Source organism: Euphorbia lathyris, chromosome 7, assembly GCF_963576675.1.
Source record: "Euphorbia lathyris chromosome 7, ddEupLath1.1, whole genome shotgun sequence".
Taxonomy (NCBI): domain Eukaryota; kingdom Viridiplantae; phylum Streptophyta; class Magnoliopsida; order Malpighiales; family Euphorbiaceae; genus Euphorbia; species Euphorbia lathyris.
In genome coordinates this window covers 78515268-78659446 of record NC_088916.1, presented here as the reverse complement: position 1 = coordinate 78659446, position 144179 = coordinate 78515268, and the positions used below count along the sequence as shown (strand labels likewise).

Here is a 144179-nt window from a genome sequence, read left to right as displayed (position 1 = left end):
ACATAAGGAGCATATTGCCATACAAATTTGTCCAAAACACATAAAGAGATAGAAGCTCAACCTACATAGGGAGCATATTGCCATACAAATTTGTCCAAAAAACCAAAAGAGATAGAAGCTCAACCTGTATAGGGAGCACAACACATGTTGAAAAACAAACTACCATATTACATGTTCAATTACAAAGGCCTAATTAAGGCATCCATTTAACAACATTAGGATGTGAAGTAGTTTTTCTTGTTGTTGGATGTCTGATGGGGGCATTTGATGGTTGAGAAGATGGGTTAGTTGCAGCAAGATGATTTGTTGTTGTTGCTGATCCAGAAGCACCTTTTGTTACTGTTGCTCTTGAAGTTGTTGCTGCTGGTACATTTCTAGTCCTTTTATACACTTTTTCCTCTCGATTGTACATGACTTCTTTGCCTTTGAATTTGAGATTTCTTGCTTCAAATCCAATGTCTCATGTTACTTCTGCGAAATTTTTGAACTTTTGTGCACCAGTGGATATAACAGTTTGTTCACCTCTTAGATTCTAGCAAGACAATAGCAACCAACAAACCACTAAGCATTACCATTCAACAAATGCTAAAATTTATGCAACTATATGGATGCCTTACCTGAGCACATGTCCATCATGTCCTTTCTGAAATAAAAATCCCAACTCCTAACATTCTTGGTTTTTTTAGCAATTTAATGTTCTGGTGGCATCTTCTAGTGATTAGCAGTTGCAGTAGCTTTTGGAAGCCTTTGTTTCCTTTGTGGCTTTGTCATCTAGTAAATAATGTGAATTAGTCACACAATTGTAAACATTATTATTTGTTGTGTAAATGAAAACAATAGAATCACATGGTTTTGTTGAAACACCTTTCCACATGATTTTGATTTGACAAAATTATTTAAGTTAATCCATGATTAAGATAATTAAATTTAAGTGCTTTGATTTAATTGTACTAATGTGTTTGTTCAATGTTGAGTACAATTATAAATGAAAACAGAAATAAAAAGTAAGACACGACGAAGTCAGCATGAGCTACAGAAGCTGAGTAGAACACGACTCAGCATAATAGAAGAAAAGTCTTCTTCAGAACAAACGCTTGAAGACGAAGCTAACCGAAGAAGCTGAATGAAACGTAACTCAGCCTCGCAAAAGATAAAGTTCAAAGGCAACGTCTATTAAGTCAAGCTGAGTGTTCATCAAGTCAGCGTCAATGATCCGTTAACTAAAAGACAAGATCCGACAAAGTTCTGCGCCAATACAGAAGCTTTGGAATTACGCAACGAGACAGTTTCGAGACGCATGGGTCAACTGGCATTTGACTAAAAGACGAAACTGGCGCTAGAAGACGAACCTGACGGAAGAAGACAAGCCTGACGCCTGCTAAATTTAGACGATAAGATTGGCCTGCAAAACTGTATGCTGACCAGTGAATGACGCAAGAAGACCGTTTGAGTTCAACGGATAGATCCGAATTCAAATGATTGAGGCATCAGACTTCACTATAAAAGGACAAGTTCATCCCTTGGATCCTTTGCCGAAATACAAAAAGAAAAGCATACATAAAAGCACATACAAACAAGAAAAAGCAAATACTTACACCCAAATCCTATTTCTGTGTAAAAGTCTAGATTGAATTTGTATTCATCTAAAGTGTTCTTCATCTAGAAAGAGCAAATTTGTATCAATTGTAAAGATTGAGAGAGTGGTGCTGAGTACTCGGTTTTAGTACTCAGCGGTAGAGAAAATCCGAGTGTTTGGTGATAGCGCTCAGTAGGGTTGAGTAGACGAATAGAGGACGGTACTCTTGCATACTCAACTGCTTTGTAAAAAAGCCCGGAGGATTCTGGGGACTGGACGTAGGCGGTGAGGCCGAACTAGGATAAGTGTGCTGAGTAATTTCTAACTCTTTCTATCAATATATATATGTATGTGTTGCTTGCTTAAATTACTCGGGATATAAATTGTATAAGCTGACACTGAGTAACCAGAGTGCTGAGTTAGAAGCTGACCTTAAGTGTTAATTCCCAACTCACAAGTAAAACGGTTCTAGTTAGCCTCTGACTAAAGCTGTCTTACATCTCGCTCGGCCTTGCTGACCAAAACTGAGTAAAGTAATCTAAAGAATTAAATTAAGTCAGCATAATTAAGCGAAAAAGTTACATTAGTTCCTAACCCCCCCTTGGAACTAATTACACGGGACCAACAAGTGGTATCAGAGCTCAGTAGCTCACTACTCAAAGATAAAACTATCTTGAGCTGATCCCTGTAAATGGCTGAGAACAACACTCGTTTCCTTCCTGGAAATCAAACAACACAGATACTCCCTGAGGGATTATCTATTAATCGGCCTCCCTTGTTCTTCGGATCAAATTATACATTTTGGAAGAACATGATGAAAATTTTTATTCAGGCTACAAACATGAGTGCGTGGCTTGCAATAGTTCAAGGCCCGTTTGTGCCTTACAAATTGTTAAGAGTGAAACTGAGTGGTTAGAGGATGACCTTAGAAAACTGCAAAATAATGCTTTGGCTATCAATATGCTTCACTGTGCGTTAGATGCTGCAGAGTACAACAAAATTTCAGGTTGTGAGTCAGCACAGGAAATATGGAAGAAGCTGGAAGTGACCTATGAAGGTACCAGCAAGGTCAAGGAATCAAAAGTGAACCAACACATGAGACTATATGAGCTGTTCGAGATGAATGACAATGAAGACATTTCTGAAATGAACGCAAGATTCACCAACATCATAAATGAGCTGAAAAGACTCGGCAAGAACTTCACAGAAGAAGAGCAGGTGAAGAAAATCTTGAGAAGTCTACCCAAGAGCTGGCAAGCTAAGAAGACAGCTATGGAAGAGGCTCAGGACTTGACCACATACAAATATGATGAGCTGATCGAATCTCTGCTGACCCACGAAATATCAATGAAGAACTTTGAAGCTAAGGAAAAGTTAGAGGACAAGAAGCAAAAATCTCTTGTCATAAAAGCTGACTCAACAGAAGCTGGCTCATCAGATGATGAGGAAATGGCCATGTTCACAAGAAAGATGAAGAAGCTGTTCAGAAAGAACGACAAGAATAACAAAAGGCCATTCAGAAGAAGCGATAAATACAAAGCTGAGCCCAGTGACAACAGATACAAAAAGGACAGCTCGAAGCCTGTCACTTGCTTTGAATGCCATCAAACTGGGCATATTAAATCAAACTGTCCAATTCTGAAGAAAGAAAAGAAAAGTAGCAGAAAAGCTATGGTGGCAACATGGAGCGACAGTGACGACTCAACCTCATCAGAAGTTGATTCCACAGAGTCAGCAAACATATGCTTCATGGCCGATGAATCTGCTGACCAGTGCCGATCTGAGCAAGCTGACTTCTCAGGTGAATCTGACCAAGAGGAACACTCCAATGAGGTAACATCTCTTCTCTTGCTTAGAAATGAAATGGTTAACGCCCTGAGTGATCTATATACACTGACCAAAAAGTGGAACAAGAAAATAAAGGCACTCAGCAGGCGATGTGATGAGATCGAAGAGGTCAAACTAAGTGACCTCCGACATCTTCTCCAAGACAACACCAGGCAAGATGAAAATCTGAAAATCATGCATGGTTTTATCTCAGAAGTCCAATCAGATTCAAAGAAGCCGAGGAAGGACATCACAAATATACAGAACCAACTGAGCATATCGGCTAAGAAAAGGTTCTATCCAAATGATAAGTATCGTGGTACCGGTCAGCATGGACGGTACACTCAGTAGAACAGTCAGTGTGACTGTTGTGGAAAAAGAGGACACACCATATATGTGTGTTGGTATACTCGGCGGAATGTCCAATGCGACTTCTGCGGAAAGAAAGGCCATACTACAAAGGTATGCTGGCATGCTCAGCACAATCGTGCTGACCAAAAACAGAATTACCCTCAAAGGGTAGTTTATTGTGACTTCTGTGGAAAAGATGGCCACACTATAAATGTATGTCGTCACAAAATGAAATATGATGCTTCACCTGTTCATGCTAACCAACGAGGACCCAAAAAGAATCGGGTACCTAAAGACGAATAGTTTAAATTGCAGGTGAGCCTGAGATGCGCAGAAAAGTCGAAGCTATGGTATATTGACAGTGAATGCTCGAGGCATATGGCAGGTGATAAAACTCAGTTCATCACACTTGAGCGTAAACAAGGTGGAAGTGTAAGTTTCGGAGACAACAAAAAGGGTAAGATAGTAGGTTCAGGTACTATCGGGGGAAACCCTACTATTGAGTCAGTCTCCTTAGTCAGGGGCCTCAAATATAACCTATTGAGCGTTGCTCAGCTATGTGATAGCGGTAGAAAGGTTGTATTTGATGCCACTGAGTGTCGGATACTCGAGAGAAAAACAAATGATTTGATTTTAACTGCCCCTCGTGTTGACAATGTGTTCATGTTGAGTTTAGAAAATAAATTTTCAAAAAATATATGCTTTAGTGTCAAAGGAAGACAATTCCTAGCTATGGCATAGGAGACTTGGTCATGTAAGAATGGACCTCCTTGCCAAATTAGCAAGAAAGCAATTAGTTGAGGGTTTGCCCAAACTTAGATTTGAGAAAGATCAATTATGCAATGCTTGTCAGCAAGGTAAACAAACTAAAAAGTCTTTTCAAAGTAAAAATAGTGTCTCAACCAAACGACCATTGGAATTGCTACACTTGGATCTTTTCGGACCTGTCCAGCCACTCAGCTTGGGCGGTAAGAGATTTTCCTTGGTCATTGTAGATGATTTCTCTCGGTTCACTTGGGTCATCTTGCTGAGTAGCAAGGATGAAGCCTTTGAGATGCTTTCAACATTGATAAGAAAGCTTGAAACTGACAAGGACTTAAAATTAGCTCACATCCGTGGTGATAATGGCGGAGAATTCAACAACAACCAACAGTTTGATGAATTCTGTGAAGTTAGTGGCATTGACCATAATTTTTCTGCTCCTAGAACTCCTCAACGAAATGGGTTAGTTGAGAGGAAGAACAGAACATTAGTTGAAATAGCTAGGACAATGCTGAGTGAGAATAGGCTTCCAAAGTATTTCTGGGGTGAAGCTGTCAACACAGCATGCTTTAGTTAGACCTATTCTTAAGAAAACCCCCTATGAACTTTGGAAAGGACGAAAACCCAACATCGGATATTTTCGTGCTTTTGGTTGTAAATGTTTTATACTCAATACAAAAGACAACCTTGCCAAATTTGATTCTAAAGCTGACGAAGCGATCTTTCTAGGGTACTCAACTAACAGAAAAGCATATAGGGTGTTCAATAAACGAACTCAAGTCGTAGAAGAGTCTGTCCATATCGAGTTCGATGAAACTGACCCTGCAGGTAAGTCAAGTCAGTCTGCCGAAGATGACCCAGGCTCAGCTTCCGCTGACCAAAATGGAGCCGCTGAGTCATTATCGCACGGACTGACCAAAGGTAAAAACGAACCCGAAATTACCTTTGCTGACCAATCTAAAACTGCAGAGATTATTGAAACATCTACTCCTGACAACTCAACACTACCTAAAGAGATCAAAATTCCAAGAGGACACTCGGAGAAGTCCATTCTTGATGCAGCTGAGAACAACCTGATGACAAAAAATCAACTCAGGAGATATCTTAGCAATGTTGCGTTCGTCTTAGTCCATGAACCAAAGAACTTCACCGAAGCTGAGCACGACGAGTTCTGGATCAACGCTATGCACGAAGAGCTTGATTAGTTCAAGAGAAATGAGGTATGGGATTTAGTACCAAAACCTAGAAATCAAAAGACCATAGGAACTAAGTGGGTCTTCCGAAATAAACTAGATGAGCAAGGCAATGTAGTCAGGAACAAAGCCCGACTTGTAGCTCAAGGCTATAGTCAGCAAGAAGGCATTGACTACAGTGAGACCTTTGCTCCCGTTGCTAGGTTAGAGGCAATACGTATATTATGTGCATATGCTAGTTTCATGAACTTTAAACTATTTCAAATGGATGTCAAGAGTGCATTTCTTAATGGTTTTATAAACGAAGAGGTATATGTTAGTCAGCCTCCTGGGTTTGAAGATCCAAAATTTCCAAACCACGTTTATAAACTCAAGAAGGCCCTGTACGGCCTGAAACAAGCACCACGTGCTTGGTACAAAAGGTTGACCAGTTTCCTGCTGACCAGGAACTATGTCAGAGGTAAAGCTGACACAACCTTATTCATTAAGAAAAAGGGTAAAGATACCCTGCTGGCACAGATTTACGTAGATGATATTATCTTTGGTGCTACTAATGAATCAATGTGCAAAGAATTTAGTAAACAGATGCAAACTGAGTTCGAGATGTCAATGATGGGCGAACTCAACTTCTTCCTTGGGCTTCAAATTAAGCAAGGGAAGAACGACATCTTCATTAGTCAGACCAAATATGCCAAAGAAATATTAAAGAAATTTGATATGGAAGAATGTAAGCCCATATCTACCCCAATGGGTACTGACACTGTGCTTTGTGCTGATGAGAAAGGTAAGTCAGTAGACAGCAAGTTATATCGAGGTATGATCGGCTCTCTACTTTATCTAACCGCTAGTAGGCCTGACATTCAGTACTTAGTATGTTATTGCGCAAGATATCAAGCTGACCCCATAGAATCTCACTATATGGCTGTCAAAAGAATTTTTAGATATTTGCAGAGCTCAATTAATGCAGGTTTATGGTATCCAAATACAAATGACTTCACACTCATTGGATACACTGACGCTGACTATGGATGAGATAAGCTAGAGCGTTAGAGTACTTCAGGAGGGTGTCACTTCCTTGGAAGTTGTCTAGTATCTTGGTTCAGTAAGAAGCAATCGTCAGTGGCCTTGTCAACAACCGAAGCTGAGTACATTACTGCTGGAAGCTGTGTGGCCCAGGTCCTATGGATTAAGCAACAGCTGGAGGATTATAGAGTACAAACTGAGACAATCGAAGTCAAATGCGACAGCAAAAGTGCCATTGACTTATCCAAGAATCCAATCCAACGCAGCAGGATGAAGCACGTCAGCATTCGGCATCACTTCATTAGAGACCATGTACTCAAAGGTGAGATCAAGCTGACCTACGTTCCAACAGATGAACAGCTTGCGGATATCTTCATAAAGCCTTTGGCTCGTGAGCAATTTAACATACTAAGGGAAGCTATCGGTATGTCTAATCCTCTCCAATAAATTTCTGAGCTTAAATGAATGTTGAGTGATTTTTATATACTGAGTGATTAGTAACTACTGCATGCTGAGCTAATGTGAATTACATAAAATCACTTTATTCTGACTAGACATACATACTGAGTGGTTATCATAAGCTGAGTTACTAAACATACAAATATCTCTTCTACGTAAAACTGAGCACTCAGAAAGTAAAAAACGTTTAGTATTCTAGATACTGAGTGAAGCCAGTTGCACAATAAATGTTAGCATGTGCATTAAGTAGCCACCTAGGATGACGTAAGAGCAATAATTAGAAAACACATGCGCCGAATGTGTCATAAATGCCAGAAATAATAGCCGATTGATCATCTCGAGGTCAAACCGCCATTCCGACCTATCAGATCAACTCGACACTTCTATAAATAGTGGACGAATTCTCACTAATCCCTCTTTACATTTGAAATCCTTGGCATTTAATCTCTCTCTCTCTCAAATCCCAAATCCTCTCAAACTCTCTCAAAAATCATGTCTGACGATTCTCAGAACAACTCCGGTCGCGATTACGACGAAAATAACTCCGATATAAACCCTCCGTCGCTTGCTCAGCAGGACTATAAAGAGACTTCCACTGAGTCTCAAGGACATGGTCAGCATGTTCAAACCATGGTCAGCACTCCCAGCAAAAACCCTAAAGCTGACCAAGGAACTCCGTCAAAGAAACAGAAAAAGAAAAAGAACAAGCAACCTAAGGAGAAGGTATTCCTCCCCGTGTACAAAAACATATAGAAATGTGAGGTTGTCCGTTGCCGTTGGTTCTCCCCAGGTTTTGTAACGGCTGAGAAATCTTTTTGTGAGTGGATCTCCAAAAACGGCTGGACCGAGCTCTTCTCTCTCCCCGGTATCACCTAGCCACAGTTGGTAATGGAATTCTATATGAACCTCAGGGTTAACGAGGATGATGTTGCTGCTGGTACATTTCTAGTCCTTTTATACACTTTTTCCTCTCGATTGTACATGACTTCTTTGCTTTTGAATTTGAGGTTTCTTGCTTCAAATCCAATGTCTCATGTTACTTCTGCGACATTTTTGAACTTTTGTGCACCAGTGGATATAACAGTTTGTTCACCTCTTAGATTCTAGCAAGACAATAGAAACCAACAAACCACTAAGCATTACCATTCAACAAATGCTAAAATTTATGCAACTATATGGATGCCTTACCTGAGCACATGTCCATCATGTCCTTTCTGAAATAAAAATCCCAACTCCTAACATTCTTGGTTTTTTAGCAATTTAATGTTCCGGTGGCATCTTCTAGTGATTAGCAGTTGCAGTAGCTTTTGGAAGCCTTTGTTTCCTTTGTGGCTTTGTCATCTAGTAAATAATGTGAATTAGTCACGCAATTGTAAACATTATTATTTGTTGTGTAAATGAAAACAATAGAATCACATGGTTTTGTTGAAACACCTTTCCACATGATTTTGATTTGACAAAATTATTTAAGTTAATCCATGATTAAGATAATTAAATTTAAGTGCTTTGATTTAATTGTACTAATGTGTTTGTTCAATGTTGAGTACAATTATAAATGAAAACAGAAATAAAAAGTAAGACAGGACGAAGTCAGCATGAGCTACAGAAGCTGAGTAGAATACGACTCAGCATAATAGAAGAAAAGTCTTCTTCAGAACAAACGCTTGAAGACGAAGCTAACCGAAGAAGCTGAATCAAAACATAACTCAGCCTCGCAAAAGATAAAGTTCGAAGGCAACGTCTATTAAGTCAAGCTGAGTGTTCATCAAGTCAGCGCCAATGATCCATTAACTAAAAGACAAGATCCGACAAAGTTCTGCGCCAATACAGAAGCTTTGGAATTACGCAATGAGACAGTTTCGAGACGCATGGGTCAACTGGCATTTGACTAAAAGACGAAACTGGCGATAGAAGATGAACCTGACGGAAGAAGACAAGCCTGACGCCTGCTAAATTCAGACGATAAGATTGGCCTGCAAAACTGTATGCTGACCAGTGAATGACGCAAGAAGACCGTTTGAGTTCAACGGATAGATCCGAATTCAAATGATTGAGGCATCAGACTTCACTATAAAAGGACAAGTTCATCTCTTGGATCCTTTGTCGAAATACAAAAAGAAAAGCATACATACAAGCACATACAAACAAGAAAAAGCAAATACTTACACCCAACTATTTCTGTGTAAAAGTCTAGATTGAATTTGTATTCATCTAAAGTGTCCTTCATCTAGAAAGAGCAAATTTGTATCAATTGTAAAGATTGAGAGAGTGGTGCTAAGTACTCGGTTTTAGTACTCAGCGGTAGAGAAAATCTGAGTGTTTGGTGATAGCGCTCAGTAGGGTTGAGTAGACGAATAGAGGACGGTACTCTTGCATACTCAGCTGCTTTGTAAACGGTTTGTGCTCTACCTTTAAAGAGCTCAGTAGTGGATTGAAAAAGCCCGGAAGGATTCTGGGGACTGGACGTAGGCAGTGAGGCCGAACCAGGATAAGTTTGCTGAGTAATTTCTAACTCTTTCTATCAATATATATATGTATGTGTTGCTTGCTTAAATTACTCGGGATATAAATTGTATAAGCTGACACTGAGTAATCAGAGTGCTGAGTTAGAAGCTGACCTTTAGTGTTAATTCCCAACTCACAAGTAAAACGGTTCTAGTCAGCCTCTGACTAAAGCTGTCTTACATCTCGCTCGGCCTTGCTGACCAAAACTGAGTAAAGTAATCTAAAGAATTAAATTAAGTCAGCATAATTAAGCGAAAAAGTTACATTAGTTCCTAACCCCCCCCCCCCCCTTAGAACTAATTACACGGGACCAACAAGTTTGATGTTGTAGGTTCAGCAATAACAGGTTCTCCCTGTGTATACATGTTATATAATGTTAACACAAAATAGTTCCATGAAATAAAGCAAAATAATTTCACATAGTATTAAAAAGCCAACCTGTTTACGAAGTGCACAACCTTTTTTGTTATGTCCCATGTTCTTGCAATGGGAGCACCTCATAATTGCTCCTTTCTTAGAAAGTTTACCAATCTTTTTCACCTCATCCCTGTCTTTTCTTCTATTCTTCTTAGGTCTGCCAGGCATAACCTTGATCTTTGGGGGCTCAATTGGAGGATATGAGCTCATTGGCCACATTTTCATATTCAAGACGGGCTGAATATAATGGGAATATGTAATTTTGTACTTCTCAATCCCATATCACTTGCTGATATAATCCATTGGAATTTTGTCTCCATTATGGAAAGCAGCAATGGCATGGGGACATGGAATCCCCTTCAGCCCCCAAGATCTGCAAGTACAAGTCCCTTTTTCAAGTCCACAATATATGCTTATACTCACCATCAATTACCTCATAGCCAGCATCCCCGTTCCAATCAATCCTGCATCTCATTGCAGCACTTGCATTGGCATTTAATGTACTCATTGCCATTGGAGATATAAGAGTTTTCCACTTTTCAACAAATGCTCTCATTTTTATATGTCTATGCATGCACATCACCCTAATCTCTTCTAGCATTGTTATGATGGTTTTGTGTCTAGCAGCTAGAATCCAAGAATTGAATGTCTCAGATATGTTATTATCAATGACATCACATTTATTACCAATGGGAAAGTAAACTCTACACCACCTAGATCTATTGCAATCAAGTAAATCCTCTACACATCTTTTACCTCCAATCTTATATAGTTCTTGCAAGTTGTCCCTTAATTGAGCTTCAAATGAGGACTTGCAAATCTTCCAAGTTCTTGCAAGTTGTCCCTTAATTGAGCTTCAAATGAGGACTTGCAAATCTTCCAAAACAAGTGTCGTTTATCAACTCCCTTCCATGTTTTGGACTTGCAAATCTTTCTGTGTTCCACATCTGGCAACACCTCCTTCATAGCAGGAATCAAGCCCTATATGAACGAGTAAAACAGCCATCACATAAATAATTCACCAACAGTCAAGCAAATTTATGTTAAAACACTTAAAGAGATAGAAGCATACCTTTTGGCAGTCAGTGATAAGGGTAAATCATGCCCCTTCATCCAGGTCCAAGTCCTCTTTCACTAGCCTCAGAAACCACTTCCAAGTCTCCTTTGTTTCAGTGTTAACTACAGCCCATGCTATAGGGTACATCTGGTTATTACCATCTTTGGTAATGACAGATAATAGCTCTCTTTTGCATATTCCCTTAAGGAAACACCCATCCATACCAAGAAATCTCTTGCATCCTTGTTTAAAACCCTATTTCATTGCTTTAAAGCATACATAAAAACCTCTAAATATATGTCTTTGAGGTATATCTTTGATTTCTACTAGCACAGTACATGTTGAACCAGGATTGGACCTTAGTATCTCATCCCTATAGTCATAAAGCTTACTGAATTCAAGCTTGTAGTCACGAATCAATTCCTATATGACCTTCAACTTTGCTCTCCTACACACTGTCTTCCTTATATGTTCTAACTATAAAATCACGTGTTCTCTTATCTAGACTACCATACAAATGCCAAGTGCAATTACGACATCTTGCTCTAACCTTATGAAAGTCATTGGGTTTAATTTTTAACTTGGCTCCCGTCCTGACAGAATACTTTCTTATTGCCTCTCTAAACTCATCAGCATGTTTAAAGACCGTACCCAATTCAAATACAAGGCTCTTAGTGGTTGGGTCATAATGAACTCTTCTAGTTCTCCTCCTTCTGGGACCATCATCATCTTCAGACCCAGAATCAAAGCTATCTACATCTGAACTTCCAATGTAATCCTCATCACCAGCCAATAGCCCTTCCCTATCTTTTTAGGAACATAATCCTTACCATCTAGACCCTTATCTGTGCCTAAAGGGCCTAAATGAACTTCTTCTGTAGCTGAAGGCCTTTTTCTGTTAGATTTGTCCCTCTTCTCCCTTTGAATATCTGCTCTAACTTGTGGTAGCTCCTCATCAAAGTCACTACCTTGAGAGTCCTCATTAGGCTCAATGTAATTCTCATCCTCCCCTGAATCATCCTCCCCGGAGTCTTCATCCCCTAATTCATCCTCCCCTAATTCACCATCCCCTATTCCATCTTCTGAAGTTGCTTCTAATCTCAATTCATCAATTACCTCATTTTGCTCAACATTAACTTCTTCTACAGCCTCAGGTCTATCTTTTGGAGGTTCTTGCAGTAGTAAAGAGATAAATGTGTTGGCCTCCAAAAGATCTACTGTTACTTCTTCATTTAAAGCTTCAGGGGAATTAGGTAAAGTATTTATGCATATATTTACCACGCTGGCAACATCCTCTGACATATGGGCCCCCCTTTCTCTACCACTAACCATGTTTAATACATCATAGTCATTGCTTATCCTCACTAAATTACCAGACTCAAAATTTCTAAACACCACAGACCCACAACGAATATAGCCTAAACCCCTAATAAGCCACAAAATGTCCATCCAGCTTAGTTTATCAATATCAACATCCTCTTTCTCATGTAGTGTACTGACGCGGCCTCGGCGGTTGAGGATGAGGCCGATCTTAGGGATAAGTGTACCCCGTCGTTATCAAGTAATAAATTTCTGGAAAAGTCCAGGTATCGTCCACATGATTTATTTCTGCAAGTATCAAACTACTTGGTCTCAGGTGTTATCTAGGCTTTGGGGGTTTTGAGTTTGGTTTTTGCTTAAATTAATCTACTCCTAGGTTGAATTATACTACTCCTAGCTAAGTTATCTAATTCTAACTAAGTTATTCTACTCCTAATTAAGTTACTCTACCCCTAATTAAGTTAAACTACTCCTAGGCGATCTTTTACCAATGCAATTATCCGAAGGAACATGAAGGGATACGATGATAATGAAAATAGATTGTTTAGACAACGGAATTAAAACCTAATCTAAGTCACTTGTGCCCGAGGCGATTAACCCTACCTATCCTCCTGAGGTCCCTAGTTCGTGATTCCCTTATAAGGCCGAAACTAGCTCTAAGGCTCAGCAATTTGGGCTTAATCTTCTATAGGGTCGTCAATCCTATAGGCACTGACTAGGTTAGATTCAGCATGCAATATGTGCCAACTTAATTTTGGGATTATCGATATGTGCCAATCAGACAAAGCGTAAGACAAAGATTAAAGCAATAAAACAATTGAATAAACAAAACTATAATATATATCAAAGATGAAAGTATTGTCACGAAGATACAATGAGCTTAGGATTCATAACATGGATCAGAGGCTAGACAGAATATAAAAGAAGAAAAATCCCTTTCAGGGAACCTGTCTACCAATGCAGGCATCTTCCTGGGACTTAAGGATGGAGCTTGAGCAATCCTCGGTGAGCAGAGCTTCGGAGGTGTCTTCAATGGAGGTTTGAAGGATATGGAGGAGGTGGACAGGATTTCTCAAGGTGAAAGCTAAGAAAATTACAAAGATAAAAGATATCTAATTTACAATGGAAAAGTTCTATTTATAGTTGTAGCTCGGGCCCTCTTTTTGACCTATTTCGTATCCTTGTGCAGGTGGGAAGTCGTGGGACCGGTCATGGAGTCGTGGGGTCAAAACTGACTTTTTTGACCAATTCCCGCAGGTCAGCTCGCCGAGTAAGGCGCGCTGTTCGGTGAGCTGGCCCTGCACGGCCAGCTCACGGCAAGCTGGCCCCCAGCTCGCCCGAGAAGGCCTCTGGAGGCCTTCTCGGCGAGCTGGCCTAAAAAGGTCAGTTCGACGAGCCGTTTTGCCATGCACGCTTCCGCACGGTTGCTCGATGTTCCACGATGTAATTTTCGCCCGAATTTCCCCTGCGCATGCACGAAAACTCCAAATAACATTAGTCTCGAGGCTAAATTGACCCGCTGTAGACACCGAGTCGGAGGACCTGTGACGAAAACCTGAAAACAAGACGGTTGAAGCGATTGATTCCGGAAGTTTTGAAAAAATATATAAAGGATAATAAGCGAAGGAAAATCGGCGGCACGGGACGTGCGCTCGGCGTCCGTCGGACGCACCGCGAGTGGCACGCTCTCGACGTCCGAGCAATGCCCGGGTCCGGTGGCACGGTGCGCACTCTCGTGGGCCGCTGAGCGCACGCGTCCGGTAGCGCGAAGCGCGCGTTCGGCGGCCGCGACGTGTGAGCGTTCGGCGGCGCGAAACGCGCGCTCGGCGGCCGCGGGATGCGCACGCCCGACGGCGCGAGGCACGCCCCGAGGGTCGTCGGGCGGGCGCCCAACCACGTCGGGCGAACGCCCGACGACCGTTGGGCGAACGCCCGACGAAGGTCGGGCGCGGGCGCCCAACCTTGCGTTGGGCGCTCGCCCAACGCCGTTGGGCGATCGCCCAATGATTGTTGGGCGGTAGCCCAACACAAGGTTGGGCGGCCGCCCAACCCCAATGGGCGACGCCCAATTTCCTTTGGGCGTCGCCCATTGGTCCGGGGACCCGTTTGCCTATAAAAGGCACGGATCCCCATGCAAAAAAGGGAGGAGGGGATTTTTTTGGATAGCTTTCTCACTCTAAACATTTTTAGAGAGAGAGAGTGATTTTTTTTGAGAAAAATACTTTTTTTCTCAAAAATTCCAAATTTCCTAAAGTTCAATTTTTACTAAATTTTCATTAAAAACGGAAGATCGTGGTTCGTGGAATCAATCGGCTTCGACTGTCAGATACCGAATTTAAGGTATTATCCGAGGACTAGACTCTCTTTTATTTTATTTTATTTATCTTCCTCTCCTATTTATTTTTACGTTATAGTTTTTATTGATTTAGTTATTTATTTATGTTGTCACATTTTATTTAATTAGCGTATTTATTTAATTTTCATCTCGTGTTGAATAAAATTCGGTTTTGTTTTAAAATAAAAAACCTCGTTTTGATATCCCAATACGAACCATGATCCGATAAAAAGGTAGTTCGGGTATCGAAAACGTTGTAATTATAAGTTTTTAATTTAAAAGAAATTTCTAAATAATGTTTTGAAATAAAAAACGTCGTTTAGGAACTTCCGTGTCGACTATGATCCATCTTGGGTAGTTCGGAAATCCAAAACGATTGAATTAGATTTAATTTAAAGCTTTTGAATAAATCTGGAAACATTTAGGAGTGCTGCTGTAATTTACCTATTCTGTCACTAAAGGCTGTTTACCGATGGATTTTCCGTCGGTAAATCTGCCAAAACGTAAAAAATGCCATTTCAGTCCCTTTTTCCTAACTTTTAAGCTTTTAATCTTTAATATATATATGTATAATTATGTAATATATGTTTTTCAAATTATGTTAGACCTTTAGCATATATAATTATTTGATAATATTTGTATACCATTTTTTATACTATTTTCTAAATATAAGTATAATTATGTATATGTATTTCCTTTTTATTAATTTAGGCTATGTTTTAAATGATAGTTATTTGATATTTTGAGAAATAATTGATAGATATTAGTATATGTTATTTTTGGTATTTAAAACTATATTAGTTATGTATATGTATATAGTGTTGGGATATTTGGGTTATTTTGTTGATTATTGAATGAAATTATTTTTGGGTAAATGTTATTTTCTTATTCATAAGATTTACTTATTATTTTCACATTTTTTTTTGTATAAATGTGTTGTACCTATTATTTTCATATACATATAGTTTCTTTTGTGTTAACTCTTATTTTCATATCTTCTTTTTTGATTTAAATGTATATATATATATGCCTAAATTATTTTCTTTATTCTTTTGGCCCATTCATGGGTCCATGTTCCAAATAAGTATTATTTGAGTGTGAATATTGGTTTAAAGGGGTTCATTATTGTAATTGTAATAAGTAGAGAATCCATTAAGGAAAAAAGGGGAAAATAAATCACAAAAAGAGTTTTCCATTTAATTATTTAAACTAAAAGGTTTTTTAGAGATTCTTAATGTAAATAAATAGTGTTTTCTTGACATTTCAAATCGTTTCTTAAAACATCACGCTTTAAAACCTTAGTCCGTTCCAAACGACGGATTAAGCGAGCCTTGTAATTAAAATCGTTTTCATTGTAAATAATAGAGTTTTGAATCGTTTTCTTAAATGATTTGTACAAAATAAAATTGACTTGTATGTTTAACCACGTTTTCTCATCAAAGGTTTTTATCTCAATGTTTTCAAACCCTCGAGTCGTTCCAACGGCGATTCGGGTAAACTTCATCAAACGGGGTTTTAAAACGCACCTAAATCGTTCCAACGGCGATTAAGGTACGAACCATGTAAATAAACTCGTTTTGGGGGAACAAGTTAGTGTAGAATAAACACACGACATGACTTTTAAATACGGTTGTAAGTAAACCACTTCTTTCTCCCCCCTCTCTGTGTATGTATAACATAAATGGGTGATTCTTTACTAATATGGCTTTTCAATAATATATGCTCAAAACGGTTTCAAAAAAAGAGAAAGAAAAGGGTTTCAAATGAATTTTAAACTTAAAGAAGTATACGGTTAGTCCGTTATCGCCTAACATGCTGAGTAGGAGGCCGGTGGTTCATAACCGGGCGATGTCGGGGTGCCTAGTAGCCTTTCTCCGGAAAGGAGCTAGCCTTCTCGGCTCGTACCTAAGTTTCCCGAACCCACACCGGTCTCCCGCAAGGGATCGGTGTTCATTTTCCCATTCGTGGGTGGCGACTCTTCCATATCTCCGAGCTCCGGTCCTGCCGAGCAGCTTGATTCCACGATTGGTTGCTTTCGGCGCCAATCACCGCTTACGTCGCCATGAGGTTGTCCACCCCCCGGTCCGCCCGGGAGATTAGGCCGCGACACCTCGTCTAACAAGTGGCGACTCTGCTGGGGAAGCGATAAATTTGATTCCGGAAGGCGTGTATTAAGCCCTTAACGGGGACGGATCATTTTACTTCTTTTCGTATGCATTCATGTGCATTATTGCAAACCCTTTGGGTAATTTCCACGAAACCTCTAGCGAGAGTCCATTCGTCGCTCGAAAGAGGCTAGCGTAAGTTCCCCCTTACAGTAAGACGCCAGAGGGTCCCCATCCATTCGTTAGGGGCGAATCTGTGCGGTCCTGTGAGGTCCCGCGGTCAGCCGTGTCAGCATATAGTAGCCTTAGAAGTTTCCGTAGGATCACCCGTTACTATTTTTGATGTGATAAATGAATCAGTTCGTGTTTTCAAACCGCCATGATACGTGTCTAATCCTAAAGTATGTAAAGAAAATGAGATGATGCGTTAATATATACTCATGAATCAACATACTAATTACCCTAAAACATCGAAACGATTTGAACTAAAGACGACTTAGTTATCTCGTATGTATGAACATGTGCGACCCGCCTTGTCCCTTTCGGTGTCCCGACGAAGGCACGTGTTCAGGAAATACGTTATGACGTAAGCACGTATTAGTATGAATCGGTTCGGTGTTAAGGATAGTTACATTTCGATACAAAAGACTATATTAACAGTAGCCGTTATTCACATTCTTTAGATAAATTGGGATAAAACGAGATCACGACGAAACGAAAACGAAGAACATTTCTGTTTCGAACGACCTTGTTGTAACGTGAAAAGTTTCGCACAAGTAGCCCGTCCCTTCCGAATAAAAGACGAGCTCTTACGTTATGCCTTTTGTCATTCTTAAGAGAAATGGACGTGTCCGCAAAAGGTGACTAAGAACATAAAAAGACAAAAATGAACTAAACGACCAAAATCATTCTGAATCTACGATATATGTTAATCCCACGAGTAGTTAAAGAAAATAAACCAATGCCGTTGAATACGTGCCTCGAACGAGTGTATACCCCGTTCAAAATCTCGAAGCCGAATTAAGCCAAACCATATAATTGCGCCATATGGACGAGACTGCGGGTTTTGACTAACGACTCGATCATTTCAACCGTTACCAAAACTGCAAGAAATATGGCCTGATGTACGTGTTTGCTTAATTCGTGCCTAAAGGAAAGAGAACGGTAATATCCTCACCTCGAATAAGCATTCGATTCAACGAAACGTTGATTTTCTATAGCCACACTGAGATAATATATCCCGTGGATTGGGAGGAACAAAGAGTTGTAATTAGCCGAAAGATCATTTCGACCGTTACCAAAACTCGCCGTCTTTTCACGTAGCTAAAATAAGCAAACGGATCCTCGACGCTAAGAACAAACGCATTACGCGATGAGTCCGTTCCCTAAAATAAAATCCAAAAGTGATTCCATCACTAAATAAACACGTGGTTACGTCTCTCGATAGATCTAAAAGATCCCGTTGTAATCCAAAAATCGAGACACGAACCCACGCGAACCAAAGGGAACGAATCATTGACAATAACGAACGATTGGACTAGAAGAATAACTCGTACCACGTCTAAAAACTGAGATGCGCTCAAAGGGAGTCAAAACCCGAATTAATGCGTCTCGCGAAAGGACAAAAGACGAGTTATTCCGAAAGGACAATCCGCTTGGTCGATATCTTAGTCACTGAACGTTGGTACGTCAAAACGAACTGTGTTGTATGGTGAATGAGTTATTTTTCCGCAATAATCGACGGCATCACGTGTCCCCTGGACCGCAATGTGAGCCCCAAACCAAAATCCTAGAAAAGAGACCTGGACCAACGAGTGTGTGGAGGAATAAGGGTGGAAGAGAGATCTTGTGATACGTGTAATTAGACTAACGTTTGTTCTTCTTATCTTATATATCCGTAAAATAAATAAACGCACACACCACGAATCATGCATATAAAATCATGCATACATACTAATGGATACCGTTCGCGCAGACGTCATTATTAAGCGGTTGTGGTTTCGCGAGAGTAATCGGCTTGTCAGACAGTTTGATCAGCTACGAGTAGACAGTTCAGAATCAGTAGTTGTGGCTTCTGAATCATCTTCGTCTGGGTATACTCAGTCTTCCGTCAGTATGTCTGCGACCGACGAGAAAGTGGCTGAATTGGAGAATTCTGTAAACAATATCAATGATCAGCTGGCCGCGATCTTGGCCCAGCTAGCTGAGTTAGCACTGAAGGACAACAAGAGTGGTAGTAAGCGTGCTGAGAATGAGGTGAACGATGGTCCTCGCTTTGGGAATGAGGAGGATTATCAGGATTATATCCGAAAACAGTTAGAGAAAGAGAAAGCTAAGGAAGAGGAGTGGAGGCAACACATCACACAAGAAGTACAGGACTTGCGTGGAGGAAGTTCCGGGAGTCAGGACTTTTATAACTTGAAGAATTGTTTATCGGCAACAGCTTTGCCTCTGAAATTTCGTCTCCCTGACATGAAAAAGTTCGATGGAACGGGGGATCCCACCGCTCACATGAATCAGTATGTTGCTGTGATGAAGCACACGATCCTGACTGAGGATCAAGTCCTGGGGCTGTTTAACACCTACCTAGAGGGGGCTGCCCTCACATGGTTCCACGCATTGCCGGTGGTGACAAAGAGGGATTGGAAGGAATTAGCGAAATCATTCATCGCTCAGTATAGCTTTAACACCATGCTTGAGGTCACTTTGAAAGAGTTAGAGAGCACTAAGCAACAGGCTGGGGAATCCTTTTCCGATTTTGTGAAAAGATGGAGGGCTAAGGCCGCAGTGATGAAACAAAAACCGCTCGAACAGGATCAGATCCGAATGGTGGTTGGCAACACGTTGTCGTATATCAAGAATGAGTTGCGGTATATGCCATTTACTGATTTCAATCAGATGTATAATTGTGCCTTGACTGTTGAAGGGGATAGGGAGCCAAAGAAAGCCTATACCAAGTGGACGAAGTCTGGATATAGTGCCGGAGGGCCTAGTGCGAGTACGGAATCCGCAGCAGTGAAAGTGGTTGATCTTAATGCTATTGAAAAGAGGCGGTTCGCCAAGTTCGATCAGACCTACGCAAAGGTTTTTGAGCGTCTGCAGAAAAAGGGATTGTTGAAAGCCCTTACCCCGTATAACAAAGCTCAACCTACTCCGCAGATACAGGCTAGAGGGTATTGTGAGTTCCACAGCAGTTATGGGCATACAATTGAGAATTGTGAGAGGCTGAAACACGAAATTTAGGATTTAATCGAGGAGAAAAAGATAGCCGATCCTTCGTCAGCAAACCCTTCCACTAGGCGTAATCCGTTGCCTAATCATAGGGTGAGCATGATCGGAGTTGGTTTGACAGAATGTGTAGTGATGGAATCCTTCGAGGAGAACGTAGAGGAATTGTTGGACTCCGATGAGAAGAATAATGTGGGAGATGGTTTGTATGTGTCGGCTTTGGAAGAGGAGCCAACAGAAGAAGTGATGGATGATAGAACTGAAACTGAGGAGACCGAGGAAGTCTCATCTCGGAGGATCATGCCTGTGTTGAAATTGTTTAGTGGGGTAGAAGACCCCGAAGCTCATTTGTATGGATACGTGTGTGCTATGTTTGGAGAGCCATACAAAGTGGAAGAGGTCGCTCCATGGTTCCATCTTTCGCTGGTGGGCGAACCTTTGAAGTGGTTTCAATCGCTACCTGACGCGACTAAGCACGATTGGTCACTGGTGTCAAGCTTGTTTTTGATGAAGTATCGAAGAGAAAAAATACGGGCAGGGGAATATAGCGCAATGCAAATTGGGCCTATCAAACGTCCGTTTCCGACTGTCAGCAAGTATAATGAAGGGAAGGACCCCATGGAGCAATTGCATTTTTATCTGTCGGCTATGGGTCCTCTAGGTTTCAAAGAGGGGGAGATCACGAACTTGTTTTACAACTCACTGGCAGGAGAGTCACTAGTGTGGTACATGTCTCTTCCAATGCACGTTAAAGCAGATTGGGCAAAAATGACTAAGAGATTCATCAAGAAATACGCCGCACGGGAATGTTCAGAGGAAATGCCTGCATTATCCGAAGAGGAGACACCTGAAGCAGTAACAGCCATGTCTAAGTATAAGGGAGATGAGAACCCCATTGATCACATAAACCGTTTCCGGGCCTACATGTTTGACGCGGGACTCTACCGAAGTGAGTTAGTCCAGCATTTTCCAAAGACACTTATAGGAGAAGCTTTGATGTGGCACCAAATGCTCGCGGCAAAGACAAAAGAGGACTGGGGATCCCTCATGGAGGCCTTTGTGCAGAGGTATGAGAGGTACATTCCGTGGACAGGGTCGTTGGAAGATTTAGAAAGGATCAGGCAATTCCCCGAGGAACCATTTGTGGATTATGCTATAAGATGGAGGTTCAAGTATGCCTCGTGTCGGGTCACCTTGAGTGATCAGGAGCAACACATGTGCATCCGAAAGGGTGCTATTCCACTCGTGGCTAGAAGAATGAATGGAGTGTTCCTCAAGGACTATGAAGAACTGATAGGCTGGGCTCGGTATGGATCGTCGGACCCTTCCTACATAAATCCGAATGTCCCTCACATAATGGATCTGATGGTCGTGAACGTTTGGGGAAGTTCCTCCGATGAGGGAGGTATCAATCAGAGGGTTCCGATCAACATCTGGGATGAGTCTGATGATGAGTCGGAAGTGGCTGTTAGCGCCGAAGGAAAGATTCTGTCGGGGTTCGAAATCTTCAATGATGTTGCCGACTGGGGCAAAGGAAAGGCGAGCTGCTTTGTCGAGGAGATTATGATGCTGGATTTGAATGTCGATGAGCAAGTCATCACCATTGAAGCAACTGCGAGAGCGGTGGACGAGCCCAGTACCTCCAAGGTTCATGAGGAGCCCGAGAACCCTGATGATGAAAATTGTATTACCGCTTTGTTTGAATCAGATGATGTAATCACCCATGCTATCAATGAAATGAATTCTGATTTTGCTTACTTGCTTGATGTTGATCATGATCATTCCATGCATTCTCATTCATATAACATGCCTACATTTGAAATCAATACGATAGAAATGTCAACTTTCAATCTTGGTACGGATGAAAATCCTAAACTTATACAAATTGCTCAAGCCTTAACTATTGAAGAGAGAAAAGAATTTGAGAGAATAATTAAAAAATACGAAATTGTATTCGCTTGGACATACGAAGACATGCCTGGAATTGATCAATCTATCGTAACTCACCGCATTCCAACTTATCCCGAAGCAAAGCCCGTAAAGCAGAAGCTCCGACGTATGAGACCCGAATGGGCAGATAAGATTAGGGAGGAGGTGAAGAAGCAGTTAGAAGCAGGATTCATCGAAGTGATCGACTATCCCCTTTGGGTCGCAAATGTGGTACCAATTGCGAAAAAGGACGACAAAGTGAGGATGTGCGTTGATTACAGAGATCTTAACAAGGCATGCCCCAAGGATGAGTTCGCATTGCCTCACATCGACGTATTGATCGACAGTGCAGCGTCAAGTGTATTACACACGAATGTGCATGGTTTTATGGGCTACATGCAAGTTCAGATGGCCGAAAAGCACAAAGCAAAAACCTCATTCACAACTGAGTGGGGGACATACTGTTACAGAGTAATGCCGTTTGGTTTGAAGAATGCCGGGGCAACTTATCAGCGAATGGCCACAACACTGTTCCATGATATGATACACAAGGAGGTAGAAGTCTACGTGGACGATATGATGGTCAAATCAGAGACAAGAGAAGGGAATTTTGCCGCGCTCGAGAAGTTTTTGGCCCGAATTGCAGAATTCAAGCTAAGGTTAAACCCGAAGAAGTGCTTTTTCGGCGTTTCGTCGGGGAAAATCTTAGGCTATGTAATCGGAAATAAAGGAATCGAGGTGGATCCTGATAAAGTGAAGGCTATACAGGAGATGCCGGCGCCGAGAAATGAGAAGGAAGTGAGAGGGTTTCTGGGGCAGGTTCAATATATCAGTCGGTTCATAGCGAGACTCACCGCAATCTGCGAGCCAATCTTTAAGTTGCTAAGGAAAGACCAACCCGCTATTTGGAATGATAAGTGTCAGCAAGCTTTGGAGAGCGTCCGGAACTATTTGTCTAATCCGCCAGTGCTGAGACCCCCTAAACTGGGAAAGCCGCTTCTCCTCTACGTAGCAATTGAGGAGCGATCTATTGGGGCAATGTTGGCTCAAGAGGGAGACACCGGTGTGGAGCACGCGGTGTATTATTTGAGTAAGAAATTCCTGGAGTACGAGCTCAAGTACAACATGATCGAAAAGACATGTGTGGCAGTGGTATGGTTGACAAAGAAACTGCGACACTATTTCCAATCGTATAAAGTGATCATTATTTCTCGGATGGACCCCGTGAAGTATCTATACCGAACTCCATCCTTGACGGGGAAGTTAGCCAGATGGTTGTTGCTTTTATCCGAGTTTGACATTGAATATGTGACAAAGAAGGTTATCAAAGGGAGGGCCGTGGTAGAATTTCTGGCCAACCAACCTCTGAATGCAGAGGAAGAAGAGATAAGCTATGATTTCCCCGATGAACACTTGAACGCAATCGAAGTTATACCGTGGAAAATGTTCTTCGATGGAGCAGTTAATTCGAATGGAGCTGGAGTAGGAGTACTACTTACCTCACCGGAAGGAGAAAGGATCCCGATGGCCAAGAAGTTATCCTTCCCTCTCACTAATAATATGGCCGAATATGAAGCGTGCATTTATGGTTTAGAGTCATTAGCAGCACTGGGAGCATCATATGTCAAAATTTGGGGTGACTCCAAGTTGATCATCGAACAGGCACAAGGAAACTGGGAAGTGAGGGAAGAAAGGCTACGTCCATATCTAGATCAGCTAGAAGGGTTGGCACAAAGATTCAAGGAGTGTCGTTTCTATCACATTCCTCGAGCGCAGAACCAGGCGGCGGATGCTTTGGCCACTTTGGTGTCAGTTTGGGACAACCCCCGGAACCTGGCCTCGAAACCGTTGGTATTAAGGAGATCTCACAAACCATGCTACGAGGACGTAATGCTGTTAGAGGCAGATGAAAAACCGTGGTATTTCGATATCGTGAACTTCATGAAAAATGGAACATATCCGGCAGAGTCAGAACCGAGGGATCAAGCTGTGATTAGAAGGTTAGCTCGTCAGTTCGTCATCCACGACGACTTACTTTACAAAAGGCACATCGATGGGTTACAGCTAAGGTGCTTAGATGCGGGAGAAGCCCGCGAGGCGATGGAATCGGTGCATTCAGGAATTTGCGGGGCCCATATGGGAGGAGCGGTGTTAGTAAAGAAAATCATAAAGCAAGGCTTCTATTGGCTCACCATGGAAAGAGATTGTAACGAGTATGCGAAGAAATGTCACGATTGTCAAATCCACAGCGATTGCAGTCATCTTCCGGCAACGGAATTACATGTGTTAGCACCTATTTGGCCATTCGCTGCCTGGGGCATTGATATCATCGGCGAAGTAAGGCCTAACGCTTCAAATGGACATAAGTTTATTGTTGTCGCCATCGATTATTTCACCAAATGGGTAGAAGCAGAGTCGTTTAGCAAACTGGGATCCAAGCAGATGAGAAAGTTCATTGAAAAACACTTGATCACCAGGTTTGGAGTGCCTCATCACATGATTACGGATAATGGGGTCCAGTTTCAGGGGGAAGTAAGGAATCTGTTCCGAGAATATGGCAATGAACATCACAGATCTTCTCCGTACCATCCACAAGCTAATGGGGCAGTAGAAGCAGCTAATAAGAACCTTAAAAGGATTCTCGTAAAGACGGTGGAATCACATCGGAACTGACATGAGCACCTCCCACTCGCGTTGTGGGCTTATCGCACGATAATCAGAACCTCGACTGGGGCAACGCCATTCTCCTTGGTATACAGAACAGAAGCAGTCCTGCCAATTGAGATCGAAAAGCGATCGTTGAGAATCACAGTGGAGGCGGAATGGGCGAAGAAGCGATGTGAGCAGTTGGCTCTAGTTGACGAAAAAAGGATGGAAGCGATTTACCATGTACAGTTATATCAAAGAAGGATGGCTCGGGCTTTCAATAAAAAGGTCAAGACCAGTCCTATCAAAGAAGGAGATTTGGTGCTGAAACAGATCCGTGTGACGCACACCGACCCAAGGGGGAAGTTCAGGCCTAACTGGGAAGGACCATTCGTCGTGAAGAAGATACTAAGCAAAGGAGCGGTGAAGTTAACCACAATGGACGGCATGGAATTCTCTGAACCTACCAACCTGGATAGGCTTAAGAAATACGTTTCGTAAAAAAACAAAAAAAAAAAAAATTCCCGATAGGTTGAAAACCCGCAAAGGGCGACCTATGCAACAATAAGGGAAATCCCAATGGGTGAAAACCCGAAAGGGCACTCATTTAAAAATTCCGGGATAGTAAAAGTAGAGGAGAAAAATCGCCGGGATCCGAAAACCGAAAGGCGGATCCTGGTAACAATAGTTATGACTTGAGCAATTACAAAAACAATGTATAAGAGACTAAGTATTTCTGTTGTTTGTAAATAAATAAAGGCATGAATATATTTGACGAGAATGATTGGAATCATCATAATCTACTGAATGCATGGTAATATGAATCACGAGTTATACATTTCCTATCCTACTTTTCACAAAAAGCCTACCTACTATCCACCCCACTCCCTATACATCAGCTATACATCGGGGAAATTCTAATAAAAGCTACAAAGCAATAATGAAAGCTACAAAGCAATACGTAACGAGCCTAATACGGAGGGAAGTCCCAATAGTCCTCAAAATCTCTCAGGTGTGATGCCCGCTCCGCAGATAGTGCCTCCTCGGCAGCACGCGCTCTCTCATCAGAAACTTGCGCTCTCTCATTAGAGGCGCGTGCTCTCTCATCAGCAGCTCGTGCTCTCTCCTCTGCAGCAAGGCGCCTGATCGACTCATCACGCGCCCTCTCCTCGACGGCAAGGCGACCCTCAGTCTCCCGTCGCATCATCCCTGACCAGTGGTCATTTCTCTCCTGATACACCTGACCAACCCGGGCGTCGGCCTCCCGCACCAACTCGCTCTGCCTCCGCTCGTGGGCATGCAGATCACTCTATAGAAAAAGAAGAAAAAAAAAAGAACAGATAAAAAGCAGCATAGGCAAAAACATAAATCATACATACATGCATACATTCCACTACACTAAAGTAAAGTAATGATACATACCAGGTGATCGGTGCAGCGCAAGCTGAGGCGATCTCGTAGGTAACCAGACAGCCCCACGTAATCCGTACAAGTCTCCCTTGTGGTCAGAGAAGCGTCTGAATGATCAAATGGGACCCTCGAGGAGAAGATAGGAGGAGCCGCCTCGAATCCCGCATAAGCTGCCCCGGACTCGTCATAGCAAATCATGGCATAATCTCTCCCGTAGTCTGGTAGGGGCACGCCTAGGGAAGACCTCTCCGGTCGGGCAGCGCTGGAGGACTCGCCGACGTAGTAGGGCTGCTCGCACACAGGCGTATGAGCTCGAGTACCGTCAAAGAAATCAGATAAATGGGCACTCCTCCAGGACCCCTCCTGCAAAAAAAAACACAATAAAAAACCCCTAAACATCTCATGAATGAAAGGTAAAATAAGAAGGGGATGGAACCACTTACCGGGACCTCCTCCTGACCGAAGACTGCCGCGAAAGCCTCCCTCGAAAATACATCTGCCACCGGATCCACCTCCATCGCTGCCGCTGGGGCATCCCTCGCGCTCAGCAGAGTAGATAAGTAAGGCTCACGGCCCCCGGCGTGAATCCACACCGCTCTACCAATAAACCGACGGGTCAAGTCCCGACGAACGGTCGATAAGGGCATGGTCCGCACCGTGAACATAGAGACGGGGATCTCACCCGGTGTCCAGTGAGCGTCCCTAACTCCAGTGATGCCTCGATCCCCTAAATACCATGCCCGCACGCAGGGGCCGGTGAGCACACACTGCTGCTCCTGGATCATCGATACATATGTATAATCGGGGCCGAAGTCAAGGTCGTCCCACCTGAACTTAATCTAAAAATGCACGAAGAGAAAGTCAGAAAGACTCAAACAAAAACCGAGCATGATTAGGCAAAATCTACCTGTGTGAGGGTCAGCGAGTCGATCCAATCTAGGAGCCGTGGCACCGTCCGACTCCTTTCGGCGCTCAAGTCAAAATCCCTCCATCGAGTCATGAAAGGCGGCCTCGGTACTCTCGGTCGAGATCGAGACCGGTTGGGAAGGATGTGCCTCTCATACGCCCACATCTGCGGTAAAAACAAGGACTAGGAGTGTGAAAAACGTGAAGAAGATAAGACGGGCAAGTCAAGAAGGCGTCACGTACCAGCAGAGCAAAGGTGTAACCACCGAAATCCTTGCGCTTCCTGCAAGTCAGATCCAAAAACTTGTAGAGAAAGGCTAAGCCTGCCCCCGCCCAATCGTAGGAAGCCGCTGCATCCAGATCGCTGAGCGCCTGAATGAGACCTGCGTGTACCTTTCCGCCCTTCGTGCGGAAAATCGTCTCACTCAGAGTATACACTAAGAAGCTGCGAACCGCCAAGTCGGTATCGTCTGTCTCGCAGAAATCTCGCCGACTCAAGAGGCTCGTGGTGGAAATAAACTTCGCTGGAGTAGATTTGGCGCAAAGACAAACTCCCGGTCCAATCAAGGCAGCGAGCCTAGCAAGGTCGACCCGTGGTCGCATCATATCGAAATGGAAAGGAACGGGAGTGTTGCTCCCTCGTAACCCTATCAGCAGTGAGAAATCTCTGGGCGAGATGGTCATCTCCCCAAAAGAAAGGTGGAAGGTGTGGGTCGAGTTAACCCATCGCTCACATAAGGCCCGCAGGCCGAAACGATCGCATACCCTGTTGGTGCGGGGCAACGCTGCAATAAAAGGCTCGAAGCCCAACTCACGCACGCGGGCTCTCGCCGCGGCACCTAGCCTATCGTACCACGAGTGAATCTCGGCGGTGGTCCCCGAAATCTCAATGAACTAAAAAGAACAAGACAAGAAAATTTAAATACAGCTCCTAAAGCATGCAATTGATAAGAACATGTTAAGACTAGCTATTCTTTCATAGAGACATCCGGTCAGTTAGGACCAATTTTCTGTAAAAATCTCTCATGTAGGGTCATTCACGTAGGGTTTAGTCAATTCTTTAATCCACCCTCGTCTGCGGGGACAAGGAGCATAGATTAGGTTTTACTGTTTACGTGCATTAGCTAAGTTTTTACTATTCACGTTTTTGCACTATTCACGTTTTCACTATTCACGTGCGCTATTCGCGTTTTCACTATTCACGTGCACTATTCACGTTTTTACTATTCACGTGCATTAGCTAAGATTTTACTATTCACACGCACTATTCCCATTTTTACTATTCACGTGCACTATTCACATCTTCACTATTCACGTTGTTTGTACCGTTAGCATGCATAAATTTGTAGTGTCACTATTCACATGCATATAGCGCGCATTCTTACAAAAATAAACAAGTGCTACTTGTAAGTAAAGGAATTCACGTTTTCTAGCTAAAGTCCTCTAAGGCAGTCTAAGGGTTAGCATGCAAATCATGTTCGAATAGGAATGCTAAAGCCTAGAGTTCGAATCAAATAAAAGTGAGAAATTACTTACCTCGTTGCAGCGTGTCCTGCTCAAATGCGTCGTAGGGTCGTGGAAAGTATCCACTCTATCCAGGTTTACGTAAACCTCGTCCATGCCTCTAGTGCCATCCCATTCATCTAAATCCATCCCGAGAATAATCCAAATTGAAGTCTAGTGAGAGAAAGAAGAGAGAAAAGGTGTGGGGTTGAAATGAAACCCTACCACCTTATATAGGAAAAGGGAATGGCATTCCCGTAAATAGTGAAAAAAGTACGATTTGACATAAAGGTAAAAAGTAAATAATTAATTACTAGGTGCACAGACCTCCGATTGGCAGTCCGTTTCAGCCTGCATTTCTCCCATACAGCAACCAACATTGTCAAGATATGAACTCCAGACAACAGCCAATTTTTACAGAACAGTGACACCAGTCAAAATACAGACAACAGTCAATAGAAAAATAATCGTTAGTCTATATCATTCCAGACTAAAATACGTCCCCATTAAACCTCCGAGATGCTAGCTCCAGTAAGAAAATACAGACAACAGTGTTGTAGAAGAATCCAGAGACAATCCCCGCTTTTGAGCCATCTTACTCACGGTCGCAGACCGGAGTTGCTTTTGAGCCATCTGACTCACGGCCGTAAACCGGAGTTGCTTTTGAGCCATTTGACTCAAGGTCGCAGACCTGAGTTGCTTTTGAGCCATTTTACCCGCGGTCGTGGACCAGGGTCGCTTTTGAGCCATTTTACCCGCGGTCGTGGACCAGGGTCGCTTTTGAGCCATCTTACCCGCGGTCGTAGACCAGGGTCGCTTTTGAGCCATCTTACTCTCGGTCGTAGACCAGAGTTGTTTTTGAGCCATCTTACTCTCGGTCGTAGACTAGAGTTGCTTTTGAGCCATCTGACTCACGGTCGTAGACCGGAGTTGCTTTTGAGCCATCTGACTCAAGATCGCAGACCTGAGTTGCTTTTGAGCCATTGTACCCGCGGTCGTGGACCAGGGTCGCTTTTGAGCCGTCTTACCCACGGTCGTGGACCAGGGTCGCTTTTGAGCCATCTTACTCTCGGTCGTAGACCAGAGTCGCTTTTGAGCCATTTTACTCTCGGTCGTAGACCAGAGTTGCTTTTGAGCCATCTGACTCACGGTCGCAGACCGGAGTTGCTTTTGAGCCATTTTACCCGCGGTCGTGGACCAGGGTCGCTTTTGAGGCATCTTGCTCTCGGTCGTAGACCAGAGTTGCTTTTGAGCCATCTTACTCAAGGTCGCAGACCTGAGTTGCTTTTGAGCCATTTTACCCGCGGTCGTGGACCAGGGTCTCTTTTGAGCCATCTTACTCACGGTCGCAGACCTAAGTTTCTTTTGAGCCATCCCGTTAGCGGTCGTACACCGAAATTGCTTTTGAGCCATAACCAACGTACGCTAGATTCCGAGAAAAGAACATTCATCGATGGCCATTCCAAAGGTGACGATGGAAGGAATCAGAGGATGACACCGGAACGCGCAGCGCGAAGGTCAGGTATGTTCCCTCCTACTCTTTACGTGTCTTTTACTTTTATATGTTTTACATTGCATGTGTTGCGTTAGCAAAAAACGTTTTCGAAACACACACGTCACTGTCAAAATAGAAAAGTAGGGGCAACTGTAGACACCGAGTCGGAGGACCTGTGACGAAAACCTGAAAACAAGACGGTTGAAGTGATTGATTCCGGAAGTTTTGAAAAAATATATAAAGGATAATAAGCGAAGGAAAATCGGCGGCACGGGACGTGCGCTCGGCGTCCGTCGGACGCACCACGAGTGGCACGCTCTCGACGTCCGAGCAATGCCCAGGTCCGGTGGCACGGTGCACACTATCATGGGCCGCTGAGTGCACGCGTTCGGTAGCGCGAAGCGCGCGTTCGGCGGCCGCGACGTGTGAGCGTCCGGCGTCGCGGAACGCACGCTCGGCGGCCGCGGGGTGCGCACGCCCGACGGCGCGAGGCACGCCCCGAGGGTCGTCGGGCGGGCGCCCGACGAAGGTCGGGCGCGGGCGCCCAACCTTGCGTTGGGCGCTCGCCCAACGATTGTTGGGCGATCGCCCAACAAGGTTGGGCGGTAGCCCAACACAAGGTTGGGCGGCCGCCCAACCCCAATGGGCGACGCCCAATTTCCTTTGGACGTCGCCCATTGGTCCGGGGACCCGTTTGCCTATAAAAGGCACGGATCCCCATGCAAAAAAGGGAGGAGGGGATTTTTTTGGATAGCTTTCTCACTCTAAACATTTTTAGAGAGAGAGAGTGATTTTTTTTGAGAAAAATACTTTTTTTCTCAAAAATTCCAAATTTCCTAAAGTTCAATTTTTACTAAATTTTCATTAAAAACGGAAGATCGTGGTTCGTGGAATCAATCGGCTTCGACTGTCAGATACCGAATTTAAGGTATTATCCGAGGACTAGACTCTCTTTTATTTTATTTTATTTATCTTCCTCTCCTATTTATTTTTACGTTATAGTTTTTATTGATTTAGTTATTTATTTATGTTGTCACATTTTATTTAATTAGCGTATTTATTTAATTTTCATCTCGTGTTGAATAAAATTCGGTTTTGTTTTAAAATAAAAAAATTCGTTTTGATATCCCAATACGAACCATGATCCGATAAAAAGGTAGTTCGGGTATCGAAAACGTTGTAATTATAAGTTTTTAATTTAAAAGAAATTTCTAAATAATGTTTTGAAATAAAAAACGTCGTTTAGGAACTTCCGTTTTCGACTATGATCCATCTTGGGTAGTTCGGAAATCCAAAACGATTGAATTAGATTTAATTTAAAGCTTTTGAATAAATATGGAAACATTTAGGAGTGCTGCTGTAATTTACCTATTCTGTCACTAAAGGCTGTTTACCGACGGATTTTCCGTCGGTAAATCTGCCAAAACGTAAAAAATGCCATTTCAGTCCCTTTTTCCTAACTTTTAAGCTTTTAATCTTTAATATATATATGTATAATTATGTAATATATGTTTTTCAAATTATGTTAGACCTTTAGCATATATAATTATTTGATAATATTTGTATACCATTTTTTATACTATTTTCTAAATATAAGTATAATTATGTATATGTATTTCCTTTTTATTAATTTAGGCTATGTTTTAAATGATAGTTATTTGATATTTTGAGAAATAATTGATAGATATTAGTATATGTTATTTTTGGTATTTAAAACTATATTAGTTATGTATATGTATATAGTGTTGGGATATTTGGGTTATTTTGTTGATTATTGAATGAAATTATTTTTGGGTAAATGTTATTTTCTTATTCATAAGATTTACTTATTATTTTCACATTTTTTTTTGTATAAATGTGTTGTACCTATTATTTTCGTATACATATAGTTTCTTTTGTGTTAACTCTTATTTTCATATCTTCTTTTTTGATTTAAATGTATATATATATATGCCTAAATTATTTTCTTTATTCTTTTGGCCCATTCATGGGTCCATGTTCCAAATAAGTATTATTTGAGTGTGAATATTGGTTTAAAGGGGTTCATTATTGTAATTATAATAAGTAGAGAATCCATTAAGGAAAAAAGGGGAAAATAAATCACAAAAAGAGTTTTCCATTTAATTATTTAAACTAAAAGGTTTTTTTAGAGATTCTTAATGTAAATAAATAGTGTTTTCTTGACATTTCAAATCGTTTCTTAAAACATCACGCTTTAAAACCTTAGTCCGTTCCAAACGACGGATTAAGCGAGCCTTGTAATTAAAATCGTTTTCATTGTAAATAATAGAGTTTTGAATCGTTTTCTTAAATGATTTGTACAAAATAAAATTGACTTGTATGTTTAACCACGTTTTCTCATCAAAGGTTTTTATCTCAATGTTTTCAAACCCTCGAGTCGTTCCAACGGCGATTCGGGTAAACTTCATCAAACGGGGTTTTAAAACGCACCTAAATCGTTCCAACGGCGATTAAGGTACGAACCATGTAAATAAACTCGTTTTGGGGGAACAAGTTAGTGTAGAATAAACACACGACATGACTTTTAAATACGGTTATAAGTAAACCACTTCTTTCTCCCCCCTCTCTGTGTATGTATAACATAAATGGGTGATTCTTTACTAATATGGCTTTTCAATAATATATGCTCAAAACGGTTTCAAAAAAAGAGAAAGAAAAGGGTTTCAAATGAATTTTAAACTTAAAGAAGTATACGGTTAGTCCGTTATCGCCTAACATGCTGAGTAGGAGGCCGGTGGTTCATAACCGGGCGATGTCGGGGTGCCTAGTAGCCTTTCTCCGGAAAGGAGCTAGCCTTCTCGGCTCGTACCTAAGTTTCCCGAACCCACACCGGTCTCCCGCAAGGGATCGGTGTTCATTTTCCCATTCGTGGGTGGCGACTCTTCCATATCTTCGAGCTCCGGTCCTGCCGAGCAGCTTGATTCCACGATTGGTTGCTTTCGGCGCCAATCACCGCTTACGTCGCCATGAGGTTGTCCACCCCCCGGTCCGCCCGGGAGATTAGGCCGCGGCACCTCGTCTAACAAGTGGCGACTCTGCTGGGGAAGCGATAAATTTGATTCCGGAAGGCGTGTATTAAGCCCTTAACGGGGACGGATCGTTTTACTTCTTTTCGTATGCATTCATGTGCATTATTGCAAACCCTTTGGGTAATTTCCGCGAAACCTCTAGAGAGAGTCCATTCGTCGCTCGAAAGAGGCTAGCGTAAGTTCCCCCTTACAGTAAGGCGCCAGAGGGTCCCCATCCATTCGTTAGGGGCGAATCTGTGCGGTCCTGTGAGGTCCCGCGGTCAGCCGTGTCAGCATATAGTAGCCTTAGAAGTTTCCATAGGATCACCCGTTACTATTTTTGATGTGATAAATGAATCAGTTCGTGTTTTCAAACCGCCATGATACGTGTCTAATCCTAAAGTATGTAAAGAAAATGAGACGATGCGTTAATATATACTCATGAATCGACATACTAATTACCCTAAAACATCGAAACGATTTGAACTAAAGACGACTTAGTTATCTCGTATGTATGAACATGTGCGACCCGCCTTGTCCCTTTCGGTGTCCCGACGAAGGCACGTGTTCAGGAAATACGTTATGACGTAAGCACGTATTAGTATGAATCGGTTCGGTGTTAAGGATAGTTACATTTCGATACAAAAGACTATATTAACAGTAGCCGTTATTCACATTCTTTAGATAAATTGGGATAAAACGAGATCACGACGAAACAAAAACGAAGAACATTTCTGTTTCGAACGACCTTGTTGTAACGTGAAAAGTTTCGCACAAGTAGCCCGTCCCTTCCGAATAAAAGACGAGCTCTTACGTTATGCCTTTTGTCATTCTTAAGAGAAATGGACGTGTCCGCAAAAGGTGACTAAGAACATAAAAAGACAAAAATGAACTAAACGACCAAAATCATTCTGAATCTACGATATATGTCCCACGAGTAGTTAAAGAAAATAAACCAATGTCGTTGAATACGTGCCTCGAACGAGTGTATACCCCGTTCAAAATCTCAAAGCCGAATTAAGCCAAACCATATAATTGCGCCATATGGACGAGACTGCGGGTTTTGACTAACGACTCGATCATTTCGACCGTTACCAAAACTGCAAGAAATATGGCCCGATGTACGTGTTTGCTTAATTCGTGCCTAAAGGAAAGAGAACGGTAATATCCTCACCTCGAATAAGCATTCGATTCAACGAAACGTTGATTTTCTATAGCCACACTGAGATAATATATCCCGTGGATTGGGAGGAACAAAGAGTTGTAATTAGCCGAAAGATCATTTCGACCGTTACCAAAACTCGCCGTCTTTTCACGTAGCTAAAATGAGCAAACGGATCCTCGACGCTAAGAACAAACGCATTACGCGATGAGTCCGTTCCCTAAAATAAAATCCAAAAGTGATTCCATCACTAAATAAACACGTGGTTACGTCTCTCGATAGATCTAAAAGATCCCGTTGTAATCCAAAAATCGAGACACGAACCCACGCGAACAAAAGGGAACGAATCATTGACAATAACGAACGATTGGACTAGAAGAATAACTCGTACCACGTCTAAAAACTGAGATGCGCTCAAAGGGAGTCAAAACCCGAATTAATGCGTCTCGCGAAAGGACAAAAGACGAGTTATTCCGAAAGGACAATCCGCTTGGTCGATATCTTAGTCACTGAACGTTGGTACGTCAAAACGAACTGTGTTGTATGGTGAATGAGTTATTTTTCCGCAATAATCGACGGCATCACGTGTCCCCTGGACCGCAATGTGAGCCCCAAACCAAAATCCTAGAAAAGAGACCTGGACCAACGAGTGTGTGGAGGAATAAGGGTGGAAGAGAGATCTTGTGATACGTGTAATTAGACTAACGTTTGTTCTTCTTATCTTATATATCCGTAAAATAAATAAACGCACACACCACGAATCATGCATATAAAATCATGCATACATACTAATGGATACCGTTCGCGCAGACGTCATTATTAAGCGGTTGTGGTTTCGCGAGAGTAATCGGCTTGTCAGACAGTTTGATCAGCTACGAGTAGACAGTTCAGAATCAGTAGTTGTGGCTTCTGAATCATCTTCGTCTGGGTATACTCAGTCTTCCGTCAGTATGTCTGCGACCGACGAGAAAGTGGCTGAATTGGAGAATTCTGTGAACAATATCAATGATCAGCTGGCCGCGATCTTGGCCCAGCTAGCTGAGTTAGCACTGAAGGACAACAAGAGTGGTAGTAAGCGTGCTGAGAATGAGGTGAACGATGGTCCTCGCTTTGGGAATGAGGAGGATTATCAGGATTATATCCGAAAACAGTTAGAGAAAGAGAAAGCTAAGGAAGAGGAGTGGAGGCAACACATCACACAGGAAGTACAGGACTTGCGTGGAGGAAGTTCCGGGAGTCAGGACTTTTATAACTTGAAGAATTGTTTATCGGCAACAGCTTTGCCTCTGAAATTTCGTCTCCCTGACATGAAAAAGTTCGATGGAACGGGGGATCCCACCGCTCACATGAATCAGTATGTTGCTGTGATGAAGCACACGATCCTGACTGAGGATCAAGTCCTGGGGCTGTTTAACACCTACCTAGAGGGGGCTGCCCTCACATGGTTCCACGCATTGCCGGTGGTGACAAAGAGGGATTGGAAGGAATTAGCGAAATCATTCATCGCTCAGTATAGCTTTAACACCATGCTTGAGGTCACTTTGAAAGAGTTAGAGAGCACTAAGCAACAGGCTGGGGAATCCTTTTCCGATTTTGTGAAAAGATGGAGGGCTAAGGCCGCAGTGATGAAACAAAAACCGCTCGAACAGGATCAGATCCGAATGGTGGTTGGCAACACGTTGTCGTATATCAAGAATGAGTTGCGGTATATGCCATTTACTGATTTCAATCAGATGTATAATTGTGCCTTGACTGTTGAAGGGGATAGGGAGCCAAAGAAAGCCTATACCAAGTGGACGAAGTCTGGATATAGTGCCGGAGGGCCTAGTGCGAGTACGGAATCCGCAGCAGTGAAAGTGGTTGATCTTAATGCTATTGAAAAGAGGCGGTTCGCCAAGTTCGATCAGACCTACGCAAAGGTTTTTGAGCGTCTGCAGAAAAAGGGATTGTTGAAAGCCCTTACCCCGTATAACAAAGCTCAACCTACTCCGCAGATACAGGCTAGAGGGTATTGTGATTTCCACAGCAGTTATGGGCATACAATTGAGAATTGTGAGAGGCTGAAACACGAAATTTAGGATTTAATCGAGGAGAAAAAGATAGCCGATCCTTCGTCAGCAAACCCTTCCACTAGGCGTAATCCGTTGCCTAATCATAGGGTGAGCATGATCGGAGTTGGTTTGACAGAATGTGTAGTGATGGAATCCTTCGAGGAGAACGTAGAGGAATTGTTGGACTCCGATGAGAAGAATAATGTGGGAGATGGTTTGTATGTGTCGGCTTTGGAAGAGGAGCCAACAGAAGAAGTGATGGATGATAGAACTGAAACTGAGGAGACCGAGGAAGTCTCATCTCGGAGGATCATGCCTGTGTTGAAATTGTTTAGTGGGGTAGAAGACCCCGAAGCTCATTTGTATGGATACGTGTGTGCTATGTTTGGAGAGCCATACAAAGTGGAAGAGGTCGCTCCATGGTTCCATCTTTCGCTGGTGGGCGAACCTTTGAAGTGGTTTCAATCGCTACCTGACGCGACTAAGCACGATTGGTCACTGGTGTCAAGCTTGTTTTTGATGAAGTATCGAAGAGACAAAATACGGGCAGAGGAATATAGCGCAATGCAAATTGGGCCTATCAAACGTCCGTTTCCGACTGTCAGCAAGTATAATGAAGGGAAGGACCCCATGGAGCACTTGCATTTTTATCTGTCGGCTATGGGTCCTCTAGGTTTCAAAGAGGGGGAGATCACGAACTTGTTTTACAACTCACTGGCAGGAGAGTCACTAGTGTGGTACATGTCTCTTCCAATGCACGTTAAAGCAGATTGGGCAAAAATGACTAAGAGATTCATCAAGAAATACGCCGCACGGGAATGTTCAGAGGAAATGCCTGCATTATCCGAAGAGGAGACACCTGAAGCAGTAACAGCCATGTCTAAGTATAAGGGAGATGAGAACCCCATTGATCACATAAACCGTTTCCGGGCCTACATGTTTGACGCGGGACTCTACCGAAGTGAGTTAGTCCAGCATTTTCCAAAGACACTTATAGGAGAAGCTTTGATGTGGCACCAAATGCTCGCGGCAAAGACAAAAGAGGACTGGGGATCCCTCATGGAGGCCTTTGTGCAGAGGTATGAGAGGTACATTCCGTGGACAGGGTCGTTGGAAGATTTAGAAAGGATCAGGCAATTCCCCGAGGAACCATTTGTGGATTATGCTATAAGATGGAGGTTCAAGTATGCCTCGTGTCGGGTCACCTTGAGTGATCAGGAGCAACTCATGTGCATCCGGAAGGGTGCTATTCCACTCGTGGCTAGAAGAATGAATGGAGTGTTCCTCAAGGACTATGAAGAACTGATAGGCTGGGCTCGGTATGGATCATCGGACCCTTCCTACATAAATCCGAATGTCCCTCACATAATGGATCTGATGGTCGTGAACGTTTGGGGAAGTTCCTCCGACGAGGGAGGTATCAATCAGAGGGTTCCGATCAACATCTGGGATGAGTCTGATGATGAGTCGGAAGTGGCTGTTAGCGCCGAAGGAAAGATTCTGTCGGGGTTCGAAATCTTCAATGATGTTGCCGACTGGGGCAAAGGAAAGGCGAGCTGCTTTGTCGAGGAGATTATGATGCTGGATTTGAATGTCGATGAGCAAGTCATCACCATTGAAGCAACTGCGAGAGCGGTGGACGAGCCCAGTACCTCCAAGGTTCATGAGGAGCCCGAGAACCCTGATGATGAAAATTGTATTACCGCTTTGTTTGAATCAGATGATGTAATCACCCATGCTATCAATGAAATGAATTCTGATTTTGCTTACTTGCTTGATGTTGATCATGATCATTCCATGCATTCTCATTCATATAACATGCCTACATTTGAAATCAATACGATAGAAATGTCAACTTTCAATCTTGGTACGGATGAAAATCCTAAACTTATACAAATTGCTCAAGCCTTAACTATTGAAGAGAGAAAAGAATTTGAGAGAATAATTAAAAAATACGAAATTGTATTCGCTTGGACATACGAAGACATGCCTGGAATTGATCAATCTATCGTAACTCACCGCATTCCAACTTATCCCGAAGCAAAGCCCGTAAAGCAGAAGCTCCGACGTATGAGACCCGAATGGGCAGATAAGATTAGGGAGGAGGTGAAGAAGCAGTTAGAAGCAGGATTCATCGAAGTGATCGACTATCCCCTTTGGGTCGCAAATGTGGTACCAATTGCGAAAAAGGACGGCAAAGTGAGGATGTGCGTTGATTACAGAGATCTTAACAAGGCATGCCCCAAGGATGAGTTCGTATTGCCTCACATCGACGTATTGATCGACAGTGCAGCGTCAAGTGTATTACACACGAATGTGGATGGTTTTATGGGCTACATGCAAGTTCAGATGGCCGAAAAGCACAAAGCAAAAACCTCGTTCACAACTGAGTGGGGGACATACTGTTACAGAGTAATGCCGTTTGGTTTGAAGAATGCCGGGGCAACTTATCAGCGAATGGTCACAGCACTGTTCCATGATATGATACACAAGGAGGTAGAAGTCTACGTGGACGATATGATGGTCAAATCAGAGACAAGAGAAGGGCATTTTGCCGCGCTCGAGAAGTTTTTGGCCCGAATTGCAGAATTCAAGCTAAGGTTAAACCCGAAGAAGTGCTTTTTCGGCGTTTCGTCGGGGAAAATCTTAGGCTATGTAATCGGAAATAAGGGAATCGAGGTGGATCCTGATAAAGTGAAGGCTATACAGGAGATGCCGGCGCCGAGAAATGAGAAGGAAGTGAGAGGGTTTCTGGGGCAGGTTCAATATATCAGTCGGTTCATAGCGAGACTCACCGCAATCTGCGAGCCAATCTTTAAGTTGCTAAGGAAAGACCAACCCGCTATTTGGAATGATAAGTGTCAGCAAGCTTTGGAGAGCGTCCGGAACTATTTGTCTAATCCGCCAGTGCTGAGACCCCCTAAACTGGGAAAGCCGCTTCTCCTCTACATAGCAATTGAGGAGCGATCTATTGGGGCAATGTTGGCTCAAGAGGGAGACACTGGTGTGGAGCACGCGGTGTATTATTTGAGTAAGAAATTCCTGGAGTACGAGCTCAAGTACAACATGATCGAAAAGACATGTGTGGCAGTGGTATGGTTGACAAAGAAACTGCGGCACTATTTCCAATCGTATAAAGTGATCATTATTTCTCGGATGGACCCCGTGAAGTATCTATACCGAACTCCATCCTTGACAGGGAAGTTAGCCAGATGGTTGTTGCTTTTATCCGAGTTTGACATTGAATATGTGACAAAGAAGGTTATCAAAGGGAGGGTCGTGGTAGAATTTCTGGCCAACCAACCTCTGAATGCAGAGGAAGAAGAGATAAGCTATGATTTTCCCGATGAACACTTGAACGCAATCGAAGTTATACCGTGGAAAATGTTCTTTGATGGAGCAGTTAATTCGAATGGAGCCGGAGTAGGAGTACTACTTACCTCACCGGAAGGAGAAAGGATCCCGATGGCCAAGAAGTTATCCTTCCCTCTCACTAATAATATGGCCGAATATGAAGCGTGCATTTATGGTTTAGAGTCATTAGCAGCACTGGGAGCATCATATGTCAAAATTTGGGGTGACTCCAAGTTGATCATCGAACAGGCACAAGGAAACTGGGAAGTGAGGGAAGAAAGGCTACGTCCATATCTAGATCAGCTAGAAGGGTTGGCACAAAGATTCAAGGAGTGTCGTTTCTATCACATTCCTCGAGCGCAGAACCAGGCGGCGGATGCTTTGGCCACTTTGGTGTCAGTTTGGGACAACCCCCGGAACCTGGCCTCGAAACCGTTGGTATTAAGGAGATCTCACAAACCATGCTACGAGGACGTAATGCTGTTAGAGGCAGATGAAAAACCGTGGTATTTCGATATCGTGAACTTCATGAAAAATGGAACATATCCGGCAGAGTCAGAACCGAGGGATCAAGCTGTGATTAGAAGGTTAGCTCGTCAGTTCGTCATCCACGATGACTTACTTTACAAAAGGCACATCGATGGGTTACAGCTAAGGTGCTTAGATGCGGGAGAAGCCCGCGAGGCGATGGAATCGGTGCATTCAGGAATTTGCGGGGCCCATATGGGAGGAGCGGTGTTAGTAAAGAAAATCATAAAGCAAGGCTTCTGTTGGCTCACCATGGAAAGAGATTGTAACGAGTATGCGAAGAAATGTCACGATTGTCAAATCCACAGCGATTGCAGTCATCTTCCGGCCACGGAATTACATGTGTTAGCACCTATTTGGCCATTCGCTGCCTGGGGCATTGATATCATCGGCGAAGTAAGGCCTAACGCTTCAAATGGACATAAGTTTATTGTTGTCGCCATCGATTATTTCACCAAATGGGTAGAAGCAGAGTCGTTTAGCAAACTGGGATCCAAGCAGATGAGAAAGTTCATTGAAAAACACTTGATCACCAGGTTTGGAGTGCCTCATCACATGATTACGGATAATGGGGTCCAGTTTCAGGGGGAAGTAAGGAATCTGTTCCGAGAATATGGCAATGAACATCACAGATCTTCTCCGTACCGTCCACAAGCTAATGGGGCAGTAGAAGCAGCTAATAAGAACCTTAAAAGGATTCTCGTAAAGACGGTGGAATCACATCGAAACTGACATGAGCACCTCCCACTCGCGTTGTGGGCTTATCGCACGACAATCAGAACCTCGACTGGGGCAACGCCATTCTCCTTGGTATACAGAACAGAAGCAGTCCTGCCAATTGAGATCGAAAAGCGATCGTTGAGAATCGCAGTGGAGGCGGAATGGGCGAAGAAGCGATGTGAGCAGTTGGCTCTAGTTGTCGAAAAAAGGATGGAAGCGATTTACCATGTACAGTTATATCAAAGAAGGATGGCTCGGGCTTTCAATAAAAAGGTCAAGACCAGTCCTATCAAAGAAGGAGATTTGGTGCTGAAACAGATCCGTGTGACGCACACTGACCCAAGGGGGAAGTTCAGGCCTAACTGGGAAGGACCATTCGTCGTGAAGAAGATACTAAGCAAAGGAGCGGTGAAGTTAACCACAATGGACGGCATGGAATTCTCCGAACCTACCAACCTGGATAGGCTTAAGAAATACGTTTCGTAAAAAAACAAAAAAAAAAAAAAAATTCCCGATAGGTTGAAAACCTGCAAAGGGCGACCTATGCAACAATAAGGGAAATCCCAATGGGTGAAAACCCGAAAGGGCACTCATTTAAAAATTCCGGGATAGTAAAATGAGAGGAGAAAAATCGCCGGGATCCGAAAACCGAAAGGCGGATCCTGGTAACAATAGTTATGACTTGAGCAATTACAAAAACAATGTATAAGAGACTAAGTATTTCTGTTGTTTGTAAATAAATAAAGGCATGAATATATTTGACGAGAATGATTGGAATCATCATAATCTACTGAATGCATGGTAATATGAATCACGAGTTATACATTTCCTATCCTACTTTTCACAAAAAGCCTACCTACTATCCACCCCACTCCCTATACATCAGCTATACATCGGGGAAATTCTAATAAAAGCTACAAAGCAATAATGAAAGCTACAAAGCAATACGTAACGAGCCTAATACGGAGGGAAGTCCCAATAGTCCTCAAAATCTCTCAGGTGTGATGCCCGCTCCGCAGATAGTGCCTCCTCGGCAGCACGCGCTCTCTCATCAGAAACTTGCGCTCTCTCATCAGAGGCGCGTGCTCTCTCATCAGCAGCTCGTGCTCTCTCCTCTGCAGCAAGGCGCCTGATCGACTCATCACGCGCCCTCTCCTCGACGGCAAGGCGACCCTCAGTCTCCCGTCGCATCATCCCTGACCAGTGGTCATTTCTCTCCTGATACACCTGACCAACCCGGGCGTCGGCCTCCCGCACCAACTCGCTCTGCCTCCGCTCGTGGGCATGCAGATCACTCTACAGAAAAAGAAGAAAAAAAAAAGAACAGATAAAAAGCAGCATAGGCAAAAACATAAATCATACATACATGCATACATTCCACTACACTAAAGTAAAGTAATGATACATACCAGGTGATCGGTGCAGCGCAAGCTGAGGCGATCTCGTAGGTAACCAGACAGCCCCACGTAATCCGTACAAGTCTCCTTTGTGGTCAGAGAAGCGTCTGAATGATCAAATGGGACCCTCGAGGAGAAGATAGGAGGAGCCGCCTCAAATCCCGCATAAGCTGCCCCGGACTCGTCATAGCAAATCATGGCATAATCTCTCCCGTAGTCTGGTAAGGGCACGCCTAGGGAAGACCTCTCCGGTCGGGCAGCGCTGGAGGACTCGCCGACGTAGTAGGGCTGCTCGCACACAGGCGTTTGAGCTCGAGTACCGTCAAAGAAATCAGATAAATGGGCACTCCTCCAGGACCCCTCCTGCAAAAAAAAAAACACAATAAAAAACCCCTAAACATCTCATGAATGAAAGGTAAAATAAGAAGGGGATGGAACCACTTACCGGGACCTCCTCCTGACCGAAGACTGCCGCGAAAGCCTCCCTCGAAAATACATCTGCCACCGGATCCACCTCCATCGCTGCCGCCGGGGCATCCCTCGCGCTCAGCAGAGTAGATAAGTAAGGCTCACGGCCCCCGGCGTGAATCCACACCGCTCTACCAATAAATCGACGGGTCAAGTCCCGATGAACGGTCGATAAGGGCATGGTCCGCAGCGTGAACATAGAGACGGGGATCTCACCCGGTGTCCAGTGAGCGTCCCTAACTCCAGTGATGCCTCGATCCCCTAAATACCATGCCCGCACGCAGGGGCCGGTGAGCACACACTGCTGCTCCTGGATCATCGATACATATGTATAATCGGGGTCGAAGTCGAGGTCGTCCCACCTGAACTTAATCTAAAAATGCACGAAGAGAAAGTCAGAAAGACTCAAACAAAAACCGAGCATGATTAGGCAAAATCTACCTGTGTGAGGGTCAGCGAGTCAATCCAATCTAGGAGCCGTGGCACCGTCCGACTCCTTTTGGCGCTCAAGTCAAAATCCCTCCATCGAGTCATGAAAGGCGGCCTCGGTACTCTCGGTCGAGATCGAGACCGGTTGGGAAGGATGTGCCTCTCATACGCCCACATCTGTGGTAAAAACAAGGACTAGGAGTGTGAAAAACGTGAAGAAGATAAGACGGGCAAGTCAAGAAGGCGTCACGTACCAGCAGAGCAAAGGTGTAACCACCGAAATCCTTGCGCTTCCTGCAAGTCAGATCCAAAAACTTGTAGAGAAAGGCTAAGCCTGCCCCCGCCCAATCGTAGGAAGCCGCTGCATCCAGATCGCTGAGCGCCTGAATGAGACCTGCGTGTACCTTTCCGCCCTTCGTGCGGAAAATCGTCTCACTCAGAGTATACACTAAGAAGCTGCGAACCGCCAAGTCGGTATCGTCTGTCTCGCAGAAATCTCACCGACTCAAGAGGCTCGCGGTGGAAATAAACTTCGCTGGAGTAGATTTGGCGCAAAGACAAACTCCCGGTCCAATCAAGGCAGCGAGCCTAGCAAGGTCGACCCGTGGTCGCATCATATCGAAATGGAAAGGAACGGGAGTGTTGCTCCCTCGCAACCCTGTCAGTAGTGAGAAATCTCTGGGCGAGATGGTCATCTCCCCAAAAGAAAGGTGGAAGGTGTGGGTCGAGTTAACCCACCGCTCACATAAGGCCCGCAGGCCGAAACGATCGCATACCCTGTTGGTGCGGGGCAACGCTGCAATAAAAGGCTCGAAGCCCAACTCACGCACGCGGGCTCTTGCCGCGGCACCTAGCCTATCGTACCACGAGTGAATCTCGGCGGTGGTCCCCGAAATCTCAATGAACTAAAAAGAACAAGACAAGAAAATTTAAATACAGCTCCTAAAGCATGCAATTGATAAGAACATGTTAAGACTAGCTATTCTTTCATAGAGACATCCGGTCAGTTAGGACCAATTTTCTGTAAAAATCTCTCATGTAGGGTCATTCACGTAGGGTTTAGTCAATTCTTTAATCCACCCTCGTCTGCGGGGACAAGGAGCATAGATTAGGTTTTACTGTTTACGTGCATTAGCTAAGTTTTTACTATTCACGTTTTTGCACTATTCACGTGCACTATTCACGTTTTCACTATTCACGTGCGCTATTCGCGTTTTCACTATTCACGTGCACTATTCACGTTTTTACTATTCACGTGCATTAGCTAAGTTTTTACTATTCACACGCACTATTCCCATTTTTACTATTCACGTGCACTATTCACATCTTCACTATTCACGTTGTTTGTACCGTTAGCATGCATAAATTTGTAGTGTCACTATTCACATGCATATAGCGCGCATTCTTACAAAAATAAACAAGTGCTACTTGTAAGTAAAGGAATTCACGTTTTCTAGCTAAAGTCCTCTAAGGCAGTCTAAGGGTTAGCATGCAAATCATGTTCGAATAGGAATGCTAAAGCCTAGAGTTCGAATCAAATAAAAGTGAGAAATTACTTACCTCGTTGCAGCGTGTCCTGCTCAAATGCGTCGTAGGGTCGTGGAAAGTATCCACTCTATCCAGGTTTACGTAAACCTCGTCCATGCCTCTAGTGCCATCCCATTCATCTAAATCCATCCCGAGAATAATCCAAATTGAAGTCTAGTGAGAGAAAGAAGAGAGAAAAGGTGTGGGGTTGAAATGAAACCCTACCACCTTATATAGGAAAAGGGAATGGCATTCCCGTAAATAGTGAAAAAAGTACGATTTGACATAAAGGTAAAAAGTAAATAATTAATTACTAGGTGCACAGACCTCCGATTGGCAGTCCGTTTCAGCCTGCATTTCTCCCAGACAGCAACCAACATTGTCAAGATATGAACTCCAGACAACAGCCAATTTTTACGGAACAGTGACACCAGTCAAAATACAGACAACAGTCAACAGAAAAATAATCGTTAGTCTATATCATTCCAGACTAAAATACGTCCCCATTAAACCTCCGAGATGCTAGCTCCAGTAAGAAAATACAGACAACAGTGTTGTAGAAGAATCCAGAGACAATCCCCGCTTTTGAGCCATCTTACTCACGGTCGCAGATCGGAGTTGCTTTTGAGCCATCTGACTCACGGCCGTAAACCGGAGTTGCTTTTGAGCCATTTGACTCAAGGTCGCAGACCTGAGTTGCTTTTGAGCCATTTTACCCGCGGTCGTGGACCAGGGTCGCTTTTGAGCCATTTTACCCGCGGTCGTGGACCAGGGTCGCTTTTGAGCCATCTTACCCGCGGTCGTAGACCAGGGTCGCTTTTGAGCCATCTTACTCTCGGTCGTAGACCAGAGTCGCTTTTGAGCCATCTTACTCTCGGTCATAAACTAGAGTTGCTTTTGAGCCATCTGACTCACGGTCGTAGACCGGAGTTGCTTTTGAGCCATCTGACTCAAGATCGCAGACCTGAGTTGCTTTTGAGCCATTGTACCCGCGGTCGTGGACCAGGGTCGCTTTTGAGCCGTCTTACCCGCGGTCGTGGACCAGGGTCGCTTTTGAGCCATCTTACTCTCGGTCGTAGACCAGAGTCGCTTTTGAGCCATTTTACTCTCGGTCGTAGACCAGAGTTGCTTTTGAGCCATCTGACTCACGGTCGCAGACCGGAGTTGCTTTTGAGCCATTTTACCCGCGGTCGTGGACCAGGGTCGCTTTTGAGGCATCTTGCTCTCGGTCGTAGACCAGAGTTGCTTTTGAGCCATCTTACTCAAGGTCGCAGACCTGAGTTGCTTTTGAGCCATTTAACCCGCGGTCGTGGACCAGGGTCTCTTTTGAGCCATCTTACTCACGGTCGCAGACCTAAGTTTCTTTTGAGCCATCCCGTTAGCGGTCGTACACCGAAATTGCTTTTGAGCCATAACCAACGTACGCTAGATTCCGAGAAAAGAACATTCATCGATGGCCATTCCAAAGGTGACGATGGAAGGAATCAGAGGACGACACCGGAACGCGCAGCGCGAAGGTCAGGTATGTTCCCTCCTACTCTTTACGTGTCTTTTACTTTTATATGTTTTACATTGCATGTGTTGCGTTAGCAAAAAACGTTTTCGAAACACACACGTCACTGTCAAAATAGAAAAGTAGGGGCAACTGTAGACACCGAGTCGGAGGACCTGTGATGAAAACCTGAAAACAAGACGGTTGAAGCGATTGATTCCGGAAGTTTTGAAAAAATATATAAAGGATAATAAGCGAAGGAAAATCGGCGGCACGGGACGTGCGCTCGGCGTCCGTCGGACGCACCGCGAGTGGCACGCTCTCGACGTCCGAGCAATGCCCGGGTCCGGTGGCACGGTGCACACTCTCGTGGGCCGCTGAGCGCACGCGTCCGGTAGCGCGAAGCGCGCGTTCGGCGGCCGCGACGTGTGAGCGTCCGGCGTCGCGGAACGCACGCTCGGCGGCCGCGGGGTGCGCACGCCCGACGGCGCGAGGCACGCTCCGAGGGTCGTCGGGCGGGCGCCCAACCACGTCGGGCGCGGGCGCCCAACCTTGTGTTGGGCGCTCGCCCAACGATTGTTGGGCGGTAGCCCAACACAAGGTTGGGCGGCCGCCCAACCCCAATGGGCGACGCCCAATTTCCTTTGGGCGTCGCCCATTGGTCCGGGGACCCGTTTGCCTATAAAAGGCACGGATCCCCATGCAAAAAAGGGAGGAGGGGATTTTTTTGGATAGCTTTCTCACTCTAAACATTTTTAGAGAGAGAGAGAGTGATTTTTTTTGAGAAAAATACTTTTTTTCTCAAAAATTCCAAATTTCCTAAAGTTCAATTTTTACTAAATTTTCATTAAAAACGGAAGATCATGGTTCGTGGAATCAATCGGCTTCGACTGTCAGATACCGAATTTAAGGTATTATCCGAGGACTAGACTCTCTTTTATTTTATTTTATTTATCTTCCTCTCCTATTTATTTTTACGTTATAGTTTTTATTGATTTAGTTATTTATTTATGTTGTCACATTTTATTTAATTAGCGTATTTATTTAATTTTCATCTCGTGTTGAATAAAATTCGGTTTTGTTTTAAAATAAAAAACCTCGTTTTGATATCCCAATACGAACCATGATCCGATAAAAAGGTAGTTCGGGTATCGAAAACGTTGTAATTATAAGTTTTTAATTTAAAAGAAATTTCTAAATAATGTTTTGAAATAAAAAACGTCGTTTAGGAACTTCCGTTTTCGACTATGATCCATCTTGGGTAGTTCGGAAATCCAAAACGATTGAATTAGATTTAATTTAAAGCTTTTGAATAAATCTGGAAACATTTAGGAGTGCTGCTGTAATTTACCTATTCTGTCACTAAAGGCTGTTTACAACGGATTTTCCGTCGGTAAATCTGCCAAAACGTAAAAAATGCCATTTCAGTCCCTTTTTCCTAACTTTTAAGCTTTTAATCTTTAATATATATATGTATAATTATGTAATATATGTTTTTCAAATTATGTTAGACCTTTAGCATATATAATTATTTGATAATATTTGTATACCATTTTTTATACTATTTTCTAAATATAAGTATAATTATGTATATGTATTTCCTTTTTATTAATTTAGGCTATGTTTTAAATGATAGTTATTTGATATTTTGAGAAATAATTGATAGATATTAGTATATGTTATTTTTGGTATTTAAAACTATATTAGTTATGTATATGTATATAGTGTTGGGATATTTGGGTTATTTTGTTGATTATTGAATGAAATTATTTTTGGGTAAATGTTATTTTCTTATTCATAAGATTTACTTATTATTTTCACATTTTTTTTTGTATAAATGTGTTGTACCTATTATTTTCATATACATATAGTTTCTTTTGTGTTAACTCTTATTTTCATATCTTCTTTTTTGATTTAAATGTATATATATATATGCCTAAATTATTTTCTTTATTCTTTTGGCCCATTCATGGGTCCATGTTCCAAATAAGTATTATTTGAGTGTGAATATTGGTTTAAAGGGGTTCATTATTGTAATTGTAATAAGTAGAGAATCCATTAAGGAAAAAAGGGAAAATAAATCACAAAAAGAGTTTTCCATTTAATTATTTAAACTAAAAGGTTTTTTAGAGATTCTTAATGTAAATAAATAGTGTTTTCTTGACATTTCAAATCGTTTCTTAAAACATCACGCTTTAAAACCTTAGTCCGTTCCAAACGACGGATTAAGCGAGCCTTGTAATTAAAATCGTTTTCATTGTAAATAATAGAGTTTTGAATCGTTTTCTTAAATGATTTGTACAAAATAAAATTGACTTGTATGTTTAACCACGTTTTCTCATCAAAGGTTTTTATCTCAATGTTTTCAAACCCTCGAGTCGTTCCAACGGCGATTCGGGTAAACTTCATCAAACGGGGTTTTAAAACGCACCTAAATCGTTCCAACGGCGATTAAGGTACGAACCATGTAAATAAACTCGTTTTGGGGGAACAAGTTAGTGTAGAATAAACACACGACATGACTTTTAAATACGGTTGTAAGTAACCACTTCTTTCTCCCCCCTCTCTGTGTATGTATAACATAAATGGGTGATTCTTTACTAATATGGCTTTTCAATAATATATGCTCAAAACGGTTTCAAAAAAAGAGAAAGAAAAGGGTTTCAAATGAATTTTAAACTTAAAGAAGTATACGGTTAGTCCGTTATCGCCTAACATGCTGAGTAGGAGGCTGGTGGTTCATAACCGGGCGATGTCGGGGTGCCTAGTAGCCTTTCTCCGGAAAGGAGCTAGCCTTCTCGGCTCGTACCTAAGTTTCCCGAACCCACACCGGTCTCCCGCAAGGGATCGGTGTTCATTTTCCCATTCGTGGGTGGCGACTCTTCCATATCTCCGAGCTCCGGTCCTGCCGAGCAGCTTGATTCCATGATTGGTTGCTTTCGGTGCCAATCACCGCTTACGTCGCCATGAGGTTGTCCACCCCCCGGTCCGCCCGGGAGATTAGGCCGCGGCACCTCGTCTAACACCCGCCAATCGCTTATTTTGCGCAAACGCTCCGTTTGGTGCGACTTTTGGCGGATCAATTAGCTATAAAAGATAACGGAACTATAACATACATGCCATTTTGGCCTTATTCGCCTAAAATGATCAGAAAACGAGCCTAAACAACAAAAAGTTAATAAAACATTTCCAATTCCTAACTAACTCACACAAAGGCATATAAATGCGAGAATTGCTCGCTTATTCATGAAATAGCACTAAAAACCGTCCTAAAACCGTACCCAAAGATAGGGGTTTTTGACCCCTATCAAACCTCCTCGCACTTAAAACTTTACTTGTCCCCAGGTAAACTAAAAAAACTAAACCCGCAATCACAAGCAAGCTAGAAAACCTCCCGGTTTTGACTAGGTGCTTGACACAATTTCGAGCATCTGTAATTACATGCATTCGAAAATATAAAGTAGAGACACGATATCCAAAAGCCGCATTTCAATTATCATAGGTCATATGTTTTAAGAAAAAGGACACATGTTCAATTAAACGAGCTTAAGGGGATCGCTAAGTAAAACACCTCACCATAGGTAGTTCACTCATTTCACACAATTTTGGTGGCTAAAGTGTTTACTCTCGGCTTATGTTCTTGCTTAGGATTACGTTGATTTTGCACGTTCATCCGAGTTCCTCTACTATGCTATATGACTCCGATGATATCAAAAACAGCCTTGAATTGGGGTTGTAATGTGGTTAGAGGGTTAAAGGTACAACAAGGGTTAATAGTTCTAGCGCTAGAAAAACAAAGTTAAAATGGCTTTAGCGAGTATGAAGTGACTGAGCTTTTTATTCGTTATATTTTTTTTCTTTGAGACGTTTTGATTTTAAGAACTGGGGAATGAAGTTCTCCCTTTTTGTTTGTCTCTTTTCTTTTCTTTTTCTCTTTTTTTTTTCTTTTTGGATAGTATTGCTCAATCACTTCTTAGCCTTTTGGCTTGCTACTATAATGCCATAAACAAAGACAAAGCGCTAGAAGAAAACAAAGGCTCATTGTGAGCTTTGCAAAAACTTGGGTTAACTAACAAACCAAGTGATGGTTTGTAAAAAATTGGGTTAGAACGAAAGAAAAATCTACAACTACAAAAATACAGGCTCAAAGGGGCTTCCTAGAGTGGATGAAAAAGAGAAAATAAGGTAAAGAAAAAGGTTAATTCTAATGAGGTTGATTTCATCATCTACCATCTCAAATCATTGCATGTAGGTTCAACTTAGTATTAGGTGCAAAATCTGTAATCTTTCCACAAGTCAAAGCATTTCACACAAAAATGTCAAGAAAAAGAGCTTTTTGATGTTCGCTATTGGGCTCAAATTCAACTCACAATTCTTTGGGTTTCAATTTTGTGTTTACTAGTTCTCCCCAAACTCAAGTTTAACATCACATGCCTTCAATTCTTAAGTTATCTACCTAAGTAATGATTTTAGCATTTCTTCAAAAGTAGGGTCTAAATGCAAACTTTAGCTCATGCTTTTACAGATACAAGGATTGTGTCCTACACCTAAACTAGTTGTCATGCAATCTTAGATTCGGTTCTCAGCCCTCAAGGACAAATAACGAAGTTTAGATTCGAATGAGGTTCACGGTTTTAGGTCCTAAACATGCGAAAACATAAATAAAACCCGAAAAACGTAAAACTAAACTAGACACGACGCAACAAAATTTTTAAAAAATTATACAAGTTTTTGTAAGTTTGTCTACCCCTTCTCCTCACACTAAAATATGCAATAAGTTCCAACATTGCATCACAAACCATAAAGAACAAGTGTAAAAAAGTTAGGGTGGAGAAGACAACTTACTGATCGGCCGGGGGATACGGCCACGACATGTTGTAGCGCTCACAGTAGTCTGCCGCTACATATTCAAGGCCTGTGAGCCTCCGGTCCATGTTATGCTCGAAGTTAGTGAACCGTTGGTCCATTTGTTGAACAGTGTTGAAGGTCCGAAGGTTAAGGTCTCTCATTTCTGCTATCATGGTGTTGATGGCTTGGAATTGGGCCTCCGTCCCCGGCTCTTGGTGTTCCGTTTGGTCATCTGCTTCTGCAGCTTCTTCTTCCTCAGGTTCGTCGTGCTCTCTCTCTCTCTGTCGTGGTGGGTTTCTTGCCCGTTTTCTTGCTCTCCCGCTTGAGCTTGCTTCTCCAGATGGGTTCCTATTTAAAACTGCATGAAAAGTAGACCTTCCCAAAAATGTGGAGTTAAGCAAGGTGGGGTGGAAACCATCTTCGTTGATTTCCAAATTTTTGAATTGATTATCAAGGAAGTTGGTTACCAAATGTCCAAGACCAAGTGATCCGCGTTTTCTACTTGTTTGGCTTTGAAAGCCTTCAAAGATGGCTTTGACATTATCAACAGGTTTATGATTAGCTACACACCACAATATGAGCAATTTCGTGCTCGAGACCTTATTGATCTCGTTTTTGCCTAGCAAGTTGTGAGCCACAAACTTGTGTATAAGGTTTAACAATGGGTCTAAGAGAGCGACCAGGCTAGCAGTGCGGGAGTCATAATCTGATGAGCCTGTTAATTGGAGCCAAACGTCATCTGGTGTCACGGGTTCCTCAAAACCCGAGACTGCCTCTGGGTGGTTGTAGACTCCCATTAAAGCTGCTATCACAGTGTCACTGAGATGATAGGGTCTACCATTCAGTCTGAAAGAATACTTTCCCGATCCTATGGGCGGTTCCTTTTTCAAGGTGGTCAGAAATTCCATAGTGTAGTTATAATACACTAGGGTCCCTTTTGTGGCCAGTTTATACCAGCCTTGGAACTTTAGGATTTCATTGAAATCCTTTTCCAAACCTATAGATGCTAGGTATGACTGATCAACAATGATTCAAGTTGCAAGGTCCTGCTTAGAGAACCATGCGTACAATAACCCCTCACGCTCATCAACTAGTCCAAAAGTAGGATTGTACTTAGCTTAGAGGGCGTCGCTGAATTCGACGTCAGAGTCGGCTTCATTGTTAACCGTGATCTTGGCCTTGCCTTTCCTGCCCATAGTACCTGAGAGATAGACCAAACGGACTAGTTAGATTTTCTTCACGAACATAAACATAAACCCCCAAACAACCAACAATTAGGCATAAACCATAGCTTAGAAACTTAGGGACCAAAACCATGAGTTTTCAGTCCCTAAGTAATTTACCCGTAATTCCAAATTCGTGCAAAATCAAGGATGCCCAGTGACCAAAATGCATTAAGAATGTGATATAAAACTCCATTGGCAAGTTTTCAACTATAAACTGAATAGTTGAACTTTGAGCTAAAAATGGAGATTTTACCCAAATTGAGCAATTTCTCCAAATATTCACAAATTAAGAACAAAAAATCATACCCAAACCACATATTGATCATAATGTTACTATATATTGCAAGAAGATCAAGAATTAAAAGCAAATGAAAGGTTATTTGAGAAAAAAGATAATAAACCCAAAACTTAGGTTTATCTCAATTCTCAAAAATTAACATCCTAAACTAAAATCTAAACCTAGAAACATGTTAGAAATCAAAAATAGGTAAGGATCCATACCTTAGTCGTTGAATTCGGGTTAGTATGGAGGATTTGGGGGGTTAGGTTTGTGAAAGAAAAAGAAAGGAAGGAAAGAAAGAAAAGAAAGAAAGAAAGAAAGAAAGAAAGAAAGAAGAAGGAGGTAAGGAAGGGGATGATGAGTCATCCCCTAACCTTATCTTTTTTTTTTATTTCGAGTTTTTTTAGAAATCCCGAATGGCCCTGTGTCGGCCGAGCTAGCTGGCTCGGCCGACCGGCTGGGCGAGCAGGGCGTCAGCGCCCAGCTAGCCCAAGCTGGGGTGCTGGGCGATTTTTTTTTTTTTTTTTTAGAGTATGGGGAGTGCAAAACTTGACAAATTAATTACCAAAACGAAAATTATAAAAATAACAACCAAAATTAACAAAAAGAAAAGAAAAGATGCAGAAATAAATGTTCAAGTTTTGGATTTAAACCGAGGAGAACTCGATTTCTCCCCCTTACTCAATCCTTTCTCAGGATCTTTGGATTCTTCTCCGTTGTGCTTGGGAGAGAACCTTGTGGCCTTTCTGTCCCTATTGACCTGGGCTACCTGATTGCTCAGATCCTTGCAGAAAGCTTCATTGTTGGCAAGCCTAGCCGAGATCTCCTTCAAGAGAGTAACCATCTCGTCAAATTCCTTAGGAGGTTGCATTGGCCCTTGATTTTGCTGTTGATATGGGGGCATGCCAAACCCTTGCTCTCTATGTTCCTGAACAAAACCGCTGGGAGGTCGAAGCACATTCTGATTTGAATTTTCGTAAGATAGGTTCAGGTGCTGAGGCCTCCTATAGTTGTTGTTATTGTTATAGGAGTTGTGGTTGTTGGGGTTGTAGTTGTTATAGTTCTGGTTGTATCTCGGTTGCCCCCCAACATAATTGACCATCTCCACCCCATCTCCAGCGAAAGGGCTTCCTGCCTGATAGTCCTTTCCATGGTGGTCGTCGCCACAATGCACACAGGTGGGAGGTTGGCTGAATTTTGCCAACAGGACGTCCATCTTCCTACTCAAATCCGCAACACCCAGATTTTGTTCTTGTTCTTCCACAGCAAACACCCGCTGCCTTGTGGGGCCAGCGAGTTTCTCCTCTTGCCACTGCACACTCTTCCTAGCCAGCTCATTAATCATGTCATACGCCTCTGTTGCTGTCTTTCTGAACAAATCTCCACCCGCTGCGGAGTCTACAATAGCCCTGTTAGTGGGTGTCAATCCGTGATAGAAGACGCTCACCAATTGATGCTTGGGTATGTCATGATGAGGGCACATGCGCAGCATTTTTCTGAATCGGGTCCAAGATGTGTGGAGCGCTTCGTGCTCGGGTTGGTGGAAGGATGTGATCTCACCCCTGAGCATTGCTGTCTTCGAGGGAGGAAAGTAGTAGGACAAGAATTCCTTCTCCAATCCTACCCAAGTTGTGATTGATCCGGGCTCCAGTGTTCTTAGCCATTCCAAAACTTGCCCAGTTAGAGAAAATGGGAACAACTTCAGCCTAGCAGCATCTTGGGGAACCCCATTTGTTCTCGCAGTGTCTGCGCACATTAGGAAGCGATCCAGATGATCATTCGGGCTCTCATGTGCCTCCCCTCCAAACAATCCGGTCTGTTGAATCAAGTGAATTATGCCCGACTTGATTTCATATATGTTGGCCGGAATATTCGGAGCGGCAATGCCGGACAGATGCTGGTGTCGGTGTGGTTCCAGGATCTCACTCATCAAACGAGTGTCAGTTTCTGGTCCGGTGTTCTCAGTGTTTCGTTCAGTGTTCCGTTCATTGTTAGTCATTTTGATAGGCTCGATGATCTCGTCTTGCTTCAGTTTTCCAGTCTGTTTGCTCCTGCGAAGAGTACGTTCAAGTTCAGGGTTAAGAGGGACACACGGTATTCTCGCTGATCTTGTAGGCATATGGTGAGAAGAAGTAAATACAAGAAATAAATGAAAGCAGAAATTTTTCCTATGAAAGAAAAGTATACACATCATACAAGGTCGCACAGTCTTATACAAGTATTCTTATTGGTTTATATTGACAGATATAGATTGGTGTACATGGTACAAACTAGTAGAGATAAACAAGTATGAATAAGTATGAATCAGAATATGAACAAATATAAATATAAGAATGAACAAGTATAAAAGGTATAAACAAGCACAACCAGACAAGTATAGATGAATTTAACAAGTATAAATACACGTTTGTATAAACAAGTATAAATAAGAATAGGTGTGAACAACTACGCATGTTGTGAGAAAACACGGTAGATATAAACAAGTATAGAAAGGTCATATATACTGAGGTATAAACGAAGAAACAAGTATTTGCATATATAAGTATGAATATGAACAAGTATAAGTATGAACGATATAGGCAAAGAATATTTACAAACGAATTGTATATAAACAAGTATATGTATAAACAGGTATATGTATAAACAAGTATAAACGATATAAACGATATAAACGATATAAACAAGGGTATTCACAATGAATGCCTAAACTAACAAATCGACCTTTGGTTTGATATTGCAGAAGAAAATCCCCAGCAACGGCGCCAAAAACTTGACGCGGCCTCAGCGGTTGAGGATGAGGCCGATCTTAGGGATAAGTGTACCCCGTCGTTATCAAGTAATAAATTTCTGGAAAAGTCCAGGTATCGTCCACAAGATTTATTTCTGCAAGTATCAAGCTACTTGGTCTCAGGTGTTATCTAGGCTTTGGGGGTTTTGAGTTTGGTTTTTGCTTAAATTAATCTACTCCTAGGTTGAATTATACTACTCCTAGCTAAGTTATCTAATTCTAACTAAGTTATTCTACGCCTAATTAAGTTACTCTACCCCTAATTAAGTTAAACTACTCCTAGGTGATCTTTTACCAGTGCAATTATCTGAAGGAACATGAAGGGATACGATGATAATGAAAATAGATTGTTTAGACAATGGAATTAAAACCTAATCTAAGTCACTTGTGCCCGAGGCGATTAACCCTACCTATCCTCCTGAGGTCCCTAGTTCGTGATTCCCTTGTAAGGCCGAAACTAGCTCTAAGGCTCAGCAATTTGGGCTTAATCTTCTATAGGGTCATCAATCCTATAGGCACTGACTAGGTCAGATTCAGCTCGCAATATGTGCCAACTTAATTTTGGGATTATCGAATGAGTTAAACCAATCAGACAAAGCGTAAGACAAAGATTAAAGCAATAAAACAATTGAATAAACAAAACTATAATATATATCAAAGATGAAAGTATTGTCACGAAGATACAATGATCCTAGGATTCATAACATGGATCAGAGGCTAGACAGAATATAAAAGAAGAAAAATCCCTTTCACGGAACCTGTCTACCAATGCAGGCGTCTTCCTAGGACTTAAGGATGGAGCTTGAGCAATCCTCGGTGACCGGAGCTTCGGAGGTGTCTTCAATGGAGGTTTGAAGGATATGGAGGAGGTGGAGAGGATTTCTCAAGGTGAAAGCTAAGAAAATTACAAAGATAAAAGATATCTAATTTACAATGGAAAAGTTCTATTTATAGTTGTAGCTCGGGCCCTCTTTTTGACCTATTTCGTATCCTTGTGTAGGTGGGAAGTCGTGGGACCGGTCGTGGAGTCGTGGGGTCAAAACTGACTTTTTTGACCAATTCCCGCAGGTCAGCTCGCCGAGCAGGGCGCGCTGCTCGGCCAGCTCACTACGAGCTGGCCCCCAGCTCGCCCGAGCTGGCCTGGCCAGCTCGTCGTGAGCTGGCATGGCCAGCTCGCCCGAGCAGGCCCCTAGAGGCCTGCTCGGTGAGCTGACATAGCCAGCTCGCCCGAGCTGGCCCAAAGGCCAACTCATCACGAGCTGGCATGGCCAGCTCGCCCGAGCAGGCCCCTAGAGGCCTACTCGAGGAGCTGGCCTAAAAAGGCCAGTTCGACGAGCCGTTTTGCCCTGCACGCTTTCGCACGGTTGCTTGATGTTCCACGATGTAATTTTCGCCCGAATTTCCCCTGCGCATGCACGAAAACTCCAAATAACATTAGTCTCGAGGCTAAATTGACCCACCAATCGCTTATTTTGTGCAAACGCTCCATTTGGTGTGACTTTTGGCGGATCAATTAGCTATAAAAGATAACGGAATTATAACATACATGCCATTTTGGCCTTATTCGCCTAAAATGATTAGAAAACGAGCCTAAACAACAAAAAGTTAATAAAACATTTCCAATTCCTAACTAACTCACACAAAGGCATATAAATGCGAGAATTGCTCGCTTATTCATGAAATAGCACTAAAAGCCGTCCTAAAACCGTACCCAAAGATAGGGTTTTTTGACCCCTATCATGTACCACCATCATATATCAATCCATCTACTGTATTGTCTAGCCTCCCACCATGATGCAATGTTAGGATAACTGATGCGCATTTTACGTATACGTGCATGTGAAGATAAGTGTACCTTAGTCGTGTATCAAGTAATAAAGTGAAAGTAGCGTATCGTTCCCACGAGGATGGTGATTATAAGTACTAATCTCTTTGCTTACTATCTATTATTTAAACAATCAAAACGTAGAGTTTGTTGTGTTGGAGTTTAGTGTCCTAAAGACAATTGGTTTAGGATATTAATATTAATGAATAAATTGTTTATTTGATCATTTGTTTAATCAGATATATAGCATTAAAATGTAACTATATATAAAGGCACAAATCTTTCATAAAGAAAGTAACCCTAAGTTTATTTAAGTAGTTATAAAGTGTTCATACAAGCATGAAGTGAGACTGTACTTTATAGTAGACCAATAGACTTAAAGTAAACCCAAGTCAAGTAATATGTTATAAGGGTTGGCATATTACGGTTGAGACTTGCATGTAATAGTGTTTTCTGTCGAGACAGAAAGCTGATCTCACAAGCTTTAGATATTCAGATATCTAGACAGTTACATGGATCCGGTGAAGGAGTTCATTAGGATTGGGACTTGACTTGAGATAACAGAATGGATTGATTTATCTAATGTGTCAACTGTTCATCTCAATGGTATTAGTAGGTATAACTAATCCTCAGACTCAAACATTCGTTAATTAGTGATTCTAGATTATGGAGTCTGATACTTTGATTTTGTGCGAGCACGATCCAACAGGTGAGAGCCTGGGGTGTGTGAGAGCAGGGTTGGATATCACACAAAGTAATTGCAGAATAGTTAATGTCAGATTGAGCATTCGTCACTCTCGATAAGTGGGAGATATATCCAAATGGCCGCTTGTGGTGAATTGATTGAAATCCTTGCAAGGTGATAGAGTTAAGCGTAGAAATGAACATTTCACTTAACTTATCTTTTCAGAGTGAATTCAACCTGTACAAGTAAAACCGGACTCTTCGTTATATGTAACCTTGACACGTTCCATGGTTATAAGGAATTGACTGACATGATATAGTTGATGAAGGATCGTATTATACTGTACCTAATGCATAAAAGTTAACGTCAGTTATCAACCTGACTTCTTAATTGCTCTGGGGGAATATCATAGGTTTTGCTAGTAACAGCTCGCGACGGTATTCCATTATATATATATATATATATATATATATATATGTTGTAATTAATCGTGATGAATAAATTCAAAGGATATATACGACTAGTTACAATAAAGAACCTAATGGGTCGCATATGGGACTTGGAATCGGATGACGAAAATGTAATTAGTGAGACACAATATAGGGGGCCAAAATTTATATATTAATTAGGGGATAAATTAATTTGATTAATAATTATAATTTGATTATGGTTATGAATTAAATTAAAAGATTATCTGATAATATTAATTAGAAGTTTTTATGTGATTGAAACTCTAATTAACTATCCCTAATATTAATTAATTATTAATTTGATTAATAATAATTATCTAGATATAATTAGTTATTATTTAGATAATAGTAAAGTGTTTATTTAATTATCTAATTAGGAATCCTATTCCGAATAAGATTTCAATTATTTAATTACCTAACACATCTGGGATTAGGGTTTTGAGAAGTCTATAAATAGACTCCTTAACCCTATAATTTCGACCTACATAGAAAAGGAAGAGAATGAATTGTTCCGTCGTCGTCTCGGCTAATTTACTTTATTTCTTACTCCCTTTTTTATCTCGTATCGATTTCTGTTAGAGGCAATCATTGCGATTGCTATACTCTAAAGGTTGATTACTGATTAGTTTTGTTTTTCTGTATTGAACAAAACGTTCGTTGCTCACGAGTTGATAATAAGAAGTTGTGGGCACTTCGTTTGCAACGGTAGATAGTTCTTCACTAAAGGTATTACTTTCTATCCCTCTTTATATGAAATAACAATTAACAGATCTTGGAAAAGGGAAATAGATAAAATAGATAAAATTTTATTATTCCGCTACGCCTAGGCTTGTCTATTTTCCCACATGTTGGACGACCAAGTTAAGACTTAATTAAAAAGTGAGATGAAAATTGTACAAAATAAGATGAGAAAATACTTATAACGAAAGAAACTAAGGCTTCTAGCTTCACTTAACCTCTTTGCTTGGTAATAACACTTAACCCCTTTTAAGTTGTTTTATCCTTTTTAAGATGGCGATTTTTCTTATTAACTATTCTCAAGATTGGTTCTAAACTCTAGACTAATTACTTTCCTTTGGTCCGGCTCAAGTAATTTGTTGAGCGATTTCCGCAAGTGCACGGTTTCGCTTATAGTAATAAAAAGATATCGATCCCATAGGGAACGTTTTTCAACAAAAACTTATTTATGTGTAGATTAAATACGACTTAAGGTTTATAAAAATAGATAATTGTTATTTGAAATTGGTTTTGAGATTGATTGAATAAGAATTAGGTTAGAATATGTAGAATGTTAGAAATCAAGTCTGTTTTGAATATGAATTACAAAACAGAAACGTTTAGTGTTTAAAATAAGAGAATAATTGTATTCGTTTGCATTAAGCGAAGAAAACAACTTTAAACTTTGTATAAATTATAAAGTGTAATAACGTAAACTCCTTCAATTAAAAGGCTTTGAACCGCAGACAATCCTCCTACGGTCGGGTTAGATTGCTACCTTAACCAAATTAATTCTCAAAGAATGAATTTGTCTAAGTGTTCAACGAATTTTCATTGTAAAGATGTTGAATTTAACTACGTTTTAATGAAAACACCAGAACTCACTTCGGATCATTTACAGAAGTGCTACATAAAATTATATTGAATTGCATGAACTTTATTAGATGAAGTGTGAATTTGATACAAGTTTACAGAGAATAAAAAGCATGGAAGCATTCAAAACGACATGAGAGTTTCGGGTCGTCAATCCTTTCCTCAAACCTCGTTAGAGTTTGTCAGGCTCCGGGGTCGAATCCGCTACTTAATCTTCTCGCTGAATCTTCGGAATAGAGATGGTTCTTCTACTACCAAAATGTAAACTAGTTTGAACAGATCTTAATCTAAATATAAATGCTACTGTGTTTGTAATTAATGAGTAAACAATGTGTGTACATCATATCGTTTTTACAAAATCGAACTTTTAACTCTGAATCGTTCTTGACTCAGAATTTCTGCATAAATTCTGTACTAAATCTTAACTCTCAATATATATTTTCAACTCTCAATCTACTCATTATTTATAGATGTTCAAGAGTCGTGTCTAGTGGACGTGTCTGCTACGAAGAGACGTTTCTATCCAATCGAACGGACGCATTTATTTGAAAACGAACATGTGTATGTTGTGCTGATAGAAAATCTAAAGTTACCGAGATTTGGAAATCTCTACCGAGATTAGGGGGGTAGGTTTTGGTCTTCAAAAATGGAGGAGAGGGATGTCAGGAGGACGCATGTCGCGACCGAGAATAGGGAATCTCGATCGCGACACGGATGATTATTCCCCGTCTTGACTTCGTTTCCTGTCTTCGTTTTGGTGCGTTTGATTTTCTTCGTCTTTGACTCTTTTCATAGGGTTTTTCCTTCGTTTCTGACCTTTTTCGCTCCTATTTGGATTTTACCAAATATTTAGGTACCTTGCATGAAAGAAACATATTCGTACGTAAAAGTACTCTAAATAGATATAAACAGCATAAATTCGTAGCAAAACTGATATAAATATTGATGGTATTTTAGGTATATTTTGGGCTTAACATAATTAATTAAGAGAAGCATTAAGTTTTATTAATCTAAACATTTTTAACCTACTTTACCTTGGTCCGGCTAAAGTGATTACTTAAGATTCAAGAAAAACCGCACGAGTAATTAGTTCTAAACTTTCGATTAATTACTTTCCCTTGGTCCGGCTCAAGTAATTAATCCAAAGAAGCATTAAGTTTTCTTAGTTCCAAACCTTCGATTTATTACTTTCCCTTGGTCCGACTCAAGTAATAAATCTAAGATTTGTAATAAGATTCATGAAAAACCTTGAAAAACCAATAAGCCACAATAAATGGTCATTAGATCCAACTTATGAATTTCTATTAATCAATTTAATCACGGTCAATATAAGCGATTAATTATATTCAAGTAGAGAGTTGGCCAATCTCCTACAAGCATTAAGAATCATAAGTTAGTTCTCAAAAAGGATAAACATAGCTTAAATAGGTTAAACGTAATTACCATATAATTAAGGTTAAGATCCGCTTTTAGCTTTAGCTAAGGGGGTTTTAGCCCATGATTAGATTAAAACACACCTTAGAAAGATAAATAATGGAGTTCATTGTAATAAAAGAGATTGAAGTTTAGAAGAAACCGTAATGACGATTGTCGAACGAACTTCTTCGGTAACTTTAAACTTACTTTTATTGGATGAACTCTTGCACAAACAACAACTTGAGCACAATAACAACACTTAAAAAAGAAAATACAAATGATTCTTGAAGAGAAGAATCAACAAACTAACATAGAGGGGGAAAGAATTAAGTCTAAGCTTGGTGTGTCTTCAAATGGCACCCAATGTCTCCTTTTATAGTAAAATGGCACACATAATTTCAAAGACCAAGTCTCCTTATGGCCTCTCACTCCCTAATCTTCTGAATTTAGCCTTTAAGAGAGGATGGTGGAAGACTTTGACAATTTAGGAGTTGAAATGTGTAAAGGTGGGAAAGGAATCATAGACTTCAACATGTTCATCAACTTTGGATAATTTTCTGGTCCTGATAAACTTCGAATTTGGAGAAGTTATCATTAGTCACTTGTTCATCTTTCTCTTAGCTTTCCAACGCATTTTAATCGCCTCAATCCGAGTTCGTATGAGGGAGATACGTTGAAAATACGAAAATGTGTCAAATATGTCCTAGTGTGAACAATTGGACTTTTATCTTACAGCACCCATCCGCGACGAAGTGTATGCTGATGTCACTAAAACTCCTTTTTCTGGTCCCTTTTACTTCCGAGTTTTCGCCTTAAGTCCCGACTTGGTTATTTGTGCCGAAAACCTTGCAAAAGTGCCTAAAAAACACACAAAGTGGTTTAGATATATAAAATGAAGAAAATATACAAAAACCATTATTAAAATTTATTAAAATGGTACAAAATAACTAGTAATTAAATACTAAAAATGCTATAAATTACGACGATAACAATAACTTTACAATCAGTCATTCCTTCAAAACTGACAAATACACAAAAAAGCAATAGATACAGGAGATAAGATTCTCACATCATATTCAAATAACTAATATTATTATAAAAAGGATTCTTTTCTGAAAAAGTTATAGTGTTGCACATGTTGGGTACACTTTCTTTATCGAAATATATCCCCCCTCATATTCAAGCAATATCACAAAAATAACTACACACTACAACCTTATATACGTATATATCAATTAAACTAAAAGAGTAACATTTTTCAACACTAACCTCAAGATGATATATCATATGAGTAAACTTACATGTAGAGCCTGCCAAAACCCTAACCCTTCATTAACTTCACTCACAGTCGAACCCTAACCCTTCATTCTTCTATGAAACGATCGTGATTGTTTAAATTTAGGCTAAATATTTCAATTTTAGAGAAATCGTTTGGAGTAATCAATTTAGGGTGGTGAAGAAATTAGTTTTGGTGATGTCTGGAATGAGTTATGATGAAGTAAAAAGGTAGGAGTATTGAGGAGTCATTAAGGGTATTTTCGTTTATTTAGTAAAAAGCTGACATGTCAAAAAATTGACTCACACCTCGCCACATGTCCTAAGAAAATTCAACTAGGCAATAACGTGTAACACAATCGTTACTATTGTCTGCTAATTTGAAAAAATTGGGACACATAGTACCACTTATTTTGGAGTTGATGGGGGTAAAAGGGAAGACCCCTGATCTGGGGTAAAATGACCAAATGGTGCAACTTAAGGGGGTTGAGTGTATATTAAGCCTTTAAAAAAAGTTTGTACGTGCCACTACCTAAATTTCTAACAAGTCATCAACCTCCTTATATTTTCTCTATATGCTTCCTCTTCCTCTTTGCATTTGCTTCTTTTGTGGATTGCTATTTATCGCCCTTAATTTACTTTTGACCGCCCCCTTTTCACATTGATACCTTCCTCACAATTTCAACTCCAAAAATCAAAACCTCTCAAGCTTTTTTTGGATTTTTAAAAACCCGAGCTAAAACGTCATGGCACCAAAATACAGGAAGGGAAAAGGCTTGATGGGCATTGCGGTAAGTTTTTTTTCCAAAAATTGAACGAAATCATGAGTTCCACCTCAAAAATCGGAGGCGGAACTCGGTTCGTTTGTGCTAAACGGGTGCGCCATACTGTTGCCACCATGGGCGGAATGGATGAACTGTCCGTTTCACCCATGGTGGCAATGGCCGGCGCACCCGTTCCACCATTAGGTGGAACGAGTGGCACACCCGTTCCACCTAATGGTGGAACGTGGTGCGCCATGCGTTCCACCTTACGGTGGAACGCATGCGCCGGCCGTTTGGTCGCAGGGCCAAACGGTTGCAGTGCACCAGCCGGTCCTAGGGCCAACTGGTGCGTCGCAACTGTTTAGCCCTACGACCAAACGGACGTGGCATCCGTTCAGGCAAAAAACGAGTCATTTTTCATTTTTTTTCCAAAAAAATTTATTCGGGTCGTCTGTTGGTAGGCCCGAAATAGTAAAAAAACTGAAAAACGAGAAATTAAGTATAATAAATAAAAAATGTTTTATTTACTTGCATTTTTTAAATTTTTTTTACAGGATGATATTGCTGAGGCACGTTCTGGACACAAGCATACATCCTCACGTGTTGTTACTGCCTCTGCTCGGAGGTTGCGGTCGGAGCAGAGATTGATGAAGGACGCCCGGAGGGCACAGACTGCACACGACGAGCGTGTTGGATGTCAGGAGGTGGCGGATGCTGTGGAGATGGACGGAGATGACTCTATGCCTCCTCAGAGTGCTGATTCTGTCCCAGTACCTCTTGGGACAGTGACGAGGGGTCAAGAAGGACGTTTTTCTGCTGCAGCAGGGTTGTCTTCGGGTGAGAATTTTAAATTTAGTTATTATTATGTGATTTATTCGTGATTAGTAGAAAATATACGAATATTCTGAAATTCGTTTACTATAATTTCAGGTAGCAGCAAGCGCTCGATGAGTGTTGGAGAGGATGACTGGATCGTGAAGACCTCAATCCCCGAGGGTCCAGATGATGGTCTTGTGATCCCGAGCTTTCTGGAACATATTGCCTATGCTATCTAGAGCGAGCAAGATAGGGGCATCCTCAAGTGTCATACACGCGTAGTCTATTATGGGAAGTTGTGTGTATGGTACAGTGGTGGTTCTAGGGAGATCCAGTCGCGTATAGAGTCATCTGGGTTGTCCCATCTACCAGGTATCATATACGCCCATATCGATGCGCCTTTGATTATGGCTTTTGCGGAGCGGTGGCAGTCAGACACGTCATCATTCCAAATGCCGTTCAGTGAGATGAGCATTCTGTTTCATGATGTGTGGCAGATTTTGTGCATCCCCGTAGATGGGCTATGGTTACTGCTGAGGCGGGTACGGACGAGCTTCAGTCTTGTGTGATGGAGTTGTTTGGGATGACTCAGCCTGAGTTGCTGATCGGTCACTACTTTAACGGCGGTATACGAGCGGCTTCCGTTATGGAGTATTGTCGAGGAGATCGGATTCCTAATGCACAGGCTACAACTTGGACGTTTCTTATGCTCGGTTGCACCTTGTTCGTAGACAAGAGTGGTGACCGCATTCGACCTTCCTACCTGTTGGAGGTGCAGGATTCGACAGCTGGAGCCATTTGACTCTCGTGGGGCTCGGCTGCACTAGCATATCTATACCGTCATCTAGGTATTGCTAGTAGAGGAGACTGCGGGCAGATCACGGGTTTTCTGACACTGCTTTAGACATGGATTTATGAGTACTTCCCGTGCTTCATGCCTCATCGGGAGGGAGTTACAGTGGACCCAGATCTTCCTAGGGCTTGCATGTGGCCATTTATAGCGTTGGAGAAGAGTGATGATCGGCTGAGATCATATCGTGCCCGGCTTGATAGATTGACTACGGATGAGGTACAATTTCCATTTAATTAAATAAACCGATGTCATTTCTTGTATTACTTGTATGTTAATGTTGTTGTATACATCTATAGGTGATGTGGATGTCGTATGGTCCTGATGCCATTACGGGTACCCCGAGGACGACATACGCCGGATGGATACGATATCGGGATGTGATCGAGCCATACATGCCGGGGAGATGCCTTCGCTAGCTTGGTTACGTGCATACCATCCCTAGATCGATCTTGAGGCCGTTCAAGGCAGTACATTGATAGCTCCCATTTATATAGGGTTTTTAGGATTAATTTAGTTTGTTTTCCATTTGTTTCTATTTAATTTCAGTATTGTTTTATTACTTTTTAGTTAAATTTAGTATTTTCCTTTATTTATGGCATTTTCGGTGTTTTCAGGGATTTTCAGGGACCTTTCGTGCATTTCTGAACCAGACCCAAGCCTATTGGAGCATTTCCGGATCATTCAGGGTCCATCAGAGCACTTTTGGGATTCGTCAAGGACCATTAGAGCACTTTTCGGAAGCCCAGGGACCTAAATAGATAAAAGCCAGAGCCACAGTTCCTCAAATAGGACCTGTCTCGGCGAGACATCACCTGTCTCGTCGAGACAGGCCCTTGTCTCGACGAGACGAGGCGGGGGAAGGCGCGCCTGCGCCTTCCCCTTTGCTGAAATTCGCGGATCAAGGCCCTAAAAGCCCATTTAACACTTTGTAAATGCCATTTTTACCCCTGAGGCATTAGGGTTTCCTTCCTAATTCTATAAATAGGGAGCTAAACCTAATCTTTCAGGGGGGGATTAGCCACTCAATAAATCGGAGAGCCGCTAGGGCTTTCTCGCCTCCACAATGTAATTTATATTTTTAGATTAGATTTCCAGCTTTCTAGGTTAGATTTATTTTCAGTTTTTATTTCTTATTCAAGAACAAATGATGGGAGAAGCTCCAGATCTTCTATTTTTGTAATCAGAATCGACAAGCGGGTTTTGAATTTCTATCTCTCCCTCTTATCTTTTCCTTTTATATTCAATTGAAGATGTTTTTCCATTATTCCTTTACTTTCTATTGTTATGATTAGTTTGTCTATGAATTAATCCCCATCCAATTTGGGATGAGGATGAAATTGGTTGTATGAATATGTATGATTAGGGATCTAGGACCTTTGATTGATCAGTTTATGCATGCTTAATGCCTAGATATTGTTAGAAACAGGATTTATGCTAGAATGAACATTGATAATGATCAACTAGCCTGTTTATGTATATAATGTGCCTAATGCCTGTGACCCTGACATTAAATAGGATTATAGATAGATGAGAACCTGACCACGGAATCGTCTATCCCGAATTTGTATTAACCTGACTTCGCTAGAGACCACTAGGAATGAGGCTTTGTGGTTGGGCTACGGCTTTAGCCTTAGTTGTCAATAAACCTAATGCTTTGCATGACCTAGGGTATATGCCTAATCAAGCCGTCACCCGAATGCATGTGAATAGGTTAGACAAATCCCGTACAAATTTGTCTTTCACTTAGGACAATTACCTTCAATCATTGGTAAAACACAAATCTGAACTCCCTAAACCCATACCTAGGATTTAATCAAAGGAGTCCTCAACCTATATTGTGCCATCCGTCAATTCACCTTCTACCCTGTCAATTGTTCACTTTATTTTGTTATCTTTATTGCTTTCAATTAGTTAATTAGTTATCAAAAACCCAACTTTTATCCAACCCTCTAAACAATTAGATCATTCTAGGTAGATTTGCTAGTTATAACGAATAGTCTTTGTGGTTTGATCTCGTGCTTAGCACAATATTACTTGTTGCGATAGGATACACTTGTCCTATTAAATGCTATATACTTTACGAGCATCATACATCCCTGGTCTAGCTTGAAGTATCGGGTAGAGGTGCCCGCCGATATGGCACATGATATTTGGGACTCGTATCCCGAGGCGACCGTGCTTGTATTGTCTTGGGTCACTCTAGCATGGACTCCTTCGAACTGTGAGGAGCAGTACATGCATTGGTACACCCTCATCTACTGCCGGAGATGACTGCACCCGCACCGACTGTTCATACTCGCTCGAACAGTGAAATTGTAAATGATTTTACTTTTAATCAACTGATCAACAAATATAAAATTCAATTTAATGAAATGATATTTATTAAGTTTTTGGTTTTTCTTTTGTCAGTGAGTTAGCCATTTAGCTAACTGGGGTGAAGGTGCATTGGAGGCGATGAACCTTCTTGATGAGGATGTTGCGACTGAGTGGAGACAGTCGTACGACCAGATTATGGATGCTTGAGATTCGACCAAGTGATTTGTGACTGTAGCTTAGTACTTTTTATTATACTTGTACGAATTATATTTGTAGGTATTTTAGTACTTTAATTATATCAGTACGTACTTTAGTACTTTTTTTTATAAAACTATTAATAGAAGTCTTTCACTTACATTACAGAACATTACAAAAATCATACAGAATCAACCTGTAACACAACTGAACTCAACTGAAACATAACTGAATACATCTAGAACATTATAGAAATCATACAGAATCAACCTGTAACGCAACTGAACATAACTGAATACATCCAGGACATTACAGAAATCATAAAGAATCAACCTGAAACACAACTAAACTCAATTGAAACATAACTAATCAACCAGAACATTACAGAAACCATACAGAATCAACCTGTAATGCAACTGAACATAACTGAAACATAACTGAATACATCCAGAACATTACAGAAATCATAAAGAATCAACTTGTAACACAACTGAAGCATAACTGAATACATCCAGAACATTATAGAACTCATACACAATCAACCTATAATGCAACTGAAATCAACTGGAACATAACTGAATACATCCAGAACATTATAGAACTCATACACAATCAACCTATAATGCAACTGAACTCAACTGAAACATAACTGAATACATCCAGAACATTACAGAAATCATAAAGAATCAACCTGTAACACAACTGAACTCAACTGAAACATAACTGAATACATCCAGAACATTATAGAATTCATACACAATCAACTTGTAACGCAACTGAAACATAACTGTATACATCTAGAACATTACATAAATCATACAGAATCAACCTGTAACGCAACTGAACATAATTGAAACATAACTGAATACATCCAGAATATTACAGAACTCATAAAAAATCAACCTGAAACATAACTAAACTAAACTGAGACATAACTGAATACATCCAGAACATTACAGAAATCATACAGAATCAACCTGTAACACAACTGAACTCAACTGAAACATAATTGAATACATCCAGAACATTACAAAAATCATAAAGAATCAACCTGTAACACAACTGAACTCAACTGAAACATAACTGAATACATCTAGAGCATTAGAGAACTCATACAGAATCAACCTGTAACGTAACTGAACTCAACTGCAACATAACTGAATACATCCAGAACATTACAGAAATCATACAGAATCAACCTGTAACGCAACTGAACAGAACTGAAACATAACTGAATACATCCAGAACATTACAGAAATCATAAAGAATCAACTTGTAACACAACTGAACTCAACTGAAACATAACTGAATACATCCAGAACATTATAGAACTCATACATAATCAACCTGTAATGCAACTGAACTCAACTGAAACATAACTGAATACATCTATAACATTACAGAAATCATACAAAATCAACCTGTAACGCAACTGAACATAACTGAATACATCCAGAACATTATAGAAATCATAAAGAATCAACTTGTAACACAACTGAACATAACTGAAACATAACTGAATACATCCAGAACATTACAGAAATCATAAAGAATCAACTTGTAACGCAGCTGAACTTAACTGAAACATAACTGAATACATCTAGAACATTATAGAACTCATACACAATCAACCTGTAACTCAACTAAACATAACTGAAACAGAACTATAACATAACTAGATCTTTCCAGAACATGACAGAAGTATTTCACATTCAACATGTAACATAACTGTAACATAGCTACAACTAACTGTAATATAACTGGGTCATTCCAGAACATGACAGAAGTATTTCACAATCAACCTGTTACATATATACAACTAACTGAAATATAACTGGATCATTCCAGAACATTACAAAACTCTTTCACAAAATACCTGTACCATATATACAACTAACTGAAACAGAACCGGATCATTCCAGAACTATTTCACAATCGACTCTCACAAAATAACAATAACATATAATACTCAAAGTCTAAAAAATACACAATAACAGCTAATTGCCCCTAATGTTAACCAATCTTGTCCATTGTGCTCTCCTATCAACATAGAAGCGCTCCCACCCTTCAACGCTTCGATCATGGTGTTGAAACCACCATGTTAGTATAGAGGCTACCAGAAAATTAGGAGATAAATTTAAACGGATATAGTGTCGACAGTGATTACCTAAATGAGCTATACATATCTCTCGTTCTGGTCTTGTAGCAGTGGATGCGGCATACAATGGTAACATAGTACCACAAAACTGCAATGTCTGCCCACCAGCGAAGCCGAAAAACATGACAGCAGCATTATACAATGTAGCAATTGGATACAAGTCATCCCAAACGAGCATCCATTTGTCCTGCGAACAACCTCCATCGTTCCAACCTATCCTACTAATTGCTGCATCAACACCGTTAATAAACACATTTTCATACAGGAAACGGTTAGCAATTACTTCATTTCTAAGGTTATGCCTAACTGCTTGCCATGAATCTTCGGTGCCAAAAATATAGGTAGAAATAACACGGAAGTCACAATTTCCATCATTGATGACGTCGTAATATGATTCGACGTAGGGCTTAATGATCCCAACTATTTTGTCAGAATGTACGAAATCACAAACGTCAAACGTATTTCCATCTGCATTGAGTGAAATAAGATATTGTAACCCTCGCAACACTTATGTTAAGTGTAAATGAATTAGATATTGCAAATTTGTATTACAAAAACAAGTTGTGTGGATCAAATACACATTACCTGATGATGTAACATTATGGACAGATGATGAAGACCTTCTTCTACCACTTCTACCACGACTCATAGATGAACTAGTAGAACGAGCACGTCCACGGCGAGTGTCATTTTACTCCCAGGCACTCGGCGTACGTTTTATGGATTTACTCGCCTTAGGTCATCCTCGAACGTGAATTTTTACATCGGGTTCGGTGTAATGTGCTTCATCAGGGTGCAGTTGATCATGGATAAGTATTGAAATGTTCCACAGCAAGGTTGGGTCACCTTTAGAGACCTGGTCGACTAAGGATTGAAAATATCTCTGATCCTCCATCTGATTATTACACCCTACATTTTCATCAGTCTGACCATAATTAATTAAAAGTGTTCTCCAAAACATATGAACCCTCTCAATACTGATCATATGATTAAGATCATAAGCTTGTTTGAGCTCGCATGCACATGGTATCCGATGAGAGGTTCTCAATACACAACCGCAAAGCATGTTCACTTCATGGCTCAAACTTCTCATGCGCTCTAACTCTTTACTGAGCAGCTGCATGCAGTGGTGGGAGACATTGCAGACTAGGTAGTTAAGGGGGAATCCGGAGTATATGACTCCTTTACAAAGCCTGGACTGCTCAAACATGTACATGATAAGAAGATAAACATACTATCAGTTGCCTGAGATTACAAATACCCGATAAGAAGATAAACATACTACATTAGAATGTATTGCAAATACCTGATATTAGTTGCCTGAGATTCTATCTATTTGTGAACCTTCTGCCATACCGTATCAAGGGAGCCAGTGGTTGTATTGATCCATTGCTTTAGACTCGCATGTTCGCTTTCCACACGATAAGAAGTTGTGTTGCCAAAATGTAGGAAATCTTTCATCCAAGCAACAATAAACGTCTCCTTATGCACCAACCACGTCTCCTCAACGTACGAGATAAGAGTTTGGTACCGATTCATCGAATCCTTCATCTTGCTCAGATTTTGCTCGTACTCCGTAATGGTTAAAGATTGTATTATTGTTCTCCATTTTCCATTCTTGAATTTAGTGACAAATGATTTATCTCCCATAATTCTGTACACCCGATCTTCTATATCCTTATTTATATGCCAGGTGCATAGCAAGTGTGCTGAATGTGGAAAAGCCTCTAGGATCGGCTTGAACAACCCCAACTCTATATCACTAACAATAACAGTCGGGTTGAGATCAAACCCCAACAAAACCCTCAGCCGCTGCAGAAACCAACGATAGCTCCCTTTAGTCTCATCTTTAATGATGGCATACGCGATCTTTAAGTTGTTATTGCATGGCGTCATCCCAATAATTTCAACAAATGGCATTTTGTACTTGTTGGTTTTGTACGTTGAATCAATGCCGATGTACCAGTAATAGATCCTAAATAAATCTACTGATTCTGGATGTGCCATAAACACATACGTTATCACGCCAGAATGAGGATCGACTTGTGTATAATGAACATACTTATTCTCGAGAGCAATATGATAGAACTGACTAGCCAGGTCTCTACCTTCGAACCCATCCTTCCTCATCTTATCCCTATAATTGTAGACGTGTTTAATTGCTGGGTTGTCTTCAGGATGCTTTTCTTTAATGGCTGCTAAAATAGCATAAGGCTTTGCTTGAGCCGAACTCATATCACACAAACAATTATTTTAGATGCGGTACTGAGTCCGCTCATCTGCCGACTTCCCTCCGGATACACACGTAATGTATGATTATGCTGACCAGTTAACCCAGCCTTAGTTTGTATCCCCCAACTAGAAATGTCTGAATGTTGATAGGCTTTAATCTGAAATTTACATCTGCACGTTTTAGTTTTACTTTTTCTTATTAAAGTAGCTTCATCCGTTCTCCCTCTGTAGCGTTCACCCCGTGAACATCTCAACAGCTTCTACTTTCCCCCATGTTTATGCGAAGATATTATAATCTCAAACCCATTTTGAATAGCTACCTGTTTTGCCCAATCAACAGCATCTTCACACGAAGGGAAAACAATGTTCATTATGAAACAGGAACTGTAATCAATGCCGTCGGGTTTCCAATCTTCTAACGGTTCCTGAATATACAAAAAATGCATAATAGGTATTAACAATACGTGCAAAAATTAAAAAATTAAAATTCGGGGCTTGTTCGAGTCTTTTTTAGGCTAAACGGGCAGGCTGCCCGTTAAAAATTAAAATACGGGGCTTTTTTTTGCCTAAATGGGCAGCCTGCCCGTCCTACGACTGGAACAGGCGCCGCGCGCTGCCCGTTCCGTAGGCTGAATGAGTGGTTCATCCGTTCGGCCTATGGAACGGGCAGCATGCGCCGCCCGTTCATGCCAAATTAAAAAAAAAATCAAAAACGTAAATTTAAATTAAATTTGGATCGTAATAATACTTCGTGTTCGAAATCATGGTCTTCAAGAATGCTCGGGTCCATTTTCGTCAAAGTCGGGTTTTTTTAGCTTGGGAGAGAAAGAGAGAGAAAGGATTTTGAGTTTTAGTTAGACCTGGGCATGGGCCGGCAAGCCCGCCCGCCCGGCCCGGGCCCAGGCCCATTTAGCCGAGCCTGGACACCCGAAAATGCTGCCAGGCCCGGTCTGACCCAAGCCCGTATAAGCCCGTCAAAAATTGGGCGGGCTTGGGCTTTGCTAATTTTACATCGGGCCGGCCCGATATAAAATATTATATATATATATATATATAAATTGTAATATCTTTTTTATAAAGATAAATATAAATAATTTAATTTTGTTGGTTTTATTATCTTTGAATTAAAAATTTTAGGTAGGCTTAGATCATTATTATTATTTTTTTGGTTGGAAAAATGGCAAGGAAATTTTACAGATTTACAGTATGTGGATTACGGCGGCGAAGGATTGAAAAAATTAGGGGTTTAGAAATAACAACTTTGATAATTAAAACCAAAAAAAAAGGATAAAGTATTGATTTTTTTTAATTACACATTAATATAAATTTAATTGTATTTTTTTTTAATATATAGATGGGCTTGGACGGGCGGGCTTGGGATTCATATCTTAGGCCCGAGCCCGAGCCCGAGCCTGACTAAATTTCTTACGGGCTGGGCTGGGCCTGGGCTCGTCAGGCTTTATTTAAAGCCCGACAGGCCCGGTCCGAGCCCGACCCAGCCCGGCCCATGTCCAGGTCTAGTTTTAGTAGAAAAAAATGAGAAGGGCGTAAAAGGGTAAAAGAGGGGGCGGTGAAAAGTAAATTAGGGGCGGTATTTAGCAACATATTTTTTTCCCTGTTTATTTCTAGAGAGAGTGAGGGATAGCTTCTCTTCTTTTGTTTTTTCATGTCAACGTTCGACTGGTTTGCTCCTTCTTCTTCTTCTTAGCTGCATTCTTCATCTGGTATCCCTTTTCTCAGATCAAGATCAAGATCAAGTGAGTGAAGCTCTTCCTGATTCCCTTTTTTTTTTTTTTTTTTTTTTTTTGTCTTTTCTTTTATGTGCAATTTTGGCTCAGATCTGTTTTCTTTTTCTTTTTTCTAAACAGAAAACCACCTCAATTTATGCACCAAACCTTTCGCTCTTCTTAATTTAATATTATCATAAGATTAATTAATCATGTGATCTGTTCCTTCCTGCAATCAGTAATGTCTCTTATCTTTATCCATTTCTTGTTTAGAATTTACTCATTGTTCTTTGTATTTACATAAAACAAATGGAATAACTGTTTCAAAGAATTAGGTTCAATTTCACTAGCTAAATGAACAATGAAGCTGACTATAATTTGGGGATTTTGTTGAGAAAGTGGTGGGAAAAAACCCCTGGTTTTGTTCACCTTTTTGGAAGCAGAATTACATCCCTTAAGCTTGACCGTGTTCTTCTCTTGGGCCATGCAGAACATTTGGGGCAGAACCCTTGGGAGCAAAGAACCTGTAGAAGTTTCTGATTTTTCTGAATTTACGACAGAGCAATGGAGGTATATGGAAAATCCATGGTATCAGGTCCTGCCAATGTTATTTATCTATCCGCTATTCTGGGCCGGGAAGGGCCAATTCCTGTCCACAAATGCGATTGGAAATGTGAGAATGAGCATGTGTGTGGTAACATGTATCGCTGCAAGCTGACTGCGTTCACTCACATCTGTGACAAGAACTGTAACCAGAGAATTTTGTATGATAATCATAGTTCCCTTTGCCGGGCAAGCAGACAGATTTTTCCTCTGTCGCCAGCTGAGGAGCAGGCAGTAAGAGGAATCCGGAGGAAGAATGATGCTGAGAGTTCCCCGGTTGAAAGCTGTGCTTTAAAGCGCAGGCGAGATGCCCAGTTTCATCCTTCTCCTTTTGAGCGATCTTTCTCTGCTGTTAGTCCAATCTGCAGCCAAGTTGGGGATGGCATGGATATGAACTAGATATATCTATCATATAAATGAAATAACATCCTCATAATGTTCCCTTAAACCTCTCCTCCCCTTTCCTTCTTTTTTGGTGGAACAAATATGGATAGATGAACTTTGTGGACAATCTGAAATGGGCTGGATGTGTACTCTTGTCTGTAGGAACTTAATATCGTATTTTATGTTTAATTATATGTAGCTCTTAAAGTAGCATAGCTTGACTTTCATTAGAGATATCAAACGTGATCTGTTCGCATATGCAACTCATATTGAATTCAGTTTGAGTTTTGGCCATTCTGTTCATTTCTAAACTTAGAGATGACAGGATTTGTTCTAGTCGTGCATAAGACTTGACTTGAGTACTATGCAGGGGCCTGTTGATTTCAGCAATGCTCTTTTTACTTGGCTGACTACTGCTTTTATACTTCACTGTGGTTTGCATTTGTGACATGCTTCTTTATTTGTTATAAGAATGTGATCCTGCAGTGATGGGTTACAGCGACGGACATACATTTGGTTTTTAAACAGATATTTTCTGTGGGCATTGTTGATTGCTGCAGAGGCTATTTGATGTTCGACGAGTGGGGGTTTTTCATTATCTAATAGGAAATTAATATGCTAAAGCAATCAATATGATTTAGATTAGTTCATACTCTATATTTAGACTGCACAATCATGCAAGATCTCATTTTCCTTTTTCTTATATTATCTCAGTCCCATATAAGTTGAACATTAATGTCGAACAGTCCTAAAAGCCATTCCTAAATGAACTGAAATTTTTGGTGGAATTAGACAGAAATTATGTTTATTCTGAACTCTATTAATGATCTTTTCCTTTCAAATTTGTTGCTTAGGGCTGCTGCTCTTGTATGGCATTTCTTACAATCTTTTTGCTCGATGGTATTAGGTTTTAACTCGCTAAAATCGAACATGAGCAGCTCAAGGGAGGATTCTCCAGATTGGCTCCGTTCTTTTCAGGTATTTTTCAACTTCAAATTTGGTGGATGGATCACAATGACAACATTTTTTTAAGCATAGGTGTTAATTTGAATGATTTTCATCTTTTAACAGGCCCCAACTGTTACCTTATCTTCCGACTCTGATTCTCTTCCAGATGACAGTCCTTCGAGGGATGATAAAAGTAACTCCCAATCTCTAGAGCCGGACAATAATCATGATATTGATCTTGGTGACGGTGGTGCAGAATCACCATCCAATAAGATTTCTAAAGCAAGGGCTTCTGGGAGAGGGAAAACAGCAGATGAAATAGCACCAAAGAAGATGAAGACAAAGAAGAAAGACAAAATACGAGGTGAAATGTCTATGTTACTGGGTAAGCATTTGTTTTGTATTTCAGCTGAATGAAAAATCATATCTAGTTTTGATCCTGTTATGCTATTTTTCGCCATTACTTTTTTCCCCATTCTTCATTTTAGCATATTAGCTGTAATTTTCTTTGATTTTGATACAGGTGACGAGTCTGATGGGCAAGTTTCTGAGGAAGCAACATCCGAGAAGCATGTAGAAGTTTGCGTCTTTCTTGAACTTTTATGTTCTCACATACTTCCATTAAATTTACTGGGCTAGGACTAGTCTTTTTTATTAGTCTTGATTCTCGAGTTCATCAAATAAGCTAAAAGCCGTATGATGTATGGTAATTCTGAGAGTATCTTAACATATTTTACATGGAACTGAAAATTGGATAGAATTTTCTTTCATGGGCTAAAATAGCTTCTATAATGAAGAAAGTTGTCTATTTCCCATACTTACAGAGTGGCATTGAAGACAGTGATGCACTGGTTGAAGCTTATTTGGCAGACTCTAGGATGCAAATTGAGACGAGCTTATGGCTCATATTATGCTGCAAGTAGAAGTATTTTCAATTTCACTACCTGTTTGTGTCCATTGTCAGCATCTAGTAACCTGTGGGTAGATGGGCATTGATGATCATGGCCAATGCCTAATCTTCTAACCAGTTAAAATTTTATTGATCATAAATTGTTCACAAAAGTTTGATTTCTTTGCATGATGATTGTTCGAATGGAATGTTTTCTTCCATAGGATGCAGGTCGCCTTCCATAATTCTTATTTACTCAGGAGATAATGCGTCAAAGGCAGTCTTTTCTTGTATTCAGTAATGAGGATGAACAAAGTGTCAATTGTCAACTCATTTTTTGTGGGCTGTGCATATACTTGTTCTGTAGTTTTTGCTAATGTATTCAAGAATGAAAAAAGAAATTAATGAAGACCAGCTTAAAGCTACTACAAAGTGTAAAATAAAAAGACAGCGCATACTCCTTTTTTGGGGGTTATGGCATGAAAGAGATTAAAAATTTAGGTCAATCTATAGCCTCTTTCTCTACATACCGAGCTGCTAATTTATGGCATACTCCTTTTTTGCTAATGTTTCTCAGAGGTGGGAGCGGTCCTCTATTGAAAGGCTCCTATTGCCTGTTTTTTGGGGGTCACAATGGGAATAGGAACTTAATCTGTGGACTAATGGACGAGACAAATTATATTTTGTAAACACCTAAACATGGTTTGAAGAAAATATCTAGCTTCATGCAAATGCTTGATTCTGATGTTAATTACTTTCTTGTTAAACAGGCAGCAAATCATTCAGTATGGACATTATCATCAGATTCTGAGTCTTTTCCTGACAATAGCTCTAAGCGGGAGCTAAAAAATAGCCAACTCAAAAGGAGTAGAAAAGACAAGGTTGCAGTTGGTGGCATAAGTGAAGGGTCTCTTTCAAAGAAGGCCTTGAAGAAAGAAAAATCTCCTAAAAAACTGTTAAAAGATGGTGATTATGTACTGAAGAAAGAGAATGGTAAAAACGACGATTTGCAAGAAACAGGTAATGAGGTAGTAGGAGTTGTTTATTTATAATTGAACTTAGGGTCCGTTTGGCTACTTGCTGTTTGCTGTTATGGTTTGTAAAAAGCTACTTTTCAGCTGTAAAAGGCAAACAGGAGGTGTTTAACCAAACACCTAAAATTCTACCTTTTAAAGTGAAAAAGCAAACAGGAGATGAAAAGTAGGTAACCAAACACCCTCTTAAAAGTGTAAATACAAAGAAAGGAAGAATAATATATTCTGTATGATTATTCATAGCAATTACATTTATACAAGGGCAAGTACATGAATAGGATTTATGTGTTTCCTATAATCAACCTACTAATAAGAAAGGTCATATTGTAACGTATGTAACACTCTCCTCAAGCTGGCTGGAGCATAGATATTGATCATGTCCAAATTGATTCGAGTTTCTGGCAAGGGTATGGTGAACACATCTACTAGTTGGCTCTTTGTTTTGACATGTGGAGTTGAGATTGTACCATCTTCTAACTTTTTTCACATAAAGTAACACTCAATACAAGTTCACAGTGATCTGTGCCATAGCTGTGTATTCAGATTCTGCACTTGATTTAGAAACCACACTCTGTTTCTTGCTTTTCCAAGATGCAAGATTGCCTCCAACAAGTACACTCTAGCTAGTGGTAGAGCGTCTATCTGTAAGATTCCCAACATAATCTTCTCACGCGGCGTTTCGGTCACTGGATTTTGACGAAGGTCCAATCTGAGGCAGGGGATTTTGGTGGAGAGGGGCAGTGAGACAAATAAAGATGTTGAAGAAGATCACCCAAGAGACTTAAGCTCTCTGTTTGATAAACACTCACCGGAAAAACTCAACCTAAAAAACAGAAACTAGAAACTTAAGAGCCCTAGGCTCTGATACCATGTAAATACAGAGTAAGGAAGAATAATATATTCAGTATATTGATTATAGCAATTGCATCTATATATCAACATATGGTATGCTATACAAGGCAAGTACCTAGATCCTATTTATGTGTTTCCTATAATCAAGCTACTAATAAGGAAGGCCAGACTGTAATGTCCGTAACAAAAAGAAAAAGGGATTTCTGAATCTTAGGAAAGCCATATCAAAACGCAGAGGATGTAGTTTAATTCAAGTTATGCAAATTTGTAGGAGACCATGTTGACTTCGAGGTTGCAGATGATGACACTACAGAGAAACATACTTCTTCGAATGTAAGAATTATAAATAGAGAAAATATTGTTTGTTTTCCTATTTTAGTGCCTTAACAACTTAAAACTTGCAGGGTACTTCTTCAAGGATACCTTTGTTACTGTCTGAGAAAGTTAATCGTTCAAAAGTAAGTCTTTTTTTTTTTTTTACTCTTGGGTGATTTTATTTTTCAAATTAAATCTATATAAGTTCTCATTTTAGTTTCAAAGATTCTCTATTTGTTCAATGTTTAGTTTGGAACAAATGTCACCAGTAGGAAATGGTTAATAAGGAAGTGAATGATTGAGGGCAGCATGATTATATTAACATTCTTATCCTTTCTATGTGATTCAAGTTACGGCTCACATTATGGACAGAATCATTATTAGCGATGCGTTTATATGAAAGTAAATGCTTGTATATCCTAGAGAATTTCTACGAGAGATTGTACAAGAATTGATAACTTCAAACTGGGGTATGTATAGTAAATGCCACTTACCATGGGATGGAATACTTAACTGCTGAATGTTTTTAGCATATTAAAATGGTTAGGTACTTGTCCTGTAGTTTTGAGCCATTGTTTAGGGGTAGGGCTTTGACATGATTTGGAATATTCATTAGTTTTGGATCTTTTTTCTTGAGAGTTTTTTGGACGGTCTTTGATTTGTTGATAAATCAATTTGTATTTAAAGTGGCCAATTCAATCAAATATTCAATATTTATTAAGGGATTTTTTCTTAAATTTATTGATATATGCATATTTAGTTTGTTTAAAGGTCTACACTATACAAGGCTCCTTGCTTTGTGAAGCTTGAAGTATAGTTATCACTGTTTTGGGAAGTGGCTTGCATGATTTGTATTCCTATGATGGGACTAATAACTTATGATTATACCAAGGTTCATCTTTTATACACACACACATTTGTTTGTTAGATCTGCAATGTTTGTAAAATATTTGAACAAAAATTTAGGATTACTAATAACGCACTGCATATGAAATTCAAACCTAACATACGCATTAGGAGTCTAACTTAACTTTTATTTAGATGAAGCAAAAATATATCATCTTATTCTTAAATTTGACTTTTTCGAATTAGTTTCTGCTTTTTGATTTTAAGCATCCAATTGGCAATTGAACTGCTACTTGATAAACTTATTTTCTAATACTTTGCTGTCAATTCTTTGCATGCCTATATGATACATGACTTAAAAATGTACAAAACTTGTGAAATGACAGTATTAATTTCATTTATAACATGTAGTTGTGGTTTTCAATTTGAATGACAACTTGAATATTTCTTATCTGATGCATTTATATGTACAAATTAACTTTCATAAAATTTGGTCAAATTCTTGGATTTTTTGGTTAGTTTAATGCTTTGTTTTGACGGAGGAGTTCAAAAATGCGGTTGAGAACTTATTATAAGTGTGGTATCATGAATCTAGATTCATAAAACCAATTAGTTAAGATAATCTATGATTATTTATGGGTTAAGGTGTAAAAATACCCCTAACGTTTTGGGCCAGGAGCAATTTTACCCCTAACGTTGGTAGCCAATAGCAATTTTACTCCTAACGTTGATAATTTGGATCAATTTCAAACACTATTATAAAACACAAATATTTTGTTCCTTAGTTCTAAAAAAAAGATTTCATGTTTTTTATAATTTAATAATAGAATTGGAGATTAATATTTATAAATTCGGTGAATTTTTGATTTTTTTGGTCCAATTCGTACATAAGATAGTGTATTTTTTTTATTTTTTTCATATCTAAACATATGTTTGTGATTTGTTACCGATAAAATGACAAACGTGTGAAGTGTAGATGACAAGATTCATGACCGAGAAGACAATTTGATGAATTATTTCTCAAATTGACCCAATTTTATCAACGTAAGAGGTAAAATTGCTCCTGACGTTAGAATATTTTTGTACCTTAACCCATTATTTATTTTAAATTTCCCCATTTTGAAAATGCACTATACCATCCTTGTGAAAAAAAATGTTTTTGGAAAAAAAGGAAAGAAAGTGAAACCTCAATTACTACATTCATTGGTGTCACGTGTGATTTCAATTTATACACCACAAATAGATAAATGCATGCTAACATGCATATATGAAGACATGTGCAAAAATACAAGTAATTAATTAAACAACTGCAAGTCCTGTGCAGGTTTTTTTTTTTTTTTTTTTTTTTTTTTTTTTTTTAATGAAAATGCTTATGACTTCATTAGAATAAAAAGGGCGGCCCGGTCGCATTACGCGTCCCCGCTGAGCGAGGGTCCGGGGAGGGGTCCCACCACAAGGGTGTATTGGGGGCAAGCCTTCCCTTGCCAATTTTATGACTTCATTAGAATAAAAGAAGGAAATTTTGAACTTTGAGAGATGATGAAATTTGGATAAAAAAAGGAGAAAAGAAGAGTTGAAAGAGAAGAAGGGCGGTTATTAATTCTAACAGAAGATGGAGAAGAAGCAGTTCTGTGCCAAGATATTTTATGGATGTTACAATGTATATTATATGCAGGCACTTGTTGAGTGTGATGGTGAGTCCATAGATTTGAGTGGTGATGTGGGGGCTGTTGGACGAGTAGTGATTCCAAATGCCTCATCCGGAAATCATGAGATGTTCTTCGATTTAAAAGGTACCTTTTTCTTCAGATTTGATTTAAGTGCAAACTATTTATTTTTTCTTTTTCAATGTTTATATATTCACCCCTCTACATTGCTGATTGATCTAATCTGAAAGATAATCTAGTGGCTCACAACTTATCAGAAATAGTGTCTTTCTCTCCCTTCCCCTCTGAAATTGTTGTCCGTAAAAAAGTAAAAGCTTCCCAAAATGTGTGATGTTATTTCAAATGGCATAGTTTTCTGTTTACTCTATATCTTATTTGCCTTTTTCTTCTACTGTTTCTTCCGGTTGGACTTTGTTTTTGGACCATTCTCAGTTCCACCATGAAGACCTTTTGTTTGCTTGAGCATAAAAAACAGCTGGTATTTGAACTTGTCTTCATTGTGATTGTTTAACTTTTTTCTTTCAGGAACAATATTCAGAACAACAATAATTCCTTCGAAGACATTTTGCGTTGTATGTCATGATCTGCACTTGAACTTTTTATATTGTAATCTTTCCTTTTTCCATTTTCTGTTTTATTTAGTTCATCTGATTTTGTTTCAGGTTAGCTTCGGTCCATCAGAGGCAAAGGTTTGTTCTGGTGTCCTTTTCCTTTTGGGTTCTTCCGTGTATTATTTATTTATTTATTTGCAGCACTTCACTTAGGATTTTAACAAATCATTCGATATTTATTCCTTTTCTATTTTATTATTACCTTTCCACCTGTTTGCTTAATTATTGTTTGATTTGTTACTTACAATCTTTGTTAGATAGAGGCTATCATGAATGATTTTATTCAGCTAAAAGCACATTCAAATGTCTATGAGGCAGAAACTATGGTTGAAGGTTGTGATTCATTTGTCCTTATTTCTAGGGTAAATAATTTATTAGTCCCCTAGTTTTTACCTAACACACTGTTTAGTCCTCCTATTTTGAAAAACACATTATAAGGTCCCTTGCTTTTGCCAATATTAACCCTTTGGTCATTTTGTCTAGTTTTTTTAGACTTGTAACCGTTATATTTTAGTATAAATAGACATATATAAAATAACAGAGTAACATTCAACTTGTATTGTACCGTGGTTGTCCTAAAAGCTAAGATATGTTCGGTTAAAAATCTAAAAAAATAGATAAAAGGATCACAGGGTTAATATTGGTAAAAGATAGGACCTTAAAATGTGTTTTTCAAAATAGGGGGACTAAACAATGTGTTAGGTAAAAACTAGGGGACTAATAAATTATTTACCCTTATTTCTATGAATACGTTGTCAAAGGTTTTCTTCAGACTTGAGCTTGTTGTCATTTTAATGATTTTGCACCAAGCAGGAACGCTCGAGGGTTTTTCTTTTGACTCGGAAGATGAGGCCGAGAAGATGCCGAAAGCTGGTCCTCATCAAACTGACCAGAATGAGGGAAAGGAGGAAAAGTCCAATGGAAAAACTAAACGAAAAGCTGAGAAATCATCAGTATGTTTTCAAATATTTCCTGTGATTGTCTAGCTTTTGCTTATCTTTAAATATTGAAGGAATGATTAGGGGAAAAAGAATTAACAGGCTTATATATTTTCGGAAAAAATACTGTGTTTTCAAGTATAATATATGGCAATGTCTGAATGCAGGGGAAGGCACAAAAAAAGGGTAGAAGTGGAGGAAAGCCGCAGCCAGCAAAGAAAGCAACGAAGAAAGCCAAGTCCAAGAAATGAAAGATGAGTTTTAATGAATCGATGAAGGCAGTTGTAATGTAAAATGAGCAAAAACATCGAGCCCGCTAACGGACGTTCCGGGACGCTAGATAAGGAATATATTTTATTATTTTTTATATAATATACATTAAATGGTTTGTATTGGAAAATGTTAATATTTTGTTATTCCTGATTGCTTTAATTAATTTTGTCACAATTATTTAAGCTTTTGTCTTTAATTAAATAGTAAAATATAGTATTTCTTATCAAGCGTCCTGGGTTGCCCTTTATTATTATTATTATTTATGGAGGTTATTAGTCAAGTTCATGAAGTTGCTTTTATAAAACTATTGGTTTTAATTGATTATATATAATAACGGAAGTAGAGAGAGAATTGATAAGAAGTGTTTTAGAAAATTGAAATATCATAAATACTATTTCAGTTTTATCGTTAATATAAATTTATTAATTACACAGTCTATACAAATTTCATTAAACAGTTTCATCAATTCAAAACCTTGAATTTCAAATAGCATTCCACGTTTCATATGCAAATTGAAATATCCATCATTTGAATTTTTTAGAATTATTGTTTCATTATTAATTACTAATTCACTTTTATGTTATTCTGTCGTTTCTTCATCGTTTGATGAAGATTTTGATGAATTTAGTGAATTTCTATTAACAGATACAATCGATTTATTACAAAGTGTAGTAAATATTTAAAATTGTAAGATTATATAGAAAAAATATTATACAAGAACAGAAATGAAAGATCCTTGCAAACATGTCAACAGTTCCAAACTATTATCAAACAATTATAAAATTATGTTTGTTAAGTTATTTACAATTTGTAAATTTAAATTATTTTTAAAACAAAATATTATATGTAAATAATATAAAATTTAAAAAATATTAATTTATGTACAAAAAGTTTATCCACCCATACAAGCATAATACTAGTTTTAACAAGTATAAGAGGATGTTTGGTTACCTACTTTTTACTTCCTCTTTACCTTTTCCTTTTAAAATGTGGAGTTTGAGATTTGGTTAGACACTTCCTATTTGTCAAAAGTAGTTTTTTCATACAAGCAGGAACAGTAACCAACAAACCGTAACAACAACAAGTAGCCTCTCCAAAGACAAACAGGAACAGTAACCAACAAACTGTAACAACAACAAGTAGTCAAACGAGTCGTAAATCTAATGGTGATTGACCTACTTAGTGAATAAGTAACAACGTGAAAATTACTTTGTTCTAGAATTATAAGAATATTTTATTTATTGAATAGAAAGGGAGGGAAAACAGATGGAAGTGATTCACATTTGAGGTGTGTGAAGTAAAAGACAAATCAACGAGTATTTGACTATTGAAATATCAGCACACACAAACAAAACAAAACAAAAACATTGAATAGCTGCTCCGTTCAGTTGAGTCGAAGTCGTCGTCTTCTTTCTTCTTCTCTCCATTATTATCGCATTTATAACCAACTTCTCTTCCATTTCTTACCTACTCTTCTCTCTCTCTCTCTCTTAATTTCAACAACGACGGAAAATACTCAATGCAACCCTTACTCTCACTATCTCGGACATTTTCCTGATTTTCTCTCGTTTTCTTTTCTTTCTCCCCCAAATTACTCACTAGATTTCCGAGTTTCACTTGTGCAGCAGCTATGGGGAACCGTTTTATTTGCATGACGAAGAAGGATGCTAAAGAGAATCAGGGATCTAGAAGCAAGAGATTGGGTAGGTCTCAGAGAAAATTGTTGGCAGATGAGGAGTTTCTGCACAAACAAGCTCTCTCTATGGCACTTCATCAGCATCAGTTGTCTCAGCGATTTGACGGATCCATGTCTAGAAGGATTGGCTCCACTAGCTCTCGAAGACGAAATCCCTCTGATTCTGTTACTACTGCCAAACAGGTCGCTAATTTCACTATCTTTTCTCATTTTCTCGCTTCAATTTATGGTTTTATATGTGAAATTAGTGTGCGACTTTTATCGCTTTCATGATCGTACTGATGATTGGATCTGTATATAACGTGATGTTTAATTGTAAAAGTGATGATTAAAAAATTAAAGAAAAGAAAAAGTTGCTCAGAAACTTTATTGTCAATGCTTTAACTTTTTCAAGCACTTGGTTGTACTTGTATAGATAGGCAATTTATAGTTCTCAAACTTGTAAAAGGTTAATGAAGTTTCTCTACTTTTTGTTGAACGCTTCAGGCTTCACAGGCACCAGAGAATCTCGAGAATATTAAGCTGAAAAAGTTCATTCTGATACATGGTGAAGGATTTGGAGCTTGGTGTTGGTATAAAACAGTTGCTCTATTGGAAGAAGCAGGATTACTTCCCACTGCTATAGATCTAATGGGATCTGGTATCAATCTGGCAGATACAAATGCTGTAGCCACACTGGCAGAGTACTCAAAACCTTTGATTGATTATTTGGAAAATGTTCCGGATGACGAAAAGGTTAGGGATTGTGATGGTATCATTATTACTTAAATTAGTAGTGTATTGCCTTTGTTTGTCTTGCAAAATTTCTTGATTCATAGTTCTTGTATAGGTCATTTTGGTTGGTCATAGCACTGGAGGTGCTTGCATCTCTTATGCGTTGGAGCATTTTCCACAGAAGATCTCAAAAGCTATATTTGTTTGTGCTACAATGGTGTCTAATGATCAGAGGCCTTTTGATGTTTTTGCTGAAGAGGTCGGTTATCAATGCTTTCTTCCTCAGTTTGCATAGCTATTATCCAGTTTTGATTACTAAATTTTCTTTCATCGGAGTTTACCTAATTGCTTTCAAATGTATTGGTAAATTCATATCATGTTTCTTCAATGTATTTAGGTAGTGCCTATGTTGCATGGAAATGGAAACTGAAACTGAAACAGATACGGATACATGTTATTTCTAAAAGATATAGCTAGGAAACGGTAATAGAAACGGAAACAAAAACGGAAAAGAAACAGAAACGCGGAAACGCTAATGAAAAAGAGTTTCTGTGCAACATAGGGTAGTGTAACTTTGTCAGTGAGTCTGATCCTTAGATTAATGACTTTCTTTAATTATATAGAACACAATTTTCTGCTGTAATGTATAACATGGATGCTTCCAATGCTATAATACAGTAAATAATTTTAAATACATTTTGATAAAGGAAAAGAAAGTTTCTAAGTTCATTTTGATTAGAAGGAAAAAGTAAGCTCCTTTCATGTTAATGAATTCTTCATTCATCATAATTAGAAGGACGAACCAGCCTAATAAGTTATAAATTCAATACTATAGATAAAAAAGAAGTGTTTGCCTTTTTTTATTCACAATTAATATAAATTTGGGTGTGTCGTTTGGTTCTTACATGGGCTTCATACAACTGTTTCACACTATCGACTGTAGCATATCTTCGAATTTCGTGTGCATTGGGGTTATAGTATACCTTTCACTGATAAGGATTGTTGCTTAGTTAATCTTTAGCAGACTGAATCCCCTTGGTAAAATAGCTGCTTAGCCTACATATTTGACAAATTTCGCAAAAGAAATATTCTTTAGTTTCCTTTTACCATGGAACATGTTCTTAAAAAATATAATGTGAAATCATGTATGATGTTAGCTGCTTCTCCACCCCCTTTCTGATTCAGTTGCATCCCGAGATTCATTTTTACGTAATTGCCTACTTTGCTAATGGATTTGTTAAAAGAATCCTCAGGAACTTCAGAAAAACTAGACTAATTAGTGGTTGGAATTGCATGTACTCTAATTCAAATGTCCCTTAAAGTGAACTTTTCTAGTTGATTTGATTCTTGCAAACAGTTTTTGCGTTCCACATATCCTCGTTTTCGGTTCTCACTAGGGATGTATTGCAGCTTGGATCTGCTGAACGTTTTATGAAAGAATCAGAGTTTTTGATACATGGGAATGGGACAGACAAGCCTCCTACAGGATTTATGTTTGAGAAACAGCAAATGAAAGGTTTATATTTCAATCAATCGCCATCAAAGGTAAGTATGTCTTGCAGTAACCTTCATCCAAGTTTACCTTCGTCGTTTTCAATTCCTCGATTTCGTAATGTCCTACTATTATTCATGTTAAAATCTGAAAAACTCGAATGGTACATGCAGGATGTTGCTTTGGCCATGGTTTGTATGAGACCCATCCCGCTCGGTCCTATCATGGAGAAGCTGACATTGTCTCCCGAAAAGTACGGAACGGGAAGGCGCTTCTTCATTCAAACATTGGATGATCATGCTCTTTCACCAGATGTTCAAGAAAAGCTAGTGAGGGAAAATCCACCAGAAGGTGTCTTTAAAATAAAAGGAAGTGATCATTGCCCCTTCTTCTCCAAACCACAATCACTGCACAAAATATTACTTGAAATTGCTCAAATTCCATAGATTTATAAATATTTTACAGCTGAAACCAACAATGTACTAGTCTTTTTCACAGGAAACAAGAGATCTGACATATATAGCTTTTTACTCTATGATGATCAATCCTTAAATTATAGAACATCGGGTATTGTTCATGTCGCTTATTTCTTTCATTTAAAGCATGAGTTTAATATGGAAGGCAGTGTTCAAGAAAATGGACGCCTGGGCTGGCTAGATTCTGTTTTTAGGCATTAATCGAGAATTTTCTCTGATTTTTCTCGGTTAGGCCATTTGAGCTTTTTTTGACCCATGCGCAATTTTGGCTGCCTGGACAGCGGCTAGTTGGTGATTAGAACAAAAAATGTTTATTATTTATTTATTATTTATTATAATTTACTTTTTGAATATTGTAGTATGGTTGTTGGTGATAAGACTTTTAAGTATTTTTTGTAAATTATTTGTGGACATTATTTTTTATTTATTTGAATTGTTTGAATAATATTGTTGTTTGGTTGTATATTTTTAAAAATATAAATGTATATGTTTCAAAAAAAAATATAAATGTATATGTTTTTTATATTAAATTATTTTTAGATCATATAACACATTTTAATTTTATTTATATAATTATTTATTTATTAATACATAAAGAAATAAAAAAATTGAAATTTGATTGATCTCGATAAATTTTTTGAGAGCCATGTTTATATTTGAGATAATCACGATTAATCTCCTAGGCCGTTGTCTTGAAAAATCTGGAGTTTAACTTTAATCTGGTAAAAAAAGTGAAATTATTATGAGCTTTTTTATTTTACTTTTAACAATATACTAGAACGAAATCCTCGCGTTGCTTCGGAAAATTTAAAAAACATTTGTTTAAACATATATTGTAGGTAAAAGAATTTGTACTTTTTTTTAATAGTTTCTTCTCATAATCATCACTATAATTATGAGTCTTTATATCTTCGAATGTACTCTTTTTGTATATATGTGATGTTTAGTGTATTTTTTCATGTGTTTGTTTTCTAATGAAAAACATATCAAGATCCTAAACCAAAACTAAAAATCAATTATTCGAGTTGAAGAAGTTAGAATTCGATTCAGTGTGAAGAAAAAGTTGCAAGAACCCTAGAAAAAGCGCAAAAATTGTAGAAGAACTCACCATTTAGAAAAGCACGGAACCGGAATAGGGGAGAAATATCTTATTATTTTTTGAAAGGGAAGAAGGGGGAGAAAGAGAAGTTTGGACGGGTAAATTACACTCATGGCCACTGAACTCTACTCATTTAACATTATGGTCATTGAACTTCAATTATTAACAGTATGGTCACTGAACTTTACTTTTAAACACCGGTGGCCACTCAACGTCTCAAAACAACCGTTGAAAGTCTAAAAATAAAAAATCTAAAGCGTTAATGATTTTCTAGGGAACTTTAATTCTTGAAAATTTTCATTTTGAGGTAATTTAGGTGTTGTTTTGTTAGGAGAAAGAGTGAATTTTTAGAGAGAGAAAGCTCCGAAAAATGTGATTTTGGAAAATAAAAAATGTGGTTTCATGGTAAATGTCGTTCTGAACAATTTTAATTCTTGAATATTTTCATTTTGAGATTGGGTAAATTACACCCATGGCCACTAAACTTTATCCATTTTCACATTATGGCTACTGAACTTCATTTCTTCCCGGTATGGGCACTGAACTTTACACTTTTTAACACCGGTAGCCACTTAACGTCTCAAAACGACCGTTGATGGCTAAAAATAAAAAATCCAAAGCGTTAATGATATTCTAAGGAACTTTAATCCTTGAAAATTTTCATTTTGAGGTCATTTGGGTGTTGTTTGGTTAGGAGAGAGAAAGTGAATTTTTAGAGAGAGTAAGCTCCAAAAAATATGATTTTCAAATATAAAAAATGTGGTTTCATGGTAAATGTCGTTCTGAACAACTTTAATTCTTGAATATTTTCATTTTGAGGCCGTTAACGATCGTTAACAGTCATTTTGAGAAGTTAGTTAAAATTGAGTGGCCACCGGTGTTAAAAAGTGTAAAGTTCAGTGGCCATACCGGGAAGAAATGAAGTTCAGTGGCCATAATGTGAAAATGGGTAAAGTTCAGTGGTCATGGGTGTAATTTACCCTTTTGAGATTGGTAACAATCACTTTGAGGAGGGGTAAATTACACCCATGGCCACTGAACTTTACCCATTTTCACATTATGACCACTCAACTTCATTTTTTTCCGGTATGGCCACTGCATTTTACACTATTTAACATCGGTGGCCACTTAATTTTAACTAACTTCTCAAAATAACTGTTAACGATCGTTAACGACCTCAAAATGAAAATATTTAAGAATTAAAGTTGTCCAGAACGATATTTACCATGAAACCACATTTTTTAGTTTCGAAAATCACATTTTTTGGAGCTTTCTCTCTCTAGAAATTCACTTTCTCTCTCATAACCAAACAACACCTAAATGACCTCAAAACGAAAATTTTCAAGAATTAAAGTTCCTTAGAATATCATTAACGCTTTGGATTTTTTATTTTTAGCCGTCAATGGTCGTTTTGAGGCGTTAAGTGGCCATCGATGTTAAAAAGTGTAAAGTTCAGTGGCCATACCGGGAAGAAATGAAGTTCAGTGGCATAATGTGAAAATGGGTAAAGGTCAGTGGCCATGGGTGTAATTTACCCCTTTGAGGAGTTAGTTAAAATTGAGTGGCTATCGGTATTAAAAAGTATAAAGTTCAGTGGTCATACCGTTAAGAATTGAAGTTTAGTGATCATAATGTTAAAATTGGTAAAGTTGAGTGGCCATGGATGTAATTTACCCAAGTTTGGACAAAAGGTGGATGGTAGGAATACATAAACTACCTCGTTTTGGGTGGGTGGATTTGTAGGAAAAGAAAAGGAAGAGGAAAAGATTTTTAAGCCTAAAATTAAGATGATTGCATGTGATGTTGATACTGGGCAAATTGGCAAAGTTTATAAAATTGCAATTGATTTAGTTTTACTGTTCATTTGCCATTCAACTTTAATTCTATAGAATAATATAATATTTATTTATTTTTCAAGTCGGTATCCATAATAACTATAAAAAAAGGAATAATTACAAAACTAGCACTTTTTAAGGTGTTAGTTTTCTTTTCTAACTCCTTTTGAAAAACTCACCAAAACTAACACATTTCAACAAGTAACTTCCAAGTTTACCCTCATCTTCTTCCTTAACATAACTGTGTCTTTGTCTTTCCTCCTCTATCTCTTTCTCACGCTTTCTCTCTCTATAGAACAGAATAATCTACAGAACGACTTGAATACTACAACAATCAATCCAACCCACAGTTTATATAACAAAATTTCTACAATCATATAAGTTTTTCATTGGGTTTTAGTTTTATTGAAAAGATTTAAAGATTAGTCCATTCATCGTTATAGTGAACGGCGAACGGAAGAGGAGGAAGAAGCGACCATTTTTTTCCGGCAATCTCGTCCCAATATATATTGTTTCTCTTCCCTTTTCATGTTTTTTTTGGTCGTGTGAATCCAAAAAACAGTGGCATTATTATCTGAAAATGGATTTGAGTTGGAATATCAATTTCAGATTTTTTCCCCGACAGTGTCGATATTTGTAGATATTTGTAGATATCTGTAGATATTTGTAGATATCTGTAGATATGTGTAGATATCTGTAGATATGTGTTGTCGATATCTGCAGATATCGACACATATCGACAAATATCTACAACACATATCTACAGATTTGTAGATATCTGTCGATATGTGTAGGTATGTGTCGATATCTGCAGATATCGGCAACACATATCTACATATATCTACACATATCGACAGATATCTACAAATATCTACAAATATCTAAAAATATCGACAAATATCTATAGATATCGACACTGTCGGGGAAAAAATCTGAAATTGATATTCCAACTCAAATCCATTTTCAGATAACAATGCCACTGTTTTTTGGATTCGCACGACCAGGAAAAACATGAAAAGGGAAGAGAAACAATATATACTGGGACGAGATTGCCGGAAAAAAATGGTCGCTTCTTCCTCCTCTTCCGTTCGCCGTTCACCATAACGATGAATGGACTAAGCTTTAAATCTTTTCAATAAAACTAAAACCCAATGAAAAACTTATATGATTGTAGAAATTTTGTTATATAAACTGTGGGTTGGATTGATTGTTGTAGTATTCAAGTCATTCTGTAGATTATTCTGTTCTTTAGAGAGAGAAAGCGTGAGAAAGAGATAGAGGAGGAAAGACAAAGACACAGTTATGTTAAGGAAGAAGATGGGGGTAAACTTGGAAGTTACTTGTTGAAATGTGTTAGTTTTGGTGAGTTTTTCAAAAGGGGTTAGAAAAGAAAACTAACCCCCTAAAAGGTGCTAGTTTTGTAATACTCCCTAAAAAAAATTAGACTTCCTAATTTGACCAAATAATAGATAAAGTAATTTAATATATCAAAAGTTAAAGTTAGTGTGTAACTATAACCAAATAATAGATAAAATGTAAATAGGTATTAAATGCAATAACATTTCATTGAATCGGTTCTCCTAGAAAAGGGAAAATTACAAAATTGGGTCAAATAAAAGATTTATTTACATATTTAACCCATTTACTCAATCTACTATATATGATTATTTTTGTGTGATTTTTCCAAAATACCCTTACCCTTTCATCTTCCTCCTCCTTTCCGGTTACGTGAACCCGCTGCTCTTCCCCAAATGATTTCCAGAACGTTGATCTTCCTCTCTTCCTTTAAATTGCTCGAAATCTTCACCATTTCTCCACATCACAATGTATTTCTCGTCTTCCTCTCTTCATCTCTTGATTCTTCATCTTCCTAATCCTAGAAAACGAAGCCATGGTTCTTCATCTTCTTGTTCCTGCTTGTTCCCTGGTTTCTTTCTTCTTGTGATCATCGAAGAAATGATTATTCTACGTTATTTTCATCATTTTCTCCAGTTTATCATATTTTTATTGTCGATTTTAAGGGTGAAAGACGCGAAAAATGTAAGTATCTACTGTTTTCTCTGCGTTTTTCCAGAAAATCACTTCGCGTAGTCGATGATTTCGCGAAGATCTGCAATAAGAAAGAGCCTGAAACGTGACGATCTACTTAGCGAATCGATTATTTCGCGAAGTCTGCGGGTAGAAAAGTTCATTATTTCACTCGCAGACTTCGTGAAAGCATCCATATGCGACGTATATCGTCACGTTTCAAACCTCGCAGACTTCGCGAAAGCATCGATTCGCTAAGTAAAATCATCCTCTTCCCTGCACATTTATATTCGCATGCTTCGGTAATCCTAATTTCGTGAAGCCAAATCGTCCCTTTTTCTGCCTAACGCGATTAATTTTTTTCCGAAGGTGGTTGAATACATAACATCCCTTTCTGGAACGCGGCGTACTGGGGTGCATGAGAGATGCCTTTCCTTCCTGTATAGGGAGACATTTCCCTCAAGATTGGCACATTCACTTTAAAATGATTCATTATGAGAGATTGTGCCAATCTTGGTGTGCATCATGAGAAACGTCAATCCCAAAAAGTATGGACTTCCATTTATCTTCCCAAAAAGTCTGGACTTCCAGTCCAATGACAAATTTCCGTCCAGATTCGTCAGGTTCACTTTGAAGTGATTTGTTAGGAGTTTATTGTGGCAATCTTGTTGTAAATTTTGATAATGTTATGATTTTAATGTTGTTATTGTGGCAATCTTGTTGTAAATTTTGATAATATTATGATTTTAATGTTATAATCCCTTGTTGTTTGGCCTTTTTTGTTATATACCACTTCGCGAATACTCTTAAAATCACGTCCAGATTTCGCATATGCAGATTAAAATCATCAACTAAACCAAACATTAGCTTCACATACGTCACGAAAGCATCGTTTCGCGAAGTTCGACGGGAGGGAGACGGCCGCACCATAAAATTACAAACATATTGAGGGTATTTAGGGAAAGTCACACAAAAATAGTCTAGATATGTAGTAGGTTGGGTAAATGGGTTAAATATATAAATGAGTCTCCCATTTGATCCAATTTTGTAATTTTCCCCTTGGAAAAAGAAAAAAATGGTTTAGAACTCGTTTAGTTTATCTACTGTTTGATCTCATCTTTTTGTAAAATGCTATTTTTCAGGTGTAAAAACAGAAAGAAAATTATTAATCAAACACCTAAAACTCTCCAGTTTCAAAAGACAAATAGGAGTAACCAAACACCCTTACAATGCGTTAAGCAACTTGCTTTAGTGCCAAAACTTCATTTTGTAACACATATTCTTGAATTTTACTGAAACAACACAGATTTTGTTATTTGACTTTAATGTTACAATAGTGTAATATTCAATGCTTTTCTATGTTCCGAAAATAAAGTTTGTACGTAATATTAATATTAGTTTATTTGACTTTAATATTACAAATTAAGGTAAATAATTTATCAGTCCCTACCTTTTTACGTATCACATTGTTTAGTCCTCTATTTTGAAAAACATATTATAAGGTCCTTATGTTTTGTCAATATTAACTCTTTGGTCATTTTGTCTATTTTTTTTTTTAGATTTTTAACTGAAAATATCTTAGCTTTCAGGACAGCCATATAGTAGAATACAAAATGATCATATACACTTATTTTCCGTTTGTCTATTTATGCCAAATATAATGGTTAAAAATCTAAAAAAATAGATAGAAGGACCAAAGGGTTAATATTGACAAAAGATAGAGACCTTATAATGTGTTTTTTAAATTAGAAGGACTAAACAGTATATTAGGTAAAAAGTGGAGTGCTAATAAATTATTTATCCTACAAGTTACAATAGTGTATGTGTAATGTTCAAATGCTTTTTTGTGTTCCGAAAATAAAGTTTGTATACCATAATATTAATATCAGTAGTGCTTTGTTTCAGATTATCTCAAAGACAACGCAAAACATATAGCTACTTCTCAAGGACAAGAAATCTCCGAAATATGGAGATGAAAATAAGAATCCGCTTACAGAGAATCTAACTGTGCGGAATGAGAAAGTAGAAAGAAATTGTAAACCGAATCACAATAACAATCAACGACTATAAAAACGTGCGGGGGTGGAAACTGTTTAGGGCTGAAAATGAGCCGAGCTTGAGCAGCTCGGTGGTCGGCTCATGAACGGTTCGGTGGCCGGCTCGATAAAAGCTTCGCTCGACTCGGCTCGATTTATAAACGAACCGATTGTGAGCACGATTTACTGGCTCGGTTCGTAAATGAGCCGAGATTGAGCAGACCAAAACTCAGTTCGAAAGCTCACGAGCAGTCTCGATTAGAACATTTGTAAACAAATTTTAGTTTTGTAGAAAACTATATAGTTTTGTAGAAAACTATATAGTTTTGTGTTAGTTCACAAATATTTAAACGTAATATTATTTCATTTGCCATTAGATGAGTTCGTTCACAAATATAATAAATGAGTAATAGACGATCTATTTGTAAGCATCTTGTTTGTTTATTCACGAACTTTGCTTGTGAGCTTGTTTATGTACACAATTAAAGAGATATTTGCGAGTAAACTTCATAAATATAATTAATAATGTACTCACAAACAATTTATGGTTAGGTAATTTTCTTAATGAACCAAGTTCAAAGAGGATTTTGGGCTCGAAACAAGCTCGAAACTCGGCTCGAGCTCATTTAGTTTCTAATGAGCCGAGCCGAGCTTCAGCAAGTCAAAGCTCGGCTCGGGCTCGAGCTTGTTAATTTTATAGCGAGCCGAGCTTGAGCATGTCAAAGCTCGGCTCGATTACAGCCCTACGCGCATTGCGCGTTTGGATAATTTTTTTGTACATAAATTTAACATTTTAATATTTTTAAAATTTATATCATTTACATAATGATATTAATATTTTGTTTTAAAATAATTTAAATTTACAAATTGTAAATAAATTAACAAGCATATCTTTATAATTGTTTGATAATAGTTTTTAGAAGTTGTTGAAGTCATAATTTATTGGTCATATTGACATGTTTGCAATGGTCATTCATTTCCGTTCTTGTATAATTCGTTTTCTATATAATCTTGTAATTTTAAAATATTTACTACACTTTGTGGCGATATTTTTTCAATCAAATTTTAGCTCTCGTCAAAATTCCTTTTCTCGTGCTTTCTAAAATCTTTGATAAATCCATGAATTTGAAATAAGCATGTCTTTCTTTTTAAATTTTATTTGGTTTATATAGTAGTTTGGAGGTTTAAATATTTTGTTAATTATTACAACGAAAGATTTTAATGCTATTTATTAAAGTTAAATGAATGAAATTTGAATGAATCTTTACATATTTTTTATCGTTATATAATTTGTTTTCGTTGGGATATTTTGTAAGTTATTTTGTTATATCTATTAAATATAAATATAATTTTTTTCCAATTACATTGGTTTTAATGCTATTTATTAAAGTTAAAAAAATGGAATTTAAATAGATCTTACATTTTTTTTGCCGATATGTTATAAAAAAATCTAAGTTATATTGATTTTAATGTTATTTATTAAAGTTAAATAAAGGAAATTTGAATGGATGCTTACATATTTTTTGTCGTCATATAAATTTTTTTTCGTTGGGATATTTTGTAAGTTATTTTTATTATATCTATTAAATATATTTAGATTAGATATAATATTTATAATTTTCCTTTATTACTATTTTGACAATTAATAAAAAATGTCTCTAAAACTCTCCTCGTTAATTTCTCTTTGCTTCCACTATTATACATAATATAGATATAAAATTCATCAGTAAAAATGAGAAAGAAACTTATAATGATAATCATGCCGAAACATGATTTATAATTGAAATAAATTTCATTGTAAGTATAATGTTTCACAGGAATTTTCACATGCACCTTAATGAGCAAGTGAATTTGCTCATTCACCGTTAGATATAGGCTTATTAGATATACCTCTTTAATTATTTTCTTCAATATGTCTTCAACTTCAATAAACAACTATTGTGTGAAATTTTATATCCATTCGTACCAAAAATGCATAAAAATAAAAAATTCAATCCATATGAGTTAGATAAACCCAAATTAAAAAAAAAATCAGTAAACTTCACCAGGTTCTGAATTTGAAAAATTAATCTAACTTCAATTAAACCTAACAATTGAGTTCATATAAAGCCGAAAATCCAAATTTTAGTTAGAGTTAACAATCGAAACGATTACACTTAGCAATTTATACTAAAAAGAATGAAAATATACAAAATATTTATTTAGTCATTTTGAAAAAAAAACAAATAAAAAAGAAAACATAAATAACGCAACGTGGGGTGTGGAACAATACAATTGAGAACAAAATAACTACTACACATGAAAAAAAAAATCGAATAATTACCTTCGGAAACATAACGATTTCCTATCATTTTTGACACATTAGCCTTTTCCGATTTCAGTTGTCTATGCCTCTTCTATTTCCATCAGATTTCTTCAATTGGAGAGATATCAAAGTCTAAATTCTCTAAATTCTTGAAAAAAATACCATTAATATAATTTATCAATGAAAACCGCTCTTAAATAAATCTGAATCTCTTAATAAAGTAAGGATAAAATTATAAGACTATATTATTTGAAGTAAGAACAAAATTATAAGATTAAGAACAAAACTAATACATAATCCAAATTAAAGGAGATCTTTGATTTGATTTTCGATGGCCAATGAATATAATGATGGAATACTATATATCATGCTTTATATATAGATTTATTTGTGACTTTTGGATTTCCTTCGCTCAGTGGTTTTTCATCTTATTGTAACTCATACTTTCTTTTATTACTTTAATCAATGAGCTAGTAATTGATAATAAATAATGTGTTAATATAGTATTTATGATATAGAGATAATAAAATCTCTTTTAACTCATTTATTTTTTTTTCAAAAAAAAAAAAACTCATTTATTCTTTTTACTCCTACGGTACCAACTAAGCTAAAAAGCCTCTAAAACACTTCTTGTAAATTCTCTCAGTTTCCGCTATTATATATAGTATAGATAGATAGACATGATAGATAAATATCATTCTTTATCTATCTAAAATGTTGGTCTTGGTCTTTGACTAATGCCCGATTAATTAATAAGATTTATCCTTCAACTTATCAAAATGTTGATCTTTACCGTCTGAGTAACGCTTGTGTCTCATGACCAATCAAAATTTATAAAAATCTCAACTAATATAAGATTGAATTAACAATTTTGTTAAATTTTTATGATAGAACTTCTGCTAACTCAATGATCTAATATTCTTCTAGTGTTAACCAAAAATACACCTGAACTATCAGGGATAATTCCTTCAAAAAATGTCCCTTTAAAAGATAATATCAATAGAAATGCTAGGTTAAATTTTTTTCTCCCTGTAACGCTCACTTTAATCTGACAGAATTAAAGAAACCGAGAAATAAAATACCGGTTTCGTTTTTGTTTAGGACCCGGTGTGACAAACACCGGGTTCATTATTCTTGAAGCTGCTGCAGAGCTGCAGCAGCCAACCAAGTTTGACACCGATGAATCAATCACCGGTGTCAATCTCAATAATAAAAAAATAAAAAACAAAGTTCCTCCTCTTTTTCTATCTGCTTCCACCAAAGAAATCCATTATTACAAATTAATTCTCAAAAATCAATGAATATTACCACGTAAAAGTTGGATAAATTACATCTATGGCCAATAAACTTTACTTATTTTAATAATTTTAGCCACTAAACTTCAATTCATAACGGTAAGATGGCTGAACTTTACACTTTTTAACATCGATAGCTATGCCTCAAAACGATCGTTAACGGTCTTAAAATAAAAAATTCAAAGAGTTAATGATATTTTAAGAAACTTTAATTCTTAAACATTTTCGTTGAGATTATTTAAGTGTTGTTTGATTAGAAGTAGGGATGACAACAGCTAGTGTACCCGCGGGTACCCAGCACTACCCGACCCTAATGGGACTACCCGTACCTTATATAAAAGGGTATGGGAAGGTATGAGATCAAAATAATTACCCGTTAGGGTAATGGGACGGGTATGGGAATACCCCCAAAGGTACCCGTTACCCGTCATAATTTTTTTATATATTAAAAAAATTATTGGTTTTTAGATGTAATATTTGAGATTTTAAACCCCAACCTGAGTGATACCACTAAGCTACTTATTCTTATTGATTAAGGTTCAATTTGTTCAATTTTTAGATAAATGATTTATTAAATTTATACTTTGTTAAATTTATAAGGGTTTGGGATTGACACTACCCGGGGGTACCCTACCCGTTGCCATCCCTAATTTAGGAGAAAGAAAGCTCCAATAAAGGTGATTTTGAAAAATAAAAAATGTGGTTTCATGCTAAATGTCGTTCTGAACAACTTTAATTCTTGAATGTTTTTATTTTGAAGTCGTTAACGGTCATTTTATTGAGTTGCCACCGCAGATCGGTATTAAAAAAATGTAAAGTTAAATGACTATACTGTTAAGAGTTAAAGTTCAGTGACCATAATAAATGGATAAAATTCAGTGTTATGGATGTAATTTACCGTGTAAAAAGTTAGGGTCTGCAATGAAAAAAAAAAGTAATTATTTAAGTACTAGCAAAAGCTTGAGTTTTTTTAGTCAGCACACTACCTGTCCTACTTTCTCTTCTCCATTGTTTTATTTCACTGCAGGTTGAAGCTACCTTGGCGTTGGAGAGAGATTGGGCCTATTTATTTTCTATTATTGAACTGACACCGGTGATTGATTCACCGGTGTCAGACTTGGTTGGCTGCTGCAGCAGCTGCAGCAGCTCCAAGAATAATGAACCCGGTGTTTCTCACACCGGGTTCTAAACAAAAACAAAACCGGTGTTTTATTCACCAGTTTCTTTAACTATATCAGACTAAAAGTGAGCATTACAGAGAGAATAAATTTTAACCTAACATTTCTATTGATGTTATCTTGGATAATTCCTTCAAAAAATGTCCCTTTAACTATCAGAGAGTAAATATTTATTTACCACATCAGTAATTCAACAGGAACATACCCTTTACATCATAGCAAAGTCTGTCATCATCATATAAGTCTCTCACATTTTTAGTAACACACTGTTTCTATTTTGAAAAAGACATTATAAAATCCCTATGTTTTGTCAATATTAATCATTTGGTCATTTTCTCTATTTTTTAGATCTTTAACCTAACATATCTTAACTTTCAGTACAACCATAGTACAATACATAATGACCATGTTACTCTGTTATTTTCTATCTCTCTGTTTATGCCAAATATAACAGTTAAAAATCTAAAAAAATAGAAATAAGGACCAAAAGGTTAATATTGACAAAAGATAAGGAATGTGTTCTTCAAAATATAGGAAGTAAACAGTGTGTTAGGTAAAAAGTGGAAGACTAATAAATTATTTACCCAAAATAGAATGGGAATTCTTTTGTACCTTTCAAGATAAAGGTATTACAACAAATTCACACAGCTTTACACTGCCAATAAACATCAAATTCATTGGCCTGATAAGAGGATGATTGTATAAAAGTCCTCTCTTCTACTATATTTTCAGACTATCAATCTGATCTGAATCAAAAACTCGGTACTGCAGATCAGATTGCGAGAACCCTTAACACAATTCAAATTCATTCAAGTGCAGCCTGCAACTAGAGAATTCTGTCAATCTTTTGTGCTTGAAATATGCAAATTGCAGGCTCAAGGCTTCTTCTATTGCAATACTTTACAGAAACACGACCGAGACATTGAACCGAATCTCACAAGGGATCCTCAAAATTGATATGTTTGTGAATCTATATGAATGCTGAAGCTGAAGGATAAACCGGGAGTGCTGCATTATAAACATCGCCTGGAATGCCTGTGCGTAAAATGAACCATATCAGCTTTTCACAGAGTTTGGAAGTACTGTTTAGATAAGGAAGTGCCTTGCCTTTTCTCATATTCTTAGAAAAGAAAACAAAATCAATACTTTTTCAGATGTTATTTGTGTCCATTTATCTCTCTTAAATCTTGATCTTACTCTTTTGCTAGGGCCGTAATCATGACTAGCTTTGACCTGCTCATGATCAGCCCGAGCTCGAGCTCAACATACTTTTCATGAGCTGCTCATCAATTTTGTTCTTGAATTTCGCTCACGAACAGCTCACTAATTATGCTCATTAATAATTGTTCTTTGAAATTTCATTTTACACAAAACTACATAGCTTTAGAACTTACAAAACTAAAGTTCACACAAAACTATGTTGTTTTACATTTCCCCTTTTATAGCCAAGTTCGCTCAGAGTGTTCATGTGCATTAATCGAGCTTGTTCATGAACTATAACCGAGCATGCTCTTCAAACTAAGTTTCGGCGTGCTCAAGCTCGGCTCCTTTATAAATCAATTCAAACATGGTCAAGCTTTTATCAAGCCGAACGCCGAGCCCCTCATGAGCGGCTCAGCTCATTTACAGCCCTACTCTTTGCCCGATAGTTCTAAATTATTTAAGGAAACTTTCCATTTGCTTTGAAGTTTTGGAGTTTAATGTTAATAATTGCAATTACAGAAATGTATAAACAGGAAGTCAAGATAACCCGCTTAATACGAACTCATCATTTGAATCTATATACATGCTCATTTTAAAAATAGTAGCAATCAATTAAGCTCGCCATTTGTTAGTTAAAAATCTAAATTATTTGTCAACTTCCCTGTTCTTTCTTCAATTGATGTTCTTTTAACACGATTATAGGTAACTTCTGAACGCTTACCAGTTCAGTATCTGTTGTTTCGTACCAATTCAGTATCTAAGAACCTGAAGATGATTTCTGAACCCATACTTGCTTCTGCAAATATAGAAAGGCACATCAACTGATTGTCACAAAATAAAAGTAACAAGTCAATGATGCTCAACGCAAATTTTTCAAACCTCATGGACAGCATAACCATTAGCACCTCCTCCTTTTGAAGATCTCTGTTCAGATGCTACCAGAGAACCATATTTCTTTATTCTACGGGTTGGCACACGATGACCATTTTTATGGAATCCTGAATTAATTCAATTTAATGAAATCAGTAGAATAAAATGACCAACAGTAACTATTCACAATGGTAAATACCCAGTTTTTAACATTCATGTACTACTAGGAGTTTAACATAGGCTTTCTGCTACTACTGGTGTGGCATTCATATTACATGCTAATCATTGTTTATAAGTACGAAATTAGCATATACTTGGTGTTAAAAACTAATGGAGTGTCACATCACGTGGTAGTGAAAGTTTCAGGCGAATCCAGTAATACCCGAAGTATTTAATACCTAGCCAGTGAATGGCTCCCACAATGAACATCATTAAGTTCCTATTTCCTCAAGGATAAGTAAAGATTGTAGTATAAATTGCCTTTACATTTCCCCCCGACTCATGAACTACAATACCCACATTCCTATTTCAAGCAGAAGGAAGATTTCTGAAGGCAGACAGAACAACAATATTACCTTCAATTGAATCCAAAAGCAATCCAGTGTGTTGCAATGTAGTAGATGATAGTTTCTCCCCATTATCATAATGAATGTCGGAGAGACTTAAAGGAAATGGAACACCATGGTTTGTCCTATCCTTATTTCTTGTATGCTTTTCCTGTCTTTTACTATCAGAGCCTGAACTATACCGGTTTTTCGTTGAGAAGTTTTCATCTGAATTGTTCTTTAAATTTCCATCAGAAACAGGTTGAGATGGTTCACTACAAGATATGTAACTAGACCCCACTTGTTTGTTCCTTGGCACAACTAATCGTTTGTCATGCTCCGAATTTGAGTTTTGAGTTTTGACTCTAGGCTGTATGGCAGTCGAAGGACGATTCTTATGTGCTTCGTTACTCAGAAGGATGCCCTTTATTGACCTTTCACCAGCTGCGAATCTCCGGCTTTGTTTAGGAGCAGTAGAAACAGGCAAATTGCCAGGTTGTTTCGATATACCACCAGGAACCTAGAAAGTAAACGCATTACTACTTTAGAGAATACATTGCTGCATTTACTAATTTAGAGAATACATTGCTGCATTTACTAATACCCATTAGAATTCTCTTGTTGAGTATTAAAGCAATGCACAAGCATATAAATTTTAGTTGCGTATCAAATAATAAACTCATCCATGAAGCAGCAACTGGGAAATGGAAACCAAAAAAGATATAGAAAGCTTACACGAGAAATTTTATCTCCTTTCCCTTTAAGGAGGGTGATTCGCTTTCCAGTCTCTACAGAAAGTAATTCTTAGAATACAAACTTCAATGATAGAAATGCATATGGAAAATGTAAATTGACCAATGACATCTAGATACTGCTGGACTCAAAACTTAAGTTCTACAGTAGCAACCACGCCAAGAGCATTTTTCACACCTTTCATCATAAATTATAAATCACTACATCATGATCACATGCTATATGATTATCTGATGACAATGAAATCAATTCCTTAGCCCCTTGCCTAAAAGTTTGAATTTTGATAGATCAAGTGGTTTCTTTGATAATATTAGAACCCTCTTAGACTAAAAGGTCACAAAATTCTACTCGTTCATCAACCCCGTATTATTAATTAAAATTCCAGGATAAGATAATGTGGGAATGCGCTTTAAGCATGTGTTAAGAGACATAGAAAATTGTGGAGACTACACCACCTACAAAATTGAACTTTCAGGTTGAGAAATTTTCTGTAACAAAACTCACTTATCCAGTTTTTTTGAGGATGGTTAAACATGTAGTATGTGAATTAGGGTTACCCAACAGATACAACCTCAGGGTCATGTTTATAATCCCACTGACGACTAATTTTGTTGTTTTTTTACCCTTTGACCATCAAGCACTCCATCAAAAACATTTAATATTCCACTAATCATTCCAACAACCTAAATTCATACCACATTCAATTTATGATATTTTTTCCCACCTAAGGTCGCAGGTCGATCATCTTGCCTGGGTGCCAGAATATTAGTTGACTTGCCCTTTTGATTTGCCTTCTTTGTGCTTCTGTTTAGAATATCCTGCCAACCAAATAGGAGAATGCAAATCATACAATAACAACAATCCCCAAGCTGCCATGCAACTCAAATTCTGCTGCCACACTATTCCAAGGTGATAGAAAGGAACTTCAAGCACAATGATACTCTTTAAACAGAAACTCATATGTACCAGACAGAAAAAGGAACTAAATATCAACCATCATGAAGCATCAACAGAAATATTTAAAACTCATTTAGAAAAAGAAACAGCTTTGCGATTCTAGATGAGAGTTAGAAAAGCATATGATAATAGTTAATTTAATAATTCAACAACATATATAATGGTCATAATAAATTAGGGAACAGATCGGCATCATAAATTTAGATTGCAATGAGATTAAATCAAAGCAAGTAGATCCATTTGGGAGGGCCATCAGAATATGCAACCTGTATACCATAGCTCAGAAACTCAACTTCTAAGGGGTATCACAAGTTCACAACAACATTCTGCAGCAACATTGAAAATAAATTTCCTTCGGATTACAGCCGTTTTAAAATGCTTCAGAAAATAACATATAAAAATATTTCTGAAATGAACAAATATTGTGAGAAAAATGAATTATCTGATGGTATTTGGCACAATTGTGAAAACTGATTGGAAATTTTTTTCTAGCACTTGGATACAACATGAAATGCTCTTAGTATAAGGTTTTTTTTTTTTTTTTCCTTTTATGAGTTTATGATAGCCAGGAACATGACTTTGCTTTAAAGTCATATTTCCTGCTAGGTTTTAAAATATTCATTTTTTATCACCAGTTTTTCTAGAAGCCCCAAATACCGAAGTGAAAAAAACGGAAAATAGTATCTTGAAAAGTATTCCCATCAACTGACCCTAAATCTTGATGTTTGGAGATCCAGCTCACACATGCTGTGCTATAATTTCTAAAGCATGTATTTCATAATTTGTTTTGTTCAAAATAACACTGCCAAAATAAGATAGATACCTTTTTCTTCTCAGCATATTGTTTCTTAGTACAAGAACTAGGCTTGTTAAACGATGCTAAGCCAACTCTTTTCCTACCTCTGCCAGCAACTGAAGCATCCTGTCATAAATGGAAAAAAGGAATCAAATTTACATGATTGATATTGCTACATCAGCATAAAGATCAGAGTAATATTGCTACATTTCCAAGAAAAATTCTCCTAAAATGGATGGTATTGATAGGATAATCACATATTTAACCAAACTCCACTAAACAACCCTATCTTTGCTTAAGATTATAGACAGTCAAAGTTTAATGAAAGATATAGGAATAACGGATCTTGATATCTAAAGCATGATTCTGTTTGTCAAGACTAGGGGTGTTCATTGGTCAATTCAATAGTTATTGGATCAAAAACCAATCCAATCCAATCAAGGAAGAAATTCATGGATTGGTTGTAAATAACCAATCCAACCCATGAATATTCCATAGAGTTGGATTGGATTGGTTATTACTCAAACTCATTATTTTAACTAAATTATATAATTCAATCAATTTTATTCAAATCCATACCATCCAATTTTTCATTGTACCAAATTTTAAAAAAAAAAAAAAAAAAGTGAAAACCAAAAAAAAAACATATGAAAACATGAAAATTGGGAAAACAGAAAAAAAAAAAAAAAAAAATAAGAAACAAGGGAAAACATGAAAAAAGTAACAAAACGGTAAAACACCATAAAAAAACAAAAAAAAATGGAAAAAAATATGAAAATGTGAGAAACAAGAAAATGGTAGACACTTAGGGAATTTATTTACATGGCGGATCTTGTTGGTATAGTTCCGTTTTTTTATTTTTCTTCTTAATTTCTTAAGCAATAATGTGCTGTCACATGAGTGATTCATGATTCCTAATAATAAAACTTGATCCGGTCTAGTACAGTGCACTAAGATATTTGTATAGTTTGCTACCTCTCTCGTGAAGTTAATCAATTTATAAAATCACAACTAATTCTTACCAAATTAAATAAGTATCTCAAAAATAATCTACATGGATAATAAATCATATTATTAAACTAATTTAGATTTCTTAATTAATTAACTAACATTTCTGACCAAGCATAAGATAGCTGACAACAAAAATTAGTGAAAACAAAAGGAAACTGATAATGCTATTGATATTATAATGATTCAAAACCATATTATTAGGATTACTTTTTTTTCTTTTTTTCTCCGCTTTCTCATTTTTCATGTTTTTTTACTTTTCGTGTTTTTACTATTTTACTCGCTTTTACCGTCTTTATATGAATTGTTTATTGAGTTATTTCTCCGCCCATCAAAATCTCTCATTTTTTTCTTTTTTAAAGGTTTGATTTGGATTGGTTAATAACCAGTTAATAACTGGTTAAATTAACCAATCAAGATGAAATAATTTCTTGGTTTGGTTAAAACCAATCCAATAGTCTAAATAATTTAGTAAACTACCTATTTTTAGGTTGGATTGGATTGGATTACTGGATTGGCTAGTTTTTTTAACACCCCTAGTCAAGACAACTCGGTCACTATTAAACGAAATTTATGGCTAACATTTTTGTCACAGTTTCTGGATTTTTTCGACATTTAAGATTATAACAGGAAGAAAACTGATCGATATAGCCAGATCTCAAAATTCCAATACACAAATAAGATAATCCTCACTCGGGATGAAACTATGCCTTGGTATAGGAATCATACTACCATGAAATGCTATAATGCATACAATCTCAGTGAACTTCCTTTTAAGTCATAGCTTTGGAGCCCATGTAATGGCCAATTGGAGAATTACGTACTTTGTATAATTTCTTTATTCCTTTTAACTCGTAGCTTCGGCACCTGTGTAATGGCCAACTGGAGGAGAACTACTTATATAATTTTTTATTACAGAAACTATATAAGGGAAGTAATTCTCCAATTGGCCTCCGTGACATTTTCGTGCATACTTTGAATTAAATAAAAAAGAATGCTTGTGATATACCATTCAATAAGGACTTGCAGCACATATGCTTTTATATTCCTTTGGTATGCTTATCTCATTAAAATGTTGTTCAATATATTCTACTTCTGTGTGGTGTCACAAACAGGACTGCCCTCTAGCAAAAGGAAAATATCAACTACAGCACAAGCAAACTGCAACTATTGAAATGTTTTGCTGATATCTGAGAAGAACAACTTGAATTACAAAATCTACAAGATCCAAGAACTAATCATTGAACTATGCAAGATCCTGACTAGAGAAAGTTCATAGTAATAAGCTTACGCAGAATTTAACAGAAATCACTAGATTTTCTTTCTTCCTACATAGAAGAGAAGAAGAAAGTAAAATGTACACACCTGTTTTCCACCCTCAGATGATCGTTTCTGACGAACAAATTCCATCAGGGGAGTGATAATCGGAATTTCTTTTGCAGAACCTAAGAGTGTCAAGTGGAACAAATAATTTTATTCTATGAGATAAGACATATTTCCTTTACCAACAAATTCCAATCATTAACACTTTATGAGAAAAAAAATCATATACACATGTAAAGATAGTAAACATATTAGCACACCAGATTGCGCTGCTTCTTTTCGTTCCAACTGAATTTCTGCACTAGGGAGAGTTTCCTTTGGTACCGCAAGAAGTTTGAGAAATTCCAGATAATCAGGATCTAGTTTCAGGAAAGAATTATTAACAATATGAGAATGTCCATGCTGATTTCCTTTTTAGGAAAAAATAACTGCGCAGAAAGTTCAAAAGTTTCCTTTCTCAAACAATGAAAATATATGTTAACAGAAAGGGGGAAAAAGGAAATAGTACCTTCATAAATAGTTCCTTCTCGGCTATTCTTCATAATACAATACTTGGGAAACCGTTGAGAAGGGGCATATTCAACTATGGCCTTAAACTGAGCACCTTCAGTGACGCATATATTCAAATATCAGAAATATGGAACCGAATTTAAACGAAGCAAGATGAGACTGAGAACTATGCAATTCATAAATGTCTCCAAGTCCAAAAATTGTCATCTTGATTGCAGTAAGTACCAGTTGTTAGAATCGTACGAAACCATAAAGAATCGGACATGAATCGGCTGAATCGGTGGTGAATCGGCTGAATAGGTCAATTTATGAACTCCATTAAAAAAAATTAGTTTTTAAAGAGTAAAAAACATGTGTGCAGAACTAAAACTGATTAGGAAGTTGAGGAATACAAGTAGGAGACTCTTTAGACTACAAATTCCAACTCTTTTTTTCCTGTGTTTCGTTTCGTTTCTCTTCTATTTATTTCGTTCTTTTCAACTGTCCTTCTCTATTCTTTTCATTCTATTCAACTTTCTGTCTCTCCAGTTCTTTTCGTTTGAATTTTAAAGCGTGATTATGGAAGAAGTGGTTATGGAAGAAGAAGATGATGATGATTCTTTTGATGATGAAGAATTCTTTGGCAATTAGTTTTATTAGGATTGCATTAGGTTTGAATTAAAACGTAAGTGCTTGGTTGCTAACTTGATATAATTTCTATTTTGGATATTAAAATTGCATTTTTATTTTTAGACTAATATTAAACTTAAACATGATTAATACTTTATTTTTTATAATATTTTGAACTTGATAAGCTTCAGTTCGATTCACGAGTCCGGATTCACAAAATGAGGATTTCGAACTTCATATAGTTATAATGATTAAGCTTCCACTTTAAAAATAAATAACTTTCAATCAATTTAACAAGTTTTCAAAGAAATTAAAACCACTTAATGACATGCATGATCAACCATCAGATACATATAGAAAACAAGACGAATAATTTGCAGTTTATTATCATAGCAAAGCAAGAATGGCGACAGCAGTACCCTTCTCATTGATAAAAATATGACCATGGAAGAACTCTGCAAACTCTAGAACATCTCCTGGACTCTTGAAGTCTATGTAGGCCCGAGAATATCTCTGATTCTTCAGACTGCAAGATTTTCCAGTTTGCAAATTAGGTTAAACACAAGTCTTTCGGGAGAAAGAAAAAAAAAAAATCCATGTCATGAGTGTTCAAGATTTTCTTCTCTTCCCTAATTTTCCCTGTGTTTTGGCTAATCTACATTAAACGAGAATGATACCAACTGTAAGAACTTCTACTCCGTTACCATGACAGCAACTGCCATGCCAATCAAATAACACACAAGGATACTTTCAAGCTAATAGAATAAAAGCAAAACCAATTTGATAATCGAATTAGGCAAAAACACAGTGAACTGAAGGGAATAAATACCTGTATTTTCCGGGCCGGAAGCAGTACCAGTTGTAGCGATGAGAAAACAGATGATCGAATTGGGAAAAGAGATGAAATTGGGAGAGGGAAGGAGGCAAATGCCTAATGACCACCTTAGTTCTTTCAAGAGGCGCCTTTTTCATTTTGCTTTAATTCAGGGGTTTAGTCCTTCCTGTATGTCATATTCGTTCACTGTTCCGGAAAACTTTCGCCATTACTCCGATGTCTGAATAAAGCCGCAAGATCGTATCTTCCCGTTTCTTCTCCTGTCGTCAAAAGGATTGTAGGCTTTTTTTCGGCGATGCCAATTGCCAATCCTTACAAGTTAATTGACTCTAATTTTAGATTCACTTGGAAAAAAAATTATAATTAATTATATTTTACGTTATCTTAATTTATTATTAATTATATTTTATTATTAATTATATTTTTTTTATAGTTATTAATTATATTTTTTCATTGTATCTCTTATACATTTTTTTTAATAAACCCCTCATACATTATTTTTGTTATACAAGTAACTACACATATATTAAATAAATCTCTATTTTTAATTATTCGTATGTACTTTGAAAATATAATTAACTCCGCCTGTGAGGGTCACTCGGTGGTATTTACAGCCGGCCCCAAGCCCGGACAAAGGAGGAGGGTTGCAGTAGGTTTGTGGCGGCCAGCGTAAAACTTAGCCACATCTTATGACATGACCCAAAATATAAATATCGTGGGGGCATTCCCTACTCAGCGACGCGCTGCACTTCTTAGACCCGGGTGTAGTGAAAAATGTGTAAGGGTTGTTAGGTCGTCGTCCCGAAGCGGCGCGCCACCCCAGGACTCGGGGGTGGTGTCAAATATGCAAGGGTTGCGGGTAAATAAGCTAGTCCACGGTAACGGTAGGGGTAGGGGTAATAGGTTACGTTTTGGGACATGGAACATAAGCTCTTTGACAGGAAGATTAGTTGAAATTGTAGATGTTATGAAGAGGAGGAGAATAAATATAATGTGCCTACAAGAAACCAAGTGGGTTGGAGCCAAAGCTAGAGAGATAGCTCATTGAGGTTATAAACTTTGGTACTCAAGAAAGGATAATGGTAGAAATGTGGTAGGTATTCTTATTGATAGGGAGTATATTGATGATGTAGTAGCGGTGTCTAGAAAAGCGATAAAATTATGAGGGTTAAGCTTGTGATAGGGGATGAGGTTGTGAATGTCATAAGTGCATATACGCCACAAATAGGATTAGATGTCTCTATAAGACAAGCTTTTTGGGGGGACTTGGAGGAAGTGGTGCAATAGGTTCCTAGGGATGAAAAGATGTACTGGGTGGTGATCTCAATGGACACGTGGGTTCTAGGCAAAATGAGTTTGAGAGTATTCATGGAGGGTATGGTTTTGGAGATAAAAATGAAGCAGGAAATGATATCTTGGTATTCGCATCAGCCTATGACCTGAGTATCATGAACACATGGTTTATGAAAAGAACATCCCACTTAGTGACTTATCGGAGTGGCGGTAATGCGAGCCAAATTGACTTCTTCCTAGTAAGGAGTGCTTGGAGAAAGAGTTATATTGATTGTAAGGTGATCCCTGGTGAGAGTACGACAACCCAACACAGAGTAGTGGTGCTTGATTTTCGAAGTAGGAGATGTATGAGAAAACGAACACCACAAGTGGAGACTAAGATTAAGTGGTAGAAACTGCAAGGGGAGAATTAACAAAAATTTGTGGATGAGATGGCCAAAAAAGATATTTGGACTTGTAATATGGATTTAGATATAGATTCGATATGGACTAAGATGGAGCATAGTATAAGGGAAGTAGCGAAGGAAGTTCTAGGGGAATCTAAAGGTAGCATGCCACCGGGTAAGGACACATCTTGGTGGACAGAAGAAGTACGACAAGCAGTAAAGAGTAAGCAAGAATCCTATAAAATATTAGGGAAGTGCAGGAGTGATGAGAACTACGAAAAGTACAAAGAGGCTAAAAGGGAAGTAAAGAAGGTCATACGAGATGCTAGAGCAAAGGTGAATCGGGATCTGTATACAAGATTGGATACGAAGGAAGGGGAAAGAGACATATATAGAATTGCTCGGATGAGAGATAGGAAGACGCGAGATCTCGGAAAAGTTAAATGTGTGAAGGATGTGGACCAAAAAGTCCTAGTTGGAGATAAGAATATCAAGGAACGATGGAGGTCCTATTTTGATAACTTATTTAATGGAGATCGCGAACAAGATGTTGGAGATATAAGTATCCCTCACGATATGATAAATCGTGAATGCATACGGAGAATTCAAAAGGGTGAAGTCAAAATGACATTAAATAAGATGAGATTGAAGAAAGCAGTAGGACCTGATGGCATCCCTATTGAGATTTGGAAATGTTTGGGACAGAGAGGAATCGAATGGTTGACGACGTTCTTCAAAAAAATTTGGAGAAACAATAAGATGCCATCAGAATGGAGGAAAAGTATCCTAATCCCTTTGTATAAGAACAAAGGCGATGTCCAAGATTGTGCCAACTATCGAGGAATCAAGTTAATGAGTCACACTATGAAACTTTGGGAGCGAGTGATCGAACAAAGGTTAAGGAGGACGGTGAAGATATCGGAAAACCAGTTTGGCTTTATGGCGGGAAGATCAACTATGGAAGTCATCCATCTAATGAGACAATTAATGGAGCACTATCGAAATAAGAAGAAAGACTTGCATATGGTTTTCATTGACTTGGAGAAGGCATATGATAAGGTACCAAAGAAAGTACTTTGATGGGCCTTAATAAGGAAAGACATTTCGCGGAAATATATTGACATCATAAAGGACATGTATGAGGGAGCATGCACGAGTGTACGTACCAGTGTTGGGAAGACTGAAGAGTTCCCTATTATTATAGGAGTGCATCAAGGTTCTGTAATAAGCCCATTTCTTTTTGCCATCGTTATGGATGAACTAACGAGTTCACTTCAAGATGGTATACCATGGTGTATGTTGTTTGCAGATGATATTGTGTTGGTTGATGAGACGAAAGAAGGCGTGGAGAGGAAGTTGGAACTATGAAGACAAACTTTAGAATCTAGAGGCTTTAAGTTGAGCCGAAGTAAGACATAATATTTGGAGTGTAAGTTTAGCGATGATAGGAGTAGGGAAGCATGGAGAATTACCCTAGATGGGAGAGTTGTTCAAGCATCAGATTACTTTCGGTATTTAGGATCTATTATCCAAACGGATGGAAAAGTAGATGGAAATGTTGCTCATAGGATTAAATCTAGTTGGGCGAAGTGGAAGAGTGCTACGGGTTTCCTTTGTGACCTCGGCATGCCTAATAGATTGAAGGGAAAATTCTACTGCACGGCAATCAGACCAGCATTGTTATATGGTACGGAGTGTTGGGCAGTGAAACACTGTCACATTCATAAGATGTTGGTGGCGGAGATGCGTATGTTAAGATGGATGTGTGGTCATACGAGAAAGGATCGGGTGAGTAATGAAATAATTAAGACAAAAATAGGGGTTACATCTATTGAGAATAAAATGAGGAAAAACCGACTAAGGTGGTTTGGCCATGTAAGACGAAGAGCGTTTGATGCGCCGGTTAGGAGGACTGAAGAGTGGCAAAGGGATGTAGTGGTGAGGGGTAGGGGAAGACCTAAGCAAACTTGGAGGAGAGTGATCGAGAGTGATATGAGTTTATTGGGGATTGAAGAAAATATGGTAGTGGATAGGACAAAGTGGAGGGAGAGAATTTGTGTCGCTAACACGACTTGATTTCACGGTTTTATATGATGGTTCATGTTAGCCGACCCCGAATTATTTCGAGACTAAAGCTTTGTTGTTGTGTTCGTATGTAATGTTAATTACATATATAAGTTATAAAAAAAACTATTAAAAAATAAATATAATTATAACTATTCACTTTCTAAATAAATATGTATTCTTCATTGTCTAGAAAAGAAAGTCAACGTTGCACCTTCCTCTATAAATTTTTATATCATTTATATACTTGTAAATTCTATCCTTTGATATTTTCTTTTATTTTCCGTATATTTTTTATGATTATATTATATTATATTATTTTATTTTCTGTATATGTAATGTATATTTTCTTTATTATTTTATATTGTACTGCCTCCAATCTTTTTCACATCGAGTAAATATGGAAGTTGTGTTATTACTTGAGTTGTGATTATCTTTATGTTTGAGATAAGATAAAAAGAAAAAAAAACTGAGGACAATGATGAGTTAGGGATTAGTGATCCCACTCTAATATTAAAGTATTTAGAGTATAGAAAAAATAAGTATAAAGCAATTAACTTTACATTGTAGAAAATATTTGTATGTGTAACTCAATCGTACGAGACCTTGTCCTATTTATAGGGTGTTAAGGGTAATTCTGACAATCGATCAGAATGTGCGACTAACTTTTTTATGGACTTGTGTTAACCTCTAAATAGTGGATGCCCATTATAGTGAAGACAATTTGTATTGTATTAAAATTGTCTTTCCTTGATTTCAGACGCGTAGTAAGGAAACTAATCTAGAGTGATTTCAAAACTCCTCTCATTGGTCCACGTGCCTTGGCGGGTTACTCATTTTAACATAGTTTGATCTAAGGCTTTCCTTGTGGCAAGTGTCCTCACTTCTCTTGATCCATAGTTTAATCTAAAGGTTTTCCTTGTAACAAGTGTTGTTTCTGGTAATTGCCACTAAATGCATCGTTTCATCATCCTAGCATGTAGATCCCATAAAAAAAAAGCACTGAGTGGATCAGTCTTCATCGAATTTATTTGTAATTTCCAATTTCGTCTTGACTCTATTTTCAGTAAGTTCGTTTTCCCTTTCTTTTTCTTTTATTGTATGGAAGTGTTGAGAAGAAAGAATCTCGAATTCCACAAACTCTTGTCATCATTTATCAACCCCCCTCTAGCAATTCCGAGGTCATAGTCCAAAAAAGCAAAACTAGAAGAAACAAGATTTCTCGTAGAGTTCGAAAAGAAAAGGAAAAAAAGTGTCTCCTCCTTGAAAAATCTAGAAAAACGAGATCAGACCGCTAATGATAATAAACAAACCCCAAATCATGGGAGCAAGGCTCATCCTTATCCTTTTGCCCATCTATGAGTGTGATATTTAGTCCTGAAATGCAAATTAAAACACTAGTAACAGTGAAAGGAAATGAAAGAAGTACTCATTGTCATTGAAATTGAAAATTGAATTAGCAAAAATAACAAAATAGAAAATAAAAACTAAAATTGAAATGAAAAAAATGACGAGATTGAAAATTTGACTGCCTTCCAAAAAGCGCTAAGTTTAACGTTGATTAAAGCTTCGACGAAGCCCTAGGAATTATGACAGATTGAAGAGTGAAAAGTGGGCTAGGTGTGGTTCAATTTCACCTCCCTCGTACTTTTTAATACGTTGACCATTGATCTTGAAAGGTAGTTCATTACCTCGTTAAATTTCAACGGCTTCAGATGGAAGCGTTCAACCCATTCTCAAAGGCTTCACCTAGTTATTGAACCAAGTAGTTGAGATCTTAGATTGTCTTGCTTTTAGATATTGAGATAAAATGTTAGGCAAATTTGTTCTCCATTTGGTTGAAACTTCGAATTGATCCGACTGACAATTGCTCATACTAGGAAGAAGCTACTTCCCATAAGATGTGGGGGAAGAGATGACATATGACAACATCGATGACCATTATAGTTTCAAGAACCCACCTAAAGTTCTTCACATGAACAGTTAGTTCTCCGACCCCATTTTACTTTTTCAGGGAAGTTGAGTCCTCGAGGCATCGACTCGCCTAAAATGCATGCACAAAGTGGGGAGCTAGTGTCTGTTATCTCCAACATCCGAGCATCAATTCCAGCATCTGTTATGACGTTCCTTAGCTCTTTTCAAATGAGATTATACATAACATCTTTATCTACATGTTTCTTGTCATTTTCAATATCTAAAGAGGTTATTCGGTGATTTGATCATCTATCTTTAAGAGATCTTGGTATAATGGTCTTTTTTTATGCTTTCGTCTATCTCGAGATTTAGACCCAATAGAGTTCCTCCACATTTTTCTTCTACCTCGTGGATATTCGGGTTCATCAGAATAACTCTGAATTTTTCATTTGTTTGGGGGAGATTTTGGTCGTAACGAACGTCTTTGGCCTTGTGACTGTCTAGATGTAGTTGTGCTTTTTCACGAAACGCGTTTTGAGGAATAATATTATCCATATGATGCTTTCTAGTAGCTTTTGCTATGGGGCAAAGAATATGACATAGAGCGACTACTTCAATATTTTGTAAGTGCTTTGTTACTTTTCCCTAAACCTCATTTTTTAGCCCTCCGGCCTAGATTTTGGCGATATGTCTCTCCCACGAGGACATCCGCGGACAATGTGATGTCCATTAGAACATGCAACAAAATCCTAGAGTTTTGAATTCTTGATGGATTTTTTTTGCTTCATCTAACTTTTTATGCAATTGTGCCATTGTCGCAACGTATATGTTCATAGCCTCCCGAACAGTTATGACGTTGTAGATGAGTTGCTTGGTCATTCTGTTCATGAATTATTTGTTTACAAGATCGAGTAAGCACAAACATTCATCAAGATCTTTGTCGTGGTCAGGGGTGAGCTAAAGAAGTCCAATAAGATTGCCACTAGTATCCATATGGGGTTATAGGTTCCTAGGTAGGACATGAGGATGATGGATTCACAAATTTCTCAAGGTAATATGAATGTGTGTTGTTCGATCCACGCTTATCGCATAATTTTTTGATACGAGCAGATGTGAGAGTTGTGCTCCGACATTAGCTGATATTTCTTAGTGCTCAATTTAAGGAAGAAAAAGAGATCAATGAGGGGTTGGGGGTGACAAACACTCTGATGCTAAAATTAGCATAGTATATAGAAGGCGAGCACAAAGTAGTTAAGTTTAAATTGTAGAGAATGTTTGTATTTGTACCTAGTTGTGCGATATCTCGTACTATTTGTAGAGTGTTAGGGATAATTTTGGTAATTGATCAGAATGTACAGCCTAACTTTTTTTCACGGACGTGCATCAACCTCTGAATGATGGACGTCCACTATAATTAGGGGTGAGCATCGGTTTGGTTTGATTACTAACCGAACCGAACTTTTAGTTAACCGAACCGAAGTTTGTGTTATTTTTAAAACTGAACCAAACCGAATAAGATTGGTAACCGAATTTTATTTAACCGAACTTTTTTGGTTCGGTTTGGTTACCGACTGAATAACCGAAAACTCATAATATTTAATTTTTGTATATTTTTATTTAATTGGTTTTCAAATAATGCTCTTGTATAAAAGTTACAATTGAAGAAATTAATAACTAATGAACAAAAATTTATATATATATATATAAAGATAAAAGTATATTTTTTAGGGGTTGAATTTTATATTTTATAAGTTTTTTATATATGTAAAAATAAAATTATATTTTTTATATTTATATAATAAGTTTGGTTCGGTTATCGGTTATACCGATATATATTTTCAGTAACCGAACCGATTACCAAACTAAGCCAAAATTAAAACCGAACTGAACTAGAATGTTAAAATAACCGAACCAAATTAAAATTTCGGTTTGGTAATCGGTTATCGGTTATTTTGCTCACTCCTAACTATAATGAGTGTCTTCCCTTGATTCTACGCGCTGAATCATGGAACTATTCCAAAGTGATTTTGGAATTCTTCTCATTGGTCCACGTGTCTAGGCGATCTACTCATCTTAACTTAGTTTAATCTAAGAGCAAGTCTAATGCTTACAATTTAGTTGTAACTTTTCTAGGTGGGGTTGTTACTTACCATTACAACCATCGTCACTTTTTTTGGTTTGTAACTAAAATAAGTTACAAACTTTACTGAATAGAAAAAAAGCAAATGAGACTAAAATAGGGGAGTGAAATTCACGGGAGGCGCCAGATGCGTGTCTGACACTCGCCAAATGGGGCGCGTCTGACGCATCCATCAGACTCAAATAATTAGTTTTTGCTTTATGTATAATTATCATTTCAGTACCTACACTTTAATTAAACGATTTTTTAGCCCAATTTTTTTTGAAATAACATCCATTCTAATGGTATGTTACTTTTACTCCCTAACTTGTCTTATATGGCACCTTACAAATTACAAAGTTTGTAATTTGCCACTAAAGATGCTCTAAAGATCTTTTTATGATAAAGGTCTACGCTTTTCTTAACACGGATACCTATACAATTCTTTATATTTGGATAATATCTTAATTGTTTCATTTTTATATATGATATTTTTTAAAAATTATTCTTATTTGTAATAAAGAAGAATTTTAATATGAATACAAATAATTTATAATTAAAACAAAATGAAAGAAAATTAATATGAAAAATATAATTTTAACAGAAAAAAAATTAAAATTAAATTAGTTTTTTTAAATAGTTTAAATAATATTTTATTAATTCCAAAGAAAAACCTTAAATCACATATAAAAAAATAAAATAATATTTTAAAAAATATTAAAAAAATGTGGATTTTTTTTGATGAAAATGTCTAAAAACCTTACAAAATCCACAATGGGACGAAAACGACTACAAAGAACATAAAAACTTATAAAAGGTATAAAACACACTGAAAAACAATAAAACATATACTTCATTAAAATCCAAATCCTCAGAAAAGCAACTGCAATCGAATCTTCATCATTTAGGCCATTCCGAACATTCGGATTTAAGTCATTTCTTTTGCTGCAACCACGTAGATATATTGATCTACGTAATTGTTTCCGCTCTTGCTAAATTCGAAAAAGTATAAATAGCAGAATAATAGAAAATAAATACAATTCAAACGAATATTGAGATCTAATAAACTATATAAAACACTTGTTAAAAAGAAAATACAATAAAAAGAAAACAGAGAAAAGGAGTCAAAATGGAATGGGAAGTAAGACAAAAGTAGTCGGTAAGCTGAGTTGGGCTCACTCTAGGGGTTGGGCTACGCCGGATATATAAACTGGATCATTATACGCGTAGCTAGCGATTGCAGAGCATTACCATCACAAGTTTCTTCCTTTTTTCATCAAACTCTTTCTCTCGTCTCTATAACTGGAACGTCACTGGTAAGTTGGAATCCTTTCATATTCTTTGCTTGTTGATCATATCTTTGTTCTCTGTAGTTTCTTGCTACTTTGTTTTGAGGAGAGGTAGGATTAGTTCAAGTCGATTGAATTTTCTATCTAGGGTTTTGTTTATTTGAATCCTATTACCCTGATGTTACTGATAATACTACTTGCTTCTAATTTCTTGTTAACAGTGGAAAATCTGTAACATGCTTTCATAGAATTTTCACTCTTAAATTTCACTTTTATCTCAAGAACTTGTCAATTTATGATTTTATATATCATGCCGCTGTTGTTTATAAGAACTTGCCGTTAACTCAGTTGTGTCAATTTATGTTTTAAGATTTTAACGTTATTATAGGGATGCTAAGAGTTTTTTACTCTTTAAGCAGGACTATGTGAGTAGTGAATAGAACCTTTAATGCGGCTTCCATGTTGTCATGGAACCAATTGACATGGTATTAGAGTTTTTTAGTTCAAACTGTTCCATGACAATGGTATTAGAGCCAGGTTGACCAGGTGGTCTAGGGTTCGATTCCTGGCAGTCCCATTTGTTGATTTACTTGTAGGACATGGTAATATGGGTCAGTGTCATGCACGCTTCAAGTCCAGTTGGTATTCGCGTGTGGGGTGTGTCAGATATTAATATGATATGAATTGGTCCTTTAACAATCAGCTCGAGCTTTTAGTTCAAACGGTTCCATGGCACATGTCTTCACTACTATATGAAATTTAATTGTTCAATTTGTGTAAATTGCTATTTGCATATATAATGTCTATATACGGATTGTGGCTTAATTTGCAACACAAGCTAAGTTCATAGGAATAGCTCTTGGGTTACAGAATTGTCTCAGATTGTAAATGAATGAGGATACTTATGGTTAGCATCAAAATAGAAAATGAACTTGCATACATGTTTGACTTGCTGAATTTTATACAGGAATTAATAATTTTACAGGGAAAATCTCTTAAATACTTTCTTTTTTGTAGGTAATCTGATCTAGCAGATGGGAGGAAGTGGAATGGATGATGATTGGGAGCTTGCTTCATTCAATGGTGCGCGCACAGTAGTTTTAGTTGGACGTACTGGAAATGGCAAAAGTGCAACAGGCAATAGCATTCTCGGAAGGAAGGCCTTCAAATCAAGGGCTAGCCAATCTGGTGTTACGAACACTTGTGAATTGCAGCAAACAGTTATGACTAGTGGTCAAATTATTAATGTCATCGATACTCCTGGTATGAACTAGATAATGTCATGTGAAAAGACATTTATTTCAATCCTTATTCTTGTGTTTTTTTTAATAATGACGACGAGATATGTGATTGCAGGACTATTTGATGCTTCTGTTGAACCTGAATTTATTGGCAAAGAAATTGTGAAATGTATCAATATGGCAAATGATGGAATCCATGCAGTCCTTATAGTATTCTCAGTAAGGAATCGCTTTTCAAGGGAAGAAGAAGCTGCAATTCAGAGCTTACAGACTTTGTTTGGAAGGAAAATTATTGACTACATGATTGTAGTATTCACAGGTGGAGATGAACTTGAAGATAACGAGGAAACGATAGACGATTATCTAAGTCGTGAATCCCCTCAGTCTTTAAAGGTTATTTTGAGATGTAGTACTATAATATAATATAATTTGCAAATTGATATTATTAATTCTTTTAATTTGTGTATTTGTTGGAGTCTTAGTTTTGTAGATCTATAGAGTAGTGACGTTTGAGTTCAATCCAATTTGATCGAGTTTGAGTTTGCATGGACTTGAATTTTCAACAATCATTAGTGCTCGAGTATATGTCGGATGTCCACAAACTTATTGGTGGTGGCTAACCTTGATTGACCTTGACCAACTTTGCGATCCGTAGTACCTCAGTCACATCTATTTCTTCTGTGGTAGACTGTGGATAGCAATTTTAGCTGTAAAAGAATTATACAGTTAAAATAAGCTTGAATTTCTAATGATGTAATTATCGTAAAAATAATCTTCGTATGACCGAGAGGTCACGGGTTCGAGTCTTAGGAGCGGTCTCTTGCCAAAAAATTGGCAGGGGAAGGCTTGCCCCCAATACACCCTCGTAGTGGGACCCCTCCCCGGACCCTCGCTTAGCGGGGACGCGTAGTGCACCGGGCCGCCCTTTTATTCTTAGGAGTCGTGCTCTATTTTTTATGGCTCAGATTGATTTCAAAGTGCTTCTAGGAGGACTGCTCTTAATTTTAACATTATCGTTGTCATATTTTCTTTTCCAAAATGTAGTGGAAGTTGATCTTTCTGCTTAGTTGATCATCAATTTTTGGGTTGAAAAATGTATCTGTGCGCATTTGAAATCCCAGGACTATAAGTATCTTAATCAGTTTTGACATTTGTACAGGAAATTCTCACCCTATGCAAGAACCGGATTGTGCTTTTTGATAACAGAACTAAAGATCAACATAAGAAATATGAACAGGTTCAACAACTTCTTTCCCTTGTAGATATGGTCCTAGCAGACAATGGTGGACAACCATACACAGATGAGCTATTTGCTGAGTTGAAGGCAAGCTTTTCAAGTTTTCAACCTCTTTTGTTAATTTTATGGCATTAGCAAGTGACGGTTGTCCTTGATAGTTATTGAATTGATTTGATTTGACAGATGGGTGAAATGAATCTTCGTGGCCGACTTGAGTCCCTGCAAGGATATTCTAAAGATGAAATTTTGCAGCTGAAGGAACAGATTCACGACTCATATGAAGAACAACTAAAACGAATAACTGAGATGGTAATACATATTTATGTTCACTTATTTTTCATGAATGCTTTTGTTTGTTACTTAGAATTTGCAGATTCTTTTAACATTTTAATATTCCAAATTTTATTTTATTAGAAATGAAATAGCTAGTGGCAATACATACTGTGACTAAATGATATTTACAGTGGCTTTTATTTCTGTATCTGCTGATTGAATATTACCTGCACATAATCTCTCCAGAATGTTAGTTTTATAAGAGTTTCAAATTTTGGCTTCCTTGGCGCAACGGTATTGTTGTCGTGTAACCGAGAGGTTACGGGTTGGAGTCTTAGGAGCGGCCTCTTGCCAAAAAATTGGCAGGGGAAGACTTGCCCCAATACACCCTTGTGGTGGGACCCCTCCCCCGGACTCTCGTTTAGCGCAGTGCACCGGGCTGCCCTTATATTGTATATAATATACTTAAACTGGCTGTCGCCTTGTCCGCTTAATATATTTTCAAAGATTTCCATGTCTGAGATTCTGTTGTTTTTGGTAACAAGTCTTAGATTCTCATTGATTCTTATTCTCAATGAGTTGGACTCGGTTATGTATACGAGTTGTAAATACTTGGTGTTGGCTTTTAGCATGTTTATCTCGTCTATCAATTAACGGGAGAGGCCGAATCTGTGGTCGACTGCTTAATACGTTTTTGCTGCTTTATTCATGTAAAATTTACTAAAATATATACATTGAGAAAATGAAGACTTGACTGAACTGGAATTGTCTGGTTTCCATTTAGGTTGAGTCAAAACTTAGAGAAACTACAATCAGGCTAGAGCAGCAGCTGGAGAAGGAGCAATCTGCCCGACTGGAAGCAGAAAAGATTGCACGGACAGCTCAAACACAAGCGCATAATGAAATACGCAAGCTTAGAGAGCATCTCGAAAGAGCTGAGAAGGAGACTGAGGAACTCCGAAGGAAGGCTGGTAATGGGTGCACCATTTTATAATTTGGTGTACATGTTCTATACATATGAGACTTATAAGATTATTTTGGTTTATCAAGTATTTACCGTTAATGGATTGGTGATATATTAAAGGGCAAAGTAAAAAAAAAATTGTCCGTGTTTGCTCTATTTGCAACTCTATTTGCAAATACACAAGCATGCGTTTTACACTATTTGCAACTCTATTTGCAAATGCAAGCATGCGTTTTAAAAATTTGTAAATAGTGAAACGTGGTATGTTTCGTTTTTTTTAAATTACTCACTTAAAACGTTGTTGCCGTGTGACCTGAGGTCACGGGTTCGAGTCTTAGGAGCGGCCTCTTGCTAATTAAATTGGCAAGGGAAGGCTTGCTCCCAATACACCCTTGTGGTGGGACCCCTCCCCGGACCCTCGCTCAGCGGGGACGCGTAATGCGACCGGGCCGCCATTTTTTTACTCACTTAAGTTACGACAATCAAGGACATCAAAGTATTTTAAATTACAATATTAAGTTCTCATGATAATCAAGGACATTTTTATCTTTTAAAAAATGCATTTACGTACAAGTCTTTTAATTGAATTCTAGCTGTTTAAAATGAAGTTAAGCGTCAATTTTAATTTTCAAATTAATAAAAAAAGTTAAATTTTTTGTAATATATAGGGAGGCTGTATTGTGGGAGACTGTTCTGGATATATACATACATGATTTGACTGGTCCCTTCAAGTTTCGCAAATGTAATAATTAAGTCTCTAAATTTATAAAAGCTTTATAACAAATGTAATAATTAAGTCTCTAAATTTATAAAAGCTTTATAAAAATATGCAAAATGTAATAATTAAGTCTCTAAATCTATAAAAGCTTTATAAAAATATACAAAATAAAAGGTTATTTTATTTTAAAGACAAGTTCTGTGTGTATTAAACTTATATAATTGTATGATACAATCTTGAAAAATCTTCTTTAAGGATACAAATTCACCAATACTGTTCATCTTCTTTTTATTTGACTGCGTTACTTTAGATTCCTTTTTTTCTCTTCCATTTTTAGCTACATAAAGCACAAGGATACAAATTCACCGATATACTATATGCTTTTTACGTTGGATATTTTTGATGCACAAACACTATGTAATTAATTTTATTATCCGTTTTTTTCTATTTTTCAGAACTGTCTTTTACCTTTTAATACTAAACAGGAGATATAAAGTGTTTGGTAAAATTTCGAAGCATTTATTTTATTTTTTTTTTGCAGAAAAACAAATAATATCTACTGCCTATCGATAAGAAATTTATAGTATCAAAACTCAGTGCAGACAACCACTGTAATCACTACAAAAAGCAGAAACAAACAGAAGTAAAACGAGGAAAAACATCATAAGCACAACCCCACCAAAGGCCATAAACAACCCTCTTTACACTTAGCCCAATTATAGTTTGGGCCGCCCTTATACAAAGAACATGAAGTTTATAAAACTGGTCCAATGGAGATGTTCATTTACAATTTTAGTTCATTTTGACATGTGTTACCAAACTAGACTCTTCCAATACATATCTTTCAAAAAATACTATTAGTATATATATGCTCGACCAAATTAGATCATTTATTAAATCTAAGCCTTAAGATGCTTTGAATCTCCACCTTAGGATTCTAATAAGCCTAGATCTAATGGTGAATGAGCAAATTCTACATGCTCATTAAAGTGCATGTGATCAATACTATATATATATAATCACAGCATAACACAACACATAGTGTAAGTTTTTGAGAACAACACTTTTAAGAATCAATTCAAACTTCATCTCCAAATCACTTTTAAGAATCAATTCAAACTTTCGTTGATTTCTAGCATCATATAAGTTTTTGTTGATTTTAAATACATAATAATAAATTGTAATTCTAGATTTGGTATACGCAAGTATTGTACACAATTAGCTGAACTTAACCTAGGTTTCGGCGGTTCGTAAAATCACCAATTGCGAACCATCTTACTAAATTGCGAACTATCTTTTATCATTCGCATTTAGTATAAATTGCGACCCAATTCACATTTAGTGTCAGCTTGTTTTGGGGTTAGAGGAGGTTAATTAAAGGAAGATTATTTTCCTAACCTTGCTTGGAAAGGAGATTAAATGGAGCTGAGGGTTAAATGAAGGTTAAAAAACCTTGAAATAACCTCAATTTCAGCTCCACCAAATTGGTGGAATCTGGAGGTTCTCTAAATAATCTCCACTCCCCTCCTTTTAATGAACCTTGTAACACTTTCATCCAAGCAGACCCTTAGGATCATAGCTAGGGATGGCAACGGGTAGTGTACCCGCGGGTACCCGGCACTACCCGACCCTAATGGGACTACCCGTACCCTGTATAAAAGGGTATGTGATCAAAATAATTACCCGTTAGGGTAATGAGATGGGTATGGGAATACCCCCCAGGGTACCTGGTACCCGTCATAACTCTTTTATATATTAAAAAATTATTGTTTTTTAGATGTAATATTTGAGATTTTAAACCCCAACCTTTTGTTTTTCAACCATTGAGTGATACCACTAAGCTACTTATTCTTACTGATTAAGGTTCAATTTGTTCAATTTTTAGATAAATTATTTATTAAATTTATACTTTGTTAAATTTGTAATATTTTTTTTTATTGATTGATTCTTAAAGGGTAAGGGTACCCATGGGTACCCGCGAATTAAATGGGAAGGGTATGATATGCAAAAATATATCCGTTAAGGTAATGAGACGGGTACGGGTAATTAAAAAATAAACGGGTAAGGGTTTAGGATTGGCACTACCTGCGGGTACCCTACCCGTTGCCATCCCTAACCTAGCAGCTAATGGTCAAGAGATGATTTTCCATTATATATGTGAAAAATATACATGGCTATGAGTTTGTGGCTGACTTTTATGTCATAGTGTTGGGGGGTTGTGAGATGTTCTTAGGCACTCAATGGTTGGCTACCTCAGGTGATATTACCTGGAACTTTAGTACTTTGAGTATGTTGTTTAAATTAGGAGTACAAACTTGCCAATTGCAGGGTATTACTCAATCCACAATCAAAGTCACCTCTGAGAGTAACATGATAAGGATGCTTCATCATGGGTACTTAGCCCATTTGGCTCAAATACAATTAGCTACTACAGAATTAACTCAAACACTTACTTATCATGCTAAACTAACTTCCTTACTTGAAGAATTTTAGGTAAATTACATATGTGGTGTACAACCTTTATCCTAAATTACATTTTGATGTACAACCAAAATTTTATCACACTAAACCGTACGAACTTCAGGTGACCTCCCACTAAAGTGTACAACCGGTTTTTGTGACCGGTCAACACTGGTCAACTATACCACGTCAGCATTTTTTATTGCAGAATTAAAAAAAGTGGGACCCACTTTCTATGGAATGACTAATATAGCCTTATTCTTTATAATTTTACTAAAATACCCTCATCTTCTTCCTTCAACCCTTCTCTTCCATTTCTCTCTCTACATCTTCTCTCTCACTTCTCTCTCTACCATTTCTCTTTCATTCCTCTCTCTACCATTTATATGCATTTCCCCTAATATCGTAGAATTCCTTTACCCGTCTTTTAATTAACTTTTCCCTTTTCCCTTTTTTCTTTATTTAGTTAAAGAAATGGAAAAAGTAGAATTTTTCTATTACTCTCAAGGTAATTAATTGCATTCTTTTTTCTTTTCTTCAGACTCCGAGTTGCTCAGTTTGACTCCTGCTTTGACTTTTCCTTTTTTAAATTAATAATCCCCAATTTTCATGCAGTTCATCGACGTCTGCTATAGGGTGAAGTTTGAGGAGACGAGCAAATCCAAAGCGAAAGGAGGTAACATCAGAGGAATATTAGGCCAAAAAGCAACTCAATCATCGATTCAAGAATGCAATTAATTATCCGTACCTTGAGAGTAAAGGAATTCTACGATATTAGGGGAAATGTATATAAATGGTAGAGAGAGGAATGAAGAGGGGTTGAAGGAAGAAGATGATGGTATTTTAGTAACTTTATAAAGAATAAGGCTATATTAGTCATTCTACAATGAAAAATGCTGACGTGGCATAGTTGATCAGCGTTGACCGGTCACAAAAACCGGCTGTACATTTTAGTAGGAGATCACCTGAAGTTCGTACGGTTTAGTGTGACAAAATTTTGGTTGTACACCAAAGTGTGATTTGGGGTAAAGGTTGTACACCACGTATGTAATTTACCCAAAGAATTTCACTATTTGTTTGACAAAATCTATTATCCGCCTCCCCAAAGAACCCATGATCACCAAATACCCTTAGGATCCGTTTGGTATGACGTAATGCAATGTAATGTGATCAAACTTGTAATGTAAACAACATTGTAATGTAATAGAATGGAATAGTGATTCCATTACCATGTTTGGTTGACAAACTAAAAAAAATGATAAAATTTAATTATCGTTATAGTACTTATATTTATTTCGTTAAAATGTATACAGTTAAAATCATCGAAAAACGTGAAAAACACGAAAAATGGAAAACACGAAAAACATGAAAAAATGCAATAAAAAAAGACGAGTTATATTTCGTCACGTTTTTTGGGTTTTCCAGCTTTTACATTTTTTTTTTCATTTTTCATGTTTTTCTAGTTTTTGTTTTATCGGTTAATAAGAATTGTGCATAATAAATAGGGTAAATTCAAAAAAAAAAAAAACCCATGTGGTTTCATGTTGTTCCAAAAAAATCATTGTGGTTTGTTTTTACAAAAAAAAAAACCCATGTGGTTTACGCCATTACCCGGAAAACGAAAAATGTCTTAACGGTGTTAAAAGCTGACGTGGCACATGGGTAAAATTGGAAAGTCGATTTTTTTATTTTTTTTCCCTTCTTCTTCTTCTTCTTCTTCTTCTTCTTCTTCTTCTTCTTCTTCTTCTTCTCATTCTTCTTCCTCTCTTCTCTCCTTCTTCTTCCTCCTTCTTCTTCTTTTTTTTCTTCATTCCTTTTTTTTTTAATTTCCGATACTCCGGAAATCTGGAAATTTCCAGATTTCTAGAAATTTCCAGAAATCTGGAAAATTCCAGATTTCCGAAACTTAAAAAAAAAAAGAAAAAAAGAAGGAAGAAGAAGAAGAAGGAGGAAGAAGAAGAAGAAGGAGGAGGAGAGAAGAAGAAGAAGAAGAAGAAGAAGAAGAAGGAAGAAGAGGAGGAGAAGGAGGAAGAAGGAGGAAGAAGGAAGAAGAAGAAGGAGGAGAGAGAGAGGGAAAAAAATAAAAAAATAAAAAAAAATCGATTTTCCAACTTTACCCCTTGCCACGTCAGCACTTTTAACACCGTTAGGTCATTTTCCGTTTTTCGGGTAACGGCGTAAACCACAGGGTTTTTTTTTGATAAAAACAAACCACAAGGGTTTTTTTGGAATAACATGAAACCACATGAGTTTTTTTTTTTGGAATTTACCCTAATAAATATTAATAATAAAAATGAAAGAGTTAGTCGTAATGAGAATTCTTGTCTATTTTTTATGTAATGCTCATTATATAAATTTGTAATGAAAACAAGAGTGATGTATTTGTGATTCCATTACAATAAAAACAATATTTAATCCAAACATGGTAATGAGCTTCTATTGTAATGCACATTCCATTACGGTGCTAATTACGGCGTACCAAATGGAACCTTAATACATAGCACTTCACTTGTCAACATCCGCCCTTACAAACACTCCTCTATCCAAAAAGATGTTATTGAAAAAATGGTTCAGGAATTGTTGGACAATGGAATAATTCAAAACAATGTGAGCCCTTACTCATCACATGTGGTGATAGAGTTAAGAAAAAAAATAGCACATGGTGATTACAAAGAGCTAAACATTAAAACCATTAAGGATATATTTCCTATACCTATGATTGAAGAGCTTTTAGATGAACTTCATGGTGCCTTTATCTTTACCAAAATTGACCTTACCTCAAAATTCTTAATTAAAAATTTTTCTAGTTACTTCGTTTTCTATTTCTATTTGAAAGAATCCTTAGGAAAAGGATTTTGTTTCTACCGAGGTAAAACAAGAGTCGATGTCGATAGTAAACCAAAGTCATCGTTTAATACTTAATTTTGCTTCAATTTCGACTATATAAAACGACTATATAAAACAAGAAAAACGTTGAAGATTTAGTTACGATTAGAAAGAAACTTTTCTGTCTTTTTCCATAAATCCTTTACTTATACTCATTCAATTGAATGTATTGATCCAATTAATAAAAATTTATATTTCGTAATTTAATAATCCAATTTTGCAATTTCTAATTGACTGTCTGTTGAAACACAATTTCCATGAGTTTCTTTTATTATGACAAAACAATTTATTAAGGACATTAAATCTCCAAAATATTTAATTTAAGAATTAAATTAAGTTTGATTTATGTTAATGAGTTTGTTGAATGTTGATTATATCTTAAGCATTAAATTAAAGATAAACTAAAAAGGCCTTAGAAGATTGAAGGCCCAAGCTTAATTCTGCTCTAGAATCAGAAGCCCAAAATCTGGAAGCCTAGAAGCTGGAACCGGAACAAAGAAGGCATTGACACTGAGTCAAATCACATTATTCCCAAATTAGCAAAAAAGACAAGTTACAAAAGTCATATCCCTAAAAATTGTAAGATTGCAAACTGCAAGCCTGCAACATCAAAGTTAGAAGAACGCGCAACTCAAGAGACAGAAGCCAGACTGCGACAACGGTAACCTTTTGGATAGCTAGCACAGAAGTTAGAAGCAGACAACAACAGAAGCTGTTTCCCTCCAAATGAGTAGGTTGAATTTCAAACGGATCTTCCCCAAAGCTTCTACTATAAAAGCCAAGGCCAAGCTTATTTCACAATTGACGATTTATCAACGCTGAAAAGAAAAAACCCTTCAAGTGAAAAGCTAGAGCAATATTTGTAATACTCACTTAACTTTATATTTGTGTAAATCCAAAAAGAGATAGTACTTCAAATGTGTTCTATATTATGCAATTAAGCAATGACTCATTTTCTCCATATCTCTAAGCTTCTTCAGTCTCTATCTTTGCTTCTCTGTGGCTAAGAATTCCTGAGGGATCACAAACTAAAAAAAGCATTATATTTCATCAAACTCTTTTTCCCGTATGTCGTAAGTTGGAACCATTTCACATGCTTTGCTTGTTCATCATATCTTTGGTTCTCTATAGTTTTGTGCTCTTTTCTTTTGAGGAAGATTTCAAAACTCTTTAAGTTTTCAATATATGGTTTTGTTTATTTGAATCCTATTAGCCCGAGGTTACCGATACTACTACTTCCTTCTAACTTCTTGTTAAATTACAGTTGCGATTGGCGAGCATTAGCATTAGGCCATCTCTAATCCATTATGATATCTCCATTTTCTTACTTAATGTAATTACAATTATACCCCGAGCTTGATTTTTTTTGTATAAATAGGAGTGCCTGCCACTCAATTAGACATTCAATTTCTATGTAATAAAGTTCCTTACACCTTGAGAGCTTGTGTAATCCTCCTGTTACTCCGTCGAAGTTACGTTCCATCTGCATTCCCCAAGCTCGAGAGTTCCACCTCCAAGTCCGAAGCGACGGCCTTGAGTTCGGTTAGCTAGTTCTAAGGGCTAATTCTTCTTCCCTTTTTACTTGTTAATTAGTTTGTACTCTTCCTATGTACTAGACTTGGTTGTATTCCGTTTTGCATTCTTCACAGTTATAATATATGGTTTACGGTTTTCAGTTTCACTATACTTGTCGATGTTTACGCCTTGCTTTGATTGTCATAATTGATTATTATGTAAGTTGATTACGAACTCCGAAATACATTAAGATTTATATAGGTGTTTCCTTATCGGAATTGACAACCCGGAAACTGTAGAAATTGACAAGCCATGGAACTTACGGTCCTATTTTATGAACCTAAGGATTAGAGTCGCCTTAACCACGATCTAAGAACCTCACGGAGTTGGTCAGTTTGCATATAGTCGTCTTTGCAAGAGTAAACTGTTACTCGTATATATTCTGAAATATTATTTATCACGTGTTGTAACTTAACACCATCCATATCATTCCATAAGGGCTTGAAATACATGAAAATTGTCTCACCCATAGTTTAGGAGTAGTTTATAGTTATCATCAACACAAGTCTAAAGTATTCACCGCCTAAATAACATATAGAACCGAGTAGTTTAATACTTGTGGGTATAAATCCCGTGGATTCGATACCTGGACTTAACCAGATTTATTACTTGATACGACGGGGTACACTTATCCCTCAGTTGTAGAGATCTGCTAGTTATCAAATTGAACAAACATGAAGTAATCTCCATCAATGGGAGTGAAATGAAGAAATTACAAGAAGAAGAAGAAACTGTAACTAGAGAAAAGAGAGAGCCGAAAACAGAAAAGAGAAAAAGAGTCGTATTGTTTTCGTCATCGTTGGGTAGGCTATAACAGCCTATTTATATCCAACAACTAAAAGTCTAATTACATCTTTAATCCCTAAACTTATACAATTTAACTAACTACCCCAAATCCTAAATAAACTAATATCCCCCCTCAAGCTGGACTACACAAAGTCTTAAGTCCAAGCTTGCTGACCAAATCTGTAAATTGTGGTTTGTGGAGAGCTTTAGTCATAAGATTTGCAAGTTGAAGATGTGTAGAAATCTGCAGTAAATGCACAACCCCTTGCTGCACCTTTTCCCTTACAAAATGACAATCAAGCTCAATATGCTTGGTTCTCTCATGAAAAATAGGATTATTAGCTATGTAAATAGCTGACAGATTGTCACAAAAAATTGTAGCTGCTTGTTTATGTTGTATTCCAACAAAATCAAGCATGTAAAGAAACCATTGTACTTCACAGGTTGTCAATGCTAAAGCTCTATATTCTGCCTCGCTTGAGCTTCTTGCAACTGTGGGCTGCTTCTTGCTTTTCCATGATATGAGGGAATCACCAATGAATACTGCAAATGCAGTGACAGACCTTCTGGAATCTACACACCCTGCCCAATCTGAATCACTGAAAGCCTTTAAGTGCAATGTACTCTTCTTGGGATAAAAAATGCCTTGTGCTGGAGTCTTTTTTGAGATACCTTAATACCCTGTTAACACCTTGCATATGTATATCTGTAGGGCAGTCAAGGAATTGACTCAAGCAACTAACAACAAAAGAAATATCAGGTCTAGTGTTAGCTAAATAAATCAATTTTCCAACAATCTTTCTATAAAAGGTTTTGTCTTCTAAGGCAGTGCCTTCTTCTTTGGAAAATTTGATATTGGAATCCATTGGGGTATCTGCTGGTTTGCAATGAACATAACCTGTTTCTGCAAGCAAATCCAATATATACTTTCTTTGACAAATAAAAATACCCTCTTTATTCCTAGCTATCTCTAATCCTAAGAAAAACTTTAAGGATCCTAAGTCCTTAATCTTGAATTTCCTGTCTAAAACTCCTTTAATATGATTAATTTCCTCAATATCATTCCCTGTTAGTATAATGTCATCTACATATACTAATAACAATGTCATCTGGTTTCCTTTTCTTTTGATATATAGGGAATGATCGAAAGGACACTTTTGATATTCAAATTCTAAAAGAGTTTCAGACAGTTTTGTAGACCATTGTCTACTGGCTTGTCTTAGACCATAAAGAGATTTGGTCAACCTGCACACTTTATTATCTCCTTCTACTTTATAACCTAAAGGCAATTCCATATAAACTTCTTCATGTAAATCTCCATGCAAAAATGCATTGTTTACGTCTAATTGAAACAAATTCCAGTCAAATATACTTGCTAAGGCTAAAACTAAACGAACTGTAGACATCTTTACCACAGGTGAAAAAGTATCTAAAAAATCTATACCCTCTTGTTGGGTATAACCTTTAGCTACCAACCTAGCTTTACACCTTTCTATAGTCCCATCAACCTTGTATTTGACTTTATAGACCCATAAACTCCCTATCTTTTTCTTATCTTTAGGTAAAGTTACAATCTCCCAAGTTTTTGTATTTTCTAAGGCCTTAATTTTTGCATCCATAACATCTTGTGTTGTGTGTGTGTCAGGTGTTAAATGTGTTGAATTATCTACAATATCATCATGCCGGTCAATTTCTGGAATTATACCAACATTAACAGACAAAGCATTCATATCATAAGACATAACACCTGTAAAATCAATATTGGGAACAATATGCACTCCCCCTGCAGGAGATTGTGTTAAATAAGGAAAAACAGTCTCATAAAAAGAAACCTCTCTAGACACAACATATTTTCTGTCTGTCAAATCATAGAGTCTATAACCTTTAACATTAGATGCAAATCCTACGAAAATGCAAGCATGAGATTTTGGATCAAATTTTGTCTACTTAGGAGTAAGAATTGTCATAAAACTGAGACATCCAAAAACTCTCAAAACATCATAGTTTGGTTTCTGTTGAAACAAAACTTCATGTGGAGTAGTATTATTCAAAAGTGGAGTAGGAATGATATTTATCAAATGAACAGCATGAAGAATACAATCTGACCAGAAATGCAAAGGTAAGCCTGCTTGCAATTTTAAAGCTCTGGCTATATTCAAAATATGTTGGTGTTTTCTCTCAACCACACTATTTTGTTGAGGTGTGTATGGACAAGTAGTTTGATGTACTATGCCTTTGCTTTGATAAAATTCATGTAAATGCAACTCAAAAGCATTATCAGACCTGAGAATTCTAATAGATGCACCAAATTGCGTAGAAACAAGATTACAAAAACTCTTGATAGCATTAGATGCTTCACCTTTAGATTTCAACAAAAATACCCATGTAAATCTACTAAAATCATCCACTATAGTAAGAAAATATATATAACCAGATAAAGAAGGCTGTTTTATTGGACCCCAAACATCAACATGTACAAGATCAAAGCAACTTTCTGTTATAGTCTCACTATTAGGAAAAGGAAGTCTCTTCTGTTTTGCTAAGGGGCAAATAGTGCAAACAGAAGTATTACAACATTTTACATTAGTATTTTCAGTAGATAAAAGCTGCAATCTACCAGTAGACAAATGACCTAATCTATAATGCCATAAAGGAAATTCATCTATAGTCTTAGTTGACACCGATTTATTATTACTAGTACAACTATATATGTTTGAATCATATGCATTCTGTGTCAAAATGTATAGGCCATTCCTGAGTTCAGCTATACCAGTCCTCTTCAAAGTCTGCTTGTCCTGCAATAGGCAGAGATTATGGGTAACTATTACCTCATAATTCATGTCCTGCAGTAATCTACTAATAGAAACTAAATTGCAGTGAAACTCAGGTATGTAAAGTACATGTGTAACTAATAAATCAGGTGTTAATTGAACTGATGCAGCTCTATTCACATACACAAAAGTACCCATTAGGCATATTAACACACATAGTAGGAATATTCACAACATCAAACATATATCTCAAGTCAATAGCAACATGATCTGTTGATCCAGAATCAATAATCCAATGCACAGGTGATCTTGTATCACAATGTAAAATATGTGCAGAAGTTGAATTGTGTGTACCTTGATAAGTGGCATTAGCAAAGTCTGACTGTAAGGTAGGACCTGCTAAAGCAGCAGAAGAAAAACCAATAGGTTGAGCAGAAAATGTATTCACTGAAGTTGATTGAGAACCTTGAAACCCTGAACCTTGTGACTGCATTGGTCTCTGCTTAAACCTTTGCATCATCTGCATAAGAGTGTTATACTTCTCAGCTGGAATGCTAATATTCCCAGCAGATGACCCTGATCCTGCAGCAGCATATCCATATCCCTGTGTCTGCCCTATATTGACACTATCCCCAGATCCAGACATAGCCCCTTCATTCCGTGTAGTAACATTAGCCACCACTGCCTTTTTCCCTTTAAAATTTGGTGGGTATCCATGCTTTTGATAGCATTGATCCACAGTATGCCACTCTTTTCCACAGTGACTACACTTCTTTATATTCCCTTTCTTTTCCACAGAAACATTAGGCAAATTACCAAGAATCCCTGCATCTACACCTTCATGAATCTGCCTCTCATGTTGTACTACCATATTAAACACTTTTTCTATCTTAGGCAATGGATCCATCATAAGCACTTGTGTCTTAATCATACTAAAATTTCCATTTAAGCCTTTAAGAAACTTGATTACACAATCTTGAGTTTGTTGCTCTCGAACATTCTTAATAGCAATACATGCACTTTCTTCAGCATTAGGCACACAAGTACAAGTCATGATTGGCCTAAAGTTAACTAATTCTTCCCACACAACAAGCAATTTTGTATAATAATCTGTGACAGAAATATCACCTTGATGTAAAGAAGCAATCTCATCCTGGAGTTCTGCAATCCTCAAATGGTCAGTTTGTGCAAAGCGATCTTTCAAGTTCTGCCAAGCCTTATAAGCAGTTTCAAACCATGTAATACTTGAAGCAATTGAAGTAGAAACTGATGCATTCAACCAATTCATCACCAATTGGTTGCAACGATTCCAAGCCAGCTTATTTGCCTCCTCCACATCTTCTTGAAGCAAGGTCCCATCTACAAACTTCATCTTATTCTTGGCCATTAAAGAGCGCTTGAAAGCTCTGGCCCAAGAATGATAGTCTTTACTGCCGGTTAAAAGTTGTGAAACCAGAGGTTGCACCGAATTCTCACTGGGATGTATGTAATAGATGCTAGTGGGATTAGCAGATTGATCAAGAATAGTGGTCATTGTAACAAATTTTGGGGAAAAACCAAAAAATTGATCTTTGAAAAGAAATTGAATCAATAAGATCCAGAAGAATAACAACTATTAATCTAACAAGAAGATCAATAGAAAAGAAGAACTACGATCTAACTGGAAGATCGTGAAAAGAAACAAGAAGAACAATTTTGACCTAAAATCAAAATTCTCAGAAATCGTACAGAATAGAATCAGCGGAAGTAATTTGTTTGCTCTGATACCATATCAAATTGAACAAACATGAAGTAATCTCCATTAATGGGAGTGAAATGAAGAAATTACAAGAAGAAGAAGAAACTTATACAATTTAACTAACTACCCCAAATCCTAAATAAACTAATATGGGTCTCGCATCACTGCCTCTCACCTCCCTCTTCTCCTTCTCATAAGACCGAACTAGCTCCATTTCCATGGCTGCGGTTTCTTTTTCAATAAATAAAACAAATTCCTCTCCTTCTTTTTTCTCGTCCTTGGCGCTCATCTGACTTGTTTCAAAGTTTCCATATGCTCTCTTCTTTCTCGAGAATTACAAAATCAAAGAATCGAATTTGAATCTTAACTGAAACTCACGGAACAAAGTTTTTTATCACACCAAGGCTTCTTTCGGTCGCCAAACATGAAGGTTTTCCCCGACAAGCAGGTTGTCTCGCTGGATTACGAGGCTGAAGTCTCCTAGCGCCTTCTCGAAGATTCTCTCCCCGGTGATCCTAGATCGTTCATTTTTTTAGATTTGAACTGTTTTATCAACAATCTTTTATAGCCATTTCTGGTCCTTGTTTTGCAAATGCATGTGTTAATAATTTTTTTAGCATTGTTTAAGTTGATAGATGTGTTTTATTGTTTTGGCATTTAGAGTAGCTGCAATGTTTAAAATACTGGTGGGACTGCTATATATTGTTTTTGGAATTTATTTATGTTGATACTACAGATTTCTGAGCATAATTTTTTTATAATGTTAGGTGTCTCCAGACTTTTGTTATCAAGTTCATCTTGATATGGTCCATGCATCATGTTTGGCTATTTACTTAAAAATATGTGGTGCTTTAAAATTTATTATACCATGATTGTTAAAAATCTTTAATTTATTACCCGAAACCTGATAATCCTACTTGTTCTATCCATCTTCCAGCCTTCCCTGAGAACCCTCTTAAAGGCCGACGCAATTGCAGCCTCATTTGCATCGGTCCTTTTAAAGGGCTGACGCAAATGCTTCAATAATTTGCATCGGCCGAGGGTCGATGCAAACTCATTTGTGTCGAGAGATTTTGCTTCGCCCAAAGACGGATGCAAATGATCTTAAACGGCTGATGCAAATGGTCTTTTTTCCACTAGTGTCTAAATCTCTCATAAAATAATAAATAAAGTGAGCTGCTATTTACCGCAATACTTTTTCCACTTACCGCACTTTTTTTGACAATTTTGCCCTTCTCATAATTTAAACTCAAAAAATCAAAACTCTTAAATCCTCTTTAGCTTTTTGGATTTTCAAAAAACCCGACTTAAAACAACATGCCGCCAAAGGCATGAGCGGGTAAAGGATTCATGAATGCTCCCGTGAGGTTTTTTTTTTAAAAATTACTCCGAAATCACAGGTTCCGCCTCCGAAACGGAGGCGGAATCCGTATGAATTTAGCCTAAATGGACGGGACGTGTCTTTTCCACCACGGGTGGAATGGACGAACTGCCCGTTCCACCCGTGGTGGAAATGGCACGCGCCGTTCATTCCACCGTATGGTGGAACGGTTCGCGCTGCCCGTTTAGGCCAAATCAATTTTAAAAAAAATTCAAAAAGAGAGGAAAAAAAAGTTTTGGTTTTTGAGAAAAAATTATGACAAGGGCATAAATGTCAAAAGAGTGCGGTAGGTGGAAAAAATATTGCGGTAAATAGCATTACCCTAAATAAAACTAGTCAAAGACCAATGCAACCATTTAATTAATTTATCTTTATCCGAAAAATTACCCATGAGAAATATTCTACATTTGCAAAAGATAAAATTTTATTATGGTTTATTGTTTGACGGAATATGTATAAGAAGTATTGCTTATGTAAGGAGTAATATATTAAAATATTGGTTAGCAAATGATCAATACTGATCAATACTCACATATAACCTTGTGGGCAAGGTCTTAAGGGTGGTGGAATGTTATGTGTTAAATTAGTCCTATGCGTTCTGTTGCTATTTACCATGTTTTGTATTTTCTCTCTTTGTAACTGTTTGCCCATGTATCGTGATATTAGCGAATCTGTTATCCCTAGTCATGAGATTTAACGACTCTACGTTGGCCTGTGTAATCCATTTTGGTTATGCAATTAAGTGATCACTCTTATTCTCGCTATCTCTAAGCTTATTCTCTTTCTATCTCTACTTCTCTCTGGCTAAGAATTCCGTAGGTATCACAATTTTTTTTAAAAGTATTATATTTCATCAAACTCTTTATGTTGTCTCTCGTAAGTTTGAATTTTTTCACATTATTTGCTTGTTCACCATATCTTTGGTTCTTTGTACTTTCTTGCTCTTTTGTTTTGAGGATGATTTCAAAACTCCGTTTTCAATTTAGGGTTTTGTTTATTTGAATCCTATTAGCCCGAGTTTATTGATACTACTACTTACTTCTAACTTCTTGTTAAATTACATTTGCGATTGGCGAGCATTAGCATTAGACTATCTCCAATCCATTACGCTATCTTCATCTCAATTTTCTGTTTTCCAAACATCAAAATTTATTTTTCCTCATATCCGCTACACCATTTATTACACTAAAAGGAATTAGTATTCTCTATTTTATTGCATTCTACGTAATATTTTTATTAATATTTTATTCTTTTTTCCATATATATATTTTTTGAAAGAATATTATTATTATATTATTCTATAAGAAAAATTAATTTGAAAAGTAATTAAAAAACTTAAAAAAATAACAAAACAATGTTATTTAATTTTAAGTAATTAATAATAAATCTAAATAGAAAAAAATCCCTAAATAATATGGAAAAGTATAAAAATAAACCATGTGGTTTAAAAATTTACAAACAGGTACCATGTGTTGCATTTTATTAGCAAAAACAGTCAAATCTGACCAACGGTGTTAAAAAAGTCAAAGGGCAAAGAGTTATACTTGTCTTTATATTTATTTATTTAATAAATTAACCATCTTATTATCTAATTATCACAAACAAAACTAAAAAACAAAAACAAAAAATGAAACTCATCATCTCCTCCTTCTCCCACATCTCTCTTTAATCTATTTTCTTTCTCTATCTAAACACACACTCTCCCTCTCTACTTTGAAGGTTCATTGTTCTATATATTATTGTGCGGCTTAGTGTCAGAATCAATAGTTCTATTCCATTGTAATTGTTAGGTGTCAGTAAGAGTAGGCCAAGAGTCGACAACCATGACTGGAGCATCTGCCACAACAGGAGTTTTTGAGGGAGACTTAAGGCTGCCGCTATTGACCTCCTTTTGATCACCCCCACCCTCAGTCTCCACCATAATCAGAAACACCATCGAGACGAGATTAAAAAAAAGGAAAAACAGTGTTAAGTGAGTTTTATACAAGGTGAAGTTTTTTTTTGTTGATTGAACTCGAAGTATGTTTTGTTTTTGGAATCTCTTTCCTTTTTGTACAATTTGTTAGAAACCACGATGGACGACGTAGATAGATTATTGTTTTTGTTTAATAATACCCTTGTTTTGGTGGATTTCATTTTATTATGCTATTGGATATAATTTAACCAACTTGAAAAATGTGCCGCACAATAATATATAGAAAAATAAAGACATAAAGCTCATTCCACCCTTTAAACTATACCCTCAAAATCAATTGAATCCCCAATCTCTTAAAATCAGCATATAGATCCCTAAACTTTACTAAACTCTCCAATTGAACACATGTTAACAGAAGAAAGATAAACACATAAATTCTTAGCACAAACTCTGAAAGCATGCTTATGTCTGGAACACTTGGAACTTTTGTCTATGTATACTTATTTCACTATTTTAATCTCATTTCTTATTTTTATTCTTCAGATTCTATATCATATATGTTTGAGATAGGATAATGAATTATCAATCTAAATCCTCTGATATTAAAATTTTCCATTCTCCACTCTCCTAGTTCCATTGAGTTTAGAAGCTCAATTAGCTCATCATGCGCTTTCTATTATTATTGATCTCATCACTACTTTGAGTCTTACTATCCTTGCATCCTCTACTCATTTTCTCTACATCTCATCAATAATTATGTGAAAGTTCTTACCTTTCTCAATCATTTTCCTCAATTTCCTCGTTTTTGTCATATCTGTTCTTTTTTCTCTTGGATTTTGATTCAATTCCAATCCAATACTGGGTTCTACCGTGAGGGTCAGGATCTCACTGACTCAGATGGAGAGTTATCAATCGAAGGAAGAAGATGAAGAAACTCACCGTTGAGAGCGAAACCACCCCTCAATCCACTAATTCAAGAATCGTTAAAGCTTTAGATGAAATTGATACAAAACTCAAATCTCTGAAACTCGGACCAACAGAAGATCAAAAGTTAGAAATTGTCAAACAACCAAAACACCACTAGTAGTCGGATACACTTCAAAAAGTGGTAAAAGTTCCTTCACTGAAGAGAGACGTTTGCAGGTTTTCAATTTCACATAATAGATTTGCCATTAACGTTTATAAGAGCATCTCCAACCCTCACCAAACGAGGGTTGGAAATGCCAATTTGGTGGTGGTTGGTTTCTCCAACCACCACCAAATTTCTATGCCAAAATGGCATAGAATTCCAAAATCAACTAATTTTGGTTAATTTTGGTTTCCACCAAAATTTATTTTGGTGGAAATCAATATTTAATATAAATATATTTATTTATTATATTTATTATTTTAATTTAAATTATGTTTTAGATTATTTTATTTAAATAAATATTATTTAAATGTTTTTTCTTTTTATATTTTGTAGTTAAATATATTATAATGATTTAAAATTAAATAACATTGTTTTCTTATTTTTTAATTATCGAATTAATTTTTTTTATTATAGATTATTGATGATAATAATGCAAAAAATAATAAAATATTTATAAAAGTGTTATGTAAAATAGAATAAAGTTGAGAATATTATTTTTAGTGTAATAAATGGTGTAGTGGGTTAGAGAAAAAATAAGATTGGATGTTTAGAAAATAGAAAATGGAGATAGATATAGCGTAATGGGTTGGAGATGACCTAAGTTAATGTGTCCAATTGCCGAGTTGAGTAAAGTTTAGGGATCTAATTGCTTATTTGAAGAGATTGGGGATCCAATTGATTTTAAGGGTATAGTTTAAGGTGTGGAATGAGCTTTATGCCAAAAATAAACCTTCAAAGCAGAGAGGGAGAGTGTGTATGTTTAGAGAGAGAAAGAAAATAGATTAAAGAGAGATGTGAGAAAAGGAGGACATGATGATTTTGATTTTTTTTTTATTTTCGTGTTTGTTTGTGATAATTAGATAATAAGGGTGTTAATTTATAAAATCAATAAATATAAACATAAAAATAACTCTTTGCCTTTTGACTTTTTTTAACACCGTTAGTTAGTTTTGACTGTATTTGTTAACGGAACGTAACACAAGGTACCTGTTTCTAAACCACATAGTTTATGATTGAAAATGAGTGAAACCACATGGTTTATTTTTGTACTTTTCCCTCAATAGTATTTATCTAAATTAACTAATTTATAAAATATAATTCAAATCTCTTCTAAAATAATAAACATCTATCTATCTATTATATATATAAAAGGCAGAAACAAAAGATACACTTGTCAACATATTAAAACAGTATGCTCATGTGTCATTTTCTAAGTTAATGTGTTTTTAAATCCATTATTATTTAATAAAAAAACCTAAATAAACCGACCACACGGTGAGGCGTGATATCCACACGCCCGCGTGACGGAAAGGCAAAAAAAAAAAGTAGTCCGTTAAACCCGTAAATACCTATTACCAGCTCAAACTACACAACTGTACTTAAAACCTATAAATACCATACAATTTTAACTAAAATCAGTAACAATAATATAAGTTCATGAATAAATATTATTAATTACAACACATAAAACTAATATAATCTAGTCCAAGCCGCTCTCCTTTCAGCGTATATATTGTCCAAGTGACGAACACTCGGATCACGAAATGTACGCCATTGAGTGGCAATAGGAGGCACTGGAAATCCAGGTCTTAAATAAAGATGTATGTAGTGTTGATAACTCCCCAAATGACAAATCACAATCTCTTGCTCTGATGGTCTTCCATCGTCCGAACGCATCGGCAGTATAGTGCAACATCCTAACTGTGATGTAGTAAAAAGGAATATTACTGCATTCAATACAGATGCAGCAGCATATAAGTCATCCGGACTCACCATCTAGTGGGACTCACCACACCCCGCTCCTGCCCATATAATACGCGTGAGGGCAGCATCGAATCCGTTCCAGAACACTGGCGTATACAGATCACGGTGTGCCCGCATCTCATTCTCTATGAGCACTCTCATCAGCTTCCACTCATCCTGGTTATAGGTGATGGCATCGGCTAAAACACGAAATCCACAGTTACCATCTGCTACAACATCATGGTATCCAGTAATAAATGGTACGATGAGCCCTTGAACCCGATGTAAATGGTGGTAACCGGCGATATCCACATCAAATCCGGCTGAAAATATTAATATATGAAATTCGTAAGCGATAATATATTTACTTGAACTTCAACATGTATATTACTAAAATAAAATATACACGACATCTCGTTATTATGCACAGATGAGGATGAGGATCAACCTCGACTACGACTACTCCTTGAAGGAGAGGACCGTGCACGACTTCGTGGTGCCTGACTGTACTCCCATGCACTCGGATTCCGCTTTGTTGATGAATTCCCCTTTGGTCTACCCCTAATAGTGTCTTTGACCTCAGGTTCTTTGAAGCCACTTTGATCCGGGTTTATTTGATCATGAATCATCATCGATATGCTATGCACCATTGAAGGATCTAATTTTTCAACCTTTTCCACAAGAGAGTGAAAAACAGGTGATCCTCAGACCCGTCAGCATATACGGGAGCAGTAACTGGTATGTCACTCAAACCTTCAAATGCAAGAGATCTCCAAAAAGGATGGATGCAGTCCGCACGGACCGATGTGTCCGTGTCAATATATGTTTTAAGCTCACATGCACACGGAATGCCATGAGTCATGGGAAACACGCATCCGCATTCACTTACCACATCCATACTCAATCCGTGCATACGCTTGAGCTCATCATTTAGTACACGCAAACAGTAATGTGAAGCATGTAAGTCGAGGTACTGGAAAGGTTCTTTACAGTGAGCCACCGCAGATCTTCTTCTCGAGTCCTCGAGTGAGTATCTGATTATATACAGTAAAGGATTACAAAACTAATGTATTTCAATTTAAAAGATTAAATTAAATAACAGAATAAATGTCTTACTTGATCGCATCGATCTGAGCCTCAATTTCCTTGTGCACCTTCGCCCACACTGTATCGAGTGCACCGGTAGATGAATTCAACCACTGTTTCAACTGTGCATGTGAACTCTCCACTCGACAGGTTGTGGTGTTTCCTAAGTGTTAAGCCCAAAATATACCTAAAATATCATATATAAATACATTAAATTTACATTGAAATCGTGCTAATTATATTCATTTAGAGTACTTTTACGTCTTTATTTACTTCTTTGATGCAAGGTACTTAATTATTTGGTTAAATCCAAATAGGAGCTAAAACGGAGCAAAAACGAGGGAAAAACCTAAGTTACGTGCCAAAAATACGTATTAATCAGAAGACCGACGCAAGGAGACGAGAAGCAGCCGAAAGACGGGGAAGAATGCCCCTGTCGTGACTGAGATTTTCAGAATCTCAGTCGCGACACGCGAATGCCAGTCACCGGAAAATCGAAGTTTTCAGCTCGCCCCTTCACCCCCTGTCGCGACTGAGATTCTCGGAATCTCATATGAGACAGCGAAGAATTCTGCACAGTTTTCACATGTTTAAATCCAAAAAACGCGTCTGTTCGTTTGGATAAAAGCGACCCTTCACCAGCGGACATGACCCTTCATTTACAACCCTTCACGAACTATAAATAAGTGATCCATTTCAAGAAATCAGAGTTGGCTAAGTTAGAAAAGTTAGAGAAATCAGAGAGTTATTATGTTGAGTTTTTGATTCGGAAAGAGTTAGAAAGTTAGATTTCATTTCTGTAAAAACAAACTTGATGTACACAAGTTGTTATTAGATTAGTTATAAACATAGTAGTATTAGTTTAGTTTCAAAGGTTGATCAGAGATAAGTTTTCATTCCGGTAGTGGACTGACCGGTCTCTATTCCGAAGATTCAGCGAGAAGAACTAACGGCTGAAGCGCAAAGAGGTCTGACAAACCTACGGAGTTTGAGGGAAAGATTGACAACCCGGATCTCAAAGTTTTCGTCAAAATGCTATCCATGTTTCTTCTTCTCTGTTAACTTGTGAAGATTCACAATTCACTAATAATATATTTATTTTATACAATACATTCTTCCTGTTGTTATTTTGATATTGTTCTGACAAAATGATTTTCAAAATGATAAATTGGTGTTTTTATTAAAACGTTTTATACAATCATATTTTTAAAGAAACTTTGTTGAACACTTGAAAGAATTAGTTTTTACGGAAGATATGATCGTGACCGCGGCTTATCGGATATAAAATACTAATTTGATTAAGGTAGAAATCTGCTCCGACCCAGAGAGATTTCTACGGTTCAAAGCCATTTAATTGCATAAATTCTTGTATTATTACATGTTCATAATCTTACCAAAGTTATAGTTGCTTTCTTTGCTTAGTGAAAATAAGTTTTATACTTCTGATTTATTCCAAATACGAAAGCGTCTGTCTTGTAATCAAAATCTCAAGACATAATTGTTCTCTAAGTTCAATATAATATTCTCGTCTAATCCTAATTAGTCCAAACCAATACAATCAATTAAACGATTTTCTTTAGTTAAACCTAAAGACGTGAATAAAACTGAATTAAACAAGTTTTTAGTTAAAAAGCGTTCCCTGTGGGTTCGATATCTTTTATTACTACAAGCGTATACCGTGCACTTGCGGAAATCGATCAACACTAAGTGCAACACCTTGTTCGTCCATGCTCGATAGAACTTCTCTTTATGCACTAGCCATGTGGTCTCCACGTACTCTATCACACGAGGCCAGTTGGCAGTAGTATTCTTCATGGCTACCACTACCGCCTCATATTCGGCTACTGTCAAGGCTTCAATTATACTTCTCCATTTGGAATTCTTAAAAATTTCACCAAAAACCTTCAAGCCACACAACTTGCCTACTCTATCCTCCACATCTTTATTAATATGCCATGTTCACAATAAATGATGACTATGAGGAAATACCTCATGAACCGGTCTCATCAGTCCTAACTCCCGGTCTGTAGCAATGGCTGTCGGATGCACATCAGGTTGGAGCAAAATCGTTAATTTTTGTAACACCCACATATAACTTCCCTCAGTTTCATCCTTCATGATTGCATAGGCGATAAAGAAGTTTTTGTTTGAAGGCGTCATTCCAATGATCTCAAAGAATGGCATCTTATACTTGTTTGTTTTATATGTTGAATCCATACTAACAAACAAGTAATAAGATCGGAACAATGTGATCGATGTAGGATGTGCAATAAATAAGTGAGTCACAACATTGATGCCCGGCCGCTTGCGTCCAATGTATGTATTCCTTATCTATAGCAAACCGATAAAACTGACCGATTACATCCCGACCCTCAAATCTCTCAGTCCTGATTTTCTCCCTGTAGTTATAAACATGTCTTTGTGTCGGGCAATCCTCCGGATATTTTTCTTTGACTGCAGCAAAAATACCACAAGGCTTAGCTTGAGCTACACTCATTTGACGAACAATTTTTTTGGAACCCGGGCTTAGTCTGCTCATCTGTCTGTAGCCCTGAAGATATACAGCCAACTGATGAGAGTGATGTCCTCTATCTCCAGCAACCCTATTCACTACCCA

The 144179-nt window shown here is 37.8% G+C and overlaps 4 protein-coding genes across 15 annotated transcripts; 3 read left to right on the top strand and 1 right to left on the bottom strand.

The window, feature by feature from the left end:
* The first annotated feature begins 73568 nt into the window (after positions 1-73568).
* Positions 73569-83210, top strand: LOC136201202 (DNA-binding protein BIN4-like). 12 transcript variants are annotated; one of them, XM_065991813.1, is made up of 14 exons: positions 73571-73698; positions 74159-74238; positions 75563-75633; positions 75727-75988; positions 76127-76182; positions 77263-77512; positions 78650-78711; positions 78783-78836; positions 81215-81332; positions 81732-81778; positions 81869-81895; positions 82075-82150; positions 82631-82770; positions 82923-83210. In XM_065991813.1, the coding sequence occupies exons 3-14, from the start codon at positions 75586-75588 to the stop codon at positions 83004-83006; spliced, it is 1224 nt and encodes a 407-aa protein (XP_065847885.1). In that variant the 5' UTR covers positions 73571-73698; positions 74159-74238; positions 75563-75585; the 3' UTR covers positions 83007-83210. The 12 variants fall into 12 exon arrangements, with proteins under 12 accessions (XP_065847890.1, XP_065847885.1, XP_065847887.1 ...); XM_065991814.1 differs by lacking the exon at positions 73571-73698 and adding an exon at positions 73834-73906; XM_065991815.1 differs by lacking the exon at positions 74159-74238 and having other exon boundaries at positions 73594-73698.
* A 1170-nt stretch (positions 83211-84380) lies between these two features.
* Positions 84381-87851, top strand: LOC136200974 (putative methylesterase 12, chloroplastic). The gene is made up of 5 exons (XM_065991488.1): positions 84381-84907; positions 85211-85459; positions 85554-85697; positions 86849-86983; positions 87104-87851. Exons 1-5 carry the CDS (start codon positions 84659-84661, stop codon positions 87374-87376), a joined length of 1050 nt encoding a protein of 349 aa, XP_065847560.1. The 5' UTR covers positions 84381-84658; the 3' UTR covers positions 87377-87851.
* An 11583-nt stretch (positions 87852-99434) lies between these two features.
* Positions 99435-108905, bottom strand: LOC136235690 (regulator of nonsense transcripts UPF3-like). The gene is made up of 12 exons (XM_066025582.1): positions 108586-108905; positions 108176-108282; positions 107146-107241; positions 106898-106996; positions 106680-106759; positions 104334-104432; positions 103278-103371; positions 102536-102588; positions 101831-102320; positions 101265-101383; positions 101107-101181; positions 99435-100217 (listed from the first exon to the last, which is right to left on the bottom strand). Exons 1-11 carry the CDS (start codon positions 108726-108728, stop codon positions 101143-101145), a joined length of 1419 nt encoding a protein of 472 aa, XP_065881654.1. The 5' UTR covers positions 108729-108905; the 3' UTR covers positions 99435-100217; positions 101107-101142.
* Positions 108906-117529: 8624 nt separating this feature from the next.
* Positions 117530-121527, top strand: LOC136200685 (immune-associated nucleotide-binding protein 9-like). Its single transcript, XM_065991107.1, has 6 exons — positions 117530-117683; positions 118674-118919; positions 119013-119290; positions 120057-120221; positions 120318-120443; positions 121192-121527. Exons 2-6 carry the CDS (start codon positions 118691-118693, stop codon positions 121399-121401), a joined length of 1008 nt encoding a protein of 335 aa, XP_065847179.1. The 5' UTR covers positions 117530-117683; positions 118674-118690; the 3' UTR covers positions 121402-121527.
* Positions 121528-144179: the final 22652 nt, after the last annotated feature.

Excerpts from the sequence above, each read along its gene's own strand:
- LOC136201202 (XM_065991808.1), top strand. The coding sequence starts at position 75,457 with ATGTTTATTCTGAACTCTATTAATGATCTTTTCCTTTCAAATTTGTTG. Across the intron at positions 78,712-78,782 it reads AGAAACATACTTCTTCGAAT|GGTACTTCTTCAAGGATACC; the intron begins GTAAGAATTATA and ends TAAAACTTGCAG. Across the intron at positions 78,837-81,214 it reads AGAAAGTTAATCGTTCAAAA|GCACTTGTTGAGTGTGATGG; the intron begins GTAAGTCTTTTT and ends TATTATATGCAG.
- LOC136200974 (XM_065991488.1), top strand. The coding sequence starts at position 84,659 with ATGGGGAACCGTTTTATTTGCATGACGAAGAAGGATGCTAAAGAGAAT. Across the intron at positions 84,908-85,210 it reads CTGTTACTACTGCCAAACAG|GCTTCACAGGCACCAGAGAA; the intron begins GTCGCTAATTTC and ends TGAACGCTTCAG. Across the intron at positions 85,460-85,553 it reads ATGTTCCGGATGACGAAAAG|GTCATTTTGGTTGGTCATAG; the intron begins GTTAGGGATTGT and ends GTTCTTGTATAG.
- LOC136235690 (XM_066025582.1), bottom strand. The coding sequence starts at position 108,728 with ATGAAAAAGGCGCCTCTTGAAAGAACTAAGGTGGTCATTAGGCATTTG. Across the intron at positions 102,321-102,535 it reads AAGGAGATAAAATTTCTCGT|GTTCCTGGTGGTATATCGAA; the intron begins GTAAGCTTTCTA and ends TTTACTTTCTAG. Across the intron at positions 101,384-101,830 it reads GCTTTTGGATTCAATTGAAG|GATTCCATAAAAATGGTCAT; the intron begins GTAATATTGTTG and ends GAATTAATTCAG.
- LOC136200685 (XM_065991107.1), top strand. The coding sequence starts at position 118,691 with ATGGGAGGAAGTGGAATGGATGATGATTGGGAGCTTGCTTCATTCAAT. Across the intron at positions 120,222-120,317 it reads AGCTATTTGCTGAGTTGAAG|ATGGGTGAAATGAATCTTCG; the intron begins GCAAGCTTTTCA and ends TTGATTTGACAG. Across the intron at positions 120,444-121,191 it reads TAAAACGAATAACTGAGATG|GTTGAGTCAAAACTTAGAGA; the intron begins GTAATACATATT and ends GTTTCCATTTAG.